Raw genomic sequence first — 108,510 nt, 5'->3', positions numbered from 1 at the left:
AGGAAGCTTATTGCCCTCACAGCAAGGCTGGGGCTGCAGTGAGGTTAAGTGAGGTGCCTTGGGCACACAAATTAAGAAGGTGCACACTCTCAAGGGCCTGCAAGCCTGGCCCTGCCTCCGTAGCATTGCCGGGGAGCTAGGGGAGGCTCTTGGAAGCCACAGGAAGACAAAGACAAGAGAGAAGGGAAAAGTCTGCCTTATTTATTGTCCCCAAACCCCACAACTCCTGTGCCCCCAAAGCCCTGGCTGAGACCTGCCCACCTCCAAAGGGCTCCAGGGGGTGGCAGGATGAAGATCCTGGAGTGTGGGCAATGGGTAGGGGGCCAGGAGGGTGACTAAATGAAGGTTCCCTGTCAGCTGGCTGGAGGGGACACAGGGAAGAGGAATTCCAGCTCGGCTCTATGACCTTGAGCTTCAGACTGGTCAGGAGTAAAATGGGAACAAGAAAAATCCCTTCCTGGAGCCTGCACAGGTTGTGTGAGAGGGTGCTCCGCCTCCTTCAAGGTTCTATATGGATAGAATGCTATTAAGTGCTTCGTAGAAAGCTGCACCGCATTACATTCTGCGGCTTCTCCACTGAGTTACTCCAGAATTAACTCTTGACCCTGCCCACCTTCTCTACCCCTGTCCCTTTATTAGGTTGCCTTCCCAATCTGATAACTGGAGGTGGGGTGAGTATCTCATCTATGGTGACCTCAAAAAGTGAGGTGCCTTCACCCCAACTCACAGCAGTTCTGACACCCTTTGGTTCTGAGTGCTGTTGCCTATACAGAATCCCCACAGGGCTGGGGGTGGTTGGGTAGGGGACATCAGGACAGGGGAACAGAGGGACCACCAGGCAGAGGGCTCCCCTGCCAGCACAAGCCCTGACTTCTGCAAAGGAGATTTCTCCCAAAGGAGACTGCCCACTGCCCTGGGCCAGTGGACCTCAGAAAGGTCAGAACCCCTACAGTCAAAAAAAAAAAACAAAAAAAACATGCACACAGAAAATAAGACAATTCGTGAAAGGCTGAGGGAAGCTGTCTCTCTCTTTCAGAAGGAGCAGAGTTCATCCAAGCTCACAATGAGGGTGGGAGGGGCATGTTCTTCTCCAAAAACAGGCCTGGAGAGACTAAAGGGCTTAAGAGCCATACATCCACCACCCAGCTTCCCAGCTCCATCCTGGCACTGGAAGAAATGAAGGTCTGAAAGCCTGGTATCATCAGGCATGCCTGACTGTCACCGAATGTCACAGTGGCCCAAAGGTTGCCTGTGCCCTGAGAGTTGAAAGACAGAGGGACAGAAGATAGCTTCCTAAACCCCTCAGTGCCTCTCTTTCCCTATGACCAACACCGCCCTCAGCCACTCAAATGTTGGTGAAAGACTCATCCAACCAGAAGCTCACATCTGGGAACCAGTATGGGTGTTGGGGAGCGGAGGATAGCTGCACTGGCTCTGGGTTTCCTCCACTCACAGCCTAAGGCCCATTGCTATCCAAGACTTCCAAATTTTTCAAAACTTGAAAAGAAAATTACAAAGTATTTCCTTCACAACTTTTTCCTTTAACAGAGGGGAAACCGAGGCCCGTGTAAAATAATTTGCTCAGGTGGCACAGGGATATTGGCAGAGCCAGGCCCCCTCTCCCCCGTCCACTGCTCTCCTCATCATGCTCTGTTAGCGCACCCGCCAAGGAGATAAGTGGGCTGGTGAAGCGTGCCCAACGGACTCCTCCAGCCCTAGTGCGCCTCAGGTGGATGCCCACCCAGGGAATCCCATAAGGACCAAGGCGTCTTCACCACTCAGGTGTTTAGAAGCCCAGAGGTCAAGCAAGGGCCAGAGGTCAGGCAGTGCCGAACCCGCACCTGCAGAGCTTCCAGCCCTCATCGCTTCTCCCAGGGGCCCCTTTCCTGCAGCATTTCCTTCTGCGCTCTGCGTCCACACCTTGCGCTCTCCTGGCCCCCAGAGCCGCGCCGCGCCGCGCCTCGCAGTGCGCCACTGCGCCAAGGGGCAAGCGCGAAATTGGAGGTGCCTGGAGGGGCCTCACGGCCCCCCGGCGGTTTCCGTTTCTTCCTTTCTGGGGAGGGAAAAATCACACAGCCCTGTTTGTTTCCCCAGTCCGCGCGGGCGCGGAGCCCGGCATATGGACATTTCGCGCTCCGCATCTGTGTCATTTGTCGCGTTTTCTGTGGATGTCTGCGCGTGTGTATGTGTGTGTTTGAGGCCCGGGCGCTGGGAACAAACGTGCATCTGTTAAATTTGACAATAAAGTCCTACAGCGAAGCTGCCAAGACTGGGTCAGCGGGTGGGGGCGGAAGGCAGAGAGGGTGGGGAGAGCTGGAGTCTCAAAAGGCTACACCAAAGCGCCTGGCCCAGGTATTATGTCGGGAGAAGGTGAGGAGAGCAGCTGCTCCTTCTCTCGGTGTGTGTATGGGAGCGAGGGTGCGTGTGTCCCTGTGAAGAGTACACACCGATCTGCTCAACATATGTCGCCACAAATCACAGTATCTCTCCCTCCACCCACCCCCCACTCCCTCCTAACTGAAGGCAGAGCAGAGAGAGGCGCTGAGAAGAGGCGCCGCTTCAACAGGTGTCTTGGTGCGCAATGCACCTTTTCACGCATTCACTGTCTCCGTCGGCGGCGGAGATAATGTAGACACTTTGTTTCCAGGCGCTGCGTGCGAGCTACGGACGCCCGGGGGGAGGCGGCCCTAGGCAGGGAGGGGCATCTGCAAATAAAGACCTCGGATGCTCCTGAGGTCCGGGGCCCTCTCTTCCCTTTGTTCGAGGGCTCCCCGGGCCGGAGCTCCCTCGTGCGCCCTGGGGGGTGGCATATGGCGCCCTCTCACCTACCCAAGAAAAAGAACCGGCTACCCATTCAGGAGCGCGCGAGCTCCCTGAGTCGGGGAGGGGGAGTCTCTGGGGGGAATAGCTTCTCTCCCAAAGCAAATGAGGAGCCCTCCTTATCTCTCCCCACCCCACCTCCGCCATCCTCTCAGCTGGCGCAGCAGCCGTTGGGTGGGGAGCCAAGTGCAGGGCAGCACCAGCCTGCGGAAGCGCCCCAGCTCCCGGCAGATGAAATATGGGGCTGGTGAGCCCCTGGAGACCATATGCTTTCAATAAAAGAAGACAAATAGGACCGAGATAGGCCTTGCAGCCAACCTGTTATAAATGGGTGGCAATTGGGCCAATGTACACGGGGGAAGGCCGGGGGGGCGGGGGAAGGCCTGCTCCGTGCCAAATCCATGTGTCAGCTTCTGGGACAGGTGTGCCCAGGGGCCAGGGGCCAGGTCTCCCCCATCTGGGTTTATCACGGCAAAGGTAATATTGTGCTAACTATGAGTAAACAGTCACTGTGAAAACGAGAGAGGGTTTATCAGAGGCAAACTAGTTGGGGGGTGGCTTAACAATAAAGTTGCCCGCCTTGGGAGCAGGTGACGGCTGGCTGCGGGACTCCCGCAGTAGATGTTTTCCAAAGCACTCCACTTTACAATCTCTTGTAATTATTTATTAAACGAAATCTATTTATTATTATTTTAGCAAACACTGGAGACAGGTGGGGCTTTCTTTTCGTCGTCTCCTTTTGTTTGAAGGGCTGTTTGAAGTGGCTAGTCTCGGCCTGGGCAGCTCGCTCGCCAGATTTTTGTCTTGCCCTCTTTCAGCGCAGAGGCGAAGGCAAGAGAAAGAAGCCCCCTCCTCTGGCAAGTCATTAGCTATTCAGCCTCCTGTGGCCCCCCCCTTCCCCTATTTTCTCAAAGAGCCCCCAGGCACTGCTAAGATTCCCCCCGCCGACGGGAAGGCGGCAGGGCGGACCGCTGCCTTCCTTCTTTTCCAATCTGCCCGCGGTCTCCAGGCATCAGGCTGTCGCCTCTCTCCTGGGCCCCCTCAGCCTCCAGGCAAGCCTAGGTCTCAGAGAGTCGAGGGGCGCGGGGTTCCCAAAGGCCTTAGGGGCGGTGGCCGGCCGGGGGCTTCAGGAACAGGCTCTGCTCCCGGCTGGAAGAGCCCTTTCACAAATACCGCCAGCGCACACTGAGTTGTCACAGCTTGCGCCTCCGCCGCCAAAAGTACAGGAATTAACTTTGGAGAGGGGCCTGAGCATCCTCTACAGCTGAAAGGGAAGACATGGATCCTTGATCTCTAATCCCCCAGGACTCCTCGACCTCTGGCCCCGCCCTCCGGACCAGAGGAAGGGCTGCAGAGAGTTCTTGAGTGTCTCAAGGAGATCGCTGCCCCCGGCCGCTGCGCGCTCCTCGCCCTGTGTTTTACGCAAAGCAGGAGTGGTGGCGGCCCGCAAGCCCTGGAGAGCCCTGAGCCGGAATGGCGCTGGGGAAGCTGGATAAGAATTCTCAGAAGGTGCCAGAATTCTCTCCCAGTCAAGAAGATTCCCAAATATCCCCAGAATCTTCCCTGGTGCAGAAAGCTTGCCCTGCGGCTCTCATCAGTACACATGGGCCACCTGAGGCAAGACTGAGCCAAGGCGAGTCCCGCCTTCAGTTCTCATCTGAGGGCCACTGCAGGATGAGAGCCCTGGTTGTGGGCTGCTCTTCAAGCCTTCAGGGACCCATAGGGGTGCTTTGATCCCTTATGGCCAGGGCTCCCTCCTCAGAGCCAGGCTGGGTCCCCCAGCCCTAGGGAAGCATGCTTTGGGTTTCCTCTCTCAGATCCTAATTTGCAGGATAGAAATCAAGCAAGGCAGGTGTATAGGGTGAGAAAGTAGAGAGATGGAGCCTGAGTGGATACTGGCTCCCCTTGGCACTGGGAGATGGGGCCACTATCCTTTTTCTCCTCTGACCCTGTCATTCCTCATAGACCCAGGACTTCTATCTTCTACATTTGGGGATGTCTGGTTTTGCCTTGAAAAAAAAATTTCCCCCAATCAAAGAGAGACAACAGCTGCAAGGGAGAATCTAGGACTAGGAGTCTTAGGACCTGAATTCTATGTGATTCTGCTAGAACTTGCTGTGTGACCTTGCGTTGAGTCACTTACCCTTTCTGGGCCTTGACTTTCCATCTGTAAAATGGGCCTAAGAGGCTTCCCTGGTGGCGCAGTGGTTGAGAGTCCGCCTGCCGATGCAGGGGACACGGGTTCGTGCCCCAGTCCGGGAAGATCCCACATGTCACGGAGTGGCTGGGCCCGTGAGCCATGGCCGCTGAGCCTGCGCGTCCGGAGCCTGTGCTCCGCAACGGGAGAGGCCACAACAGTGAGAGGCCCGCATACCAAAAAAAAAAAAAAAAAATGGGCCTAAGGTTCTCATTCTTATGACTAGAAGACAAGTTTGGAGCAAGTTGAGACCTAAGGGAGGAGCAGCAGCAAAATATGGAACTCAGGAGTCTCGGCAGTGTCCCTTTGTTGGTCTGGAGCCTAGCTCCTAGCTTCAGTTCCCAAGCAACAAGGGAAGGAGCCTCTGCCAACAGCACACCAGCTGAGATCCTGAGGACAGCACCGTCACCTCCACGCAGACCTAGAGCCCTGGCTCCCTGGCTCCCAAGCATATCCACCCTCTCTCTGCCTCAAGGTAATTTCGCCCTCCAAGCAGACTGGGCAAGTGTCAAGAGGCTGACACTAGGGCAGATATGCAGACTTACTTACCTCATTCCCTCACCCTATCCTCTCAGTTTCCCTGCTGGGTCCTGCCCCCCTCTACCAGCTTCCAGAGGCTCAGGTTATCTGGTTCTGCTAGAAAGTGAAGCCTTCAGGGCCTGCAGAGACTTAATCCAGACCCCGGTCTTCCCAGACTCGGCTTTCTCCCCGGGGGCACACTCACCCTGACTGACCAGAAGCAGAAGACCACAGAGTGTCCAAAGCAGAGACAAAGGGACAGGCAGGGGAAGAAAGGAGAGATGGTGTGTTCAGACTCACTTTTATTTCCAGACATTGCTAATTGGGGGTCTTGAAGAGACCCCGCCTTGTGCTCACTGCCTGACCCCTGCCTAGGGGGCTGCACCATGTAGTGCAGGCAGCCCCTGCCGGCCTGTGATTGGACAGGAGGACTAAGGGGAGAAAGAGTTGACGTGCTTCTTGGAGCACCAGCACTCCAGGGGCATTTAAAATACACAGGGGCTCCCTGTGAACTCCTGGCCCTCTCCTGACCCCTTCTCATCTGAGCTCTTCCCCCACAGGCCCCGGCAGATTGCTAGGGTACTGTCCACAATTGGTAGTGGTGGAACGCCCTTGGAGGTCCCACCATAGCCACCCTCCAACTCTGAGGCACGATAAAAATGTCTTAGGTTTCTGATGGGTGGTGGGATGAGGAGAGAGGTTCTAGGCACCTACATCTGAGCGTGGGGCATCATCTCAGGGCATGGTGGGGGGCTCCTCATCCCCAGGCAAAGGTCTCTAAGTGGCAGGGACATAGGCCAGAAATGGGCTGCGGTCACCCTGTGCCTCCTCCCAAAATAGAAAGGGTCAGTGAAACATCACCCTCTGTATTTCCTAACCTGACCCATAAAGGAGGAGAGCAGAATGGCACTAGGAATTAGTGGATGCTCCTCCAAGCTGATAGGACACCTGGCTCCTTGTCCTTTCAGAGTGGTTTGGGGACAAGCTGCCTCCTTTCTGAGCCTCAGTTTCTCCTTGTGTAACACACGGGGATTGACCTACCCTACTGACTTCTCAAAGTCCCCTTTTAGGGTACCAAGAAAGGGTCTGGACAGATGCCAAGGAAAGCCAGAATAGGAGCAAAGCGGTTTGGGGCCGCCAGACGCGAGCTAGACAAGGCCCTTGTCACTGGGCGAGGCTCTTTGAGGAACCGAGAGTTGCTGGGACAGAGCCCGCGGGGAGAAAGCAAACAGAGCGGTATTCCCCTCCCCCGACCCCATCCATCCCTTTGTCCGGAATCCAGCTGTGCCCCTCGAAGGGCGGAGCGGGCTCGCGTGGCGCAGCCCCCTGGCCCGGGCGCTGATTGGACGGCGGCGCGGGCAGCAGCGGGGCAGGCACGCTCCTAGCCCGGGCGCAGCAGATAAAGCGTGCCAAGGGGCACACGACTGGCGGCTCAGAAAATCTGCAGAGCCTCGCAGCCGCGCCAAAAGAAAGCAACAGAGGCCCGGGGCCCCCCTTACACTTTTCTTCTCTGGGGCCGAAGAAACTTTCCAGTGGCGGGGCCTGCTTCTCAGCTGAACTTGCAGACGAAAAAGCCAGCGCAGCTCACCGCTGCTCTCACTGCCTACGGCTCTCTACCCCTTTGCGCCCTACAACAAGGTAACGCCTGGAGCCACAGAGCGATGAGCAGAGGGGAAAGGGGGTCCTCTGGTCCGGCGGGGGTGGGGGGTGGCTTTCTCTCGAATTTTCCCACCTGGCCCCAGGATTGGGAACTGCGCCCGGGTGACTGACCCACTCTTACCCTTACCTCTTACCCCGCCGCAGGATGACGCCTCATCCCTCATGTGCGCCACCTGTCCAAGTGACCCACGAGACGGAGCAGCCCTTCCCGGGTGCCTCGGACGACGAAGTAACCTGCGTCGCATCCGCTCCACCCAGCCCCACTCGCTTGCAGGGGAACTGCGCCGAGACGGAAGGGGGCGGTTGCCGAGGGTCCTCAAGGAAGCTCCGTGCGCGACGCGGAGGGCGCAGCCGCCCCAAGAGTGAATTGGCTCTGAGCAAGCAGCGACGGAGCCGGCGCAAGAAGGCCAACGACCGCGAGCGCAATCGGATGCACAACCTCAACTCCGCTCTGGACGCGCTGCGCGGCGTCTTGCCCACCTTTCCGGACGATGCGAAGCTCACCAAGATCGAGACGCTCCGTTTCGCTCACAATTACATCTGGGCGCTGACGCAGACGCTGCGCATAGCGGACCACAGCCTCTATGGGCTGGAGTCGCTTGCGCCTCCTTGCGAGGAGCTGGCCAGCCCGGACGGCGGCTCCCCGGGAGACTGGGGTTCGCTCTATTCCCCGGTCTCCCAGGCGGGCAGCCTGAGTCCCGCCGCCTCGCTGGAGGAGCGCCCCGGGCTGCAGGCGCCTGCTTCCCCTGCCTGCCTGCACCCTGGCGCCCTGGCTTTTTCAGACTTTCTATGAAGGGGCCTGTCCGCTGCTGGGCAGTGGGTGATGGTAGAAAGGGAAGGGGCGGAAGCCGTCAGAGACGCCCGGTGGAGGCCCTCAGGCGTACTTGCTCCTGCTGCCTCTGGCTCGCTGACCCCTGGCGGGCCCAGGTGCCCAAGAGGGTGGCAGGCCGGGTTCAATCCCTTGGTCTTCTGCGCCGAGCCAACTGCAACCCTCTGCCGCTGCCCGCGCGAGTGGGCACTGCAGACTCCGCGGGTTTTAGGCCCTCTCCCTGTGGCCACCCCAAAATCTCGTGCAGAAAAGATGAGAATGATAGCACTACACAGCAGGTGACACCCACTCTCTCCGCCACCCTACCCCCACTGAAGTCTGTCTGCCAGTCTGTCTCTTACCACTCCTCCCCCAGTGCGGCTTAATCCAATATTTGGTTTCTCAGCACTTGCTCCTGTTGCCCAGCGTGTCTTCTTCAAAGATGCCGCCGACCTCCTCTAGTCCCTATCAAGCCCCGGGGTTTGGGCCTCTCTACTCTGCCTTAATTCACGAAGGCGATCCTCTGCCTTCTCCTTGTGCAATTTCCCGGAGCCATTGCCCTCCCAGGGGCGGGAGACGAGGCTATGAACAGGGAAAGCGCCACCTCGGCTGGGGGAGCGCCTCCACCACCACCCTGCAAACTGAAGCACCCTTGTCTTTAAAAAAAAAAATCAGTTTGTAAATTATCTGATATCTTTTGAAATGAATTTTTGTCTGGTAAATTATATGGCCCCTCCCCTGTTTTACACGTTTGTATTTATTGATGAGATTTCACAGTGGGAAAAGTTTTTATTTTGTACATAAGATGATTTAGGGACTGGTGAATGAGATTTTGAACCAATAAAAAAGGATTCTCGAGAAGCCTGACCAAGGTAACTTGACGGGGCAGAGGGGAGGGCCCAGCCTCTGCGGCTGGGGTTGGGGGAGGAGGGCCCTGTCCAAGGAGAGGGATGAGTTTTTCTGGGGATCTGGGGCCCCTCCTGAGGCCTGGTCTGAGAAACTATGGCGCTAGGCTGGAGGCCAGGCAGACTGCATTCTCAGGGCAAGTCAGCTATACACACTTGGAAAGGAAGAGCTGGAAGGCTCTTAAAAATCATTGGCTCAGCCCCCTTGTTTCATTTATGGGGCAGCGACTTGTCTTATTCCAAACAGTGGTTTAGGAGAAAGACAAGCCTCCAACTAGGGTTACTCACTGGTGGTGCTGGCCCTTTCCCCTACGCCACTAGCCTGGATTTAGAGTGACTGTTGCATTTAGGGAAGGGAGGGAGTAATAACCCTGCAGCAGGGTCAGAACCCTCAGAAATGCTGGTAGGCTGGGCATCCCAGGAATTTTCCCAAAGCGCTTAGAGCCCAAGCACATCTTCTGAGCTCATTTTACGCTGCCGCCGGTGCTGAGGCTGTGGCATTAGACTCATGGACCTAAGCAGCAGGGAGTAGAGAAAGTGGAGGGTCCGGCTGCAGTCTCTGACACCTCCCAACACCCAGCAAACTTGACTGAATAAACTATTATTCTTTTCAAGGAACTATTCAAGGTTTCCAGCCCCCTGTTCTCTATTACTTCCACGGTAGAGTAGGGCTGATGCACAGTGACACTGACATGTCCCCAGAGCACTGCTGGGGCAGCCCTACATTAGCTTCCAAACTCCCCCAGGACCTCTGGGAAGCAGGTTTGAGCTCTAAGAACCCAGGCCTGACTCTCAGGAACAGGAAAATGGAGGGTGGGCACACTACCCTACGAGTTGAACCCCAGAGGCCTCCTTGGATTGGCCCGGGGTGCCAGGGGAAGAAGCGGGCCAACCCCAGTGGGGAATGCATGGCACAGTCAGGGACTGGGAATGGTTGGGTAGGGTAGGTTGCTTTCCAGTGTTAGAGTGCAAAGGTGGTGGCTTTGCAGGGGTTAATGCCTCTTGTGTCTGCCTCTTATGCCCTCCCCGCTTCAAATTGAGCTTTTCCTTTCTCCTCTATTCCTAGGTCCCTAAAGGTAGCTCGGAGGAGATAAGTCTTAGTTATCAGGGGCTGGATTTGGGGGGCTGGAAGGGGGATGCTGCAAACGAATGAATGAGGCTGTTGTTTTATTTCATGGCTTTAATCTGGAAGGAAAAGATTAATGGGTTATTGGTGAGTTCTGCAGCAGCCAATTTTCCACCTGGGGCACCGCCCTGGGGCAGGTGTCGGCAGCTCCAAGTTGCACAGACCAAGCCAGGGTCTGCTAATTACTAGGCATTGGGGGGAGGGGTGGACAGACATAAAAATCAGGAAGGTCCATCTCTGTCCTCCTAGGACAATAGCAAGTATATAGACAAAATCATTCAAGGCTAAAAAACATTGGTGCTGAGTGGAGGTAGGAGCCACAGAAGGGACAGTGAGACTGTTATCTGCAGCCAGATTGGGAAGCTTGCCAGAGAAGGTGGCATTCTGGGCCAGGACTAAAGGTTTTGAGAGGAAGTCCTCAAGCAGGAAGATCATTCTTCCTGTGAAAGGCTGTGAGAAGTAGTGTTCAAATAGGCAGGGGACTCCTTTGGTGTGAACGACTTCCAGAAGCAGAAAAAGTGTTGACCGTGTGTTCCAAGTGGAGACACCCACTGCCCAGTCCCTCTCCTGCTTGTGAGCGTGCTCATTAAGGGGCTATTCGTCACCCAACACACGCAGACTGGTCCTTCACCCCACAAATTTAAAAAAAAAGTACTATTTAACCAACTCGAATGCTGGGCTGCCACCTTGGGTTGGGGTGGATTTGATCCCCCAGAGCTGTCAGCTCTAGTCTCCAAGTCAGGAGGAGGTGGAGGAAGGTTTAGGGCTCCTTGCCCAGGATGAGTTCCATCAAGGCGCATGGAATCCTACTGAGATGGGAAACCTCATCCACACCTCTTTCCGAAGAGCCCCTCATCAAGAAGGGCGAGGAAACATTTCTGGGTGGCACCTACAACTAGCCCAGTGGCATCACCACCACACACCCCCACCCGTCCTCGGGCATTTTGCGTTCGGCGGCTTTTACAATTGGTCAGGCTGCTCTGGGTCTCAGCTGGAAGCCCACCCACTACACCTCGGCTAGAGTGGCTGCAGGGCCTCCCGTGGTCTGAGGTCGTCGCCTGCGCCCCAGCTCCCCAAAACCTAGACAGGGTCCCAAGCGGGTCCAGGAAGGATGCTCCGGTCAAAGGACTCTTCCCCCTCTTGTGCCTTTGTTTGAGCCCTCGCTTCCAGGAAAACAGCACATGAATCTTGCGGCCACCCCATCCCACCCCGTCTGCACACACAAGCAGGTAGATTTATGGTGTCCTGCCCCCATCCCACCCCATCCCCAAGCCGGCCGCAGTCGGAGGACAAAGCGTCCCAGGGCTATTGGAATGCTAATGTCTGGGAGCCTGGCCGCAGGGCTGGCACAAAGGCAGGCAGGGCCGGGGGGAGCATGCAACCCCACAGGCGCCCTCTGCCCCTCCTCTCACCCAAGGGCCACTCTGCCCGGCTGTGTGACCTTGGACAAGTCTCTGAGCCTCAGCTAATTCACATGAGAAGCTGGAGAGGGTCCCTAATACCCTTTCACTGGATTTCTGGGTGCTTTAAGAGAAGGCCTTGCTTATGATGGACGGAATTATAGGCCCCGGCGACCACGGAAGAGAGACAGTGGGAAAGAGCCTTTAGACCCAGGGGAACAGTGTGTGTATGGTGTGTGTGTGGGGGCGAGAGGGAGAGGAGATTCGGCTGAGAATGTGGTGCAGAACAAATGCTGAGTATATTATAATTACATTATATATATATATATATGTAATTAAGATTCTCTGCCATGTTTCTTTTCCATCTCCTCCCCTTTTAAATTCTGCAGACTGTGCTCAAGAAGGAGTGGGGTGCGGCAGGGACACGCACTCACCTTACTTGCCTGCTCCACCTTCAAAGGGCCAAGAGCACAGACTGTGGGAGACTTGGGGCTGGACACTTCTTATCTCAGGTCCCCTCCTACAGCTGGTGAGAGGGGCAGGATGGTGACACCCATGGAAATAGAGACCCAAAGTCTTGGAAGTAGGTGACTTGCCCAAGGCACTCAATCACTTGGTGAGTTATTGGAGCAAGCTAAAAGTATGACCCTGGCTCTAGGCTGGTAGTTTAGAGCTCTCTCCCTCTGTGCCAACTCAGTCTCTAGGTGTTTATGTACTGACTTGAGCTGTGTCCTCTGGGTCTTGTAAGACCAAGAGACTCCCTTGCGCATTGGCCGCTCTCCGGAACCCTAGTGAGATTCACAGGCTGCTGTGTGCCCACTCTGCTTCTGCGATCCGAGGACCAAAGCGGTGGGAGAGAGCGTATGCCTGGCTAACACGGTCGGGCACTGAGGTCCTGAAAAGCAGCGGCGTGCCCCTGACCATGGTGCTGAAATGACTGCGTCGGTTCAGAGGAGAGACGCTCCTGGGAACTTGGCGTTCTCAGTAAGGAAAACCACCTATCAACCGCCTCTGCACACCTTTCCAGTGCTGAGTCCCTAGGGAGCCCCCTGTGGATATGTAGACCCAGAAGGCTGTCGGTGTCCTTGATGTGGTGGTGAAAGCACAGACTCTGTTGCTAATAACTGACTGTATGACCGACCCCAGAAAGGCCCTTTTCTCAGCTAGGACAAAAAAAATTCCCTTATAAATGACGGAGTTAGAATTGAGTTAGTTACCAGCTGAGGAATTTCTGACAGCATATGAAAGGTCTGAAGTGGAACAATATTGGAAATTTAGGATGCAGCAACCCTAACTGGAAAACTGGTTTGGAACTTTGCCCTCGATAATTTTTAAGGACAATCTAGGTTAAGCAAGAGCAAAGTGCCATTGTTTGCCTTTGACTGGGGGGTGGGAAGGGGGTATTCTCCATACACATTCTTTTTTAACTTTGCACCTTCCTTATATAATAGTTTGTATTTTGGTTATTTGCTGCCCTGGATACTTTCAGGAAGAATGAATTAAATACTCAGGGTGAGTGAGTTCGGTCTAAGATCTGAAGTTTTCAGCTATGAAAACAGGAAAAATATACAACATTTTAACTTGACTGTGGACGATGATGGTTGCATGTTTCTAATTTGTATGTGTTTCCATCTTTGTGACAAGATGCTTTAATAAATCTCTTAAATATTAAAAGAGGGGGTCTCATTCTTTGGGTTAAAATGAAATTTTAGTTATTCCAAGAACAAAGACAAAAGGAAGTCCTCCAAACACATACATAAATGGCAGAGTGGTTAAGAACGGTTACTTCAGAATCACACAGACATTAGTTCAAAGCCTGGTACTGCCACTAATTAGTGGGTTTCAATTATACCCCTTTGCCTCCCTAAGGCCCCTCTTCCTCACCTGTAGGGTTGGGACAATAAGTAGTAGCCACTTAATTGGGCTGATTAAATGTGCTTGCTTTTAGTGCACATTAAGCTGCCATAAATGGTAAGTATTATTATTATTAACATCTTCATTTGTCTCAAATTCTTCTCATTCTCCCGGGATTTTTGGGGGCGGAGGAGGTTGCTTTTGTATGAATTTGAATGTCCTGTGCAGTGCAAGCTGGCACAAAGGCCAAGGGCCACCCACCCCTTCCCGGTGACCCTCCCCAGCTGTGATCTACCTTTCCCATGCTCCAGGATTATACATCCAGATGTCAGTTGGACACCCCAAATGAGATATGTTCAAAATGGAATTACTCTCCCCTAACTCCAAACTAATGCTGCCTCTTGTACCTGATCTCACTAACTAGCATCACCCAGTCATCCGTACTGGAAATCCAGGGTTCATCTTGATTCTTCTCTCCTACTACCCACAACCAGTTAACCCTTAAGTCCTGCTGATTTGTCCTTCCCACTATTTCTTGAACCTGGCCTCTCCTTTACCTCCTTATGATGACGTCTCTAGTTCAGGCTCTCAACTTTCACATGGAGAGACTGCCCAACTGATTTCTCTACCTTTAATCTCAATACTTGTCCCTATACCCTCCATGCTGCAGCCACAGAAACATGCAAATATAACATTGTCACTCTCCTGTTTAAAATCTTCAAGTGGTTCCAATCATCCCTGGGAAAAAGCTCACGTTCCAATAGAGAAGGATGTTGTAATGTGAGCTTTGACGTGATATGGATCTGGGTTCGATTCCCATCTGGTTCACTAATTATCAGTATGACTCATGAACAAGTTCCTTAGCCTTTCTCTCAATCTCTTCATCTGTAAAGCAGGGATAATAATATTACTTTATGGAGTTTAGATGAAAGTAAGCCCAGGCTGCTATAACAGACTCACCAATAATTCATTCTGAGGTGAGCATTCCATGTGAGTGGATAGCTCTGCTCTGTGGCATCACTACATTCTTTCCATCTTCTTCCTCTCCCAGCTCCTAGGTCCCTGCCATCCACATGGTTGAGGCTCATTGCCATGGGTCCCAGCCAGTGGGAAGGGGAAATAAGTCATGGAGGAGCCTCACCCACAGTCTTAAAGCTTAGACTCAGAAGTAGCATGTTTCACCTCTGCTCACACTCCACTGGGAGTACATGATCATATCCCCTCAACCTAACTGGAAGAGGGGCTATGTGCCTAGGAAGAAGTGAAGAATGGGTTCTGGCAGGTAATGAGTAGTCTTCACCACAGGACTGTTGTCAGGGTACACTGGATTATATGTGCTAATATTTGTTTTTGTTTTGTTTTTGTTTTTGTTTTTGTTTTTGTTTTCGGTACATGGGCCTCTCACTATTGTGGCCTCTCCCGTTGTGGAGCGCAGGCTCAGCGGCCATGGCTCACGGGCCCAGCCACTCCGCGGCATGTGGGATCTTCCCAGACCAGGGCACGAACCCGTGTCCCCTGCATCGGCAGGCGGACTCTCAACCACTGCGCCACCAGGGAAGCCCAGCTAATATTTGTTTTTATCATCACGAATCACTCCTGCTTATGACCAGAGTCCTGCTGCAACAGCCTTTCTTTAATAATGTCTTGCTTGCCTTGGCATTTACCCTCAGAAATACTGACCTGCTTGAAGTCTTACCCTTAAACACAGTCAGTACCACTTCCATGCTTTTTTCCCACACTGCTCTCCCTGCCCAAACCCTCATTTCCCCCTCCCCAAATCTCCAACGTGGATATCACCTCTTCTCAGAATCTTTCTCTGAACTATTCCTCCCTCCTTACTCCTGCTTCCTCCGCATAAGAATATCCTTGCACTTTCCAGGTAGCATTTGTGATTATCTGTTTGCTATGTGTGCCCTCCACTGGCAAAAGGAAGGGTCCTTCCTGTCTTCAGTGAGTACCCATTCTCAACCATATGCCACATGTTTTTAGAATGAATTGGAGTAAGTGAATTGACTGACTGAATGAAAGGTATTTCAATTATATGTTAGAAATTTCTATCCTTCCCCCCGACTGGCTGCTATATAAAGGTCAATGAATATTTGTTGAATAAGTGAATGAATAAATTAATAAATTATACAGAGACCCATTACCCTTCCTGCAGCATACCCTCCTTCGCACCAAAATAACCTGTCTTTGGCTGCCAATGGGTTTATTTTAGAAGATGCCCCAATTGATTTGGTCAGACTGGGTTATCAGAAGAGTATCATTGTTTCTGAGATCACCAGTAACAATTCCAATAGTCAGGTGTGGGTGATACCCCCTAAGATAGTGCATTAGAGCATGAAGCTTGGCATCTATCTCAACTCCAGCACTTCCTAATTCTATCACTTGAGCAAGTTACTTAGCCTCTCCAAGCCTCCATCTATAAAAATTTCTCCAAATATCAAAATGAAGAAAACCACACCTACCTCATAGGGTTTTATGAGGATTCAGATGAGATGACAGATATGTCCATACACTTCATGTGCCTGCCTGCAATTTGAAGCAGACCTCATTATAATTCCCACCCCATCGCCATCTTAAGCCTACAGAAGGCTAGCTAAGAAGGCAGAGACCAGGACTGACTTTCCCACATTAACCAGGGAGAGTTTATATGACTTGCCCAAGCCTGTTAATTATGGAGACAAACTGATGCTCCTGCTATTCTGACATCATCACCAGCTATAGTACCTCTGTCCTACTAGTTATCTATTGCTGCATAACAAATTACAAACAAACTCTATTACTTAAAACAAGAAACATTTATTTTGTCGGTCTTCTGTAGGTGAGGAATCCAGGCATAGCTTAGGTAGGCATCCCTGACTCAAAGTGTCCCATGAGTCTGCAGTCAGGGTGTCAGCCAAGAAGGTAGTCGTACCTGTTGGATTCGCTGGGGCCAGATCCACTTCCAAGCTCACTCATGTGGCTGTTAGCAGGACTAAATTCCTCGAGAGCCATTGGACTGAGGGCCTCAGTTCCTCAGTGGCTTTAGGCCAGAAGCTTTCCTCAGTTCCTTGCCACGTGGCCCTCTCCATAGGGCAGCTCACAACATGGAAACTGGCTTCCTTCAACGCAAACAAACAAGAGGTAGAGGGACACGCAAGATGGAAGCCGCAGTCTTTTTGTAATCTAATCTCACAAGTGACATCTCATCCCTCTGCCACATTCTCTTCCCTAGAAATGATTAAATCCAGGCCACAGCCAAGGAGAGCAGATTGTACAAGGGCACGAATACCAGGAGGCACAGATCACTGGGGCCCATCTTAGAGGCTGCCCATCACAGCGGCAGTAGCAGAATATCTGCTGCCTTCCTTCTACACCCCAGAGACAGACAGACAAACACACAAGTGTACGCACATGTGTGCACTCACACACATATACCTCCCTAGGACCAAATATATCAAAGTTCAAAAGAAGAAAGCCGGGCCACCCTGGTGGCACAGTGGTTGAGAGTCCGCCTGCCGACGCAGGGGACACGGGTTCGTGCCTCGGTCCGGGAAGATCCCACATGCCACGGAGTGGCTAGGCCCGTGAGCCGTGGCCGCCGAGCCTGCGCGTCCAGAGCCTGTGCTCTGCAACGGGAGAGGCCACAACAGTGAGGGGCCCACGTACAGCAAAAAAAAAAAAAAAAAGAAGATGTCTCTCTGTCCCCCTGTGCTGGGTCTGTTTCCAAGAAGGGCCCAGGAGGGACACCATTAAGTGAGCACTGGAGGTACCCCAGCTGATCTCTGACATCCGTTTACTGCTTTCACAGGCCTTCCCACCCCCACTCTCGGAGGCAGAGATTTAGGACGTCTGGAGCCTGGACACCGTACCCACTGAAGGGAAATTTACTGCCTCTAGAGAACCAGAGCCTGACTTGGGGTCTTGAATGCATCTTTTTCCCCTTTGCCTCTGCTTTATTAGGTTAATCATTGCTTGAATCGGTTGCCATGGTTTGGGCAAACCCATGGTGACTCTATAATGAAGCCTGAAAGACTTGGACCCCATTTATCATCCCCAGTGTTTGGGAGGCCCAGAGTCTCATTTGCCTCCCCCAGGGTCTGAGCACCACCATTCTGCCTGGGGCCCCTATGCTCCTTTTGAACGAGGAATGAACATGTGGTGACTTGGAAGAGAAGAGAAGACCCACACAGGTGGAGTGAGCAGGGCATTGCACATTCCCCACCACGCACACACACACACACACACACACACACATTTTCCACTCTAGGAGTCCGGACACAGACCAAACACACAGGCAGCTCTGCCACAATTCTTTCTGGAAAGTGAGAGGCAGAGAATGATGGTCAGTTAGAAGGGATCCATGGCTGTCCTTAGAAACAGGGGAGCTTGTGTCTCAGCAGATCCAGATTCCACACCCCTTAATCCATGGGCACAAATTAAGCAGCGCTGCAGTCCTGCAATGAGGTGGAAACAGATGGGGCAAGGCCCAGTGGGAAAATGGAGGCATACAGAGATTCAGCAACATGTTCAAGGTCACCTAGTGATGGTATAGCCGAGGTGGAACCCAGAACCAGTAAAATTTATTTTGAAAAAAATCACAAATAGAGGTGCATAATAAATTCTCATGTATCCATCACCCAAATTCAACAATTATCAACTCAGAGGCAATTGTTTTTCACCCACATACCTACCCACTTCCCCCAGCACTACCTCTGTGGATTATTTTGAAGCAAATCCAAGACATCATACAACTTCAACCACAAATCCTTCCCCAGTTTCAGGGGGTTTTTGGGTTTGTTTGTTTGTTTGTTTTTTGCTCAACAAAAATTGCATAATAGAGTGTAGCAGCTGAGAGCTGCTCTGAAGACAGACACTCTAGGTTCAAATCCCAGATCTGCCCCTTCCCAGCGGTGTGACCTTCAGCCAGTAACCTAATGTCTCTGAGCCTCAGTTTCCTCAACTATAAAAGGATACAATGATACCTCAGAGGGTAACTGTCAGAATTAAATGAAATTTTACAAGACAAGTGCTCAGCATCTGTGCCAGGGGCAGAGTAAATGGAGGCTTTTATTGTTTCCATTTTTGCTACCGCTGTACCATCAGCAATGGCTGTAGTCTGGCAGGAAGTCAGCTCTTGGCCTCCAACATCCAGGTCTCTTGGTGCTATCTCCTGGCATAGAGGCAAGTGGCTTGTCACTACTACTCTGTGCCTGGCACTGCACTATGAGAACACAGACCTCAGCAGTGAGCTTGGTGTCAGGTGCTGATGGCCCCCAGCCTCTACCACTCACAACCCTGCTCAGCTCTGCACTATGGACGCCCAGATCAGCAAGACCAGGACCCCCTTCTCTTCTCCTTGCATCTTTAGGCCTTCTGACCTCTTTCCTGATGGTCCCACTTGTGAGCAGGTGTCAATATACCTGCCTTAAGGTCGCATGTATATGTGTGTGCATGCATGTGCCCATGCTTCTGTGTGTGCATGTACATGTGTGTCTGAGTGTGTGCTGTCCCTCTGTGTGAACTAGCATATTCTCATGCCTCCATGTGCTCAGCCTTTGAGAGAGACCCCAGATGGAGACTAAAACCTGCCCTCTTGCAATTCACATTTGACTGACAGAGACCAGAGTCAAACCGGTCAAACAAAGGCATGACGGCACAAGCATGGTACTGAGACCTCCTGGAGGAAGTAGGGAGAAACTAAGGTCTGCCAAACACATAAGATTGGGAACAGAAGAGAAGGGCAGGGAGGGGGCTCCATGGAAGCCGAGGGTGGGGGAAGGGAGCCAGCCTACTGGGGTTTGTTGTATAGAGGAGGCCCGGGTCCTAATAGCTGACCTCTCCATAAAAGGTTATTCCAGGAAATCACCCACACCCTCAGGATCAAAGCTCCAAAGAGTTCTCTTGGGCTGAAAGGGCCCCCCATATTTCCCTTTTTCTGGATGGCAACTAATTTTTATTGAGTGTTTACTATGTCTAAGCAGAGTTCTAGTGCTTTCTGTTAATCTATGAGATCAGAATTATTATTCCCATTTTACAAATGATGAACTTGAGGCTGAGAGCATTTAACATGTTACACGTTACCCAGTGAGGGGTGGAGGTGGATTGAACTCAGGCTCCTTTGCCCTGGAGGCAGTAGACCTAACCACGGCCACACTGTACCACTGCCATGCTCTACTTCTCCTCTTTTTAAGTTCTGGTTTTGGACATTTTCAAACATGCATAAACTAGAATAGAATCCCGTGTCCTCATGGACCATCACTCTGCTTCCGCAACCATTAAGTCATGGTCAACCTTGTTTCATCTATTCACCCCGACCCCGTCTGCCCCCATCCTGCACACACACTTCTATACTTATTTGTGTGGAATTTTTAAAAACACATCCCACATAGTGATCATCCCACTTGTAAAGACTTCAGTGTCCATTTCTAAGTGATAGAACATTAAAAAAAAAAGCCATTTTTTATACTTAATAAAATTAACAATTCTATAATATGATCTAATAGCTAGTCATATTCAAATGCTTCCAATCATCTTTTGTAAAATGTGCAAAGAACCTTCATCTTAGAGTCTCCTCTCTCCCAGCTGAGCAGGTGAGCCAGGTGGCCAGCTGGAGGCCAAGACCAAGGCCAAGACCGAGACCAAGCCAGCCTTGACTCCCTGGCTTAGTGAGACTGGCCTTGGGCAAGTCAGTTTCCTCCCCGCCCCACCAGTCTCACCCCAAAGTTTGGTGACCAATCCTTCTGGTTTGCCCAGGACTTTCCCAGTTTTAGTACTACAAGTCCTGTCCCCAGCAAACCCCGATGGTTGGTTACCCTACACGGAGCCAGAAACCTGTGTCCACCCCAGCCCTCCCTCCCCCTCCTAGCTCCAGTGTGGTGTCACCCACTGAGAGGAAGGGGAGCCTGCCACTGGATTTCAAGGGCCCTCGAAATAATAAATAATTTACCGAAAGCTTTGAGGGGCCCAGGCGTGCCTGGCTCCAGGAAGAAGAAGGCCCAAGGCCCCCCCAGCCGCCAGCAGAGAATCAGTATCGTTTCACACCCAGGGGGCCAACTTCAGCAGTCTCCTCCCTCCGCCTTTTTCCCCTCTCCAGATCTAATGACAATCCAAAGAGTTCCTGATAGGGTTTTAAAAGATGCTCTTCATTCACTATCCACCAAGCGTGAACATCCTGCTCGTTTGTCTCCAGTCTTTGCCCTAAAGGCCTGGCCGGCCTCGGGCCCGCAGCCTCAAACCTGTCACTCACTTTTCACTTCCTTTTGTTGGATTCGCCTTTATTTCATTCTTCTGTCTCCTCTGTGCATCCTCCTCTCCCCCTCCTCCCTCCATCCCTGTCCTTCCCCTCCGCCCTCCCCCAGCACTCCCCAGTTCCTCCATCCACACAAAAAAAGCAACAGATCAGTCTGGGAATTTCTTTACAGTCCCCATGTCCCCTGCCCCCATCCCAGCCTCTTCTCATTGCTTTTAAAGAGTGGGAGCCAAAAGCTAGCAGCAACTGAAAAAGGACTCGGGATCCAGGAACAGAACTGCCTCTTGCTCTGGCTGGCAACGGCCTCATGGACCCCTGAGTCCTGAACTTTGGCTTCACAGCTGTGGAAACTGAAGCCCTGAAAGGGGAAGAGACTGGCCCAAGGTCACATGCAGAGTTAGTGGCAGGTCCGGGTCCAGAGCTGAGTGTCCCAGTTTCGCAGCCTAGACTTGCTACGCAGAATTGAGGCTACCCCTCCATGCCTACGGCACCGAGTTTATTCTCCTTTTATGACTCAGCTGTCTGGCTAAGAGAGGGTCATAGCTCGAAGGCAGGGGCCATCGCAGTGTCCAGTTCATCGCAGTGCCCCTTGAATGCTTAGCATGTGGTAGGCATTCAGTGGTAATGTTTTTAATGAAACTGAACTGAATGAAAGCAGGGGCCAGGCTGCCCCCTACTCTCTGGATCTCTTATCAGCCACCTTCTGGGCTGTGGTTTTGTTGCCAGGCCCAGGGTGTTCCCTTCCCTGGGCCCAGGGAGCAGGGAGGATACATAAGAAAGAGGTGTATGTTTAGCAGTCAGACCCCTTCTAGCCATTTCCCCTTCTAGGAATAGTCAACACTCAGAGAAAGGAGAGAGGTGCTCCCACCCTTCTCCAGGGGCAGGACAAATAGGTTGGAATCCTCCAAGCCTCAAGCAGGGGGGGAGGTGGCAACAGGCATCTCACCGGGGCAACATGAAACAGGAGGGAGTAAGAGAGGAGGAGGAGGGGAAAGAGAAGCAGGCAGGTTTACAGGGGCTCTGGCTCCACTGGTCCTCAGTGCATGCCAGGCCCTGTGTGAGTTGTGTGAAAAGAGAGCCACATGGGCCTCAGCAGGAGGGGCCAGTCAGACTCACAAGCACAGCCCCAGCAGAGCAGAGCGAGGCTTCCCCTCTGTGACCTGGCCACACCTCCTCCTTGAGGCTCCACTCCTACGAACAGCACCACCACGAGCCACCCACCTCCCAAGCTAGAAACCTGGGTGCCAGCCTCACCCTGGCTCTGTTGATTCTGCCTCTGCAATGTCCGCGGAGCCGCCCTGGCTCTCCTTCAACTCTTGGCTACACTATGGCAGAGGTCCCTGCCAGGAGACTTCTTGTCCCCTCTCCCTCTGGTCCAGCCCGCATGCCACAGCCTATCTTCCCACTGCAGCTCCTGTCGTTCCTCCGCACAGAGCTTTCCACGGAGGCGAGAGAGCCGCTTATCTCTGTTGTAGTGGACAAGAGCGTGGCTTAGGTGTCGGCTGCCTGAACTTGGATGACAGATCTGCCACCTACAGCTTGGTGACCTCAGGCAAGCTCTTTAAGCCTCGATGTCATTCGTGAAATAGGAATAATGATAGTCCCTCTCTCATAGTATCTACGGTATAACACAATATCCAACAAATATACACTATATACAATATAATAACACACAAAAGTAGGAGACTGCAAGAGACCATCAGTGAAGGTTAGCTATGGCTACTGTCATGATTATTGTCCTTCTGTATTAAAATTTTTTTATCATGTCCATATACTACTTTAATTATTTTAAAAATTGACCCATCGTTTTTGGCTGACAGTATTATCAAATGCCTGAAAATGGTCAAACTTCTTGGCCCAGTAGTTCCTCCTAGAGAAATCATCAGAAATTGCATAAGGGACTCCCCTGGTGGCACAGTGGTTAAGAATCCGCCTGCCAATGCAGGGGACACTGGTTCGAGGCCTGGTCTGGGAAGATCCCACATGCCATGGAGCAACTAAGCCTGTGTGCCACAAGTACTGAGCCTGCGCTCTAGAGCTCGCGAGCCACAACTACTGAGCCTACATGACACAACTACTGAAGTCCGCGCACCTAGAGCCCATGCTCCGCAACAAGAGAAGCCACCACAGTGAGAAGCCCGCACACCACAACAAAGAGTAACCCCCGCTCGCTGCAACTAGAGAAAGCCCGCGTGCAGCAATGAAGACCCAACGCAGCCAAAATAATTAATTAATTAATTATTTTAAAAAAGAAATTGCATGAAAATGTGTCAACAAAGGCACTCATAACACCATCTTTTATAATGGCAAAAAATTAAGATGCAAAGGAAATGTTCTATCATGGAGAACAAATTATATTACTATATATTAGGCAGATTATATTTTAAATTACACATTACATTTAAATATTAGATTATTAGATATGTGTCTAAAAAATCAGAAACAAAAGAAATGTTCAACCATAGAAGACAGATTAGATTATTATATATTCTAATATATATTAGATTCTTATATATATTCAGTGGGGTTACTATGCCCCATTGAAAATTGTGTTGTAAAATAATGCTTCTTAAAAGGGGAAATGTTTACAATATATTGCTAAGTGAGAAAAACTGGAGTTTAAGCAAGACGGCAGGCAAGGCAACTTGCAAACTACTACAAAATATCTAGAAACCTGTGGCCTGTGGGGCCAGTTATCCAAGCTGAGTGGGATTGTGTGCAAAAGAAGAATAAGTGGGATCTAAGTTAGGAACTTTTCCTTTTGAGTGCATGAGCTTTGAGTCTTGGACTTGGTGCCATCAGGATGATGCCAGAGGAGATGGGAAGGAGGGCGGCCTCATCTAGTGGGGTGGGGGCAAAGACCTCATGGTACCAGCTGGGGGCTCTCAGAAGTACAGACAACAGGCCGAACACAAACTTGCTGTGGTGGGCAGTGTCCAGTCTAAGGGCTCGTCAGAGGAGAGAGTTTCTGGAAGACTGAGGTGACCCAACCCCGGTTGGGGGAGGAGTCCCATGAGGCCACCTGGAGGAGGTGGAGCTTGAAGGGGGGAAGAACCTCAGGACAAAGAGGCAATGGCAGACAGTGAAATGAGCGTGGGATGTGAGCCTACACACCTGGTTCAAACATCAGCTGTGTCACTCTTAACAACTGGTAGATATCCTTCCATATATATATTACACAGGAAAAATGACACTCTACTTTTGTCATACTATGCTTACTTCACTTAATATATTACAAATATCTTTCAATCTCAGTGAAATACAGATCTACCTTGTTATTTGAATTGCTATGTTAATTGCTTCCATTTTCTCATCTATAGAAAAGCTAGTATCTGACTTGCTATGTTCTCGTGCTTAGGGGAGGTTTAAATGAGAAAACTTGTGGTACTGCAGAAGTGTACTTGTGGAGGGGTCTGTGTGTGGGTCATGGACATCTGCTGGTTGGATTTCATTAGCCATCCTGTCTAGGGGACTAACACTCCAAAGAAGAGCGTGGGCCAGGGGAGGTGGGGCAGTGGTGGCAGGACAGAGTGGCCTTCCTGCAGCTCCCCATCCATCAGTGCTGACAAACCTGGCCCCCTGTGAGGGCTCCAGACTCAGCTGCTGAGCAACGGCAGGTATAGAACAGGAGCCCCTCCCTGAGCCCTTGGCACCCTCTGCTTAGGTCAACAGACAGAGTGGGCTCTGTCGGCCAGGTTGGGACAGGGAAGATTAATGGAGCAGGTGCAGGCTGGGGAGGGACAATCACCTGGCTACAAGGTGCCTCCTGGAGATTGAATGCCCCACCCAGGCCAAGAACCAAACCTGATGTCATTCGGCCTGGCTCGTACTTGACTGGAGGTGAGCTGGAGCCAGCTCTGCTGCCCCTGCTACCCACCCCGTCCCCAATCCCACCTGGCCTCACGTGGCCTCATTCAGTCTCTAATGGGGGGGAGCCTGCAGAGACTCCTAGAGCCCAACCTGTGACACCCAGCTTTAAAATAAATGTTTTTCCTGCTTCTTCAATCTCCCAAGTAACCCACTGCAGAAAAGTGTAGATTAGCAAAATATTATAAATCACCCATTAATCTCACCACCAAGAGATAACTCTGTTAACATTTGGTAGATATTATATCTATCTTTATCTATCCACACACAGACATCTCACACACACAAACACACACATACATATGTGAAGAGAGAGAGATCACTATCGTATACTTTTCTTACCATCTTTTTTTTACACTTAATACATTATGATGCCAATGAAGTAGAGATCTATCTCATCATTTTAATTGCTACATATATTCTAAGTATTCAGGTATAGTATCAAAATATATTTAACCCCAAATCCCCTATTGGATATTTAAGTTCTGTCCAATTTTTGCCCTTTATAAATAACAGTTAGATGAACATTTTTACACATATATATTTCAATTATTTCTTTAGGAAAATGTCCTAGAAGTGGAACTTTAGGTCAGAGTATATGTACTTTTTAAGGCTTTTGATATATACTGCTAAAGGGTTACACCTGTGTTTACTGGAGCCTGTGGACTGTCCAACCAGCACCGGCGTGAGAGGCAGAGGTAGGAGGAGGGTGGCCTGTGGACAGAGGTTGGAAATAAGGCCAATCTAGCATGGACTCCACCCCCCCAGGGGGGTTGTCATCCAGGCTTCCACCCAGGAAGAGAAGTTTTTGAGCAGGCAGGTAAGGAAGCCCATGAGTTTGGGAGGTGAGTACTGGAAGCACCATAGAAGTCAGAGTAGAGAAGGAGAAAATCTACAGGGAAGTTGACGTCAGAGGGGGTGACACTTCTGCCGGCCTTGAAAGGTGAGAAGGATGTGGCTGCTCAGCAGCAGTATTCCACGTGGGGCAAAGGGTTGGGGAAGAAGTGACCCACCTTTCTAGGGGAGGTGGGAGATAGAGGCAGCCAGAGCCTGCCCTCAGCTGTGGCAACCGTCCCCCACCATGTTAGTTGAGTCTTTGGGAGAGCAGAGCCTTGCCCCATGGTCAGACCTAAACTGACAACAAGGGCTGCCTCCCACACTTAGCTTTGTGACCTTGAGCAACTCACAGAACCACTCTGCCTCTCAGTTTTCCCATCTGCAAACGGGGATGATGGTTATATCACTCTCACAATGACCATGGGGACTGAGGGAGAGACAGGGGGTGGGCCTTTGTAAATTGTGACTAGTCTAAGAGATTAATTTTTTTTTTTTTTAGCGGTACACGGGCCTCTCCCGTCGCAGAGCACAGGCTCCGGACGCGCAGGCTCAGCGGCCATGGCTCACGGGCCCAGCCACTCCGCGGCATGTGGGATCTTCCAAGACCGGGGCATGAATCCGTGTCCCCTGCATCGGCAGGCGGACTCTCAACCACTGCGCCATCAGGGAAGCCGTAATTTTTTTTTTTTTAGTAGAAGCTGCTTTCTAGTTTTCTGTCCTAAAAGCTAAAGTATATCATATTTCCATGCTGTCATTTCTAGGCTATCTTGTCTGCCTATAGGACACAGAGCCCCAATAGCTTAGCGGAGAACTCCCAGGAGCAGTTCCATGGCGCTCAAAGAAGGGAGAGAAAATGAATAATTATTGAGAGCCTACCAAGTGCTGCCACTCCACGTCCACACTCCTTCTGTCATTCATTGCATCTTTACAGCATCCCTGAGAAGTAGGACTTATTATTTGTCCCAGTTGACAGGTGAAGAAACTGAGGCTCAGAGCATTCAGTAATTGACCTCGGTGGGCACAGCTGGTGGGCAGCAAGGATTCAACTGCAGGTCTGTCTGACCTTCCCATAGCTCTTGAGCCTTCCCTGGGCTAGGCTGTCACCAGAGTTGGAATTACTTCTCAGCATCACTTGGGACAGGAGCCCTTTGGATTACAACAAGGGTCTGCAGGGCTGGGGAGTGTGGGATCCGGGGCTGTGGAGATGGAAGGCAGGGACTCCCACAGGCTCCTGCCCCAACACCGCCACTAGCCTCCTCGGCATGGGGCAGCCACCTGGTGACCCGACCTTGTGCCTCTGACAATGATTTAACCACACTGGTGGGGGGTTGGGAGAGATCTATAAAGCTGTCAGTAGGGGAGGGGCTTTAACTCCAGCCTCTTGGCTCAGCCACTAGTTGGGAGTGGGAGGAAGAGGACCTAGGGAGAGGCCAGGGACTTCTGATTGCGCTTGTGTTTCCTGCATTGGGGTCTACTGTGGAACACCAGGACCCATGGAGCCCGTGAAGTTCTGTGCCTTCCCCACCCTAAGTCCAGATTCCCTGTAACCTCAGGCAGCTCTGAAATACTGTCACTCCTCTCTCCTGTCCCATCTGGGCAGAGTCAAACTGGCCACAGAATATAGCAGAAATCACCCTGGCTTAAGAATCCAGAGATCAGGGTTCACATCGCAGCTTCCCCACTGTCCCTGCAGAGGCCCCAGAACCAGTGCTTCAGGGCAAGCAGGCAGCATCATGATGGTAGTGGCCAAGTGGGGACTGTAGTCACCTGGAGAGGCCACGTACCCCTAAAGGAGCCAACTGCTGCTTAAGTCCAGCTTATTATTTCTAAGCAACAACGAAGACAGACTTTTTCAAGAGAAGCTAGAAATTCAGATTTGTATGTGAAATCTCCCCAATGCTAGCAACTACCTAGGGAGAAAAAAAAAAAAAAATCAAACACACAATAGGCCAAACGAAATAAATCTAAATGTAGCCTTAGGCTGGAGTCTGTCGTCTGGACACAGACACCATAAAGGCCAGAGGGGGACTTCCCTGGTGGTCCAGTCATTAAGACTCCGTGCTCCCAATGCAGGGGGCCTAGGTTTGATCCCTGGTCAGGGAACTAGATCCCGCATGCCGCAACTAAAAGATCCCACGTGCCACAATGAAGATCCCGCGTGCTGCAACTAAGACCCAGGGCAGCCAAATTAATTAATTAACTAATTAATTAATTTTTAAAAAGACCAGAGGAGCCACTATTAGATACTGTCTAGCATAACCCTTTTTGTTTCAGATGGGGGAACTCAGGCCAGACTGGGGAGAGAGGCATAACTTAGTTAAGGTTGCATGGTGAGTTAGTGGCCCCCTGGGCAAGGAATCCAGGTCTTCTGCCCCCAGTCTGTGCTTCTGCCATAAATTGCCTAGTTGGGGGGACCTGGGTAGACACTGGAGACTCTGAGCAGGGAGTGAGGATGGGAAAACTGAAGCCTTTCCTCCCTGCCAGCCTCACCTGAGGCCCCTCCAGTCCTCTGTGAGCCCAGGGGTCCAGCATCAGGGTGTTCCTCATCACCTTTTCCACCACTGCTCCCTGCCTGCTCCAGGTCAACTGCACAAGGCGGGTGGGGAAGGGATGGCGCACCCTTGCTTTCTCAGGGAGTTGACTGATAAATACTGATTTCTAAGCTAATTAAGAAAACAGACAAAGAAGCAAGGCAGATAGAGACCAAGTAGCACATTTACTACACATGAAGCAAATGCTGAAGAACATGGCTCATGGCTGTGGGCATCCTCGCGGAAACCTAGAACTAGTTAGACTTACTGACAAAGTCACAGGCAACTGGGCACCATCACCAGCCTCTCCAACCCACTAGGGCACAGCAGAAACATGTGTTCCCTGCAGGTAGCTTGTACCTAGAGAAAAGGGCTGGGCTACCCAAGCCTAGCTCACCAATCAAGTAAGTCACTCACTATTTCCTGGAGCAGAATGAGGGAGAGACAGCAGAGACGCCAAGTACGTTATGCTGATGGGGCTCCCTACACACAGAAGAAAACATCAAGATTCCACTGTAGCTCTGCTTTTGGCTTAGTATCTCTACTTGTCATTCTCTTCGTGCTTTGCTCTATGGTTTACAATATGCTTACTCCATATCACGTATCGCAGTCTGCCATCACGTATAACGTAAGAACCTTCCAACAGTACACTTCCATTCTCCCCTTCCATCCTTTGTGCCATTGTGGTCATACATTTTCATTTTTCTTTTTCTTTTTTTTAGATGGGAGCCAGGAGGCTTCCCAGTGCCTGAACCTGGTCCCCTGGGTCCGTTTACCACACCGACACTTGTTGCAGAGCCCAGAAGACATTCCCAAGACAGCAATTTCAACATTTTCTACATATATTATAAACCTCCAAATACTGCATTATTACTTTTGCTTTATACAGTCAGTTATCTTTTTAAATAATACTTTCTACTTACCCAACTGTTTATCATTCTTGCTCTCTTCATTCCTTCATGTAGATCCAAGTTTCTACCTGGTATCATTTTCCTTCTCCTGGAGAATTTCCTATAACATTTCTCACATACTATTGCTGGCAACAAATTCTATCACCTTTCATGTGCATGAAAAAATCATTTCAACTTCTTTTTTTTTTTTTTTTTTTTTTTTGCGGTTACGCGGGCCTCTCACTGCTGTGGCCTCTCCCGTTGCGGAGCACAGGATCCGGACGCGCAGCCTCAGCGGCCATGGCTCACGGGCCCAGCCGCTCGGCGACATGTGGGATCTTCCCGGACCGGGGCATGAACCCGTGTCCCCTGCATCGGCAGGCGGACTCTCAACCGCTGCGTCACCCGGGAAGCCCTCAACTTCATTAAAAAAAATTTTTTTAATAGATCTTTATTGGAGTATAATTGCTTCACAATACTGTGTTAGTTTCTGTTGCAAAACAAAGCGCATCAGCCATATGCATACATATGTCCCCATATCCCCTCCCTCTTAAGCCTCCTTCCCCTGCTCCCTATCCCACCCCTCCAGGTCATCGCAAAGCACCAAGCCGATCTCCCTGTGCTATGCTGCTGCTTCCCACCAGCCAACTATTTTACATTCGGTAGTGTATATATGTCGATGCTACTCTCACTTCACCCCAAATACTATATGCTAACACATATACGTGGAATCTAAAAAAAAAAAAAAAAAAAAAAAAAAAAAAAAATGGTACTGATGAACCTAGTTGCAGGGCAGGAATAAAGAGGTAGTCATCTTCATTTTTGAAAGATATTTTCCCTAGAAAGAGAATTCTAGATTAACAGGTTTTTTTTTTTTCCTTTCAGCACTTCAAAGATGTTGTTTAATTGTCTTCTGACCTGTTTCTGATGAGGAGTCTGTGTAGTTGTTATCTTTGTTCCTGGGTGCATAATGTCTTTTTTTATTTCTCTGACTGTTTTCAAGATTTTGTCTTTATTGCTGGTTTTCAGCAATTTGATTGCAATGTTCCTTGGTGTGTTCTTTGGTGTTTATCCTGCTTGGGTTTCATTGAGCTTCCTTGGTCTGTGGATTTATAGTTTTCATCAAATTTGAAAAGATTTTTCCTATTATTACTTCAAATGCTTTTTCTGTCTCTACTCTCTCCTTCTGGGACTACAGCTTCATGTATGTCAGACTACATGATGTTGCCCCATAGGTCACTGAGACTCTATTGATTTTTTTCTCAATTTTTTTTCTCTCTTCACTTCATTTGGACAGTTTCTAAGGCTATGTCTTCAAGTTTACCAATCTTCTCTTCTACAATGTCTAAATAATTGTTTATCCTGCCCAGTGAATTTTCATTTCAAATATTTTTCATTTCTAGGAATTCATTTGGGTCTTTTTATCAACTATTTCTTTCCTCATTATGTTCACGTTTTCCTCTAAATCACTGAGCAAAATTTATTTTTCTCCTAGTTACAAGTAACATTTTTCTGCTTCTTTGCATTTCTATTAACTTTTGATTGAATGCTGCACAATGTAAGTTTGTTTTTGAGTACTGGATTTTGTTTTAGTCCATTAAAGAGGGTTGGACTATGCTCTGTCATGTCATTAAAAGAACAAGATGATCTTTTACAGGCTTGTTTTTAAGCTTTTACAAGGTAGGACTAGAGTAGCTTTTCTTCTAGAGGTAGTTTAGTCCCAGTATGAAATATGACCCTTCTGGCATCTGTCATCAAATATATAGATGCCTCATATATTCAACAATGTCTTTCTACCCTGCCTAGTAGAAAATCAAATGATTCCCCATCCTGTGTGAGCTCTGAGAATTTTTTATCTTACAGCTTCCCTGGAAGTTGTTTTTTGACCAGCCTTGTGGAATTTCACTCTCCACATGCACAAATTTGTATTCAGCCCAAGACTCAAGTGAATACTATGCACATTTCTGGGGTTTTCTCTGCAAAGATCCCTCTTCTCCATTAGTCTGCCCTGCAAATCTTAGCCACACCAACTTCCTGAACTCTGTTCTTTGTCTCATCAACTCACAAGACCACCAAGCTTTGTTTAGTTTCCTCATCTTTATACCACAGATCAGAAATCACCTCCAGGCAAAAAGCCAGGGTGCTGACAGGGCTCATCTCATTTGTTTCCCTTCTCTCAAGGATGATAATCCTGTGCTGTTGTTTATTGTCTAAAAGCTGTTGTATCTTATGTTTTGTCCAGTGTTCTAGGTAAGTCTTCCTTTCCCTCATGGCTGGAAGAAATCTAGAAAGAAATACTAGGAGTGAGGAAATGTTTCTAGCATTAACAGTTCCTGTACAAGGATGAGCAAGAATGAGGATCTGGACCATTTTAGGGTCACACCTGTGCTCAGGGATGTTCTATTTGATCATCTAGCTACAAGGCCGTGTGGTGCAATGGAGAGAATCATGGAACAGGGATATCGTTCTGCCCCCTCACTGTCTGTAGTAGAATTTAAAGTTTTTGTCTGCCCCACATCCTTTTCCTCCTCCTGGTCACAGCACCCATTTTTTTTGGAGAATTCCATACAGTTCTGCTTGGGCTGCCTATCACATTACCTGCCCTCCAGGTGACAGTGATGGGTATCTGATCCACACGCAGCAAGTCAGAGCTCTGTACCCCTCTGCCTTGGTTATTCATTCAGGGATGAGTACCTGATCCAAGTCGGGCCAATCACAAACCTTCCTTAAGATTTTTACATGGATGCTAGGAGAGAAAAGCTTTTTTCTAGGGGCATCGCTAATCTGGATAGAGGTAAGCCTACAGTTTTCTGCAGCTACATCCCACTCCTCTCCCCATTCCTGCAGTAAAAAAAGATCAGGGCAGGAGGCCCGAGTAGAGGAGCAGAGGGAGTCCTGGCAACATGAGTGACATCCCTGCAGTCCCAGAGGCCAGCTCCGCCTCTGCACTTCCTATTTATATGAAGCAGTAAATTCCCTTTTCTACTGGTTTGAGTTGGTTTTCTGTCACTTTCAGCAACAACAAGAACAAAATCTGCCTAACTGTCCTATTTCTACGTCTTGATCCAGGTGTCTTTACAGTGCACTGTGTACACTCCAAGGGGACACAAGATGATTCATCAGTGTGTGGGAAGGAAACATAAGATCTCCTATTTATGAGCGGGCATTTTCCAGATGGAAAAGGCATATATCTACATGGCAGAATAGTATGTGCAATGGCATGAAGACTAGACTCCAGCCTCCATGAAGGCAGGGCCAGGATCTGCCTCGTCCTTTTCTCCTCCAACACTGAGCCCAGGGCCTGACTCATGGCTGACATCAGATAAATGTTTGTTGGCTTTTCTGCGCTACTTATAAAGGGGTCCCTATAGCATCATTCTGGGCTCCCGTCATAACTTTAAAGAACAACTTTCACAATGTCTGGAGCCCCAGGTGGCATGAACCTTGGCATCCAGATGAAACAGTACCTCTACAAAGGGAAAAGTGGTGGCGTCTACATCATAAGTCTGGAGAGAACCTGAGAGAAGCTTCTACTGGTGGCTCATGCCATTGTCGCCATTGGAAACCTGGCTGATGTCAGTGTCATATCCCCCAGGAATATTGGCCAGCAGCCTGTGCTGAAGTTTGTTGCTGCCACTGGGGCCACTCCTTTTGCTGGCTGCTTCACTCCTGGAACCTTCACTATTCAGATCCAGGCAGCCTTCCAGGAGCTGTGACTTCCAGTGGTTACTGATGCTAGGCTGACCACCAGAATTTCAGAGTGAATGGACTGCTCCAGCTTCTAAAATAACTGCTACTCATTCTGAAGTCGCAGGCTGGTCTGAAGGCACAGGGCGCCTCCGTGCCTATTCAGTTCCCGGCAGAAGACAGAGCCCTCAGCCCGCTGCTCAAAATGGGTCTGCAGCTCTCACTGCTCAGGCCACTGAATGGGTAGGAACAACCACTGAGTGGCCTTAAGCTGTTCTTCCCCATCCTCTTAAGCAGAAAATAAAACTAAAATTGATGAAAAATAAAGTTTCTAAAATAAATAAACAAATATTTGTTGGATAAACAAATGAATAAAGATGAAAAGACAGGAGTGTATAGGTAAGTGCTTATAGTGCAGTGTAGAGTACACAGGCAAGTGAATCCAGAAGAGCAAGTAATATGCGTTTTGGTGAGGGAAGGGCACAGGAATCCTTAAGCAGGGAGATTTCTATGCTAAAGGGGTTCTCTTTGCAGGAGAAAGACTGAGCAGGGCCGCTTGTTAGGAGTCTTCTTCAATAGTCGGTATGAGATGCCGGTAGAGAGTGAGGGAGGTGCTGATGCAAGAGGTTTTAAGAGGCAGAACTACCTTGGTCACTGGGTAGGATGACAATGGGGCCTGGGGCAGGTTTCAGTCACAAAGGGGGATGAGAGGTGTCAGGACAGAGGTGGATCAATGAGGACCTAGGAGTTTCCACGTTGGGGGCCTGGGACAGAAGATTTCATGGTGAGAAGAAAGTTTGGAGGAAACACGAGTTCAGTTGACGGTCTCTTGTGTTTTTGAGTTGAGATGTCCAGGTGGATGTGTCTTATAAGCTGTGGGATTTGTCAGCGATGGAAATAAATTTGGGAGTCATCAGGGAAGAGATAAGATTAAAACAATGAGACTGGTTATAGATGAGTAGGTGAAGGAATGAACCCCAGGTACATTTAGTGGATGGTACCAGCCCTGCCAAATTACAGTACTGCAGTAGGCTAGAGACTATGTATTTTTAAAATATATATACACACACACATACACACACAACCCTGGCAGCAGATGCCCAGGATGGACTCATAGGAAGATGGACATTGAATGCTCAGAGAAGTAGGAAGAGGCCAGGGAGAGAGTGTAGTCCTGAAAGCAAGAAAGCCTGAGTATAAAAAGGAGGGGCTTTCAAAAGGGTCAAATGCCATAGGAGGTGAAAAATAGGTACTAGAAATGGATAGATGGCAAGGATATACAGGGTGAACTCTGCTACTGACTACCTGATGTTCTTAAGGAGCCACCCAGCCTCAATACCTCCTAGAGTATTGAAATGCCTGGCACCATTCCGAGTAAATGCTTAGGGAAAGCTTTATTAGTTTTGATTACTCTCTTTTCACCTTCTCTAAGCTTCTTTGACTGCTTCAGCCTGTGCAGACCAACCCCCTCTTGGACCTCCCCGCCTCTGCCTCCCTCCCCAAGCATCTGACTGACTGGAGAGCCCCCTGAAGACTTGGGGTGCCCCTGGGTCTCTGGATCAGACTTTCATTCCCTAATCTCCTGTCCTGTAGCATTCTGAAAGCAGGGATGGCCCGGGAGAGCAGGAGGGAGCATCAAGTCCCCAAAGTGGGAACTGTTCAGTGGTGAGTGGGTGGGGCTTAATCTGAGCCAGTCCCCTAGCATGCACTGCCACTTTCCCAATTTGCTTTAATTTCCCCAGGGTTTGGGGTGGCAGTGAGAGTGAGGGGTGGGAGCCAATGTTGTCCCACCCTTGGGCGCAAACTCCCCTGGGACCAAAGCTCCCCCCAAAAGCCTCCATTTGACAGAAGAAACAGGCAATGTCCCCAGTTTGGAGAGGTCACTGGCAAGGGTGTCTCTAAAATCCCAAATCCCCCGCAAAGCTCCCAGGTCCCTGTGCCTCGGAAGGCTACCTTTCAGGTGTTCTGGGCTGGAGAATTCAATTCGCCGGTGTAGAGAGAGAGGGGACAGGGAATGAGCCACAAAGGGTCGCGCTGTGTGGCCTCAAGGCAGGCCAGCTTTTCAAGGCTGATTTGCTCTGGCTGAGCTGGAGGAAGCGAACGCTAATTTCATCCCAAAGTGGGTCTGCAGCTCTTCCTCCCAAGTCCAAAGGGGAAAGCAGGAGACTAGACTTTCTTGCCGTCCTGGGACCACCATCATCCTCCACCTCCCTTAAGCCCCTCACACTTTCTGGGACCTCAGTGACCACCCCACAAAGCACAGAAAGCAGGTCTGTCCAATAATACAGTAGATCCCACTTTGCCCCTATTCCCCACTAAGCAGTTGGGCAACCAAGGTTCAGGGCAGCCAGGCTGATGCTGCTACACCCACCACTCCAGGGCCAGGGCTGGGAGGGCCTAGAGGAGAGGTGGTTTTTTTAATCCTCTTAATCCTCCTGGATTAGGCCCAGGGGAAATCAGGGTTTGTTGCAAACACTTGCTAACACCCGCCCCCTACCCCCACCCCCGCCTTACCACTCCCACCCCACCCACCCACCCCTAGATTTTCTCAGCTTCCAGCTCCAAAGCCCTTGGCCACCCCAATACCTAGCTGAGGTTTAACAACATTGAGTTATTGAATCATATTTCACTTTAGAGTTAGCTTCTACTTTTTCTATTTGCATTTAGGATAGAAACTTTTCTTTTTAAATCTAAACTTTAAAATAATACACTCTAAATAAATTTAAAGAAAAAGGATTAATAGTTTAACTGGATGTGGCAAAGTGTGCAGTGAATTCCTGATGATTCAAGTCTGGCAAAACCCGGTCTGATAGGCAGAGAATGGGGTTCAGAGAGGCTGGGGCTTGCCTGAGGGGTGCTCTCTCCTGCACCACCCACGTGGCTTGAAAGAAGGAGGTCTGGCTGCCCAGAGGCTCCAGGGACCTGGAGCTTCCCTGGCAGACCCTCTGGCAGACCCTCTGGCAGAATGGAATGAATTAAAACCCCCAGTACCAGCTCTCCTGCCTCCAGGCCTATCCCCCATGCCCCCTAGGGCTTTATTTCTCCTGGCTTGGGTGGGAGCCTACACACACACACACACACACACACACACACACACACACATCCTCTCCCTTCCCTTCCCTCTCCCCCTCTTCCCCTCCCCTTCTCTCTAAGCTATGAGGCCCCTTTGGAGCCCCTTTGTAAGGTAATTGGATTTCTCCCCTTGTTAGTTTGCAATGAAAATGTCATCTATTCTGGGCCACTGCCAGGGAGGGGAGAGTTCCATTCAGCGAGCCAGCCCAGAGCTGTGAAGCTATTCAGGCCTCCCAGCCTCCAGCCGGGCAGCTGCGGTTCCCCGACAATGCACCCCTTCGCCTCTGCCCCACCAGCGTGCCCAGCCAGAAGCGGCCTCAACAGGGCCAGGGCTGGGGGACTGGATTCTGAGGCTCCAAGATCACCACCATCCACCCCCAGCAAGTAGGCACTGCAGGAATTTGATTTTAAGAGTATTCTCCTCACCTTGGCGGGGAGGTTCTGTAAGTTCTAAGGCTTTAGGGCCCTTACAAAGCAAACTGAGAGAGACTGCCAAGGGCAGATACTGGGACAGAAGGATGGATACCTTGACCTTCCCTAGGAGATCAGTGTATGTGGTGGAGCCAACCAAACCGGAAGCCATGGTGGCGTCTCAGAGCCACCCAACCTCAGCTGGAACCACAGACAAGCACACTGCTCATCCTCACGGTTCCTAGTTAGAAAGATGAGATGGGGGGATGGATCACAATGCATTTGGATATCCAGCAGAATACTTCCCTGGGACCATGCGAGCAAAGTGAAAAATGGGGGGAAATGAGATGCTCACCATGCAAGCAAAGTGAAAAATGGGGGGAAATGAGATGGAAAGGCAGTCACGTGAATCTGTAACCTTGAAAGGCTTTCCCCAAAGGGAGAGAGATAAATCCCCCCATCCTTACCCTCACTATTCAGATGTGGACACTGAACTCAAGACTGCGTGAGTACTTGCTCAAAATGACACAGCTGACAAGTGACCAAGAGGGGATTCTTGTGTGTCTGGATTGTTATGCTTACTGCTTCAAAGAGCAAACGCAACTGAGAACGGCATTAACCTTCACACGAGGGCCAGGAGAGTGCCACAGCTGGTGCTCTGGTCACAGCCCAGCTGAACAGCAAGGATGCAAATCCCGTGTCTGCAGAACGGAGGGCTCTAGGGCACTTCCTCTCCATCTGGGGACACTGAGGGGCCACACTGGGCAGCTGGAGCCCAGTCCCCCAGGGCCTCAAGGAATAGCACAGAAGTTACCAGGAGACAGGTGAGGACTCGGATCAAGGAAGTACTTTCTGAGAAAAGATGGAACGGGTGGTTTTAGTGGGGAGCAGGGGTTGTGAATGGAGGCTGGACTACCACCAGCTGGGATTCAAAACCACTTTCGTCCAAAGTGCCATTTGGAACTCTGGAGCCAGCTAATCCCCCCTCCTGGTCCTCTCATCACCAGACACAATTGCAAGCTTCTCCATCCACTTGGCCTCTCCCATGATCTCCCTGCACGATTTACCCTCCTCCTTCCAAAGCCTTCCTGGATAGCCTCTCCACCCTGAACTGCCCCCAGTGAGGAGTCTGCTGGGTGGAAGGGGGCACTGGCTCCTCTGGGCCCTCAGGAGATTTCCAACCATCATTGCCCTTCCCCCTTCGTACGAAACCTTATCTCCCTTTGAGGCACACGGTCATCGTCATGGCCATCATGGAATGTTCTAATGACCCCATAATTTCAAGGACATCGGCATCTGGATCACACTTCCTCTCCCAACTCAAGGTCTGCCATTATTCTGGGGAACTTCAGCACCCCTTGGAATCTTCACCTGGCACCTCTGTTCCTCAGCCCAGGATGGTCACCTTTGAATCACTTTGGCTGCCCACACCCTGGAGCTTGGCATCTCCAGAGCCATCCGACTATGAAGTTGGCGACTCGCTGGCTGTCGGCTCCTGGCCTCCCAGTGCTCCCCCTGAAGTTGGGACACAGCCCGGTTGGCCTCCTCTCGTCTTCTCCAAGACCCACCCCACCCCCTCCCTCCCTCCCAGTCACAGGGCAGAAAGCAGGGAAACTGTAGATCCCGGATCCCAAGGTCCATCACTTAACATCTTTTGCCACGTGCCCAGATCCCCAGACACTTGTCCTCAGCCCACCTCAGACAGCCCTGACCTTGAGCCAGCCATGCCCTCCAGCATGTGAACGCTGTTGGGGTAAACTCTCCACAGGCAGAGTGCTACCCCTGTGGATGCACAGAGCGCAGTCTCAGCCAGGCCTCCAGTGCCCCTTGGCAAGCCTCTCTCTGTCTCAAAGCAGCCTTGTTTCCCATTCCTCTTAGAAAAGTTTAAAATCTCAAGTCCCTTGTTCTACTCTCCCACCACATTACGTAACTGGGGACCTTGCCTCATAATTCACAGAGAGAGAGAAAGAAATAGAAGCCATCTGATTGAAATCTCCTCACTTTTATGCTCCCATGCCTATAACCAGTGGCAAAGATGACTAGCTATCCTCCCCCAAATCCATTCTCCCCTTTTCCATCTTAGGAGGATTGTGAGCTATATATGTGGCCACCAGAATAAAGACTGCATTTTCTAGTCTCCCATGCAAGTAAGTGTGGTTGTATGCTAAGTTCTGGCCAATGGGAGATAAGTGAAAGTAATCCATATGTTTCTGTGTCTCTTCCCTGGGCGTTTGACCTCTGATCCCTTCCCCTTTTTCTTACTAGCCAGAATGTGAACATGATGGCTGGAACAGAAGCAGCCATATTGGTCACGAGGTAAACTTGGGCCTGGAGGTCAGGTCATGCTGTAGATAGAAGAAATCTGAGTACCTGACCTCATTGAATCAGCCCAAAATTGATTCCCCCGGACTTCTTCAGCATGAGAGAGAGACTGTTTTGCTGAGCCCTGTTGCTTTGGATTTTCTATTATTTGATCTTGCAGTAGTGGCTGTGCCCTTCCCCTCCTTCACAGCTGTGTGCTCTGGGACATTTTCCTCCTCAAGGGTCCTCTTCTGCTGCTCATTTCTTCTCTCTCCAGTATCTTACACCCAGCTCCTTCTAGGAACAGATGCCCTTGTCTCATCCATCTTACAGGGGCTTTCAAGCTCTCCAGCCCATGTCCCATTCTACCACTTGCCCTCTGGCTCCCTTCCTTTCAGAGCCTAGATTCAAAGAGCATCGTGCATCCTCTCCCCCCCATGCCCTCTTCAATCCACAGTGACAAGAATTTCTTGCTCACAACTCCTCCAGGAGGCTGAATTCACCAAGGTCACCAAGAACCTCTATTGGCTAAATTCGGGGGCCATGTTTCCATCCTCATTTTCCTCCAGGTCTCTTCAATATTGGATGCCGTTACCCACTCCCTTCTCTGGGAGTCTCTCCCCTTCTTTGTTCTTCTACCTTCTCAGACTAGTCGGCCTCAATCTTCTCACCGTGACTCATTTCTCTTTTCCTCCCACTGCACACTCCTCCTGGTGAGTTCATCTACTGCTGAGGCTTTAACTCTCAGGCTGACCATTCTCTCCAGAAGCAGAATTCCTTTCCTCCCAGCTGCCCATGGAGCCTCTCTTGCTTCATCATCGTAATGATGATGATGACTGACACGACTGAGTGCTTCCTGTGGTCCAGGCTGTCCTGGCCCTCTGCGTGGGCGCTTGCCCTCCATGGAATCTCCACTCCTGTGACTGAGGTACCATCACTTCCCAGGAGGCACAGACAAGTTAAGGGACCTGCCCAAGATCACCACAGCTGGTAAGTGGGGGAGTCAGGATTCACACCCAGGCAGTCTGGCTGCACAGCCTGTGGTCAAAACCACTCAATGGCTTCAAAACAGACCTCCTGCTCCTCTGTCAGGCCTGAGCCTATTAAAGAGGCCACCATTCACCCCCTCAGAAAAGCCGGGGTCCTGGGAGTCATCCTCACCTCCCACTTCCTCCTCCTGCCCACATCCAGCCATCACCAACCCTGTCAAGCCCCCACCCCCACCCCAGTACCTTTCAAATCCATTCTTGTTATGGACTGAATGTTCATGTCCCTCTGAAATTCATGTTGAAGTTCTAACCCCCAATAGGATGGTATTAGAAGCTGGGGCCTTTGGGAGGGAATCAGGTTTAGATGCGGTCAAGAGGGTGAGCCCTCATGATGGGATTAATGTCCTTTTAAGAAAAGGAAGGGACACCAGTGCTTCCTCTCTCAGCCATGTGAGGACACAGGGAAAAGGTGGCTTGTACGGGTGGTAGCAAGCCAGGAGGAGGGTTCCCACCAGAACTGGACCATGCTGACACCCTGCTCTCAGAGTTCCAGCCTCCAGAAATGTGAGAAATAAATGTCTGTTGTTCAAGCCACCAGGTGTGAGATGTTGTTATGGCAGCCTGAGCTAAGACAATTTGCTTCCCCCACTCCCAGGGTCCACACACCCCTTTCGTAGTCTGGGCCTTCATCAGATCATGCCAGGATTACTGCCAGAGTTTCCTCTAGTGGTTTGAATTTTTAACATCCCCCCCCACACACACACACAAAAATCATATGTTGAAGTCCTAACCCCTCAGTACCTCAAAATGTGACTTCATTTGGAAATAGGGTTGTTGCAGATGCAATTAAGATGAGGTTATACTGGAGCAGAGTGGGCCCCTCATCCAATATGAGTGGTGTCCTTACGAAAGCGCAGGCACACAGGGAGAATGCATTGTGAAGATTAGAATTATGTTACCACAAGCCAGCAACTACTAGAAGCTGGGAGCGAGGCCTGGAATAGATCCTCTCCTAATGCCTTCAGAGGCAGCATGACTCCTGGATCTCAGACTTCTAGCCTCCATAACAGTGAGACAATAAACTTCTAATGTTCTAAGCCACCCATATTTGGTACTTTGTTACAGCAGCCCTGCCAAACTAATACACTTCCTAACTGGTTCCCCTGCCCACGCCTTGCTCCTACAATCCATCTCCTCACAGCTGCCAGAGGGACAGGCAGCAACATAGACCCGACATTGTCACCCTCTTGCTTGGAAACTCATCGGTGTTCCCATCACCCTCAAGTCCAAATTCCGCAGTATGATTTAGCCCGGCTTACTGCTCCAGCACCATCCACTGTTGGCCCCTTCCTCACATGCTGTGCCTCAGCCACCAGCTACATCCTGCATGTGCTATGGTGCTCTTCATACATCAGTGTCTGCAAGGCTATAGAGCTCCCCACTGCTGTGGCCACTTGTTCTCCTGAAAGACACCTGCTCATTGGTCTAGTGTCCCTCCTTTGTGAAACTTGCCAAGACTTCCCTCTCTGGACCCCACTGCAGTGTGCCTATACCTTTATTCCATGTATTCTACTTTTTCTCTATGTCTGTTTCCTTGTCTGTAAAGTGGGCTAATAATCGCAATCACCACCAAGGCATTGTTGGAGGAGCCAATGGATTGGTGGTAGCTGGTATCCGAAGACGGCTGCCAATGATCCACAGTTCTGGACAGTGCCCCCCGCAGTGTTGAATCTGGGCAGGCCTGGGACTAAGAGGATGTGGAAGGAGGGTTGCTGTGCTGGTCCCAATCCTAGTCTTTAAGAGGACCAGCAGCTTCTGCTTTCCCCTCTTGGAAGGCATGGCCCTGAGCTGCTGTGGAAGAAGTCCTGCTGTCCTGCTGGAGGAGAGGCCACCTGCACAGGTCACTTGAAGAGAGGCCCTGAGATGACATGGAGAGGGAACAAGGACCAGCCATCCCAACATGAGTGTCCCAGTCGAGCCACCAATTGACCCCAGGTCCACCTGTTATTTGATTGCAACTGCACAAGACACTCCAAGGAAGACCAGAAGAAGAACTGCCTAGCTCAACTCAGTCATCCTATGGAAGTGTATTAGGTAATTAAGCTACTAAATTTCCAGATGGTCTGTTATACAGCAAAGAATAATTAAAGCAGAGTTAAACAAGTAATATGCTTAGGACTGTACCACAGTAAACACTCAATTGCAGGTTCATTGTCAATTGTCCTAGAATCCTTCTGGCTCCCACGTATGCCCAGCTCTCTGGGGTAGGGGCAGGAGGCCAGAGAGAGGAAATCTGGAATCAGGAAAGGCTCCCTGGTGGAAGCAGTTCTTGAACAGGCTTGATTCGTGGGTTGATGCCTTGGTGCTGCATACCATGCAGCTGGGGTTTACCCTCTTCTGAAGTGGGGTGGAGGCTGGTCTCAAGGTCTCTCCCATCCTCATTGGCCACCATGATGCCCCAAACTCCCCTCTCCAGTTGTATGCTCCTTTACTGACCCCAGCCCACCATATCCACCAGATTTGAGACTTTCTCTCCTGGGGGCCATATTCTGGGTATCTCCAGGCCTGTGGATTCTGCAGGGCATGTGCCAGCCTCCCTCAAATGCTCTGGTACCTTGGACCCAGGGCTGGTTTCTGATGGAGGCATTTTGGTTACTGAGCAAGCTAATTTACTTCATCTCTATTGTTCCTGTCCTGATCGATAATTACCTTAAACGTGAATGGATTAAAGGCTCCAACCAAAAGACACAGGCTTGCTGAATGGATACAAAAACAAGACCCATCTATATGCTGTCTACAAGAGACCCACTTCAGACCTAGGGACAATTACACTGAAAGTGAGGGGATGGAAAAAGATATTCCATGCAAATGGAAATCAAAAGAAAGCTGGAGTAGCAATACTCATATCAGATAAAATAGACTTTAAAATAAAGAATGTTACAAGAGACAAGGAAGGACACTACATAGTGATCAAGGGATCAATCCAAGAAGATATAACAATTACAAATATATATGCACCCAACATAAGAGTACCTCAATACATAAGGCAACTGCTAACAGCTATAAAAGAGGAAATCGCCAGTAACACAATAATAGTGGGGGACTTTAACACCTCACTTACACCAATGGACAGATCATCCAAAATGAAAATAAATAAGGAAACAGAAGCTTTAAATGACACAATAGACCACATAGATTTAATTGATATTTATAGGACATTCCATTCAAAAACAGCAGATTACACTTTCTTCTTAAGTGCACATGGAACATTCTCCAGGATAGATCACATCTTGGGTCACAAATCAAGCCTCAGTAAATTTAAGAAAATTGAAATCATATCAAGCACCTTTTCTGACCACAACGCTATGAGATTAGAAATTAATTACAGGGGAAAAATGTTAAAAACACAAACACATGGAGGCTAAACATTATGTTACTAAATAACCAAGAGATCACTGAAGAAATGAAAGAGGAAATCAAAAAATACCTAGAGACAAATGACAATGAAAACACGATGATCCAAAACCTATGGGGTGCAGCAAAAGCAGTTTTAAAAGGGAAGTTTATAGCTATACAAGCCTACCTCAAGAAACAAGAAAAATCTCAAATAAATAATCTAACCTTACACCTAAAGGAACTAGAGAAAGAAGAACAAACAAAACCCAAAGTTAGCAGAAGGAAATAAATCATAAAGATCAGAGCAGAAATAAATGAAATAGAAACAAAGAAAACAATAGCAAAGATCAATAAAACTAAAAGCTGGTTCTTTGAGAAGATAAACAAAATTGATAAACCATTAGCCAGACTCATCAAGAAAAAGGGGGAGGACTCAAATCAAAAAAATTAGAAATGAAAAAGGAGAAGTTACAACAGACACCGCAGAAATGCAAAGCATCCTAAGAGACTACTACAAGCAACTCTATGCCAATAAAATTGACAACCTGGAAGAAGTGGACAAATTCTTAGAAAGGATTACCTTCCAAGACTGAACCAGGAAGAAACAGAAAATATGAACAGAGCAATCACAAGTAATGAAATTGAAACTGTGATTAAAAATCTTCCAACAAAAGTCCAGGACCAGATGGCTTCACAGGTTAATACTATCAAACATTTAGAGAAGAGCTAACACCCGTCCTTCTCAAACTCTTCCAAATAATTACAGAGGAAGGAACACTCCCAAACTCATTCTATGAGGCCACCATCACCCTGATACCAAAACCAGACAAAGATACTTACAAAAAAAGAAAATTACAGACCAATATCACTGATGAATATAGAGGCAAAAATCCTCAACAAAATACTAGCAAACAGAATCCAACAACATATTAAAAGGGTCATACACCATGATCAAGTGGGATTTATCCCAGGGATGCAAGGATTCTTCAATATATGCAAATCAATCAATGTGATACACCATATTAACAAAATGAAGAATAAAAACCATATGATCATCTCAATAGATGCAGAAAAACTTTTGACAAAATTCAACACCCATTCATGATAAAAACTCTCCAGAAAGTGGGCATAGAGGGAAGCTACCTCAACATAATAAAGGCCATATATGACAAACCCACAGCAATCATCATTCTCAATGGTGAAAAACTGAAAGCATTTCCTCTAAGATCAGGAACGAGACAAGGATGTCCACTCTCACCACTATTATTCAACATAGTTTTGGAAGTCCTAGCCACGGCAATCAGAGAAGAAAAAGAAATAAAAGGAATACAAATTGGAAAAGAAGAAGTAAAACTGTCACTGTTTTCAGATGACATGATACTATACATAGAGAATCCTAAAAGTGCCACCAGAAAACTACTAGAGCTAATCAATGAATTTGGTAAAGTTGCAGGATACAAAATTAATGCACAGAAATCTCTTGCAGTCCTATACACTAATGATGAAAAATCTGAAAGAGAAATTATGGAAACACTCCCATTTACCATTGCAACAAAAAGAATAAAATACCTAGGAATAAACCTACCTAGGGAGACAAAAGACCTGCATGCAGAAAACTATAAGACACTGATGAAAGATATTAAAGATGATACCAACAGATGGAGAGATATACCATGTTCTTGGATTGGAAGAATAAATATTGTGAAAATGATTATACTACCCAAAGCAATCTACAGATTCAATGCAATCCCTATCAAATTACCACTGGCATTTTTTACAGAACTAGAACAATTCATCTTAAAATTTGTATGGAGACACAAAAGACCCCAAATAGCCAAAGCAGTCTTGAGGGAAAAAAACGGAGCTGGAGGAATCAGACCCCCTGATTTCAGACTATACTACAAAGCTACAGTAATCAAGACAATATGGTACTGGCACAAAAACAGAAACATAGATCAATGGAACAAGATAGAAAGCCCAGAGATAAACCCACGCACCTATGGTCAACTAACGTATGACAAAGGAGTCAAAGATATACAATGGAGAAAAGACAGTCTTTTCAATAAGTGGTGCTGGGGAAACTGGACAGCTACATGTCAAAGAATGAAATTAGAACACTCCCTAACACCATACACAAAAATAAACTCAAAATGGATTTGAGACCTAAATGTAAGACCAGACACTATAAAACTCTTAGAGGAAAACATAGGAAGAACACTCTTTGACATAAATCACAGCAAGATCTTTTTTGATCTACCTCCTAGAGTAATGGAAATAAAAACAAAAATAAACAAATGGGACCTAAGGAAACTTAAAGGCTTTTGCACAGCAAAGGAAACCATAAACAAGACGAAAAGACAACCTTCAGAATGGGAGAAAATATTTGCAAACGAATCAACGGACAAAGGATTAATCTCCAAAATATATAAACAGCTCATGCAGCTCAATATTAAAAAAACAAACAACCCAATCCAAAAATGGGCAGAAGACCTAAATAGACATTTCTCCAAAGAACACATACAGATGGCCAAGAAGCATATGAAAAGCTGCTCAACATCACTAATTATTAGAGAAATGCAAATCAAAACTACAATGAGGTATCGCCTCACACCAGCTAGAACTGGCATCATCAGAAAATCTACAAACAACAAATGCTGAAGAGGGTGTGGAGAAAAGGGAACCCTCTTGCACTGTTGGTGGGAATGTAAATTGATACAGCCACTATGGAGAACAGTATGGAGGTTCCTTAAAAAACTAAAAATAGAATCACCATATGATCCAGCAATCCCACTAATGGGCATATACCCAGAGAAAACCATAATTCACAAAGACACATGCACCCCAATGTTCACTGCAGCACTATTTACAACAGCCAGGTCATGGAAGCAACCTAAATGCCCATCGACAGATGAATGGATAAAGAAGATCTGGTACATGTATACAATGGAATATTACTCAGCCATAAAAAGGAACGAAATTGGGTCATTTGTTGAGACGTGGATGGATCTAGAGACTGTCATACAGGGTGAAGTAAGTGAGATAGAGAAAAACAAATATCGTATATTAACACATGTGTGTGGAACCTAGAAAAATGGTACAGATGAACCTGTTTGCAGGGCAGAAGTTGAGACACAGATGTGGAGAACAAACGTATGGGCACCAAGGGGGGGGAAAGCCGCGGGGGGGTGGGGATGGTGGTGTGATGAATTGGGCGATTGGGATTGACATGTATACACTGAAGTGTATAAAACTGATGACTAATAAGAACCTACTGTATAAAAAAGTAAATTAAAAAAATACAATGACATTGTATTCTATGTATCATTATGCAGCTAGCGTTTCCATTCAACATTGCATTCTTAAGCTCTGATATGTACAACTTTGGTTCCTTCACTTGAAGTGCTGTAAAACATTCCACTGGAAGAACATGCCACCTGGTAGGGATTTGCTTCCTTTTGGCAAACACTCAGGGTGTTTCCCATTTTTCACTATTACAAACAGCACTGCGATGGACATCCTGGTCACCATTCCTAGTGCACCTACGTGCATGTCTAGGGCTCACCCATGTGCCATGGGTGGGCCACCGGCAGCAGAGATTCTGGTCCCCGAAGCCCAGGGCCTGGGTGCCTCCTCCCTTTACCTAGAGAACTCATAAATATTATCACTTTCTCTATAAGCACTGGAGAAAGTGAAAGAAGTGCCATAATCGCACATTTTTAACTTTACTGCGTCTTTTTCTTTTTTAATCAAGAATTTACTTCCTTTATAACTTTACTGCTTCTCTTTCCTTGTGTGTGTGTGTGTCTGTCTGTCTGGTGGGAGGCAGAGAATGCCCTCGGATGAGGTTTCTGTGGCCCTTGTCCCTGTTTGTTCTCATAATGCTTTGTCCTTACCCTTTTCCTTTGCATCCTGGGAATGCCTCTCCATCTGGTCCTTTGTACCTCTCATTTGATTTTTGCACTTTCAGGTCTACTATTTATTGCAACCAATGCAAATTGTAACTCAGCTCCTGTATTTTTTGTTTACCATTGTCTCCTCCCATGAATTGCCCTCATTTAATAGAAGCTGTATTCTCTTGTACCTTTTATAGAGCCTAAAGTACAAATATTCTAACTTTGCTGGTAAAATCTATTGCTGAGGAAGGTTATACTCTGAGTCACATATTCATTTGACATATTTATTGAGCATCTGCATGTGTCTTGTGAGGTGCTAGAGCGACAGTGATTATAAGATACAGCCCCTGCCCTCTCGTCCTCCTTTCGCCTTGGCTGCATCTTTTTTCATAGGTCCATTTTCTTTTTCTGGTGACTCTTCCTCTAATGAAGAGTTCTTTCTATGGGCCTTTGTTGGATGCATGGATTGTCCCAGCTCCCACTTAGGGCCCCCAGACCCAGAAGGAATCTTCCTCACAGATCTAAGGTGGAAGATGTTGGGCTATGTGGTACCCAGCCAAGCCCTAGCCAATATTCTCCACGTGCTGGTTGCCCTTCTGGGTGTGAGACCCTGTTCTAGTTCTCCAGGCAACGTGGCGCAGGAGGCTTCGGGTAGCTCTTCGCAAGCGAGTCAGTTTCTGAGACCCATCTTTGCTGCCAGCAGGGTCCAAATGATTCTAAAGGGGCCTCCACTGCCAGAGGCTCTCGAGCATCACCTTGGAGGGAGGACGGCAAAGGCTAGTCATAAAAACCCCATCCGGGCCCTCACTAATGGCGTCTTAGCCTGGGTCCTTGCTAGAAGCTGCTACAAGAGCTGCCTCAAGTACAGGCTTAGTTTCTTTTTTTTTTTTTTTTTTTTTTTGCGGTACGCGGGCCTCTCACTGTTGTGGCCTCTCCCGTTGCGGAGCACAGGCTCTGGACGCGCAGGCTCAGCAGCCATGGCTCACGGGCCCAGCCGCTCCGCGGCATGTGGGATCTTCCTGGACCGGGGCACGAACCCATGTCCCCTGCATTGGCAGGCGGACTCTTAACCACTGCGCCACCAGGGAAGCCCGAGGCTTAGTTTCTTAAGTTGATGCAGACATTTTTCTATTTGCAGCGATTTCACTGGGGTTTTCACTGGATACTGGAAGGAAGAGGGGCAGCCATGGCATGTTCACTTTGGCAGATGGAGGAAAGGAGCAGGGAGAAGGAGGGGGCGGTACAGCCACGACAGGGCAACAGCTGGCATTGCATGGCCACCCCCTGAGCCACCACACCTGGAAACCCTTAGATGCTCCTCTGGAGAGGAGGCGAGAGAGGCCCGCTGGGGGACAAAGATTTGACCAGGCTGACAGCCTGCAGAGAAGGGCAACACGCCAAGCCTGGCCCTCTGGGGTTCACATGTGGGTTACAAGGGGCCCACTGAGTCCCGGAGCCCCGCCCAGCACAGGCGCCCCGTGCTCCGGGCCACTTCCGTTCCCTCCGCCGGCGCCTGCTCACTGAGCACCCACCACGCTCCACCACCAGCGCTGAGTGCCGGGGAGACAGCAGTGCACGGAGCAGGCAAAACCCCGCCTGTCAGTGGCTCAGTGGGCGAGACGGATAACAGCAAAACAAATCAGGAAAATATTATAGATAATACGTGCGGTGGCCGCTATGTTACGATGGTTGCTCATCCACACGGCCTGCTCAGGCCTGCTCAGGGCCGGGGCAAGGGCTTGGGGCAGGGCTGGCTGCGGAGCCCTCACAGAGCAACAAGTGGACCTGCATGGCTTCCTGTCAGCCCACGGCGACGCGCCGGGCAGAGGTGCTTATCCTCTTTCCAGGGCCAGAAGCTGCCCTCCAGGGCCCAGCTGCCCCACTGCTCCGCCACCCTCCCAGCCTCATTCGAGGCCCCTCTGCGGCTGCCCGAAGGCCAAGGCCTCCCTCTGGTGGTCGCACGATGCTGGGGGCTGAGGCTGTGCCGGCTGAGCAGGGTAGCGGGCTTTCACCCCGGGCTCCTGCTTGAGGCGGGCGAGGAGGCGGCACTGGACCAACAGGTGATCCCGACAGGATGTGGGCAGAGCGCTTCAAATCCTGGTTCTTCCCTCTATTCCACGAACCGACCTAAGCCCCAGTTTCCTCACCCGCAAAACGGGAGTAAAGCACCTGCCTCACTGCTGTGACGACGAACGAGGATGAAGACTAGAATGTGCTAAGCATGGTGTACCTCCGCCCTCCACACACACGCACACCACACAGCCACCTAGGGACAGTCAATAATAGTAACCTACTGTTAGTATCCAGCCTCCGTTTCCCAGTTAACGATCACTTCTTGAGTGCCTACTATATGCAGATACCTATAGTATTTTAGCCTCACCTTCTGGCCCGCTCCTTGGGGTACGGTCTGAAGGGGACACTCCGGCGGCAGCCACAGCGCCAGCCCGGGCTCTGGTCGGGGTGGGGCGGGGGTGAGGGGTGGAGTTTGCGTTCTAGGCGCCAAGCCGCGGGCCGGCAGCGCCACCTAGTGGCAATATGCAGCCATGCCAGAAGACGTGCTTTTTGCCTTCCTGGGCTCTCAGGATTGCAAATCAGGCTCCCTCCAAGGGCTCAGACTGTGGGAAGCCATCGCCGGGAACCAGCAGCCCCATATTACTGTGCACGTCCCAGGCCCCAGGCGGATGGTAGGCAGGGCAGGGGCTTGGAAGGAACCAGGTTTTGGGGTTGCTGGTGGAGCCACTTGGTATACAATTTACTAGTCTGGCCTCAGTTTTCTCCACTGCAAAATAGGTAATCATAAAAATAAGTCTTTCCACACACAGAATTGAAGTGAAACTCACAGGAGATGGGGAAAGGGAATGTGGAAGAGTTGAGAGCTGGATCTTTCTCATGAGATGATAGGTAGAACCGTGCGAGCTAAGAATGAACTGGGTAAGCCCTGCTGACAGGAACAAGGGTCACGGATGAGGCCAGAATGGTAGGTAGGACCTCCAATGCCAGGCTAGCACGTGGGGGAGCAAGGGCCTTGGAGTCAGACACGTTCTCAAATCCTGGCAGTACCACTTACTAGATGGGGGACCCTAGGCACGTTTCTCAACCCTTCTGATCCCAGTTCCCTTTTCTATAACATGGTTATTATGGACCATCATTATAGGTGAAAACAGATGAGCATGGAGCTGGTGCACAACAAGCATGAGAAAGGGGGGCAGCTGTTACCTGACTGACTCTGTGGGACAGTGGAGAGAGGTCACCCAAAGAAGGGGTCATCTTCTCAAAGACAGGGGTGGGGGAGGGATAAATTAGGAGGTTAGGATTAACATACACACACTACTATATATAAAATAGATAACCAACAAGGAGCTACTGTACTGCACAGGAAACTCTACCCAATATTTTGTAATAACTTATAAGGGAAAAGAATATATTTATATTATATTACCAATATATTATCAGTTATAGATATGTAACTGTGCTGTATACCTGAAACACAACATTGTAAATCAACTATACTTCAATAAATAAATATAGATATATAGATATATATACACACACATAGAAAAAAAAGGAAATGCAAAGTAAGACCACAACGATTTATCACCACACACCCATTAGAATGACCAAAATTTAAGAGACTGGCCATACCAAATACTGGCAAGGATGTAGAGGAAGAGGGACTCTACACTACTGGTCAGGATATAAAATCATGCAACCACTTTGGAAAATACTTTGGCAGTTTCTTATAACATAAACCTAAACATACACTTACCATATGATCCAGCTATTCCACTCCTAGATACTTACCCAAGGGAAATGAAAGTATATATCTGTACAAAGACAGGTACACGGATGGTCATAGCAACTTTATTTGTATTAAAAACAACCAAAAACCTGGAAACAACACAAATGTCCATCACTAGGTGAACATATAAACTATGGCAAAGCCATACAAAGGAATACTACTCAGCAATACAAAGGAATGGACTACTGATCTGTGCTAGGAAATGAATGAAACTCAAAATAATTACGTTAAGCAAAAAACGGCAGACAAAAAGAAGAGTCCATGCTGTATGAATCCACTTATATAAAATTTTGGAAAATATATAGAGACAGAAAGCAGATCCATGGTCACCTGGAGATGGGTTAGCGGGTGGTGAGAAGGGCTATAAAGAAGGAAGCCCCAAGGGGCAAGAGGAAATTTCTTTAGCATGGTGGGGTTGTTCATTATCTCTATCATGATGATGGTTTGACTAGTGATATATTTGCCACGTTAAATATGTGTGGTTTATTTTAGGTTGCATATACCGCAATATACTGTTAAAACAAAGTTTGGAGAATACTATTTGGAATTTTTATACTAACCCAGTCTTCCTTAATGCATTTTATTGTTTTTTCTTATAAATATATGAGAACCAAAAAGTCCAAAATTGAAGCCTACAAATCTCCCCCAGCTTCACAAATATTGTGGGCTGCACTGATATCATCATTTTCTGTGTGTGCCACGGTGAGGGAATATGACTCACTCTGAGGGTCATTCTTCCATCCTTGTGTGACAAGGGGTCAGGATGATGTAACTGCTTTTGAAGCACAAAGGGTGCAAAGCAGGGGCATCCCAACCACAGGTCTGAGAAAGGCCTCTCCATGGGTTCCGTTTGTTTTCTGGAGAGGTGAGTGGCTGAGGTTTGGAAAAAAAAAAAAAAAGAAGAGCTAAGTGTCCACGGCATTCAGCCTCCTGTGGGCACCAACCTGTGATCCCTGGTGCACAGAAGCAGCAGTGGGAGGTAGAGGGGTGTTGGTGAGTGGTGGTGAGAAGAGGGAGGACAAGGTGACCAGAGGTTTCCAGGTTCCAGGGTAATGTGACTTTGGATAAGCAGACTCAGTGCAGTCCCAACCCCTTCGGTGCCTCTGCCATCTTGCTGTCCCAAAGGCAACTGCCACACCCTCTGAGCACAGAGAGAATCCTCAGTGAACAGCCAGAGCCAGAGTGCCACGAGGCCACCAGCCAGACACAGAGTTTGACCTGGCCTTGAATGCACTGGTCAAAATGGGGACCAGGCAGAGGCTCCAGCAGCGGATGCAATGGCCACCCCATGGGGACAGCTACAGTAACAGCCATCCCAGGTTTTGCACGCTTTGTACCATGTATCCATATGAGGCAACAGAATCAGTAGAGCAGAGGGGCTGCATGCCAGGGAGATTCTACCCAGGTTCACATCATGGCTTTGTGACTTACCGGCCGTGTGCTTTGGACAAGTTACTAAACCACAATATGCCTCAGTTTCTCCATCAATAAAATGGAGATAACAGGATTTACCACATATAGTTGTAAGGATTAAAGGAGTTAATATCTATGTTTAGACAAGTTCCTGAGACACAGTGTGCTCACTGATGTGCTTGCTATTGTTGCATTATTCTATCCTTTAAAAAAAAAAATCCCTCTTCTGCCCTTTTCTACACATCAGACAATGCAGGCTTGTACATATGGCCAACCAGGCATCCTACCTCTTGTGGGTGTGATGGGCAGTTCCTTTAACACTCTTAAATTGAATTCTTCAGGTTTGGGGCTCATGCTGTTTATTTCTATTGCCCTGGCTACTAAGAACCTCACAGCAAATCTAGAACTCAAGTCTTGGGGCAGGAAGGCTTGGGTGGACTGATCCACACAGGTCCTGCCATCTCCAGCAGGGGGCGACCAGCACCATCCTTTGCTAGGCAGTGAGGACTGTCCAGTCCCACCCCAGGCCCTGGAACCATGGGCTGTTTACAGTCCGAGAGTCACTCCAGTTCTATAGCCCAAAGGTCGAGGGTGGATCTGTGGGCACTGCTCCTTCCCGGACCCCTGACTTTCCTAGTTCCCATCTGCCCCACTTCCCGGAAGAGAAGACTCATGCCACTGTGGCTTGGCCTCAGTTTCCCAGTCTGTAAAATAGGTTGTCATCTCTGCCTCTTTCCCTGAGGTTTCCCACAAGTGAATTCCTGGCAGGAAGGATGGGCACAGGAGGCTCCAGGCCCAGTCCACAAACCAAAGGATGAGAGAGGCCATTCCAAGCTGGGAACAGGCAGCCTCGGTTGATCCTCCTGGGCCTCAGTGTCCCAAACTGTCCCAAATCTTGGTCTCAGGGTGGCTCCCCTTCAATCTTTGCACCAACAAGGGGTTTCCAAGCCCAACTTGAGGTCTTCCTCACTCTCGACCCAAACAGCACAAACAAAAAAACAGAAAAAAAAAATCATGTCTTTATTGTCTGATTAATAAACTGGCTTGGAGGGGGGAGAGGAATGGGGGGAACAACTAGCTTTGATTAGTCGGAAACTCCTGTTAACTGTGTACAAAATGAATGTTATAAAAATCAGGTACAAAACAGGGTCAACAAAGCAGCAGCCCTGGGGAGGTCTCAAGGTACCCGGGAGGCTGAGAAACGGACCCAGCGTGGCCTCAGGGTGAGGCCGAAGGACGGGGGCCCGGGGTCTGCACCCCACCCCTCTGCTCCCTCCCCTCAGGGCACACATGCTCTCCTCCCTCCCCAGTTACAAATCACTACAAAACTGCCCTCAAAGGGACACACACACCAAGGCCAAGGCACTACCAGAAATGAAATGGGTCCAGAGCCCAGCGCCAAGCTCCCCCTTCCCCAGCAGCCGGAGCCTGGAGGAGGGGTGCCCTGTTCCCCATGCCCAGCAGGGTGGGCACGCACAGAATTCCGCAGCTGGGGAGGGGCTCCGCCCCCCAGACAGGTGGTGGCCTGGGAGCCCTGAGCAAACACAGCCGGGGCTTTGGTCAGTGCCGAATGTAGAGAGAGGGGCCACAGTCCTATCCAGCCCCCACGACGTGGCCTGCACAGAGCTGTCCTGTCACGGTCCTTCTGGAGCTGCCGCCCCAGGCCACGGCCCTAAATGGGGTAACACATGCAGCACCCCGTGCCGGCTGCCTCCACGCTGGGTTTGGTGCCGGGTCCCAGGAGCCCATCGGTGACAGAGTGCTCCGTGATGATGTCCTCCACTCGGGTGATGTACAGGAATGTCAGCAGGACCCCCAGGAACTGAGGAGAAGAGGCAGGGCGGGTGAGAGCCTGCTGGCCACCTGGGTGGCCCTCTCCGGCAGTCCCTAGCCCCCACTACCTCAATGGCCCCAGCCCGGGCCCTCCTCTGCGCCTGCCAGGAAATCCCAGAGACCCTCCATCCTGCGATTCCTATTCCCCCCCAGCTATGTCGCTCACTTTCTAGGCCATTCACCCCCTCCTTCCAGCCCTCCAGCCCTCCCAGGGTGAGCCCAGGTGGCTGGTCCAAGAGCCCTCTTCACCCCAGCCCTTTGTGCCTACTCTGCACTCTGTAATCACCAAGCCACACATCACCTGAAGCCACAGCCTGCCCACACCATCCCCACCTCTAGCCCCCCTCCCTGGTGGTGGGGGACCAGCACACCTGGGGGAGCAGGATGCCTAGCAGGAGACCCGCCATGATGGTGTAGTTGTCCATGAACCAGATGAGCACGGCGTTGGTGCAGCCCCGCACGTAGATGACATGCTGTACGCTGAGGCGCTGCCGGGGAGGAGCCTGGCTGAGCACTCGCCTGGGAGCCCTGGTCCCAACTCTGCCACGCACCCCAGGTCCAGGCGAGTCCCTCAGCCTCTCTGGGCCTCAGTTTCTCGTATACAGTGTGATGAGAAGGTGGCTCTAGATCACTGGGTCTCAGCAGGCGGTACCGTTCCCTAGAGAGCACTGCGGACATTGTGGTGGCACTTCTGGTTATCACTGTGATTGGGGTTCGGGGCTGAGGGACTGTAGAGCTCGGGGCAATCCCACTCCATGGACAACTTCCCAGACTACCTGCCTCTTAGATGTCCCCTGGGCATCTGGATGGGTGAAAACCCATCCATAATTATCTGAGCCCAAAGCCTAACTCCAGGGACATAAAAACCAAAGTGTTTTCTGCATGTTTTTACTATGCACTGAATTCTGTAGAAAGAATATTAGATAAAGTAAGGAATAATTATACTTTATTTTGTTTGCAACTTTATGAAGAATTGTTCACCATTTTGAAAAACCATGTCAATGGCAAAAATATGCCCATGGTAATGCAAGTTGTCCACACAACACCCCACCCAAGTATCAGAAGCCCCTGGCAGTGTAAACACCCAACCACTTCGCTTTTTCTGTCTAGTGCCTGAGCATGTACATGTTGAAATATGGTATATGGTTGTAAATTGTTTTATCTTATTTCTCCTTTTATCTCAAATCATTACGTTACTTGTTTTGGAATTACGTGTGTAGGTAGGTTATATTATCTGTGAATTTCACTTTGGAATAATAAATAGGGCATTACCAAGTGTTTAGTATAAAAACTGGCCATTGGGTTTGATGGTTGGAGAACCACTGCTGGTCTGTGGCTCTGCATGTTAAATGTGTCAGAATCACCTGCTGACGCCACCCCAAGAATGCCCGTTTCTAAGAAGTTCCCGGGTCGGGGGGGTGGGGGGAAGGCCCTGCTGTTGCTGTTGGTCTGGGGACCTCACTTTGAGAACCACTGCTCAGAGGCATCTCAAGTCGTCACTGTTTTTAGCTCCCTTCTCAGCACCACCCCAGCTTGTCTCCAAGTCCAGGAGAAATGCCCAGGAAGCTGAGCCAGGAGGGACCTTCCAGAGGCTCTCTTCCCCAAGGGACTCCTGGGTCCCAGGGTGAGGAAGCCAGTGTGCGTCGTCTGCAAATGGGAAGCTCCAAGGGCAGAGGAAGGCTGGTGCTGAGCGCAGCCGGGCACAGGGACATGCTGGGGGCACTGGCAAGGGCACGGTGGCCTCGGTGGCCTCACACATTAGGTGCTTGGCACACCCTGGCAGCCAGCCTTTCCCAGCCTGGGGGGATTCTTGGCTCCCCGAGTGCTCCTGTTCTGGGTAGGGCAGAAAACCTGGGCAGTCCCTGGCTCCTCTTCACAGCCAGGAATGTTGGGAAATCTCAGGAGCCAGGAGCCTCACCCCTGGTCGCCCCTCTGATCACCCTGGAGATGGGACAGGAAGGGCAACCTTTCTGGAGGAAAGAGATTTCAAAGACGTTACCTCCTTGTCAATAGTTCTGTAGCCACACATGGTGTTGACAACTTCTGTCTGAAACAGAAATGTGTATTAGCTAACACTTACATAGTGTTTACTGTAGAAGACATTTATTCCCCCTGCCCCCCATTTTATAGTGCACAGAGAGTTGCACTGTCCAGTATGGATGGAGCTGAGATTCCCACCCCGGCAGCCTGGCTCAAGTCTGCATCTTAACCTCCTGCCTCCAAGAAATGCACAGGAAGGACAGGTGGGAAGGCCAGTTCCGTGGTGCTTCAGTGGGAGGCCCACTGCTCCATCCGCGGCAGCCCAGGAACCCAGAGGAAAGGACACTGTCCCAGACTCCCCCACTGCAGCTTCTCCAGAGCCCAAGCTTTGCTGATATGGTTATGCGTTGTCTGAGGTCAGGTCTGGGCCGCTCCCACTACGCTGGCTCTTATGAAAGAAAATCCCAGACCACAGCCAGGGCCCTGGCCAGCTGGGGTTTACCTGAGGGCAAAGCCAGGCCTCTGACCACACTTCCCTGCTCCTGCAGACAGCCACCCACCAGTGGAAGGGCCGCCCAACCTCCTTCCTGGGAAGAGAGCTGCTCTCAGGAACTCCCAGCGGCTGACTAATCTAGGCACAGGGGAAGCTGTGGTCGGCCCTAGACCCATCAAATCTCTTCCCAGCAGACCTATATCACAGGACTGGCAGGGGCACTTCCCATCACTGCCTGAGCCCTTGTGTAGTTTCCTCTATTTTCTAGAAGGTGAGAGAAAGCTCGATGTCCCGGTCCCATCCCTTCACATCTAAGTGAAAGCTGCTGTGGGACCAGGATGCCACAGGTTCCAGCAGTAATGCAGGACAGCAGAGTGGCCAGTGTGGTCTCTGGCATCATGTTACCTGGTCCAGGTCCTGCTCTGCCACTTAGGAGCTCTGTGACCAACCTTAGGTGGGCTGCTGAGGGATTGGCACATGCAGGTACTCAATAAGGATTTGTGAATGAATGAATGAATAGCTTCCCTGGTCTCTTCCCTAAAGCAATGGTGATCTAAGAATGTACCCCACGGGGCTGTTTTGAATATAAAGTGAGATATACACATAAAGGGCTTATCCCAGGGCTGGGCACATGGCAGAACACAGACACGCTGGCTGGAGTGACTTTGGACACGATCCCAGCCCCTGGAAGGCAAGGAGGGCTGTCTACTCTCTTTCCAAAAGAGTGGGTTGAACCTCAGGCGTCATCTAGATCAGTCTAAATGTCAGGGCCTGATGTGTGGGCAAAATAACCTCTCTCAGTCTAGACTGTCCCCCAGGAGCCCTCAGACCCCAAAACACCGAGCATCCACTTCACGTCAGTCGGCATTTGTGGCCCCCCAGGCCAAGAACATGACCCCCAGGGAGAAGGTCAGGCCTGGGGAGCAAGTGCACGAGGGCATGATGGGAACAGGTGCTTCCTACCTCATTTGTTCATTCATTCAGTCATTACTGAACAAATACTGAGCACTCATTATGTACCATTCTCTGTTCTAGGCGTTGGGAATACAGAAGAACAAAAAATGGTCCTTGCCTTCATGGACCTTTTATTCTAGGGAGGGAGATAGACAATGAACATAATAAATAAGTAAACTATATGGTATGTAATAAGGTGACAAGAATAAACTTACTCTTCACTGTGCTTCCAGCCCTGGAGGTAGAACCACAGCTCCTGCCCCTCAGGGAACAGACATGCAGCAGCAGAGGCCTCCCTAACCCTAGAGCCCAGAACTCTTCTCTAGGCCCCAGGGTGACTCACCTAGATATCTATGCAAACATTAATTCTGGGTGGTTTTTTAATGAGATTAACATTTTTTGTTTTTGTTTTAATTAATTTATTTATTTATTTTTGCCTGCGTTGGGTATTCGTTGCTGCACGCAGGCTTTCTCTAGTTGCGGTGAGCGGGGGCTACTCTTCGTTGCAGTGCGCGGGCTTCTCAGAGGTGGCTTCTCTTGTTGTGGAGCACGGGCTCTAGGCACTTGGGCTCCAGTAGTAGTTGTGGCTCATGGGCTCTAGAGCGCAGGCTCAGCAGTTGTGGCGCACAGGTTTAGTTGCTCTGCGGCATGTGGGATCTTCGCAGACCAGGGCTTGAACCTGTGTCCCCTGCACTGGCAGGCGGATTCTTAACCACTGCGCCACCAGGGAAGCCCCCAATGAGATTAACATTTAAATCAGTAGCCTGAGTAAAGCAGATTGCCCTCCCTAACGTGGGTGGGCCTCATCCAATCAGTCGATGGCCTGAATAGAACAAAAGGGCTGCCCTTCCCCCAAGTACAGAATTCTTCCTGCCTGACTTCAAACCTGAACTGAAACACTGGGTCTTCCTGGGCCTTGAGCCTGGCAGCCTTAAAACAGGAACTACATCATCAGCTCTCCTGGTTCTCAGGCCTATGGACTCAGACTGGAACTAAATCATTGGCTCTCCTGGGGCTCTCGCTTGCTGACTCTCCCTGCAGATCTTGGGATTTGCCTGCCTCCATAATTCTGTGAGCCAGTTTCCTATAATAAATCTCTTTACACACACACACACATCCTATTGGTTCTGTTTCTCTGCTGAACAAGCCCGCAAGTCCCTTCCAGGTGGGACACTCCTCATGTAATGCCTGGTGCGTGTGGAGGGTATGAAGACCTGTTCCCCTTGCCCCAATATGGGACAACTCTGAAGGATCATCCCAGGACATTCCCGGAGAGGCAGCTGAGGCCCCCACTGAGCCTGCATCATTGCTCAACCTCTCCCTCTGCCCAGCCCAGTTTCTGTCACCTCCCTTACAGGTGTCAATCTTGAGCACACCTCCGACTAAGCCTCCTGCTCACTAACCAGCATGTCAGAGCCCACTTCCCGGACAGCCTTAGCTGTGACACCTGGACCACTGCACTAGCCCCTAACCAGACTCCCCATATCACCTCTGTTCCCACAGCAGACAGGGTGGTCCTGGTAAAGCCTAAGTAAGATCTGCTACTCAGCTACTAAAGCCCTGTCACTTGACTGCTTGTCACTCAAGGGAACCTAAGTCCTAACCATGGCCATCAAGGCACCCATGACCTCCCTGACTTTGTCTGCCACTCTCCTCCCCCACACTCACTCTGCTCCAGCCACACTGGTCTCTGCACTGTTTCTCAAACTCTCCAGGGCAACTCCCACCTCAGGGTCTTTGCACTTGCTGTTCTCTCTGCCAGGAATTCCCATCCCCAGATACACATGGCTCACTCCTTCACTTCCTTCAGGGTTTTACTGATAACCTACCTTCTCAGTAACTAAAATTGCAATCCTCCATGCCCCTGCTTTATTTTTCTCCTTAGCATTTATCATCTTCTAGCATACTATCTCTTTTACTTATTTATTTTTCTTGTCAGTTTTACCCACTAGAAAGAATGTCAGCTCCATGCAGGCAAAAGTTCTCTGTGTGTTTTCTGTATCCTCAGAGTGTAGAACCACATCTGGCAGGTCCTCAATAAATACTTGTTGAATGAATGAATAAATACAAGTTGGGCTTCCACATCTCAACCTGGACCTTCAGGTGCCACTGCCTTGGGTGATGAAGTTCAGGGTCACCCCCCGTAGGCCTCCCTAAAAAACCCGGGCTCTTCCCTAGCACTCCCCTTGCACAGAAAGCTACCCTAAAATGGCAGCTACAATTTCCAAATAAACCTCCCCTCCTGGCCCAGCCTTTTTAGGGCTAATGCACTTGGCACTGGCTCCCTGACTCACTGGGTGAGGCCCCCACCCCTACCAGCAGCTGCTTGGTTTACAGAATCCGGAAGTGGGCACAGAATGGTGGAGCATCAGAAGAGAAATTTTCCATGACTCTTCAGGGTGTGAGTAATTGCAAAGCTCTCCGCCTCATTCCAACCCAGAAACCATGCAGTTTTTGGACACATTAGTCAAACACAGGATTGACCAAGCCTCTCATTTATTAGCAGTGACAGCACAGGGCAGCCTCCCAAGTGGCCAAGGAGGCAACAGAGCTGAGAGGATCCCACTGGGGAGAGGCGGAGGCTGACGGTTACATCACCAGACCCCTTCCAAATGCCCTGTTGCTGATGGTCACCAGGACGTCAAGCCCAAAGGCCACCAGCAATGCCCAAAGTTCAGGCCCTGCTCTAGTCCTCTGGCTACAGCCGTCAAGCCGGCCACCCTGCTAAGCCCCCCAGCCTGGACCCTCTCCTACTCCTCGCCTGGCTTGCACAGGAGTCCAGGGTGCAGCTCTGACGATGGCTGCCTGAATTTCATCCCAGCCCCATCAACCTTGGGCAAAGCACCTAATCTTTTGGTTCCTCAATTTTCTCATCTGTACAGTGGGTGAAATAACGGTACCTACCTCACAGGGTTGTTGAAAAGACTAAATGAGTTAATACAACTAAAGAACCTAGAAAAGGCCAGCACATGGTAAGTGCTCAGTAGATGTTAACGACCGCTACTAATAAGACAAGACTTCCCTGCCCCCCTCCCAGATTCACCCCCTTTAGTAGCCCTTGAGGCTCAGGAAGCCTCAACAATGACCACCACCTCCTGCCTGCCGCACCCAACCATCCCCACCACCCGTCCTGAAACGTGAGAGAAGCGTTTGACCAGCCGGGAAGCCCCAGGGGCAGTGGGTACCGTGTTTCTGAAGCAGCAGGTGTAGGGCACCCCGCAGGCCAGGGGTCCGGGGGCACTGCAGTCGTGGTACTGGTTTTTGCTCCAATCTCGGTAGTCTTCTCCGCCACAGCACTTAAACTGAGGGAGGAAGCAAGCGGGGAAAAGAGCTGCCATCACCGCCGGGGCCCCGGGCAGATGGCAGGGAAGGGCCCTGCCGGGGGATGGACGATGTGATTTATGATGGGGGTCACCCTGGTAGGGGGAGCTACAGGGAGTAAACGAGGCATCCGTTGTGGGGTCAGAGCTCGCCGAAAGCGGCATGGCTGCCCAATAGGTAGTGAGCGCCCCGTCACTGGAGAGGCATGCAAGCCAAGGCTGGGGAGCCTTTTGGTGGGATAGCGGGGTGGTGACTAAACACTGGAGGGAACATCGTTCCTTGACAACCGGACTCCATCCTCACATCCCCAGGGCAGGCGCTCAACCCAAGGAGCTGGCCTTTAAGGTCCCGGAGACTAGGATTCTAGGGAAGCCCCACAACCCAGGGGTCCCTGGACCACACTGACCTTCTCCTCACATGCCCCAGCTCTGCCTGTCCTGCCCTTAGCAAAGGGGCACACACCTCACACCCTGGCCTGGGCTCAGGACTGAAGCGATGGCACAGCTGGCATCATTTTCCCCTTAGCTTAGCCCCTCCCTGCATCTCCCCCTGTACAGATGCCAATGCCTGGGGGAAGCAGTTACTCCACTGAGATGCTGGTGTGTGCCGGGCATTGTTCTGTGTGCCAGAGAGACAAGGGGGAGCAAAAGCACCACAGCCCTGCCCATATGGGACACATCTGCAGAGGGAGACAGAGAGGAATCACCGTCGTGAAAAGGGCAGTGAGGTAGTGCTGGGTACCAGGGATACGGCAAACAGGGGAAGGAGCGGGGAGGTCGGGAAAGGCCTGAGGAGATGTCATTTAATCTGAAATAGGAACAACAGGAAAAAGCCAGTCAAGACATGCAAAGACCCCACGCAGAGACGAGGTAGTTATATTTCAGCAGCAGGTGTGTCTGGAGCAGAGCCAGCAAGAATGGAGGCCATGAGGCCAGACCATGAAAGCCTTGTCAGCCAGAACAAGCAGGGAGCTGGGATGGTATTCTGAGTGACGGAAAGTCATTGCAGGGTTTAACCAGGGGAGCGATACGGTCCAAGGTCTTAGTAAAAACACAAAGCAGATACCCTTTCAGAGTCCCCATAGAGCCTTTTCGGTGATCAGTTTGAGGGATCTGGAAGTGCCTCTCTGGGGTACAGTGCAAAGGGCATTTGCTTTGCCATCAGACAGGCCTGAGTTCAAATCCTCACACCACCACTCCATGCTGTGTGACTTTGGGCAAGTCAATGATTCTCTCTGGGCCTCAGACCCTCAACTGTAAAGCAGGAAGAGCAATGCCAGCTTTACACAGCTGAGCTGAGAATTACAAAGGGAAGCCACGCATGAGGCATTCAGCACCAAGCAGGGTGCCCAATGAGCATGAGTCATCCCGCCATTCCACCCTGGAAGAAATGAAAATTGCAAGCCAGCTGAAGGTTGGTTCCAATAAAAGCATTTTGCTCCACTTGATGGCCAGAGCTGGCAGGCACATCCCTGGCAAAGAAGGGCCTCCCAGAGGCTGCACCTGTTGTGACTACATCGAAGGCCTGAGCCAAGGGTGTGGCCACTACGGGTGGCCCTGGGTGCGCTGAGATGTTGGTCCCCACTGAGGACTAGCACGGAGATCAGGCCAGCTGACGCCCCCAAGGTCATGTCCAAAGAAGCACTGCCAGGGCTGAGCGGGCACTCGGCCCTCAAACTCTGCTTGTCCTCACCTAGTAGGACATGAGGATGATGATCGCCGCAGCTGACGCTGACTTAAGTCTCATCCTTTGCCTGGCACTGCTCTAACCACCTCTGAAATACATCAAGGCCATCTCACAACGACGCCAAGAGGAAGGGACCCTTGAGGCAGATGAGGAAGCTGAGGCTCAGGACTAAGTGAGATTGATGTGTAGAAGCCCCCGAGGGCAGCAGCTTGCCCTGCAACTGCTATTATTATTACACCCACAGATTCGGGTGGACCTTGGGAAGAGGGATGACATCCCCAAATGACAATCATCACATTCAAAGAAGTGTCATCGAGGAAAAGGAGAAGTCTTGTTCTGTTCCCCCATGCAGGGGGAAATGGAATCAGGGAAGGGCTCTTTCCCCGTCGGGGCTGTCCTTGACTTGGCAAGGCAGTGAGCTCCCCGTCACTAAAGGGTCTTGGCAGAGGGAACTTTGAACTGGGTGGCTTGGAGGTCACTCCCACCTCAAAGAAGGAGGATCTTTACCCACTGGAGAGGGGCACCCTGAGGCACTGCCAGGTGGCTTGTAGCTACCCCTGACCTTGTTCTTTTATTTTTCCAGGAGGGGAGGGTCCGTGTACCTGGAGAGGAACAGGTAGGGCAAGTATACTGTGGGTGAAGCACACGGGTAGAGAGCTGGTTGAGAAGGTCAGGCCCTGGCATCCCTACCATTGGTGGCCATCCATGGCCCACCCTTGCCTCCCAACTTGGCCAGCCACCTGCTTTGGGAACGGATAAGCCATGTGACCCTCACCCCCACCCTCTTGAGCAGCGTCCCCAGTAGGGGACAAAGGGCATGGGAGGCAGATGTCTGACCCAAAGCGCCTGGCTCACCTCCTTCTGAACAAAGTCCATGATGTTTTTGAAGTCCAGATCGTCATAGTAGTTCACGATTCCTCTTCGAATGTTGTCATTCAGAAAGTCAATGGTCTATTTAGACAGAGAAATTACAAAGGAAGAAGAGCACACATCCCCAGAGTCCCGAGATTTCCCAAAAGTCGGGATTAAACCAGAGTGCCCACATGCTCAGGTGGCCCCTGCCCCTACCTGCAGAAAGCACCCCTTCCACGCCCCCAGTGCCCATCGGATGCAGGAATGGTGCATCCCATTCCTTTACAGATCAAACAACCCATCCAGGCCAGGGCTGGGACTCAGCTGCTCAGGTTCCTGGCCTGGTGCTGCTTCTACTGCCAAAGACAGGCCTGTGCTGGAATCTTCCCTTTGCCCTCCAGGCCTCCTCTCCACTCTTCTCTCCTATCCAAGCTCTTGTTCTACAGATAAGGAGGCCCAGAGAGGGAGCTTGATTCTCCCCAGATCACCGAGCAGGTCTCAACTCTGGTTAGGGGCCCGGCCAGGACTGGAAACCAGGTCTCCTGACTCTCCCCCGGGCCTCTCTCTGTCACTGCAGGGAGATGACAGGGCCCACCTCCCTCTCGGGCTGGGACAATCCCCACCGGGAAGGGCGCTGGCAGGCTGCCCTCTCCCAGTCACACTAGGCCTTCTGGATCAACAGCCCGGCTGTTGTACTGGGATCCAGGAGCACAAAAGGCCCCACAGCAGGAAGGGATGGGGCGGGAGCGTGGGCAGCCCAGCTCCACACTCGCAGCGACAATCAGGGCTTTCAGAGCAGGGAGGCCCGTGTCTCATCAGAGATTGTGCTGGCACAAAGGGTGCATTCTCAGCTCTGGAGCCCGACGATTCCTGGGGGAGGCGCCCTCAGGGTACATGGGGACAGCAGGGCCCTGGGTTCCAGGCCCCAGCCTGGGACTGCAGGCCCCATCACAGCTACTCCTCCTCTCTGGGCCTCAGTTTCCCACTTGTGAACCAACCCTGCAGGCCTATGTTTAAGACACCTTCGAGCTCTGAAGATCAAAGACTAGGCTGGGAGGGGCTGTCAAGCCTCATGGTCAAGAACACTCCCTGCAGCCACGCAGGCCTCAGGCACTTCATTTAACTTCCGGGATTTCTTCCTCTACAGAATGGGGGCTGGGGGTGGGGGAGAATCCTCTGCTTGGGAGGGGTTGGAGATTCAAATAAAATAAATCTACAAAAGTGCTTAGCAGGATGCCAGGCACATAGTAAGTCCTGCTGTTATTATGATAGGTCTTTCTTTTTCCAGGAGACACATACCCTATGGTATCACTTCATACCCATTACGTCATCAGTGGAAAATGGCTAATGCCAGAAGAAATTAAGGCCCTAAGTCTTGTCCAAGAGCTGGGCCCTAGCCTGGGACCCCTCACAAACACCCTGCAGCCCAAAGAGGTGATGTGATGTGTCCAAGGTCACCCTGCTCATCAGTTGCAGAGAGGTGCTGGAACCAAAGCGTCAAACTCCCGGCCTGATACACTTTAAGCAGCCAAGATAAGTATATGTATAACTGATTTACTTTGCTTTATACCAGAAACTAACACAACATTGTAAATCAACTATATACTCCAATAAAAATTAAAAACAAAAACAAAAACTCTGTGTGGGGATAGGTTATCCAAGGTAACTCCTCCGTAAAATGAGAAACAATATTAACAATCTTAGACTCATAAAAGATCATGTGTTATCACTGATTAAAGCTAATATGGTAAACAGAAAACAAAAAAGCCAAGATAAGAACCCAAGGTTCAGATTGGGGCCATCTCCCCAAACCATCTCCAGTATCAAAAAGAGAGGAATGAAGGATGTGACAGCCATCTCCTTCCTGAAATTCAGACACTGCTCAAAGCCAAGGTGACAAAGGAGACTGGCTCAGGGAAACCTATCTCTGTGGCCAGAAGGAAAACCCTCTGCTGATGAAAATCAGCCGCTCAGGAGCAGACCTGGGAGCTGCAGGCCTCGGGAGGCACAGAGCCAGCCCCCTTCCCACGTGAGAGGCTCTGCAGTCACCAGCCCTCAGCCCTGCCCAGGTCTGGCACTGGATCCCACCCAGGGCAGGGGCTCAGGGGAAGAGCCGCTTGCTGGCCACTCGACCTGGGCAGAGCAGGAAGCTGCCTGGCCTCAGGCCACCCTTCCCAGAGGCCCCCAGGTCCTGCAGCCTTTCCGACCTTGGGCACCTGCTCCTCTGGGTGACGAAGGGACAGGCCAGCCAGCTGGAGCATGGTTGGGGGTGTCGAAGAAAACAGGACACCAGGCAGGATCAGTCTGTCACCCAGGGTAGGGCAAGGGAATGAGCTTGCATAAAATGGCATGGTGTAAGGGGCCCTTGGCTGAACTGAGGTGCAGGGGCTGATGTCCAAGGTCAGGGACATGTCTAGGGCCACACTCATGGGAGGCGGGGTGGCTTCCTTCCACTCTCAAGGCACTGTGGACCATCCTGGTCCACCTACCCCAGCCCACTGGCTCACCCCTCAGCCCTCCCACTGGGTCACATGCTGTTAGGAAACAGGGTGGGATGCGGGCAGGAGGCCCAGGGCAGGGAGGAAGACAGGTGGTAGAGGGAACGCTCAGTGGCCCAAAGCAGAAAGGCTCTCCCTCCCTCTTTGGTGAGCAGCCCTGACCTCCCTCCCCAAACCAGCTCAGCCTCTGAGCATTTTCCCAAGGCACGGACTCCAAAAGAGCCCTCTTTGTGCAAATCAGGCCTTCCATCTGGTTAGCTGAACCGGGACCCTGTGGGGAAGGGAGGCCCCGCTGGAGGCCTCTCGGGATGGACAGGAAGAACAGATGGTCCCAGGCTCCACGGGCGGCAGCTGCCCCCAGTTCCCATCACAGAGCTCTTTGGTTTGTGCTGGTTCTTGCACGTGTGCACTGCCTTCGGCACCACGCGTGTGCGTGTGCGCATGCATGCCCGCGCCAGAGATGTGTAGAATGTTTGGGTGGTTCCTGTGGGGGTGGAGGTCGTATAGGTCATTAATTAACTCTAATTAACTGTAAAGCACGGTGCTATATCCCACAACGTCCTGAGGGACTGGGGAAGCCGCTGAGAGGACGTGCCCTGTGGGAGCGTGTAAGGGAAAAGAGAATTCTGGCTTCCTCTGCTGCATCCAGAGGCCAAACGCACACAGTGCCAGCCCCACCCTGCTCTAAACCAGGTCACACAGCAGGGGCAGCTCCAATGAGGACTAGAAAACCACCTTTCACAAATGGCTGGCATGGCCTCAGAGGCACGTGGCCCGGGCTAAATTAAGCAAAGAGTAAGCAAACATCAAAGGCCATGGGATTTTCAGAGCACATTGTTCAAGCTACCAGACTCAAGCTACAAAGAACTGCCCTTTCTAGTTCTTTCTTTTAATCTAGTTTTAAAGATATCTGAAGCCTCTGCATCACTGCTCTCAGTAGAGGCACTTGGAGAGTTTTTAAATGAATGAGGAGAATAGCTAAGGGATGTCAGATTTCTTCTGGAGGTCATGAAAATGTTCTAAAATCGACAGTGGTGATGGTTGCACATATCTGAATGTACACTTTAAATGAGTGAATTGTATGGCATGTGAATTAAATATCAATAAAGCCTTTTTTTGTTTAGCCTAAATAAATGAGGAACTGGAGGGGTGGGGGGCATGGGGCAGCAGCTCCCCCAGGACGGGAGGCCAAGGAGCAGAAAGGCAGGAGTGGAAGGGCTGGCAGCCGGAGCCTCTCACCAGGCCTCTGGGGACGGAGCTGTCCTAGTTTCCTGCAGGCTGCCAGCCGGCTTCCATCGCTTCATGTCCACTTCTGAGGCCCATGCTGGGGAGGCCCAATAGCCGGCAGCTCAGCTCTCATAACGCAGAGGCGGCTGCTCAGCCTAGGACTTCCTTCCTCCCTTAGTGCCTGGGCTGAGCCAGCATCTCCGGGCTCCCCTCAGTACCCCCAGAAGGTGGGGATTCATCCTCGTTGCCTCCAGACCCCAGCCTCTGCTCCAGCCCTGAGATGGGCCCCATCAGACAACCAAGGGTTGAGAGGAACCCAGGGAGTGAGAAAGAAGAGGTGCAAATTCTGCAAGGTTCTCTGGAATACCTGGCTGGAGGTCACAGGATTAACCCCCATGGTGGGGGAGGGTTATGCTTTGGTCTCCCAGGTGTTTGGGGCTCCAGCTCTCACTCCCACAGTGGGAGGCACCAGCTGTGGGAATCTGTCCATAACAGTGCAGAACTTTCTCTACTTTCTTCTGGGTGGGAAGGATATATACATGCTCAGGTGCTCAGCCAAGCAGGCCATGCTGTCTCCTTTCTCCCTGCCCTGACCTCATGGTCACACCCAGAGCCCGCTAGTGGCAGTGCCATGATAAACAGGCTGGGTGCTGCCCATCATTCCATGGCCTGGTGCTGGGTGTGACCACAGCACCCTCTGATCAAGGCCAGGAAACTGGTCGCTCCCGACTGTTCTGGTGGTAGAGGGAAGGAGGTCGGGGATGGGTAAAGACGTACCAGCTACAGCCCAGTGCCCTCTGGGTGCCCCTGCTCAGCCCTGCCTGGCTGGGAACACACGGGCAAGAGCTGCCCACCTCCAAAACCCCCGACACCCTCCAGAGAGGCTCAGGACAAGCTGGGGTGATGGCAGGTCAAGAGCGGTGAGACCCAGACAGCTGTGGAGGTCATTCAGGTTCTCTGCCCCCCACTGGGTTCAAGGTGCTGCACTTCTCCTGCTTCTAATGCCCGGGCCCTTGGGGCCAACAGCTCTGCACCCAGCTCTCCAACGCACGGCCACTCGACCCTGCACAAGCAGAAAAGCTGATTCAGTCCAACTACTGGGTCGTGCCTGGCAGCAGAAACCTCATCCAGGGGCAGCGGTTGATGGAGAGTTTCTTCCTTACACTCGGGATGGAAGGAAGGAACCAGATGGAAGGCCTGATTTGCACAAAGAGGGCTCTTTTGGAGTCCGTGCCTTGGGAAAATGCTCAGAGGCTGAGCTGGTTTGGGGAGGGAGGTCAGGGCTGCTCACCAAAGAGGGAGGGAGAGCCTTTCTGCTTTGGGCCACCCTGTTTCCTTTATCTTTCGTTGCCTGGCAGTGGCCATGGTCTGTGCACCTTCCTGAGAACCCTGTGTGAAGTTATTAGCCTGATGACTTGTCCTCATTTGTCACCACAAGTGGATTCTTAGAGTTAAGAGGTAGCCTGCAGGGCTGGAGACTGAACTGGTTACACTGTGATTCAGAGAAATCTGTCTTCTCCTCTTGGTGAAGAAAAACTGGAGTTGGGAACTCACCTCCTCCTGGAACCTGACCTTGACTGTGCCTCACCTCTTCCTCCATCGTACGCTGCCCCTTTCTGCCACCATCAACAGCCAGACTGCTCCTTCCCTATCCTCGCCATTGGCCCATTTCTTGTTTTACAAAATCGCATGGCATTACAGTTGGCAGGGACATCATTTTTCTTTATATGGTATTTTCCCCCTTGATTATAAAAAAAGAAAAAGAAAATTTGGGAGCTAGGGAAAAAAAGAGTCCCATCCCTCAGAGGAGATGTGAATTAATATGTTAATATTTCTATTTCCTTCCAGATTTTTCCTTCATTGTGGAGATCTTACTGCACTTACTTTTGTAGCTCATTTTTAAATTTTTTGAATTATGTATCATGGGCATATGACAGCACAGCCCATCATGAGCCTCCAAAGAGCTGAGAGCCCTGAAGGTGAAGGTCCTTCCTGGGTTGTACACTGAGATCTTCCCCTGACAGGGCCCCAGGAAGGGGACAACCCATCCAAGGGGAAGGAACACACTTCACCCCGTGGTGCCCTCAGGGTTTGGGGATAATGGAAACTCTCACCCCTGACCTCAGGCCCACGGCATCCTCAGCTGTAAGGACTAAGGGTCCCTGGAGGTTTCGTCTTAGCTCAGTTCTCTCCCTGGAAAGGAGTGGTGTCACAGCCCCTGTTGACCTACCCGGCACTGGAAAATAAGTCAGCTGCCTTTGTGAAAGCACCTGGGAAACCAGAACTGCTGTTCACTTAGGGGATTGTTTACTAAACCAATGAGGCTGCTAACCCTGGCCTGGACCTGGGCTCCCGTCAGTAAAGCACTCATAACTCTGGAAAGCTGCGGGCTGGCCAGAAGCCCTGCTGGCTGCACAAAAATCCATCCCCATTCGCAAATGGAATAAACATCTCTCTCCCCTCAAGTCTGCTGAAAAATGAACCAATACCCTGGAACTGCCAGCCCAGAGCAGATGGTCTGAAAAGTAGAAAAGAGAAAAAAGGAGGAACAGGTAGCAAAACTAGATTGGGAAGACAACCAATGGGACAAGGCAATCTACAGATTCAATGCAATCCCCTATCAAAATTCAGATGGCATCTTTCACAGAAATAGAAAAAAAATCCTCAAATTCATATGGAACCACAACAAACCTCAATAGCCAAAGCAATCTTGAGCAAGAAGAACAAAGCTGGAGGCATCACTCTTCATGATTTTAATATTGCAAAGCTATAGTTACCAAAACAGTATGGTGTTGACATAAAAATAGACACATAGGTCAATGGAACAGAATAGAGAGCCTGGAAATAAACCCACACATATATGGTCAACTAATTTCCAGGAAAGATGCCAAGAATATACAACAGGGAAAGGACAATCTCTTTAATAAATGGTGTTGAGAAAACTGGAAATCCACATGCTAAAGAATGAAATTAGACCCTTATCTTATACCATAGACAAAAATCAACTCAAAACAAATGAAAGACTTAAATATAAGACCTGAAATTGTAGAACTAACTCCTAGAAGAAAATATAGGGAAAACCTCCTTGATACTGGTCTTAGCAGTGATTTTTTGGATCTGACATCAAACATATAGGCAATGTCGCCTATAGCAAAAATAAATAAGTGGGATTACATCAAACAAAAAAGTTTCTGTACGGCAAAATAATCAAAAAAGTAAAAAGGCAAACTATGAAAATATTTGTTAACCATATATCTGATAAGAGGTTAATATCCAAAATATACAAGGAACCCTTATAACTGAATAGCAAAAAAATCAAATACAGTTGACCCTTGAACACTGTAGGGATTAGGGATGCCAACACCCAACACAGGTGAAAATCTGCATACTGCTATTTCTGCCTCAAAAACAAAGGAAATTATAAATAACGCACCCAAGGGCAGGAAGCTAAAACAGCTTAAATAGAATCAGGACTCAAACCCTGTTTATGTTTATGTTTGGGTTAGAGATTGTGATCTCTAACCCGAACATAAACTTTTCCTCACACTTAGTTATTTAAAGATCTGTAAAATGAAATACAGGTACTATATTTATTGAAAAAAATCTGTGTATAAGTAGACATACACATTTCAAACCCATGTTGTTCAAGGGTCAACTGTAATCTGAGTAAAAAACAGGCAGAGAACCTGAATAGATATTTTTCCAGAGAAGACATACAAATGGCCAACAGGTATAAGGAAAGATGCTCAACATCACTAAACATCAGGGAAATGCAAACTGAAACCACAATGAGATTATTATCTCACTCCTGTTGGAATGTCTATTATCAAAAAACGAGAGACAAATGTTGGTGAGGAGAAAAGGGAACCTTTGTACACTGTTGATGGGAGTGTAAATTGGTACAATCATTATGGAAAACAGTATGATGATTCCTCAAAAAATTAAAAATAGAACTACCATATGTGGTACAATCCCACTTGCGGGTATATATCCAAAGGGAATGAAATTACTATCTCAAAGAGTTATGTGCCAGGAAAAGAACTCTCATGTTCATTGCAGCATGATTCACAATTGCCAAGATATGGAAACAACCTAAGTGTCTGTTGCCAGATGAATGGATAAAGATGTGAGATATATACATATATAGAGAGAGATACAGATATGCATATATATAGATATATATACATATATTCTCCATTGTGTGTGTGTGTATATATATATATATATATATAATGTATATATAATGGAATATTATTCAGCCATAAAAAAGAAGGAAAACCTGCCACTTGTAACAACATGGGTGAACCTCGAGGGTGTTATACTAGGTGAAATAAGTCAGACAGAGAAAGAAAAACACTATATGGAGTCGCTTATATGTGGAGTCTAAAAAAAAAAAGTCAAACTCATAGAACCAGTGAGTAGAAAGTGGTTGCCAGAGGATAGGAGGTGGGCAAAATACGGAGATGTTGGTCAATGGTACAAACTTCCAGTTATAAGATGAATACGCTCTGAGGATCTAATGTACAGCATGCTGACTATAGTTAATAATACTGTATTATACATTTGAAATTTGCTAAGGGAACAGATCTTAAGTATTCTCACCAAAAAAAAAAAAAAAGTTAACTATTTGAGGTGATGGATGTATTAATTAACTTGATTGTGGTAATCCTTTCACAATGTATACATATCTCAAATCATCACACTGTACAGTTTAAATATATCACAATTTTATTTGTCAATTATTCCCCATAAAGCTAGGGCAGGGGAGAAAAAAGAACTGAAAAAAAGATTGGAAAGCATCCCTGAGCTGCCTCCATCTTCCTGTGCGCTCTCAGGAGGGCTTCTTAACCTCTCTGTGCCTCAATGACTCCATCAATATGATGGGAATCTCCCCTTCCATCATAAAACAGGAAGAAGACCCCTGGATTCCAAGGGTGTAGACATGCCTGTGGTTAAGGTCCACCCAGCTGGTCTCCCTACTGTCCACTCTCCATTCAGCAGCAAGTAAAATGTGAATCAGATCACATCACTTCCCAGCATAAAATTCTCCAAAGGCTTCCTACTGCCTTTAAAACAAAAACCCAAGGCCCCACCTGATCTGCCCTAGATCTTCACCTTCTACCCCCTCCCCATCACTCACCTGTTTCAGCCAAGCGGCCTCCACACTGTGCACAAAACTGCCAAGCTCCCTTCTGCCTCAGTGGCTCCCTCCACCTGGACCTCTGTTCCCTCTCAGCCTTAGCCGGTTGGCTCCTTTTCAGCAGCATCCTCCCCACCTCCACCCCAGGCACTCTGCTATCAGCCTGTTTTGTTTTCTTGTTCTCCGGTTTACCTGTTCAGTGCCCACCGCCCCAGCCCAGTGGATGTTCCACGAGGGATTACCTGACCAGCTCTCTGTTGCACCCCCAGTTTGCAGCCCTGGGCACACACACAGTGGGTGACTAGCATACACATGGCTGATAAATGCGCCAGAGGCCCACCTGGTTCCGGAAGATCAAGGCCACCACGCCACCAATGAGCTCGATTATGAGGCAAATCCCAAGGATGTACATAAACTGGAAAACAAAATTCAGAGATTCACCTAGAGGGGAAGGGGAGGTGCCATCTGCTCCGAGGTCAGGCGCAATGAAGAGAATCATCTCTGTCGGAGCTCTTAGCGGCTCCTGGGCCTTTCGCCCCTTCCTCCTGTGAGGACACAGGATGTGGACACACATTCCCGGGAAAGCCTGTCGCTGGAGCTAGTGGTCAGGAAAAGTGACTCAGCTGTCCCAGCCAGACTGTTATCAAGGTTTGTCCCAGGGGTCCTCAGCAGGGTCTAGGTGGAGAAACACAATCCCCTCTACCCACCCCCCACCACAAGCAGAGCTGGTCCTCGCTCTGGCTGACCCAGAGGGGACAGGCCTGGCTTGATGAGCAGGCTGCACCGCATTTCCAGCTCTGCCTGCAGAGGCTCTGCACAGTGGCTTCCCAGACCCCCAGGGTGGGTGAGGGGATGCCTGAGGCTGAGAGGATACACCCCCCTTTATCACAGAAACAGGCATTGTCCAAACTGATGTCAATTAACTTCCAGGCTCAGGCAGCACCGAGACTATCCTCATAGGGGCTTTTAGGGGCTTCCCGTGTGAGGTGGACAATGAGGTCAAACACACACGTGGATGCAGAGAAAACAGATCCTTCTACCCGGCACCCCCCACTTTGGGAAGCCATCCATCTCCTGCCAGTAAGAGGGGTAGGGGGGTTGACCTCCCCTGACCCCAGGGCAGGCACTTGGCCAAGCAGGCCCATCAGAGTCCTAGGACCTTGGCCAGAGTTACCAGGAAAGATTCCCCGGAATCAAGAACCATAAGGACTGTTGGCCTGAGGCTGCTGGCCACCACTGCAAAGAGAGCCTGAGAACAGCATCGGGCATCCAGCTGGGAGGTGGCAAGAGAGAGAGCCTGAGGGCACCATCTATACCCCCGGACCCAGTATGGGCTTGCTGGTTACATGAGCTACTGACTCACCACCAACAACTTTTCTTGGTTTTGCTTGCTCTCATTTGAGTGTACTTTGTCCCACCTCCAACCGACAGTCCAGACCAACACAGAGTTTAAGTAAGAAGAACAGTATTCAAATCAGCCTTTCTACGCAGAAGTGGAGGAGGCTGGGCACTCTTGGGCCAACGTGCACAGACAGGCTGACCCAGGAAACCCTCTAAAAGAGCTGGTTTGAGGCAAGGGCTGAATAACTGGGATGCCCAAGGGCCCAGGGGTGCTCTCCCCAGCTCTCCTGGGGACGCCAAGGACCCCACCACCACCAGTGGCTGAGGGGTGCGTGGGGCGGACTCACCGCTTGGAGAAGGCACAGGTTGTCGCGAAGGGAAGCCAGCACGCCAATGAAGGACACGATGAACATGACAACCCCCAGGAGGATGAGGATGATGGCCGGGGCCAGAAAGGCACTTTCCAGGGTTTTGTATTTCTGCCTCTCGACCTCTGCATAGATCCCCACTGACAGGACCAGGCCCCCGATCAGCTGCAGCAAGAAAGCAAGGAGTGAGAGAGGAGAAGGACTGGCAGTCACGTGATTTTCCTACAAAGGGCTCGTCTGAGGGCTGTGGTGTCTGCTGTTAGAGGGGCTCACCTCAGGTGACTGGATGTGAGGGAACCTGTTATGGGCTCAACTGTGTCCCCCCAAATTCACATGCTGAAGCCCTAACCCCCAGGACCTCAGAATGGGACTGTACTTGGAGATTGAGGCTTTAAAGAGGTAATTAACTTAAAATGAGGTCTTATGACTAGGCCTTAATCCAATACACATGTTGTCCTTAGAAGAAGAGGAGATTAGGATACAGACACACACAGAGAGAAGACCATGTGAAGACACAGGGAGAAGACAGCCATCTACAAACCCAAAGCGAGAGGCCTCAGAGAAAACCAACTCTGCCCACACCTTCATCTTGGACTTCTGGCCTCCAGAACTGCAAGACAACAAACCTCTGTTGTTTAAGCCACCCAGTCTGTGGCACTTTGTTATGGCAGCCCTAGCAAACTAATACAGACCCTATTTGGAAATGCTGCTTTAGAAGAAGGTACTGGTGAGTCAGGGAAAATCCACTGGCTAGAGGGTCAGAGAACCTGGGTTCAAGTCCCAGCTGTGCCGCTTGCTAACTCTGGGCGTTGAATAGGCATTGGACCACATGAGTCTGTGTTCTCATCTGAAAAGTGGCTAAAGTTTATCATTTCTGCCCTGCTCACCCCACAGGTTTCTGCAAGGCTTTTGTGAGATAAGGAAACTGGAAACACTAAGTCTGAAAGCCTGGGGCCCCTGGGATGCGTATTACACAGGCAGGTCACCAAGGGAAATTTCAGAACTGCTCAGGGAGATGGGCATTTCACTCAGCACCATAAACATGGAATTTATCTTCAGAAACACTATCAGGAAGGCCGAAAGTTGGAGCAGCAGGGCTTTTCCATTGAATTCTTCATCATCAACTTTCCTAACGGTGGAAAGGTGACCACTGTAACAACCCATCAGAAAACAGGCAAAAAAAAGCCCTTGGGGGACCCCTTTTTTGCTCTCAGCCTGAAAGCTCTCATACTAAATCTTTAGGGAGACTTATCAGCTGACATCACCCCGAACCCTCAGATGAGTCTGTGGCTGCACTGCCACATTGCACTGGGATCGGCAATAGTGTTCTAACTGGCCCCCTTCAGCCCGTTCTCCACAACAAAGTGACAGGCGAAACCTAATCAGGGCAGGCTGGTACTCTGTGTGCCAAGAGTAAAAGCCACAACCCTAATCACAGCCTACACAGCCTGTCTGAGCTCACTTCTCACTCCCCCCACTTCCTCACTCTGCTTTAACTGCATGGGGCTCCTCACCTCTGGTCAAACACACGAAGTGTGCCACCCCAGGGCCTTTGCACAGGCTGTTCCCACTGCCTGGAATGCTCTTCCTCCTGATCTCCATACGGCTCTATGGCTCCCTCCGTCACCTCCTTCCCGTCTTTGCTCAACTTGTCCTGCTCAGTGAGGCCTTTGGGGTCATCTTGTTTAAATGTAGAAAATCCCTCTCCTTGAAACTCCTGATCCCATTTTCCTGTTTTATGTTTTTCCTTTGTAATTGCAAGTATTTAACATACTACATTTTTTGTTCTATTTTTTAATTGTTTGTTTTCCCCACAAGAACATAAGCTCCATGCTAGGAGGGATTTTTGACCATTTCGGGCATCGTCAGCACCCAGAACAGTCCTGACATTTAGGAAGTACAACAGGCATTAACAATCAATGTCTGTCGAAGGGATGCAAGCCAGGCTTCCCAATAGACCCCCTTGGGTTTGAGTCTGCCGCTGTCTACCCAGCTTCCTTCCCGTCCAAGGATTCTGACTTTCCAGGCCACACATTCCCAAGAGCAGATACACTGGACTTCAGAGAGCAGAAGGCAGTGTGGGAGAGGAGCTGGAAGCCATGGTGCTGTCAGCAAAGGTCTGAGTAAAGGAAATGAGGGATAATACAGACAAGATGTGGGCCAGATGTGCCATGAGCACAGCTGCCCTAGAGTCAACATCCGGAACTCGAGTTACTCCTGGTCTACCCCCGCCTTAAATTGGCTACAATGTGCCCTCAAAGTAGATCCCCTTGATTGCCTTCTAAAGAGCACCAAGACTGTCCTGGGTAAAGGGAAGTGCCTGCTTCTCCTAAGCTTTGACAAGTGGCGGGGATGCCAAAAGTCAAACAGACCAACCTTACTTAGAAACACTGGGTGACAGAGGATTACTGGGAAGCCATCTCCCTCGGGTCCAGGGTTCTGCTGTATTTCACAGCTAAGTGCCATTCCCCTCGTTTGAAAGGATAATCTGGGACTACTGAGACCCACTCCCCTGGTCTAAAAGGAATGCCTTCCCAACACACATGGGCCAATAGGTGCGAAAGGCACTGACAAACTTGGCCGTGAGCCACTTATTAACAAGTTGGCCATATCAGGAAAACCGTGAGTGAAATGATGTCATCCAAATTACCCAGTTGGGTAAATTTTTAAATTTATAAGACAGGATACACACACGCGCACGCGCACACACACACACACACACACACACAGCCCTCTATAGGAAAATGGGGACCACAGGAAATAAAATCTACCTTTGATAGAGAAAGATTAACCAGAGTTATTTGGTCAGTTCATGCTCCAAAACCCAGAACATGATGAAATCATTGTTCAAGGCTGGCCTAAGCCCTGCGGGTCCTCTGAGAACAAGGGCAAGCAGCTTTAGAGAGCCAAATCCTCCCCTTCCGAATTAGTGCAATTACAAGAAATCACTCACTCAACCCTAACCCTGAACCAGAAACAGAGCCCAGAGATCCTTCCACTCCGGAGCTGGGGATGACGGTTAAAGAAGAACCCCACAAAGAGGTGACATCTTCAGAGCCCAGGCAGGAGTGCAGCCAATATGCAAGGCCATGGGGGCAACAGAGGTGGGGCTTTACCCTCTATCTTGGTGGAAAGTACGATTCTCAGGTTGTCACTGAACCAACAAGATAACATCTTAATATTTTCAGGATTGATTCCATATACTTTTGAGAGTTCTATGTTTCCTGTTGTAAAAAAAAAAAAAAAAAAAAAAAAGCTCTTCTTGGGCAGGATGGACACAGGCCCTGACATCTTCCCAGTGCCCTAGCCTGTCCCCCTCCCTCCTTCCCGCTTGAGGCTATGCTTTTGGATTAAAGTACCATAAACCATCTCCAAAACACCAAAGCTGTCATTGGCCTCCATTCTGAGCAGAATTGACCCCAGCCCTCTTTGTAAAGGCAGTCAGTGGCTTCTTCTATTTTTATAAGCTCCCGGGACACTCCAGAACAGCCTTGCCGGGAGGAAACAGAACTTCCTTTGGTCTGATCTCCCTCCTGTTACAAAAGATCACATTTTCCTTGCTAGTCAGCCTTGCAACATTTCCAGACCACTAAAGCCATAGGAAAGCTACTGTGGCAAACGCAGACCCACACCTTTGGACTCCCGCACCACTGTGTACTGAGCTACCACAGGTTCGTGTCTCCTGGTCCAGCCCTCCCAGCGGCCAGCAGGCAGTCCCCAAGGCGGCTTCGCACACAGCACATGCTGATCTGGGCTCCTCATTCAAGGGTTCCACGGGCAGTAGGCATGGGGAGAGGCCAGCATAGCCCTCCCAGGCACTTCAAGATTTCCAAATGACATTTACATCTCCGAGGACATCAGTTTATGTTTCCATGTGAGTATAAAATTAACTGCTGATGCGAGCGTGCAATCCCATCCACTCTTCTCTGCTAATTATAGTCTCTCTTCGGGGCCGGCCACTCCAGCTCCAGCGCAGAAAGTAAATGGCCCATTTGTCAAGCAGGACAGCTTCAACTAAACATGGCTGGGGATGAGGGGCACACAGCCATGCCCATTTGGGGCCAAAGAGGCAAAGAACATGCTGCTGGTAGCCCGCGGGCCAGGACCAGAGCCCCAGACTTTGCAAGCCACATGGCATCTTCAACAGGCTGCATGGGAGCCCTGTCGTCCATTGTGAACCAGGCCCAAAGGTCCCCTCTGAGCCCTGCAGCCTGGAACCGGCTTCTTCCTCTGCAGGCTGAGGCCCAGCTTCACGCAGCTGCTGGGAAGCAGGAGGCCGTGTGAGGCATTCCAGCACCTGTGTCGTCCCCTCCTTCAGGAAGCATCTGGTCCCAGCTGGCTTTCCCCCAGCTGGGGCAGGTCTGACTTCGAGGGGACCTGCAAGGCCTATTTTTACCCACAAAGGCACATGCCAGGCACCTACTGTGTTCCAGACCCTGGGGGTCCCAAGGGATCCCAAGACTAGACAATGGGCTAAGTCTGGAGGAGGGGAGATTAAGAGGCTAGAAATGATCTCTATGGCCTGATGGATGGAATTCAGGGGTCTTTGAACTGGGGATGGAGAAAAAAGTCAATCTTTACTTTCATTAGCCTTTAACTGAAATGTTCCTGTCACGAAAAAAGAGGAAGAACCTCAGGTCTACAGGAAGCATGCTGCAATCCCTCCCATGGGGAAGGCTCTGGGAATTTGAACAAAACTGAGGGGGAGAAAGGAAACATCAGAAAATCAAGGCAGGCTTCCTGAAGGAGCCAGTGTTTCCTGGAAGGCCTCAAGAACTGCTTCACTCTGAAACCATCTCATGGATCACTCAAGGCTCCAGGGTTCTGTGTGGCCCCAACAAAGCACTTTTCTGAGTTTTGAGCTTGAAAGGATGTGGGGAGTAGCTAAAATCCAAGGCCTGAGAGAGATTTTCTTTTTTCTTTTTTTTTTTGCAGTACACGGGCCTCTCACTGTTGTGGCCTCTCCCGTCGCAGAGCACAGGCTCTGGATGCGCAGGCTCAGCGGCCATGGCTCACGGGCCCAGCCGCTCCGCGGCATGTGGAATCTTCCCGGACCGGGGCACGAACCCGTGTCCCCTGCATCGGCAGGCGGACTCTCAACCACTGTGCCACCAGGGAAGCCCTGAGAGAGATTTTGAATAAGATGGGGCTAGTAGGTCCCCTGCATCCAGCCAAGAAACCCCGGACTTCACATCCATCAGCTCTTCTGCCCCAGGACGATCCTGCCTGGCCCTAGGCCGAGCCCACCCTGCAGACAGCCACCTCCTCCTCCTCAGCACACTGTATCAGCTTCTCTCATGCACAGATTAGGGCTGGAAGGAGCAGTAGAGGCAGGATAAGAGATGGGAGTTGGCATTCTGGACCTTCATTTATTAGTTCGGTGCCCTTGGCCATGTCACTTCGCCTCTTTGACCCTCACCTTTCACCTGTAAAATAGTAAAGCCTGCTGCCATGTACAGAGTGATTATGCTGTGCCAGCATCCTGCAAAGTGCTATACCAGCATGATCTCCCTTGACCATCACACATCCTTGCACATCTAAGAAACAGCCAATCACATGTTACAGACCAGTCTCAGTGAGGCTAAGTGTCATAGAACTTACGAGAGGCAGAGCCAGGATGTGTGGGCAAACCCTGTCTGGCCTGCCACTAAGGCTACCAGATGGGCCTTTCACTTAGATCTGGGAGATAACTGGTCTGAAATGTCTCTGCAAACTACAAAGGTTCCAGTAGCAGAGCAGTGCTCCCAAGAGAATGTTCTGTGATGACAGTAACGTCCAATATGGTAGCCACTAGCCATGTGTGGCTAGTAAGCGCTTGACATGTGGCTTGTGTGCTTGGGGAGCTGAATTTTTAATTTTACTTCATTTAAAGTAGTTTAGATGTGATCACGTGTAGCTGGTGGCCACCGTACTGGACAGCACAGCTCCAGAGCAGCTCTCACTGGACGCTGCCCCTTACCATTCTCACCTTGCTCCTTTCTGATAGTACAGACCACCCTTATTAAAGAGTCACATGCCCTAACCATCCTGCCACTAGCTAGAGGAAGTTCAATTCATACCCACTGACTTCATTCAGGAGAAAGCAACCTCTTTTCCCACTTTCCCCAAGAAAGCTCAGTTCCTATTATTCCATCCCTCTTGCCCCTAAGGAAAGCAGGACACACCAGATCCAGCGCCCCCAACCCAAACTGATATAGGGCCTATTCTGTCTCCTGGGAAGGTGCCAGACCCACCTCTAGGACTACAGGGCAGTATTCTAAGCTCTGGGGCCCTGGACCCCAGCACTAAGTCCAGGCAGCCTGTGCTTGAGGAAAGGAGTTCCTCCCAACCCCAAAGGAAAGCCAGCCCTGGAGGAAACAGCAGAGACTGCCTCCTGCTGCCAGCAAAAAAGCCAGCCTCTGGTTTTTGTCACTGATACTCTGCTGTCAACTCTGCCCTGACCCTGGACTTCTTTCTTTTTAAAAAACGGGACATCAATGCAGAGAACTTGGTTAACTGCAACACCTGGTCCATGACATCCTCTGACAGTCTGCTTTTGTTTGGAACGTAAGAAGCACCACATAGTAACCAGTCCTCCTGTCCTCGCTGAGGTGCTATGACTGCCGTCACACACTGACTCCCATCGGTCACTCGGTCCCAAAACGAACCTCCCTAGTGTAGTGACTACAGTTTTATAACACACCATGGCATCTGCTAGGCCACAACCCTCCTTCCTGTCTTCTTCGGAAGTGTCCTGGATATTCTTAGAGCTTGACTCTTGTGTAGATATTTTAGAATCATCGTATCAAGTTCCATGAAAAAAACCTGCTAAGGTTTAACTAGAACCGCATTGAATCTATAGATCCCTTCGGGGAGAATCGACATCTCTATCAGGTCTTCCTGCCCAAAAGCATGATTTATTCCTTCTTTACTTACATCACCTTTATTATGACCTCTCTAATAACAGTGCTCTCCACCTCCCTCAAGCTTTTCTGTGGCTGTCCAGGCAGATCTGGGGAGAGACTTGTGGAAGTCTTTCCCAAGCTGCCCCTCCAGCTAGGCCCAGGGTGGGAAACATGGCCTTTGGAAAACAAATCTAAGAAGCAAAGTGGACACACCAGTCTGTTTTGCTACCCTCCTGTCACCAACAGTTACAAACACTTGATTTAAAAGACTCCCACACGATAAATTAGGAGTTTGGGATTAACATATATACATTACTATATACAAAATAGATAATCAACAAGGGCTTACTGTATAGTACACAGAACTCTACTCAATATTCTGTAATAACCTATAATGGAAAAAATCTGAAAAAGAATGGATATATGTATAGCTGAATCACTTTGCCATACACCTGAAACTAACACAACTTTGTAAATCAACTATATTCCCAAAATAAAAATTAAATTAAAAAATAAAAATAAAAGACTCCCACATGTTGCCTGTTCTCTATATTGTGAAGTTTTTTAGAGGTCTGCCTTGTCACTTTCTCTATCACTAGATGATCAGCCACATTCCTACAGCTGGAAAAAAAAAAAAAAAAGGCTCCCACATGCACACAGCTCATTCCAGGCTGTGAAAGAGCTAAGCTGGGAGGTTTGCAAGCCCCAGCTACTCAACCCAGCCAGGGCAGAGTGGAATTTCTAATCACAAACCAGCACAAACATATGAAACATTGTGGGTAAGAGCTGACAGAGCCCAGACTCTCTTTGGGAAGAGTTTAGGGTCAGGCAGATGGGGAGTGGTGTAACAAACAAGTGGTAAAAATCTTCTGAGACAAGAGGCCTGGCAGTCACTTCCTCCTGGGAAATCAGAGCAGGCCCATTGGAACTGAGCCTTGGAGGATGCACAGGAGTTTGACTTCACACCACTGGACGCTCCATCAGCACAGGGACTGGTGATAGATCTGTCGGAGGAATGAATCTGAGAAATGCTATTGCTTCAGATGCCTATGAGCCCAAAGAAGAAACTAGTGATGCCATTCCAGAGTACAGCCCTCTGAGGCTTAAGGATAAGATGACTTACCTGGTTAATCTGAAAACCACAGAAACAGCCAAGGGGCAAAGGAGAGTCAAGAGCGTATCGCCTCCACCCAACACACTCTTCTCCCTGGTTTTCTTTTCCCTTCTGTCTCTGGAGCCCTTTCCTTCTCTCCACCTTCCATGTGTCTGAACCAAGAGAGTCAGAGCCCACCTCCCAGGGCTGTATTCCCACGGTGCCTGGGTGATTATCTTCCCAGATCTCGGCCCAGGTAGGGTGCCCCCTGCTGGGGTACACTCAGCAGTACACCCTGTGCCAAACCACTGCTGGTCTCCCCTCCCCTCTTTCTCTAGCCCGGCTGGCTAAGGCTCCCCTGCTCAGAGCTGCAGGCTACTGGCAGGAGTGAGTAAGATGGCCCAGGTCTCCCCTTCCCTCAGACCTTCTAAAAGCAGACACAGGCTCACAGAGGTGACAAGGGGGCTTTGTCCTAGACAGCCTCCAGTTCAGGTCCCAGGAGCCTTTCAAAACACCCAGCTGCCCACCAGGAACTGGGCCAGGCATCCCCCATTCTTTCCAAAGTGGCGGCAAGAGGAATTTCAGGGAAGGGGGCAGGAAGGTGGAGTCCCCCATGATCTCAGCTCTCCCTGACCCTCCGGGCTGCTGAGAGAAGCCACAATAAAGAAGGGAGCTGGGCTTCCCTGGTGGCGCAGTGGTTGAGAGTCCGACTGCCAATGCAGGGGACATGGGTTCGTGCCCCGGTCTGGGAGGATCCCACATGCCGCGGAGCGGCTGGGCCCGTGAGCCATGGCCGCTGAGCCTGTGCGTCCAGAGCCTGTGCTCCGCAATGGGAGAGGCCACAACAGTGAGAGGCCCGCGTACCGCAAAAAAAAAAAAAAAAAGAAGGGAGATGCACCAAAGAGAACAGGAGTTTGGGGAGTAGACATGGGGGGTGCAGGGGGAGATAAAGGAAATTCCAGCAGCAGGTGCAGAAGGCAGTGAGGGCCCACAGCCAGGGCTGCCTTTTCCCGGGGGACACCTGGCTGCGCTGGGCAGATATAAACTAAGGGCTGTCTCCACACAATTTTGGCAATAACAGAGCTTACTGTTGTGTGTTTCTTGTTTTTAATGTTAGATGTAGTTTTATAGCTAAGAAAAAATAAATCGAATTGATATATATATATATATATATATATATATATATATATATATATAGCCCTTGGTTCATTCTTTGCACAAAATCCCACATCTGAACAGAGCCCTTTGTCCCTGAACGAAGGCTGGAAGGCAGAGGAGGCAATCAGACCACAAGCGTCAATGCCTGGCATGACACTTAAAGAACATAAGTTGCCCCCACTCCAAAGGCTCAAGACTCCAAAGAGGTCAAAGGGCAAAAGGGAAAAGGAGGCAGCATGACACATTGGAAGGAGAACTGGGGGGCGGTGGGGGTAGGATGAGAGGGGAGCCCTGAACTTTAATCCCAGCTCTGTTGCTAACTCCTATGCAACCTTAGGTAAGTCTCCCTTCCCCTCTCTGGGCCTCAATTTCCTTGCTCCAAAAGGGAGATGTTTGGCCACAAGCCCTAGAATCCCTTCACTGCTCCGGGAGCCCATGGCAACTCATGCCCAGACGGCCCTTGTTAGAACCCTGGCCATGAGCAGACCGTGGGCGGTCCAAAGTCCTCTCCTCTACTGAGTCCTTCTCCATGGGTCTACCCCTGCTTTCCCACCTGGCCTGGAGACGTCACACTCCTGCATGAGAAAGGTCCTACAGGGGACAGAGATGCCCTTTCCGCCCTGATCAAGGCACACACCTCCCAGCCTCCCACAGCAGCTGTGGGAAGGAGACCAACTGTTTTTGGAAATAACAAAGCTGAAAGAGGCGAACGCCCATCCTCCAAAGCTCAGCTCAAAGTCTCCTCCCCTGGAAAGCCTTCCTGGATCACCCCAGCTATAGAGATCTTTCTCCACCTGTGATCACCTATGGAATCACCAATGGGAAGCCCTCACTGGTACTGCTATTTACAATACTAACTATGCCCAGTGAACAGATCATTCTGGGTATTTACTACCCACTGCATGCAGGACAAGGTGGCAGGACCCAGCAACACATATACCATACCATCTCCGACCTCAACAACGTCACAGTCTGCATACATGATGCAAATGCATTAGTCCCAAAAGTTCACAGGAAGTTTAGCTTAGCTCCCAGACCACATTCTCCCACAGAAGCCATATGGAAAGTGGTTAAAGCCCAAGCCGGTTCACAGTGGCCTAATGAACCACAATGGCCCTGAAGCAAGATACCATGCAAAAGTTCCTGGCACCCAGCAGGTGCTCAATAAATGTTACTTCTCCTTTCCCAGTAAAGATGCAGTACTGTTGTAACCCTGACATTTCAAGACTCAAATCAGATGCCAGAAACCATTTCCCCTTTAGAGGCACTTTGGTCCAAGGATAAATCAGGGGAAAGAGAGTCCCTATTCTGAATTCTAAGGCAACACTCACTGATTCAACATATATTTAGTAAGTGCCTAGTATGTACCAGGCACTGGTAATAAAAAGGTAAGACCTAGCTCCTGCCCTCAAGAAACTCAGTCTGGTAAGACACACCTGCACACGAACAAATGCAGTGGAGGTGGGGAAACACTGGGGTAGAGGTAATTGTGCAGAGGCACTAGAGATAGGAAACGCTAAATCATGGGCAAGGAAGGCTTCCTGGAGGAGGTGAGTTTGAACTGAGTCCATTTGATGCACGTAATGGATAAGTAAGAATTTCTGAAATGGACAAGAGGTTTCAGATGCCCATGAAGGTGCCATGGGGACAGCAGGTCAGCATAGCTAGAGCCAAGGACAGGCAGATGGGGGAGGGGAGGAGGCCAGGGAAGCTTGCAGAAGCCAGACCACCAAGGCAAGGTCTCTCAGGTTAAACCAGGAAGTTCATTCATTCATTCGACATCTCTTTACTGAGAGGTTGTGTAAGCCAGTGGTTCTCAAAGTTTTTGGTCTCAGGATTCCTTTTCATTCTTAAAAACTTTTGAGGACCCTAGAGTTTTTGTTTTGGGGGATTATATCTATCAATTATTTGCTACATAAGAAATTAAGACATATTTTAAATATTTATTAACTCATTTAGAAATAACAATAAGAGATTTACATGTTAATATAAATATTTTTTGTTAAAAATTTTCCCCAAAAATTGAGGGGGAAGAGTGGCACGGGGTTTACATTCTTGCAAATGTCAATGTCTGGCTGATGAGAAGAACTGGTGGATTCTTGAAGCTGCTCCTCACTCAGTTTGCTGCCACATCACCATCACGTGCCCCTGAAACACTCCCTTGGGCACTCCTGAGAGAATGAGAGCAGGAAAGCAAATAGTATCCTAGTATTATCATGAAAATGGTTTTGACTTCACAGACCCCTCAAAAGAGTCCCCCCACCAAGGATCCCTGGAGCACACTTTGGGAGCAGCTGTTAGGAACAGGCTGCGGGGTGGTGGGTGGGGCCCAGCTATAGCAGTGAACCAACCAAACACAAAAGTCTCAGCTTTGGTGGAGCTCACATTCTAGTTGGGGAGAAACAAATAAATAAGAAAAGTATACGGTACGGCTTGGTTATAAGTGCTATGAAGAGAAAAACAGAAAAGGAGGCCAGGGAGGCTGGTAGAGGGGGTTGTCATTTTAAATAGCACAGCCAGGGAAAGTGACACTGGAGTGAAGACTTGAAGTGGGGAGGGGTGGGCGTGTCTCTGTAGCATCCAATGTGGATACACAGCCGAACATCCAAGCAGCTTCCAAGACCTTGGAATGTGCCCATGTGTTCAAGGAACAGCTGCTACAGCCTGATGGGGTGAGAGTGGAGGGGAGGAGGGGAGAGGGCAGGGGTGTGGGCTGCAGAGCAGATGGACCCTTTGAAGCTATTGAGGGGACTGTGACTTTTGCTCTGAGTGGAAGGCAGTACAAGTTTGCAGAGGAGTGATCTGATATGACTTCGATTTTTAAATGAGTTACTCTGACTGCTGTGCTGAGAACTGGGGGATGGAGGCATGGAGGTGGAATGGTCAGGAATCTACCGCAGTAACCTAGATGCTAGGTGAGAGTGGCCTGGATCAGGGTGGGCATGTGAAGGTAGCAAGAAGCAGGCAGACTGGATATATTTTGAAGTTGAAATTAGGAAAATCACTGAAATAATTTAAGCAGGGAGTCACATGCTCAGATTTGCTTTCAAAAGTTGTTTTACCAAACAGAATATGCACACAGCCCCAAGTGTCATCCACGGTTTACATTTGTTATCATAGGGAAATGCAGGATTGCAATGGAGAGGGCTGGCGGTCAAGCTTGGCATGTTCAGCAGCCGGGAGGCCGGGCATCACGTGCCTCCTAAGGTGGCCTCCTGTACCCCCTCACCGCCTCCCCACACAGGGTTCGTGCAGGAAATGTGTGGCCTTAACCTAATTACAAGGAAACCATAAAGCAAATCCAGAACGCTGATGTTCTGCAGATGAAAGGCCTGGAGGCTTCAAAGGAATCAAAAGCAGTGAGGATAGTCTAGGTTAGAGGAGATGAAAGAGCCATGTCACAGTGAAAACAATGGGTGGACCTTGATTGGATAAAATATCCACTACAAAGGACATTTGGGAAACAACTGGTGAAATCTGGAAATGGACAGCATAGATGATGTTCTATTTAATGGTGATTTGTTTTCAGATGGACAATGGCAGCATGTGGGAGAACACCCTTTTCGGAAAGCTGGATGCTGGGGTATGGAAGGGTGAGGCCACAATGGCTACAGAAAAAAAAAAAGTGTTGTATTTATTGAGAGAGAAGGGCTCGTGGGAAGAGAGAGATAAGGGACAGAGAGGTTAAAAAACAGGATGTTAACAATTGGTAACTCAAAGGCATGTAGGTGTTCTCTGAACTCTTCTTTCAACTTTTCTGTGGGTTTAAAAAAATTTTTTTTAAGTTCATTTCCCCATCACAGCTTGATTAGGCACTACTTATTTAGTGCTCCCTGTCTAGTGAAAGAAGGGCCTCTCTCCGCCACCCCTTCCCCAAGGAAAAAAGAGGCTCCGCCCAACACATCCTGACAAGCTGGTTGTCTGCAAACAGAGCGTCTTTGAACAGATAACACCAGGGCGTGCTGGGTGTCCCCAAGCAGACCCTGGGTGGTGGGCCCCGGGTCTCGAAGCTCTTTAGAGCATCTCCCCCCGCAGTGCCCAGCACAGGGCCCAGCACATGCCGTTGGTGACTGACAGTGGACACTCAGGGAGTCCTGGGTCTGGCTTCCGGCCACTGAGCAGTTCTCCTTCCAATGGGAAGAGGGCCCATGCGGGGTGGGCCAGCAGCTCCACATGGATATCCAGGCCCAGCAAGCCTCTCCCTCTCTGCTTTCTGAATTCTCCTAAGCAACGAGAGGGCAAGACCCCAGTAGGTCTTGGTGGATCAGACAAATGCAGGCAAGTAACACATGACTGTCTTCCCTGGGACTCCAGAACCTATAACATTCAAGGCCTCAGAGGTCACCCCTCATGTTTCAGATGCACTGGGACCTTTTCTGTCAAAATGAGATCCACTGTAATGCATGAACTGTAATTCTGGATCCTGATTTTTTTTTTTAATGCACTATGAGAAATATCTTGAGGATAACTGGAGAAGTTTTAACATGGACTTGGTATATAGTGGGGCTGTGGTTGTATCCAAGGACAATTTTGTTTAAGGAGATGCATATGAGGATATTTGGGGTGAATTGTCATGATGTCTGCAACTTACTCTGACATGGCCAGATGTTAAAATTACTGATTCTGGTTAGCGGGCAAATGGGTGTTCACTGCATCATTCTTTAACCTTTTTATGTTTTATTGTTTAACAATAAAAACGTTGAAGCAGCAAGCAAGATCCAAGTTCCATTTCTTCTAAGAGGAGATCTGTTCACAGTCTGAGTCTCCCTTTGGCCTGGGAAGTCTCAGTGGCCACAGCCAGGGGCTGGCTCACCAGAGGCTCAGGGCAGGCACCCTCCTCTGGCCTGGAATTAATGCCCTCACCAGATGTTTCACTAACTGCCAACTGGGGCTACATATCAGCTGTGACGGGAACCTACCTATTATCCATCCAGCGAGCTCACTAGAAAACAGCACCCCGGGGGGCTGTAGGACACACTCCACCTTGTGCACGGGTTAGAGGCCTGCAGGAAGGGACAGAGAGGGCCACTCGTTACCTTCAATCCCATCCTTCTCTGCTTTAAGGAAATTAGGACAAGAGAAGATGCATACGACAAACCAACAATATGATGACAGCCGGTGCCAGCTGTGGGAGGAAGTAAGGCCGAGGGACCCACCGCTCCCTGAGGCTGGGCTGGTGGGACTGGCAAAGAGCATGTGCCAGCTGAGGCCCTCTGCACTTAGGAGCTGTGTGACCTTGGACAGATCACTTCCCTCTCTGAGGGTCAGCTGCCTCTGCTGTTAAACAGGAATGATAACATCTGCCTAATGGTCACTCAAAGGACCTGGGGAGATGGGGAAACTCCTCTGTAAACTGTAAGGTGCTGTAACACATAATGAGAATCCCCATTCTTTCTTTAAAAGCCAGCAGATACAAAGACTGTTAAGTGCCTACACCTGACCAGGAAGTGCCACTATTTTTCTTTAAATTGACTGACTTTTCTTAAATAAATATGGTCTTGGCCTAACCTAATCAACATCTATGAAATCATAGATCTGAGGTATTAGTTATTTTCTTTAATACACATTACACCTAATGCACACGTATTAAATTTTAAAATGTTCCCCCAGGAACCACCTAAAACCATCTTGTGGACCACCAGGACTAAGGAGATGGATGCTGTTCTGGCCCCACCCCCTTATTTTGCAGATGGGAATCTGAGGCCCAGAGAGAGGCAGTCACTCCCATAAGGTCACACGGTCCAGTGCTCTCTCCACTGCAAGCTGCCCTCCCTCATCGGGAACAAAGAGTTCTCACGCCCTGGCATATCCTCTCATAAAAGAAAAATTAAAAACCTGCTTCTGAAGGACGGTGATGGAAGCTCCATTTCTGCCTTCCTGCAGCTTCAGAGAGCCCACTGGGGACCTGGCCCAGGTGCCTTGTGCCACTTCAGGTCTGCTCCCGCCCTTCCCACAGAGTATGACAGTCAGCCCACCTCCCTGGGGCCCTGGCCCCAGGAAGCTGGTCCCCACTCCAGGGCCCCTGCTCCTCTAGCAGCACCTCAGGGAGAACCAGAGGGCCCCCGGATGCCTGGGAAATGTTAGATGAGTGACTAAAGGACCGAACCAATGAACAAACAACCCATCCCCAAACAGCCCACCTCCCTTAAAAGCGTCCTTCTCTTAAGGACAAACACCTGGGATAGGAAGGCATCGAGAAGTCCGCCAGAAGAGAGGGGATAAGGCTTTTCATTTATTTGCAAGTTCCCTAACCTCTCTGAGCCTCTCTTTACCTCAGTGTAGAATGGGGCAATAACCCTAAAACTGCCTCTAAGGGTTGCTGGAGGATTAAGGAGAGAATGTCTAGGAGACAACTCAGTCCAGCACATAGGAAGGGCTCACTAACTGTTAGCTTTAAAAAGACAGAGAGTCCAGTTATAAGGTAAATTAATGCTAGAGATGTAATGTACTATATGATAAATATAATTAACACTGCTGTATGTTACATATGAAAGTTCTTTTTAAAAATATTTATTTATATTTTTGGTTGCATCAGGTCTTAGTTGCAGCAGCCGGGCTCCTTAGTTGTGGCTCAAGGGCTGCTTAGTTGTGGCTCACTGGCTCCTTAGTTGTGGCTCGAGGGCCCCTTAGTTGTGGCATGCGAACTCTTAGTTGCGGCACGCACATGGGATCTAGTTCCCCGACTGGGGATCAAACCCGAGCCCCTGCGTTGGGAGTGCAGAGTCTCAACCACTGCACCACCAGGGAAGTCCCTGAGAGTTCCTGAGAGAGTAAATCCTAAGAGCTCTCATGACAAAGAAAACTTTTTCTTTTCTATTTCTTTCATGTTTTATCTGTATGAGATGTTGGATGTTCACTAAACTTATTGTGATAATCATTTCATGACGTAAGTCAAATCACTATGCTGTACACCTTAAGTGTATACAGTGCTGTATGTCCATTATATCTCAATAAAACTGAAAGAAAAAAATTAAAAAGACAAAAGAGGAGGAAGCAGAAGGCACAACCAGGCTAGACAGAGGGCAGCCAGGGGAGATTTTCTCACTGCAAAGGGGAACGTTTAATTCTAAATGAGGTGAGCACCAGAGGAGACTGCAGTGGAGAACCAAGACGCAAACAAACAGGGCCGCTCCTGTCTCAGGACTGTGGGTCCCTGAACAATTCCTGTCCTCGTCTTCTTTCTGCTCTGATCCTGAGTCCACCCCCCCCCCGCCTTGAAGATGGAAAGAGTCAAGTGGCTGCTGCCACCCCCATGGGGAGCCCAGAGCCCAAGTCTCCACTGCTGACTAAGCCTCCCCACCCACCGGAGCCTCCTGGGAGCCGCTAGCCCACCCCACCCCAGTCACAGAACATCTGCAGCTGTCCTGAGCACACTGCTAGGACTCAGTGAGTGCCGGCTTCTCAAGGGACGGGGCTGGCTCATCTGTCCCCACCAACCTAGCACAGGGCCAGGCAAACAGTGCTCCCCGGTGGCACGCACAAGCGTTCCCGCTGTCTGAGTTCTTTCTGGCTCTGCAGAGAAGGCCAGTCTGTGATAAGTCACACATCAGGCCTCTGTCCCCAGGTGCAGCAGCAGGCCCGTTTACAGTAGGGACACCAATAATCCCAGCTGGAGAGCATGCCACTGGGGTGAAATCACTGAGCAGTGCCCACTGTCCCCTCTGAACGATGGAGGTATTAGAACCAGAAGCACTTGCCGTGTGGTCTGGTCTCAGTTTCCTCCCCTCTGAGAGGAAGGCATTGCTACACCAGATGCCCTCCACGGCCCTCTGAAGTTCGCCCAACTGGAACCCCACCCAACTAACTGCCCCAAGTGATGGGTGATACTCCTGTTCAGAAAGGTTGTAAGGGAATCACAGATATTTTACAGCCCCACTTAGAAAGCGGTTTCAAGTTAACTCTTTTCAGAATCAGGAAGTCCTTCCTGAGAGCTAACTTATATGCCCTTCTCATGCTTTAACCTCTTTCTATCAGGCTTTCCTTGCAGAAACCAGTTGTAGAGCACAGCCTTTGAACTGTGTGGGCAGACAGTTGCTGGGAAGGGGCGGGGCCTGTGTGGGGCAGGCTGCTTGGGGGTGGGGCTGCAGGAGGGGCGGGGCCACCAGCAGGGGTGGGACTACGGGCATTACCCTCTGCCAGCCCGGCTCCTCTCCCCATCCCTACCCCTTGTCCTCTGTCTTCAGCACCCGCAGAAAGGAAAGGGATATTCAGGGACCTGCTCAATTGGACCCCTCCCTAGCGAGGCAACCTGGTGAAGCAGAAAGGGCTTGCATTGGTTTTCTGGGTTGCTGCAACAAATGACCACAAACGGCTTAAAACAACAGACGGCTTAAAACAACAATTAAAACAATGGCTTAAAACAACAATTCTCTCAAAATTCTGGAGGCCAGAAGTCTGAAACCAAGGTGTCACTGGGCCATGCTTCTTCCAGAGGCTCTAGGGGAAAATCCTTCCTCGCCTCGTCCAGCTTCTGGTGGCTCCAGGCATTCCTTGGTTCGTCTGCCTTTGCATTCACACGGCTCTCCCCTAGGTGTGTTTGTGTCTTCTCTTCTGTCTCAAAGCTCCCTCTGCCTTTCTCTTACAAGAATACTTGTCATTCAATTTAAGGCACGCTCAGGCGATCCAGAATGATTTCATCTCAAAATTCTGAACCTAATTATATCTGCAAAGATGCTTTTTCCAAATAAGGCCACATTCACAGGTTCTGGGACATGAACACATCTTTTTGTGGTGGGGGGGCACCATCCAACCCACTACAGAGCTCACTGGTCAGAGTCAGAAGTCAAGTCCCCATCCTTCCACGAACTGGCCACTAGCTCATCACTGTGACCCCAAGCAAGTTCATCACACCTACCTGGAACTCTGCTTCCCCACCACCTGCTGTACCTCCTCTACAGAGTCAGAACTGCAGGTCGCTGACACTCAATAGATCACAGCCAGCTTTCCAACATGATGCCTACACATCAGCAGTTCTCAAACTGGAGACATAATTTCGGGGTCGGGGGAAATTATCACAGCTCACCCCCTAAGTGTGTGAATCCCTGACTCAAGAAACTCAAGTCTGGGGCTTCCCTGGTGGCGCAGTGGTTGAGAGTCCGCCTGCCAATGCAGGGGACACGGGTTCGTGCCCCGGTCTGGGAGGATCCCACATGCCGCGGAGCGGCTGGGCCCGTGAGCCATGGCCGTTGGGCCTGCGCGTCCGGAGCCTGTGCTCCGCAACGGGAGAGGCCACAACAGTGAGAGGCCCACATACCGCAAAAAAAAAAAAAAAAAAAAAAAAAGAAACTCAAGTCTGGTTCTACAGAAACTTCTTCAGATTACAAAGTTAACTACAGAGACGTGTTGCCTTTAGAGCAGACTAAAGGATGCTATAAAGATAACCAAAAGGAAAACAAAATTCTAGAACCATGGACACCCCCCAACCCGGATACATCTGGGTCCCTGGAAGAAGCCCAGCCTCCCACATGGGCTGGTGGTCTCCATCCCCAGGCTGGTGGTCTCCACACACCTCCGCCAGCCTAGACTAGCCCCGCCAATACCCCACCCAACACCCTGGCTCCTCCACCCCTGGCTAGCGCACCCTCCCCTTCCAAGACGGCTCCCTCAGGGTGAGCCTCTCCCAAATGTGCACAGTGACTTCCCAGCCCACGGACACTGTCCAGATTGTCAGCGAGGTTGGAAAAAGGTTCAGCAAGGCAGTCAGGATTCAGGTAGAGAGAAAGTCAGCTTGGAAACCGGGCCACTCCCATCAGAATTCCCTCACAGACACCACCATGAGCTGCAGTTCCTACTCCAGCTGCACGTTAGAATCACCCGAGGAAGTTTAAAAATTTTAGGTGCCTGGGCCCCACCCTTAGACCCATGCAGTCAGCTCTGAAGATGGGGCTTGGACACGTGCCCTTGTGAAACCCTCAAGATGGGAGGCCTCAGAGGCCCAAGGCCCAGAAGGTCCTGTCTTTTGACCTCAGGAAGTGACCCAGTCTCCGAATTTGGTGCCAGCCTCGGAAGCCAGCACCCCACTCCACTCCAGCCAGGCGACTTGGCCCCGATCCGTGATGGGGCAGACTGGGGGCTGCGCCCATCTCTGGGCCCAGTGCCCAGCCCACAGAGGGTGCACAGGAACTGACCGCCTGACCCCAAGTACCTCTGCGGCCCCCCACACTGCACCCAGCACAGCCCGTCCTCTGGTAGGGACGGGAAACAGTACAAGGAGCCTCATGACTTGTCCAAGGCCACACGCTGCATCCTGGGAGGGGCTCTCCAGCAGGAAGGGGGAGGGCTCTGAGAATGACCAGGCCAAGGCTGTTTTCCTTCTACCCTCTGAGCAAACATTTACTTCCCTGCAGGCCAAGATGCAAACGCCTCCACTGGTGCCAAAGTCTACTCTGGAAAGAATTAAACAAAACACAACAAGCACCACTTTCATGGTGAAACAGCTCTGGTCTCGGGGATGGATGCAAACGGTGGGTTGTGCCAGTCATGTCCCCCTCTCTGGGCCTCAGTCTCCTCAGCTGTGAAAGGGGAAAGTGCCCAGCTCACAGGGTTGCTCTGAGGACCCAGAGAAGTGAAGCAATGTATGGTGATGTAAGTGCAAAGTGGAGGCTCCTCCCACCCTCCAGCCCTTCTCACCAACACCCAGCGAGCTGCCACCAGGCTCCTGCCCAGCGATGCTTCTCCTCCCGGCATCCGCGCTGATGCTTACCACACAAGACATCCGGCTAAGAGCCCTGGAGGCATCGCCCCATCCAAGCCTGGCCCCCTGTGAGGTACAACGGTTACCCCATTTCCACAGACAAGGAAACTGAGGCACAGAGAGTTGTCCGTGACTTGTCACGTAGCCAATCAGACCTGCTCCTCACCCATCAACCAAGAAGTGCTCGTTCTCCTAACGTGCTGCGTGGTAGAGCTGGGCCTCCAGGACTGGTCCTCTCAAAGGGCGTTTCTGGGGGCTTCCCTGGTGGCGCAGTGGTTGAGAGTCCGCCTGCCGATGCGGGGGACACGGGTTCGTGCCCCGGTCCGGGAGGATCCCACACGCCGCGGAGTCGCTGGGCCCGTGAGCCATGGCCGCTGAGCCTGCGCGTCCAGAGCCTGTGCTCCGCAACGGGAGAGGCCACAACAGTGAGAGGCCCGCGTACCACAAAAAAAAAACAAAAAAAAACAAAGGGTGTTTCTGACCTCAACATCCAGGCCCAACAAATATCCCATTCTGCAGTGACCCACCCTCCTCTCCCAAAGCTCATCTCCACTCCTCTCAGCCTGGCCTCCATGCCCTTCAAGCCTGGCTCCCACCTCCTGGAAGTCCTCCCCAGGGCTCCTCTGCAGTCATGGCCAGGCAGCCCTGCAGGAAACCACATGCTGCCTCCAATCGGCTGCTGCTGCCTGATTTCACCTTCCAGCTCCCTCGTGGGCTGACCTCTTAGTCTTCTCTGTCTCCCCTCCCACAGGCCCAGGTGGGAAGGCCCAGCCTGGAGCTGAACAGTACACCTGTGTGACACTCCCTGGCAAGGGCAGACCCTGCCCCTGGGCTCCCAGAAGTGCTTCTCCCATCCTTCCTTCTCCAGGTGCTCTCAGAGCATTGAGGATACTTCTAGTTTGGCCTCCCTAGACCCATATGCCCATCATGTGGCACACAGCCTCTGCTGATACACCACTAAAGCCTAGGAACTAAAGGGTGGGAAGAACTCAGGCCCCAGAAGAGGCTGAATGCACTCCCAAGGGGTCAGACTTCTCCGCCCAAGGGCAAGGCCACAGCCATCTGCTCTAAGCAGGCAGAGAATCCCCAGCAGAAAGCAGCTTCCTCTGATAAGACAAATTCCAGAACTTCTCATCACATCTTATGTCCCAGCTCCCCCTGAGCTCTGTAAGGCTCCCCAGATAAGTCTCCATCCCCCCATGGACACCGGGCCTACAGTGTGCTGGGTGCTTCCACATCTCTCATCTTGCAGGGTCCTCCCCACAGCCCTCCAGGGTATCCGCAGATGAAGCGTCCAGGAGAATCAGAGAGTTGATCCTTCACCCAGCGTCACAGCAGAACCAGCACTTGATCCATGTCTCCAAATGGCACTGCCATCAGGTCCTGACAATTAAACATCCCCTCTGGGCCACTCAGACCCCAAACCCCTCATATGACCAGAGTCTCTCCACCCACAATTAGGCCCTTAGGCTTCCTCATCTGCTGCGGCCACACTTGCCTACCTCGGGCCTGTGCACTTACTGCTCCCTCCCTCTGAGATGCTCTCTACAGGCCTTTTTTGTGTCTGGGTCCTTCTCAGTCTTTGACCTCCTCATAAAGGCCTTCTTTGACCACCCCATTTAAAGTAGGAACTCCCATCTCTTCCCACTTCCTCCCTGATTTCCTCCTTAGCACCTATCACAACTATGTTTATTTACTGGTTTGTCTGACTAACCTGTCTCATTCACAGTTGTTTCCTGGTAACTATCACAATGCCTGGTATACACAGTAGGCATTAAATAACTATTTTGTTGACTGAATAAGCAAACGGTCCCCACCCTGGAGGGAATGGCAGGTCAAGACTGGAATCTGCTGCCTTCCACGGAGATGTCGATTCCAACCCACTCACGTCCAGAGGTGCTCTCTGGGAAAGGTTTATCTTCTCAATCCCCTGTGTCCGGGCTTACCCAGAAGACATCATTCCCCTGTATATGCAGCCAACTGGTATGGAAATTGCATTATCAGTCCCTAATCTGGTTGACTCTAAGCCCCACCCCAGGTTGACATTGTGAGTCACGGAGAGAGAAGAGGCACCCAGCAGGGGAAAGGAGAAGGACAGGTAGTTACTCCTGCTCAGGAACGAACAACCAAAGGCAGCGAGGTCCCAACCCACTCCTACAACTTAAAGCAAGCCCTCTCTCACAGGAGGGGGCAGGTTCATGCACAGAAGCCTCGACTAAGCGAAAAAGAAACTTTCTCGGGGCCTTGCTTGCTCATATGGAAAATGAGTTCATTAGAAGGTTCTCCAAATCCCTTCCGGGACTGCCTTCCTGATTCTCTGGATTTTAAAGGTCCCATGGCCAAGTTGGGGGAAGGGAGGACCTCTCTGGGCCTGAGGCCTGAGCCCAGCCCCAGATCATCTCTGACAGCCCATGAGGCATGGTAACCGCTTCTCCAGTATGAAGGCTGCCTCACTTTCTGCTTGAGTTTCACTATTTTCTCTTTGAAATGCTTGCCTAGAACAAGAGGGAAATAGACCTGCCCGATCAATCAAACACAATTAAAAAAAAGTTAAATATGTACATATATGTACAAGGAGATGTCCAAATGGGTATTAACCCCAACAATGGTTCTCTCTCAGTGGTAGAATCGAAGGTGACTTTTATTTTCGTCTGTGTACTTACCTGAATTGATTGGAATTCTTTTTAAACTATGTGCACATATTATTTTCACACAAACAAAGCTCTTTTCAAAACTTAGAAATTCCTGCTATGGACTTCCCTGGTGGCACAGTGGTTAAGAATCCGCCTGCCAATGCAGGGGACGAAGGTTCGATCACTGGTCCGGGAAGATTCCACATGCCACGGAGCAACTAAGCCCGTGTGCCACAACTACTGAGCCTGTGCTCTGGAGCCCGCGAGCCCCAACTACTGAAGCCCATGCACCCTAGAGCCCGCGCGCCGCAACTACTGAGCCCAAGTGCTGCTACTACTGAAGCCCGTGCACCTAGAGCCCATGCTCCGCAACAAGAGAAGCCACCGCAATGAGAAGCCCGTGCACCGCAACGAAGAGTAGCCTCTGCTTGCCACAACTAAAGAAAGCCCGCGCACCGCAACGAAGAGTAGCCTCTGCTTGCCACAACTAAAGAAAGCCCGCGCACAGCAACGAAGACCCAATGCAGCCAAAAAAAAAAAAAAAAGGAAATTCCTTCTGTGTTTAAGTGAGAGGCCAGGTATTTGGCTCCTTCCAGAAATGCTGTCTTCCACCTACACCTTGAGCCCTGTCATGTGGAGGGACTACCACGGGGTAGGGGCTGGGGGTACAATGGCTGGTAAAGGTCACAGTGACCCCATGAAGAAACTGAAGTCAGGCAACCGGGTCCTGGTCTGGGTCTGTCACTAACTTGCTCTGGGGTCTCAGATACTTGCTTCCTCTCTCCAGGCCTGTTTTCTCCTCAGTAAAACAAAAAGGTCACACTAGAGGTTCCTTCAAGGGCCCTTCTAATTCTCAGTGAGTACCAAGAATAGAGAGGAAGGTTGGGAAAGAACGGCTAATCCTTAAGTAGCTGGTGCAGTGTTTACCATGTGCTAGGCATTGCTCTAAGCTCTTCCTATAATTAATCCATTTAATGGTCTCAGCAACTCTCAGGTAGGTTCTGGTGTCACCCACTTTACACATAAGACAACTGAGGCAGATGGAAGTTAGTGCCTATGTCACTCAACCTATAAGCGTCAGAGTTGGGATATGAACCCAGACAGCTTGGTACAGAGTCCACACTCTTAACCATTAAACTTTAGGGAAAAATAAAGCATCACAGATCAAACTATGATAACGGGGCCCATCCTTGGAGAGGGCAAGAAGAGTTGATATTGCCTCTGGCATTTATAACCTTCATCACCTATCCACGCCCACTTCCTTCTCAATTATCAACACCCCTCAGCCCTGACACCATTACCCAATTGAAAACCCTACCTCATTGTCAAGACAACAGGTGCTTTCCAGAAAGCCAGTGTCTCCATGACCGGTAAAGCCCACCTTGCAAATTCAAGACGTCAGCAAACCTGACCACTGCTGGCTATACACCCAGTTCAGCCTCTGATCCAGGTACCCATATCTCCAATCCTTGCTTCCAAGATGCAGGTTGGGACTCAACTGCCCCAATGCAACAAGCTTTCCCTGAGCACCTACTGTGTGCCCGGCTCCAAGACCAGCATTTGGAAGAGGATACGAATGAGCTACACCCCTGACCTCCAGAAGCCCACAGTCCAGTGAGGAAAAACAGTCATGTAAACGGATCTCTAGGATACCCTGTGGTTGGTGCTATAATTAGAGATGTGTCCCCAGTGGTGGGCTAAGGGTACATGTGTCAGAGTGATTCACCCATGTGGTGGCAAGAGGAGGCTCCAAGAGCCTCTGGGTGAGCTCATTTCTCACTGAACTGGGAATGAGGGGACGTGGGGGCTACTGCCAGCTCTGCTCAATGACCCTGAGACACACTCCCTCTGAGCCCCGTGGTCACCCTCTAAAAATGAGAGGGCCCCCAAGTGTGGGACAAGAGATCATTGTAAGGGGTTCAAGGTCATATTCATATTGACTCATAGACTGGGAAGTTTTCATTGCTCATTTTTCCCTTCTGATCTTTCCAATCTCATCAAGGAGCAAATCTCAGCTTTGGTGTCAGTTTGTTTCTACACCTCTCAAACACTTGCCAAACTGCTTTTGAACAACCAGGGCAAGCCTCAGGTTTGCAGCCTACAGCACCCACAGTATCTAGCTAGGATTGAATAACTCATTTTGTCTTTCCTGCATTATATTTACTGTCATATTTACCTGCTATTTTTTTAACATCTTTATTGTAGTATAACTGTTTTACAAAGTTTTGTTAGTTTCTGCTGTATAACAAAGTGAATCAACTATATGTATACATATATCCCCAGATCCCCTCCCTCTTGCGTCTCCCTCCCACCCTCCCTATCCCACCCCTCTAGGTGGTCACAAAGCACAAAGCTGATCTCCCTGTGCTATGTGGCTGCTTCCCACTAGCTGTCTATTTCACATTTGGTAGTGTATATATGTCCATGCCACTCTCTCACTTTGCCCCAGCTTACCCTTCCCCCTCCCTGTGTCCTCAAGTCCATTCTCTATGTCTGCATCTTTATTCCTGTCCTGCCCCTAGGTTCGTCATAACAATTTTTTTTCTTTTTTTTTTTAGATTCCATATATATGTGTTAGCATACGGTATTTGTTTTTCTCTTTCTGACTTACTTCACTCTGTATGACAAGACTCTAGGTCCATCCACCTCACTACAAATAACTCACTTTCGTTTCTTTTTATGGCGGAGTAATATTCCATTGTATATATGTGCCACATCTTCTTTATCCATTCATCTGTAGGTGGACACTTAGGTTGCTTCCATGTCCTGGCTATTGTAAATAGAGCTGCAATGAACATTGTGGTACATGACTCTTTTTGAATTATGGTTTTCTCAGGGTATCTGTCCAGTAGGGGGATTGCTAGGTCATATGGTAGTTCTAGTTTTAGTTTTTTAAGGGACCTCCATACTGTTCTACATAGTGGCTGTATCAGTTTACATTCCCACCAACAGTGCAAGAGCGTTCCCTTTTCTCCACACCCTCTCCAGCATTTATTGTTTGTAGATTCTTTTTAAGTTTGTTTGTTTGTTTATTTATTTATTTATGGCTGTGTTGGGTCTTCATTACTTCACGCAGGCTTTCTCTAGTTGTGGCGAGCGGGGGCTACTCTTTGTTGCGGTGCCCAGGGTTCTCACTGTGGTGACTTCTCTTGTTGCAGAGCATGGGCTCTAGGCGCGAGGGCTTCGGTAGTTGCGGCGTGTGGGCTCAGAAGTTGTGGCTCGTGGGCTCTAGAGCACAGGCTCAGTAATTGTGGTGCACAGGCTTAGTTGCTCCACAGCATGTGGAATCTTCCCAGACCAGGGCTCGAACCCGTGTCCCCTAAATTAGCAGGCGGATTCTTAACCACTGCGCCACCAGGGAAGTCCCTGTTTGTAGATTTTTTGATGATGGCCATTCTGACTCGTGTTAGGTGATACCTCATTGTAGTTTTGATCTGCATTTCTACCTGCTATTTTTGATGAGGAATATTGGTTCCCCATTGGCAGTGGTGATATAAAGCCTCCTTTTAAAAATAAACTTATGTTTAAAAAGTGAATCAGCTTAAAGTAATATAATATTACACGTAAACAATATTATAATAGTTACAGCCTCCACGTATGGCTATTTTAACAACATCTATCAAAATTTTTAATGCACATACAAAAACAGGCGAAGCTGTTCTGTGCTATTAGACATCCCAATAGTGATTACTACTGGCGAGAAGGGGTAGCGACTGGCAGTGGACACAATGGGAGTTTCTGGCTTCTTCTGTCCATTCTGCTGGTTGACCTGGGGGCTGATTATACAGTGGTGCTCACTTTGTAAAAATTAATCAAGTTGTACACACTTATGATGAGTGTATTCCTGTGTGTATATTATATATTCATATACCCTTTAACCCAGCAATTCCACTTTTAGAAATCACCCTGAAGACATACACACATATGTGCAAAATGACACGTACGAAGATGCTCACTGCAGCACTGTCTGCAGTATCGAAAGACTGGAAACAACCTGAGTTCCCCAGCTGGAGACTGATTAAGTATATTTTGGCCTAGCCTACAGTGAATTCTATGCAGCCTTCAAACAGAATGAGGCAGCCCCTAGCAAAGCTCCAAATTTTACACAGATTTAAATTTAAGTGAAAAGGTAAGGGCAGAGCTGTGTATAGTATGCTACTTTATGCCGGGGGAACAAAAAAGAATATATAACATATGCACATGTTTGTGCCTAGGACATCCTGTGCCTAGGATAGCATCTCAGAAAAGAATCATAAGAAACTCATAACAGAGGCCTCCTCTGGACAGGGCAGGCCAGGAGAGAGGGATAGGAGGAAGGCTTATCACTGATGACGATTCTTCTATACTTTTAAATTTTGTAGTGTCCTTGCATTTCCTATTTGATAGTAAGTTTTAAAGCAAAAAGCCCTATAGAAGGTGCATGGCTATGGTAAAACTTATGGCTCCTTAAATACTGAGATGAAAGTGTTGGCACTTTGGGCTTATAAAGCAAGTAACCCTTGGCCCTACTCCTCCTCCCAAGGGACGGAGATGATAGGCTCTCTTGTATGGCTTCCAATTAACAGCAAACCCAGTCTAGGACAAATTACTTAAACTGGGCCTCCGCCCTGCAGTCAAATTCTGGTACCTGGAGTTGCCCTGGCAGGTGGCTGAGCTCTTGGCATGATGCACAGGGAGATTTTTAAGCACACATACCTGCAGGGATGGGAAGTTAACGATTTGGTAAGGCAATCTCAGGTGGCTGGAAAGGAAAGATTCTGAGATCTGAGTCCCACCCTGCTCCAAGAGAGATAAAGCAAAGGCCACAGAGTGGTCTTTTCTCAGGGCTGCAGGGGACAGTGACAGGACAAGGCCTTGGAAATTCAAGTTCCATTTTAACTGTGCAACTTTCTTTTTTATAGCACTCGGTTTCCCCACATGTCACTGTTTCCCCACATCACTACCCCCAAAAACAATCCAATGAAGTGTGGGGCAGGGTATCAGTTATCCATTTTACAGATGGAAAAATGGAGGCACGAAGAGGTTAAGAGACTGGTCAGTGATTATTTATCAAGAGAAGGGATGAAGCCAAAAAAGTAACCCCCACCTTCTGACTCCTGGTCTTCCCCTATTTTCTCACCTCCCCACCCATCAACCTTAGCCTTCTTTCTTTCAACTCTGACCTACAGAGAATGAGCTTCTGAGGCCAGACAAACAAGGAGAAGGCAAGAAAAACCCAGAATCAGAATCAAAGAGCCTACGAGACCATCTAATTCAGCCGTTTTTAACCCTGACCACACACTAGAATTACCTGGGGAGCTTAAATAAGTTTAAATAAATACATATGCCAGGGCCCAGGTTAGTGTTTTTAAAATTCTGTAGTTGATTCTGATGCAACTTTGAGAACCACTGAATGACAGCTCAAATCACCCCCATCCAGTTCCACATAAAACCTTCTGCCTCCCTGGAGCCTCCATCAATGGGTCTGTGCTCCATCCTCCGGCCCCCACACATACTGCTCTTCTCTCTTCCACATTACATAGAGTCAGAGAATTGGACTGGGAGCTGGGCAAGTCAATTAACAGCTCTCAGGCCCTAAACATGGAAATGACTTGCCTAAGCTCTCCCAGTGATTCAAAACAGAACAAGACTAGAATCTGGATCTCTTGACTACCAGGTAAGGTCACATACACAGAGGGGTCACAAGGAAAGCCAGGCTTGATGGCAGATCTAACAGTTCCTGCCAGCAGAACAGACCCAATGAGGGCTGAGGAGAAGACCAGGAGTGTGCATGTGTTTTGAGGGGGAGGGGTGTCAGGTACCTGGGCAAGTCTGCCCTGTGGCATACTGGGGGTAGGGGGCTATTCTAGAGTGGCAGGGCTGGCTCTGGCCTGTAGAAATATGTCCTCATTTCTACAAGGGGGCCCAGCCTAGTCTGAAATCTCCATAAAGAAATCCAGTCTATTGGGTCAGCTTACCAGGATGGCCCAGCTCCCTTGCCCATAATGATAATGGCTGACACATCTTAAGCTCTCCACTGGTCCCTGTGCTAAGCAATGTACTTGACCTGTTTCATTTAATCTCCACAACCATTCTGAAAGTTGAGTATAATTACTGTCTCCATTTGCAGACAGGGAAACTATGGCCTAGAGAGTTGAAGTAACTTCCCCAAGATCACTCAGCTGGAAAGTGGTAGTAACAGGATTCGAAGCCTGGTTCATGTCCAGCCACTACCACCCTGCCCCCAAAAACAGAGAGAGAAGGTTAAGTGCAGGGGCTTTTTTAAGTTACTGAGCACCTGGGAGCAGCCGGAGACCACACGTCTGGTGGAATCCTCCTTTCACCAAAGAGGAAATCAAAGCACCTGGAAAAGCATCTTGCTCAGGGGCATCGGCAAGTAAATAGTGGGGACAGCATAAGGAGTTCAGGTCTCCCGACTCCGGACAACAAAGCCTGACCACTTCTCCGCAGACGGATGGAGAGGCGAACTCAGTAACACCCGGCAGGTGGGGTGAGCGCGGCCAAACGTGGTAACCACAGCCTACGGCACCACGCAGCGGACTCACAGAACCAAACTGCTGGTCAGGTGCACACAGGTGAGCCAGGCGGAGCTCCTTCGTCGGAGCTCCTTCGTCAGAGCCATTGCCACCAAGCTCTAAGGCTCCGCACCGGGCGGCTGAAATTCAGGCGGAGCTGGAGCAACCATAATTTCCTAGTTCGCAAGGAGAGTGGGACGAGAATCCAGGAGTGCGCTTCTGCCCCTCCCTGGAGCAGGCAAGCCTGGACCCAGCCCACCCCCACCGCCGGCCCAGCGTGTGTGTGAACAAGGGAGTGCCGACTCCCCCCCCCATGCCGGGGCCCGACTGGGGTCACTCACCCAGAACACCGTGGAGTAGATGACGAGCGAGAACTTGAGCCAGAGATAGGAGAGGCGCGCGCAGTAGCGCACCTGCTCCGAGTCTCCGCGGGGCATCCTGGGGGGCTCCCGGGATGGGTCCCTCGCTGCCAGCAGCCCCACCTGAGGCTGCCTGCCCGGCTCCCCGCCCCGCCACCCGCGCTCACTCGGGGACTGACATCGGCGAGCCGCAATCACAGCCCCGGCCCGGGTCCACCCAGCCCCAGGGCCAATGGGCGCTCTGGGAGGGGGCGGGCCTGGGGCGGGGCAGCGGCCTGGACCCTGAGGAGGCCGAGGAGGGGCGGGGGCGAGGGTTTTGCGAACGAGGTCGCGTGCAGCTGTGGAAGCGCCTGTGCTCAGGCACGTTGGGGGACGTGGGAGAGTGTGTGCAGAGGGGCGCTAGGGAGACAGCTAGAGTACTTCATTCAGGGTACACAGAAATGCTCGCTTTCCACTGTTGTCAAGAGAGAAGACTATGGGAAAAGAGCAGGAATTTACGGCTAAGGTGTTAAAGTGTGCAAATGAGTGTGCAAGGCATGAATGGAATAAGGAAGTGGAGTTCCTCAGCCTAAGGGGGGTGGGAGAGCCGTATCTAGGAAGGTGCGGCAGACGAGGGTGCGGCTAGGGGCCCTCGTGGAGCTGAGGCCCGCAGTTTCCTTTTTTAACAGTTTGGAGGCTTTTCCTCAGGTCTCTGAGATTCCCCTTCTCTGCGGCCAGGTGAGATCCCAACCCTGCCCCAGTGGCCTCCTCCTCTGAGAAGCCCTCACCCCCTCACCCCAACTCAGGAGCCCCCTCCCTTGCACACACTCAGCCCAGCTCTGACCCAGCTTCTTCGCACCCAGCCTTTCCCGTGCCTGGGGTCAGAATCTGTCTTCCTAGCTGTGTGTCTGTCTCCCACGGCCCCTGCTTGACTCACTGCTATTTCCTTCCCTGCAGGCCTAGCTCAGCCTGGAGCTTGGGAGGCAAGCAATCAGTGTTTGTGCCATTCAGGAATTAAATGTGTGGCCCAGAGGTTGTGAGCTCATGGCAGCGCTAGGTGGGGTCCCTGGTGGTGACTGCAGGAATGGCACACTTGTCCCATTCCCCTGCCCTGGACTCCCAAGCCTCCCAGAGAGAAACAGAGACCAGGCTGGCCCAGCCCTCAGGGCTCTGCCATAGAAAGAAGAAAGTAAGGTGGGGGTGGGGAGGGAGGCAATGCCCTGCCTAGGGAGTTAAAAGGAAGCCAGTTTCCTGGTACTAGGAAGCAAGCCTTGCAAGGTTGGGTAGAGACTTGGAACCAGGAACTGCTGAGGGTCACCTTCAAATGAATAACCGGGGGCTAAGAAGGCATCCTACCTCAAGGTTAGAAGTCATCCTTTCTGTCCTTTAAGGAGGAAGAAATTAACTCTTTACCCCTCCTTGCAGGACTACCTTCCCTCACCAGCCCCACAGAGTCAGGCTTACACCCACTCATGGAGGTGCTCATCTCCATCCCCAGGAGGGCTAGCTCAACACCTTGCCCTCCAAGGGGTTGTCTGTCTCCCTCTCCCTGGGGGTTCGCCTCCTAGCCTCCTTCCCCACTCTGGTTTTCTTTCAGTTGCCCCCCCCTTAGTCCTGACCTCTCCAGCTAGCTGCACTCTCTCCTCTTTCAAATCTTCCCTAGGGACATGCACACATCTGAGTGGTCCCTCTCAGCTCTCCCTGAGCCCCTAAACGACAACGCCCTGAGGGATGAGGCTGAGACACCCCCGCAGAGGGAGCCTGGAGCTCTTTGGGGCTATAGCACAGCCTTTCCCGGGGTCCTGGGCAACTTCCTTGTCCCTCCCACCCCCAACCTGACCCCAAGCACTATGGGCTGCTCCTCAGACACACCTGCAAGTACTGAAATCTCAGAAGAAGTAAAGACCTATTTTCAATTTTTCTCTCCTTTTGCCAGGAACTCTGGGCTGGGGGTCAGCAGGCCTGGTGCCAAGCCTGGCTTTGCCATTAACTTTGTTAGAATACGTGGCATAAATAGTATGACACAGAGGTGGGAGTGTGACCCTGGCTGCAGTTTCGAACCACATGGTGAGCTTTAAAGGTATCCTGATATCCAAGCCCCACCCCAGTCCAGTTAAGTCAGAATCTACACCAACCGGGACCTGGGAATCAATATTGTTGTAAAGGTGCCAGGTAATTTCTAAAGTGCAGCTATGACTATCACCAAGTCTAGAGGTAGTCATGAGGGTGCGGTGGTCAGCCAGAATTTATCAGAAAGGCCACAGTCCAGAGGGCTCTAAGCTATCCAGTGGTATGCTGGTCAATGTTTAGTAACTGGCTCTCTGGTTGGTGGGGTGGGCAGGGAGACCCTGTTGCCACTTTCCATAGTGTAAATACTTCCACCATGTCTGAGATGTACACAATCACACCCAATCAGCTCAGCACAGTCCTGCAGCTCTCCCTATCTCAATAATGATTAGCCTAGAGAACGCCATAATGAATGCATCAGTGAAATTCATGGCTTATTAATTAGCACAACAGGTATTAGAAATAAGCTATCTTTTGGTGAAATTACTGCCGGCATACCTTGGAGATATTGTAAGCTGGGTTCCAGACCACTACAATAAAGCCAATATCGCAATAAAGCGAGCATGAATTTTTGTTACCCAGTTCATATAAAAGATACTTTTAGGGCTTCCCTGGTGGCGCAGTGGTTGAGAGTCCGCCTGCCGATGCAGGGGACTCGGGTTCGTGCCCCGCTCCGGGAGGATCCCACATGCCGCAGAGCGGCTGGGCCCGTGAGCCATGGCCGCTGAGCCTGCGCGTCCGGAGCCTGTGCTCCGCAACGGGAGAGGCCACAACAGTGAGAGGACCGCGTACTGAAAAAAAAAAAAAAAGATACGTTTATACTATACCACTGTCTGCTAAGTGTGCAATAGCATTATGTCTAAAAAAGCAATGTATATGCCTAATTTAAAAATAGTCCACTGCTGGACTTCCTGGTGGCGCAGTGGTTAAGAATCTGCCTGCCAATGCAGAGGACATGGGTTCAGTCCCTGGTCCAGGAAGATCCCACATGCCATGGAGCAACTAAGCCCACAAGCCACAACTACTGAGCCCGTGTGCTGCAACTACTGAAGCCCAAGCACCTAGAGCCTGTGCTACACTACAAGAGAAGCCACCACAATGAAAAGCCCGCGCACCGCAACGAAGAATGGCCCCCGCTTGCCACAACTAGAAGACCCAGCAACGAAGACCCAACACAGCCAAGAATAAGTAAACTTTAAAATATATATATATAAACTTTTAAAAATAAATAAAAATACTTCATTGCTAAAAAATGCTAATCATCATCTGAGCCTTCATCGAGTCATAATTTTTCTGCAATAGTAACACTGAAGATCACTGATCACCATAACAAATATAATAATGAAAAAATTTGAAATATTGCAAGAATTACCAAAATGTGACACAGAGACATGAAATGAGCAAATGCTGTTGGACTTGACACAGGGCTCCCACAAACCAATTTGTAAAAAAATGCAGTATCTTCAAAGCACAATAAAGCGAAGTGCAATAAAACAAGGTGTGCCTGTAGCATTCGAGATATGTAGATTGGCTAAAATGATGAGGGGCACCATCCATTCCTTCTTCAGAGTAAAAAAAAAAAATCTCACTTAAGGATGACGCACTGGGATAAATCCTTGAGGCATCCCAAATCCTGAGGGATTCTGGTTGCCTGATGTGACCATCTGTCTAGCTGAATCCTGCCTCTAGAATGTTGTATCTTTCTTGAGTGGACCCTTCATGCAAGGTGACAGAGCTCCTAAAAGGACAGAGGGCTGAGCCTTCACTGACTTTACAGAACAGACTATATGAACCAGGTTTGTGGCTTCCTACTAGTAAATGCTTGTTGTATACATATTTGTATGGGTAACAGAATTTGTTCTAAGATCTATTATCATGATAACCTGGCAGGGAGATTGTAAGGGGAAATAACTAACCTCACCTTTAGCGGCTACTACTGCTTATGAAAGTGAAACCTACGGATTGTACACTATCAACTTGGCTCTCCTAAGTGTGCATCCCTGCCTCTGCTTCCCCATCTGTGAAACCATGAGGCTGGAGTGTTTTTCTTCTATCTAGTTCTAACAATCTTAGCTATAGTCCTCACAGACAAATCAGTCAGCCAATGTACACTGAGCTTCTACTATGACTCAGGCCCTGCCCCAGGCTCTGGGGATACAGCTGTAAACAAGATAGACAAGAGCCTCTATTCTCTTCTACTGGGGCATGGGAAGGGGTGGGGGGGACGGAGGGGGCGGGGACATGCAACACGCATGACAACTACTACATGAAAAGGGTAATTTCAGGTACTGATATGTGCTAAAATGCGGGAGAAGAGCTTCTAGTGGAAGAAGCAGCAGGTACAAAGGCCATGAGAGAAGAAGCAGCTTTGAGAGGGTCCACGTGGCTCATGAAAGGACCTCAGGAGAGTAGAATGGGGAGAGATCAGAGGCATAGGAAGAAGCCTCACAGCTTTCGTAAACAGTGTAGATTTGTTTCCAGTTTTAGTGAGGGCCACCGGTAGGTTTTAAGCAGGGACGTGATACTGAATGTGATTTAGCTTTAGAAGGTTGCAGCTGGGACTTCCCTGGTGGTCCAGTGGTTAAGACTCTGAGCTTCCACTGCAGGGGACACAGGTTCGATCCCTGGTCAGGGAACTAAGATCCCACATGCTGCGTGGTGGCCACAAAATAAATAAATAAATAAGAAGGTTGCAGCATGGAGGACAGACAGGAGACAGGGCTGGGGGTGAGGAAGGCTGGTTAGGAAGCCCTTGCACAGTCTCAGTGCAAAAGGCTGTGGACTAGGCATACAGCACTGGGAAGAATGACAAGTGGCTGCACTGGGGATATATCTTGGTAATAGAAACAACAGAGCTTACTGACAGATTGAGTGTAGAATGTGAAGAAAAGAGAAATCAAGATGCTCCCAAGTGCTTTTGCCTTGAGCTACTAGGTAAATGTTGCTGTCATTTGCAAAGGTGAGGGAGGTCACAAGGAATGCTGCTGGGGGGAAGTGGGTCAAAAATCAATTACTGGGGACTTCCCTGGTGGTGCAGTGGATAAGAATCTGCCTGCCAGTGCAGGGGACATGGGTTCGAGCCCTGGTCCGGCAAGATCCCACATGCCACAGAGCAACTAAGCCCGTGTGCCACAACTACTGAGCCTGTGCTCTAGAGCCCGTAAGCCACAACTAGTGAGCCCACGTGCCACAACTACTGAAGCCTGTGTGCCTAGAGCCCGTGCTCCGCAACAAGAGAAGCCACCACAATGAGAAGCCCGCGCACTGCAACAAAGAGTAGCCCCCACTCGCTGCAACTACAGAAAGCCCGCACACAGCAACGAAGACCCAACGCAGCCAAAAATAAATTAAATAAGTAAATTTTTTAAAAAAATCAATTACTGGACTTCCATGGCAGTCCAGTGGTTAAGACTCTGTGCTTCCACTACAGGTGGCACCGGTTTGATCCCTGGTCGGGGAACTAAGATCCCACATGCCGCGTGGTATGGCCAAAAATAAAGAAAAAAGCTTTCCTTAAAAAAAAAAAATCAATTACTTTGTTTGGCCATTTAACTTTTTGAGCTATCTTTTCAAAATCCAGGTGGAATTGTCCAGGGAACTCAGAGGTGAGGTTTAAGCTGGATGATATAAATTTGAGAGTCATCAGGTCAATTTAAATCATGGGTCTGGGCTTCCCTGGTGGCACAGTGGTTGAGAGTCTGCCTGCCGATGCACGGGACATGGGTTCGTGCCCCGGTCCAGGAAGATCCCACATGCCGCGGAGCGGCTGGGCCTGTGAGCCATGGCCGCTGAGCCTGTGCGTCCAGAGCCTGTGCTCCGCAACGGGAG

At 50.0% G+C, this 108,510-nt stretch overlaps 2 protein-coding genes across 2 annotated transcripts; one reads left to right on the top strand and one right to left on the bottom strand.

Annotated features, from left to right (window-relative positions):
- Window positions 1-7,340: 7,340 nt before the first annotated feature.
- NEUROG3 (neurogenin 3) lies at window positions 7,341-7,988 on the top strand (the record flags this gene model as incomplete). The annotated part of the gene is made up of 1 exon (XM_082602419.1): window positions 7,341-7,988. The coding sequence occupies one exon, from the start codon at window positions 7,341-7,343 to the stop codon at window positions 7,986-7,988; it is 648 nt and encodes a 215-aa protein (XP_082458545.1).
- Window positions 7,989-52,605: 44,617 nt separating this feature from the next.
- TSPAN15 (tetraspanin 15) lies at window positions 52,606-102,795 on the bottom strand. Its single transcript, XM_082645232.1, has 8 exons — window positions 102,619-102,795; window positions 73,281-73,466; window positions 71,933-72,007; window positions 62,731-62,826; window positions 60,054-60,170; window positions 55,441-55,488; window positions 53,813-53,929; window positions 52,606-53,430 (listed from the first exon to the last, which is right to left on the bottom strand). Exons 1-8 carry the CDS (start codon window positions 102,712-102,714, stop codon window positions 53,281-53,283), a joined length of 885 nt encoding a protein of 294 aa, XP_082501358.1. The 5' UTR covers window positions 102,715-102,795; the 3' UTR covers window positions 52,606-53,280.
- Window positions 102,796-108,510: the final 5,715 nt, after the last annotated feature.

Source organism: Mesoplodon mirus (assembly GCF_964341445.2).
Source record: "Mesoplodon mirus genome assembly, chromosome: 2".
NCBI classification, from domain to species: Eukaryota; Metazoa; Chordata; class Mammalia; order Artiodactyla; family Ziphiidae; genus Mesoplodon; species Mesoplodon mirus.
The sequence above is the reverse complement of the archived record's forward strand: the minus strand, read 5'-3'. Positions and strand labels throughout refer to the sequence as shown.

Excerpts from the sequence above, each read along its gene's own strand:
- TSPAN15 (XM_082645232.1), bottom strand. The coding sequence starts at position 102,714 with ATGCCCCGCGGAGACTCGGAGCAGGTGCGCTACTGCGCGCGCCTCTCC. Across the intron at positions 72,008-73,280 it reads ACCTGTGCCTTCTCCAAGCG|TTTATGTACATCCTTGGGAT; the intron begins GTGAGTCCGCCC and ends TTTGTTTTCCAG. Across the intron at positions 53,930-55,440 it reads ACAGAACTATTGACAAGGAG|CGCCTCAGCGTACAGCATGT; the intron begins GTAACGTCTTTG and ends CCTCCCCGGCAG.